This window comes from Schistocerca serialis, chromosome 4 (genome assembly GCF_023864345.2).
Source record: "Schistocerca serialis cubense isolate TAMUIC-IGC-003099 chromosome 4, iqSchSeri2.2, whole genome shotgun sequence".
Taxonomy (NCBI): Eukaryota; Metazoa; Arthropoda; class Insecta; order Orthoptera; family Acrididae; genus Schistocerca; species Schistocerca serialis.
The window spans coordinates 834,691,376-834,835,554 of NC_064641.1; the positions used below are offsets into that span (position 1 = coordinate 834,691,376).

Sequence of the window (144,179 nt, forward strand, 5' to 3'; positions counted from 1 at the left end):
TTAACCAGTGTCTGTAAATTTGCCTTAAGACAACTGAGGTTCAAAATCAGATGACAGATAAGAAAAGTCAGCTGCCGATGTGGGAGCAAGGAACGATCTCATAATTGAGAAAGAAATTGGGAAATGTGTGACTATTTTCATAAATTTTTTTCTGCAGGCTTGTAAGATATTTTAATCATTTAAATGGAATTACAAACCTGTGCCTATCAATGGATTTTTTTCTGAGAACTTCAACAATAAGAGAATGAACTCAATAGTGCAGATATTAGAGCAGAGCTGAAAACAATGTGCAGTAACGCCTTAATGAAATATAATCAGTATACTGCACTGAAGCCAGTAGAAATTTGCTATAATGTCATTGAACCAGTTGAATAATGTGTATTTACAGCAACTGGCGTCAATTGACAGAGGAAACATTATACAGAATAAAAAGATAAATAAAACCCACACTGAGTTTCATGTGGGAAGATGACTGCCGTATTCAAAAATAAATTCTCAACAAACAAACAAGCCAATGACTTATGAAAGACAGATGGACAACCTAGGGGAATAGGTGTGTCTTACTACAATACTTACACTTAAAAACCGTAATGTGTACAAGTGTAACTGCTTTCTCTTCAGCAATGGATTAAAACTGCTGTCAGTGTGGTGAACACAGTTAAAGTATGCAAAATAAGCTGTAACTTTCATCTGAAAGTCAACACAACAAAATGTACTAATAAATGCAAGACCTGATGAACTAAACTTTTCCATTAACTGTCTTTATTGATTCCAGTTTAGCTTACACAAAAAAGATTTTTTTCTTGTATTTAATTTAACCTAGGGTCACACATTAGATATATTCTTTTAGTTCCTGGAAATCCCTTATTTGTGTGTAATATTAAGAGATTTATGATGGACAAAATGTAGACTATGGTGAAAGAATAATAGGCATGTTTAGCTAATGTTAGCTTTTTTTCTCATCAATTTTTGCACTGTATGCTTATATCACCATTAATGATTACACTAAAACCCCTTTACAGTATCAAATGGAGAAAATTCTTAGGATTACAAGGATATAACATTTCTAATTGATACTTACCTTCAGGAGATGAAATTTCTAGTTTCAGCAATAGAAACACTTAATCGTAACTTTCACAACTTGTATGTTATTTCCGAGATATTTTTTGGGAAAGGGGCGGAGGGGAGCAGGTGAAGGGGGAGGGGAGCTGCTTTGTAGGCTCAGATTGTAGGTTATCTTCCCTTATAAGAACAAGCGAGACAAAGTAGTAGGAGATGCCAATAGAGTTGGGAGGGTGGAAAGTTCTATGTGAGCAAGTGTGGTGCGAACTTCCATTAAGATGGGATAAAGTGAGAAGTGAAGTATGGATTAAAGAACAGAAAAAAACCTAAGTCCATGAGGACTTGGGATGAGAGGAAATGTTGGAGAATGGGTTTCCATCTCTGAAGTTCAGGAAAACTGGTACTGTGTGGGGGGATTCAGGCCCTTTAGTGCCTTCAATTACAAAATTTTTGAAGATCAAAGTAGGAAAGGATGAAGTACCTAACTTTGTAGGATGGCTCATTTAATAATCCACCATTGTATGGAATTCATGGGAACTTAAGCTAAAAGGCAATATTGACAAATCTATGTCTTTTTCTGCAGATTTACATCTATCGCCCTGCATGAGATAACGAGTACTGCAGTCATTTGAACTTCATAATACAGCAATGTACCTACTGTGAAGGAAATCTGAGCACAGTTCAACCACTATATCTACTTACAACAATCAAGCAAAACTTTAGAGTTGTCTTCATTTGAACAGTAGAAACTTTTTATTCTGAGATGGTGCATAAGTTCATAGCATTTTTCCATCAGTTTAATAAACACAACAGATACACATAACAGATACTTTAGTCATCAATATTTTCTTTCGCAACACATGGGTAATGTTTTGATTCTGGGACTGGATTAGCCACATGGTTTTGAGATGAATTGCATTTTAATCTGGAAAGGAAGTTCCTAGAAGGTTATTCAACAGAGAGCAGAAAAGGTGAGAATCTTAGGACATAAGATCAGGTAAATAAGGTGGATGTGGAATAAATTCCCAATGCAACTCCTGTATAGTGTTTTTTGTCAGTCTAGCATAATGCGGTTGGGCATTATCATGGAGTAGCATCACTTATGCAGTTTTCCTGGTTGTTGATTTTGGATTGTGTCTGCAAGACATCTCAGATTTTGACAATAAATGTCAGCAGTGATAGTTGCACCTCGGGGAAGCAATTCTTAATATACCATACCATTGCTGTTCCATGAGATGCATGACTTTATCTTTTGTGGATGCATGCAAGTCTTTGTATGGGAAGTTGCTGCTTTGTTTGGACTCAACTATTCTTCGTTTTTTTCCTTTATGTTAACACAAAGACATAGAGGACAGGCATGGTCGGTGTTGTTCACAAGCCAACTGATGACAAGCAAGCTGAGACACCCATTTGATCGATGATTTTTGTGATTTTGGCTTGAGCATCTGTTACCCATTTTCGAACCTTTCCCGCTGCATGCAAATGTCACACAATGGTGAAATGATCACAGTTCATCACATGTTCCAATCCTCAAGTACACCAATGTGGATCACTGCGTTTAAGTGATCTTCATCAAACCCCGAAAGTCTTCCTGACATGGAGGGTCACTTATGTCAAAACAACCCTCCTTAAAATAAGAAAACCATTTTCTTGCTATGCTCTTTTGAAAGGCATTATTCACATAAACAGTACAAATGTGTCTGGTTGCCTTTGGTGCTGTCACTCCTCTATAGAACTCAAACATAAGAAAATGTCAGAAATGTCCAATTTTTCCACTTAGCATTTCATTTTCTACTGTCCACAGCTCCATTCACTATCTCCAAATGGCAAAATGACACAATATAAACTCAAAAAGCAACAGTGAACTACAAATAAAAAATGACCACCAATAAACAAACCCATAAAACCAGAATACTAACATGGAAAACAAAAACATTACAAACTTATGCACCAACCTAATACTTTCCAAATTGTGTTTGTCAAAGTTGTGCCTAAGACGTGACATTTGCATACAGTATTAATGTTTCAGATAGAATTAAGTTCCTGTGTATACCTATCCATTCTGCATCATTTAACTTCAGTTCGAATTCACATCACCTCTGTGTATGAGAGGGAGTGTGGGGTCAATTTAACTATCTATCACATTATTGTCAAACAATGGAAAATCCAGGCTGGAATGTAACAACACCAGAGAAGGAAAGTTGCTGCTCACCATATAGCAGAGATGCTGAGTCACCTTTGTCAGCAGTTCACACACACACACACACACACACACACACACACACACACACACACACACACACACACACAAACGCAACTTGCACACACGTCTGCAGTCTCAGACAGCTGAGACCACACTGCGAGCAGCAGCACCAGTGCATGATGGGATGGGTGACTGGGTGGGGCTAAGGAGGAGGCTGGGGCAGGAAGGGGGAGGGATAGTGTGGTGGGAGTGGCAGACAGTGAAGTGTTGCAGTTTAGACAGAGGGCAGGAGAGAAGGTGTGGAGGGGGAAGGGGGTAAGTAGCGGAAAGGAGAGAAAAGAATTTAAAGACTGGGTGTGGCGGTGAAATGACGGCTGTGTAGTGCTGGAATGGGAACAGGGAGGGGGCTGGATGGGTGAGGACAGTGACTAATGAGGGCTGAGGCCAGGAGGGTTACGGGAATGTAGAATGTATTGCAGGGAAAGTTCCCACCTGTGCATTTCAGAAAAGCTGGTGTTGGTGGGAAGGATCCATGTGGCACAGGCTGTGAAGCAGTGATTAAGATGAGGGATATCATGTTTGGCAGCGAGTTCAGCAACAGGGTGGTCCACCTGTTTCTTGGCCACAGTTTGTCAGTGGCCGTTAATGCAGACAGACAGCTTGTTGGTTGTCATGCCTACACAGAATGCAGCACAAAGGTTGCAGCTTAGCTTGTAAATCACATGACTTGTTTCACAGGTAGCCCTGCCTTTGATGGGATAGGTGATGTTCTATGCCTGTTCGCATCCACTAAATCCACCTCTTCGAGTCACATCTGCCGTCCCCCTAATGCTTACCCACCCTTAAATCTGCTACCCACAGTAATATACTTATATTTATTATTGAGTAGTTATTTTCTACTTTGATCCTTGCGACTTCTCGCAAATTTTAGCGAGTTTTCGTCTTCCACTATTGTCATTTTCCTCAGATTTCATTACGTTTTCTTCCCACCCTTGTGCATCCATTTGGTCCTTTTTGTACTTTTCACACGTTATTTGGGTGTATTTTTGTTTAATATTTCAGATGTAATTCTACTTTCTTACGTAATTTTTCGCATTTTTTGCACCACCATGGATCCTTGCTCCTTCCATCTGCGTCAATACAGAAAAGTGTCCTTATCCCTAACCAGATCCCAATTCCACATACTGTTCCTGTGTTGTTGCTTGACTCGTGAAATCCCCCCTAATGGCCTTACCATCAAATTACCCATCTCTGGTTGCCACCCCTCCTTCCATAATGACCTCCACCTGTTCAGATTCTGCCAATCCTTAGCCCTCACCAACATAGTCCTGCAAAACCATATCAACCAAGCCCAATCCTCCTTGCAGTACCTTCTCTCCATCTGCAAAATTCTCCTGCTATATAATACCAAACTCCTGGAACCCATAACACACATTGAAACTCTTGCCCTGCAGGAACATGAGCAACATGCACAACACCACCTCAAAAAGCTCTCCAGCCCACTCACTTCCCACTCCCACCTTGGAGTACCACCATCCACCACTTCTACAACCACCTCCAAACCTCCCCCACACCCCCTCATAGCTGACAAACCCTGTCTTGCAGACCTACTGCATTTACCCGACCCTCCAAAACTCCCTCGCACCACCACACAGAACCCAGAACCTAAACAGACCCACAACACAGTTATGAGCCTTTCCTCCAGAAGCCTTAGTCCCACTAAAATATCAGTCCTTTCCAAAGGCCTCACCTTTCGCCCTCATTCCCAAATTCAACCATGCAGGACTAGTTAAAGACCTTCTCTCCTTCTCCTGGTCCCCACAGTGGAAACACTTTTTCGCTACCAACCCAACCATCAGACTCAACCAAAGACCAATGCTGAACCTTGCCTAATTCAGTTCACCCCTCCATCCAACTGTGATCAACCCCCACTGCCTCCAACCCCCCCCCCCCCCCCCCCCCATTAACTTTCCAGAATTTCTTAACCTCGAACCTTGCCTCAACATCATTCCCCAAATCCCTCAACATGCAAACTAACCTTACATCTGCGGGAAGAACCTCAGACCACCATCTAAAAACTGATCCCAACCTTGTAATCCTACCTGCTGACAAACGCTCCACCACAGTTGTTTTGAAACGCAAGGACTACGTGGCAGAAGGACTCCGTCAGCTGTCAGATACTTCCACCTACAAACCATACCACAGTGATCCCATTCCAGTAATCCAGCAGGATCTCCAGTCGCTACTCAAATCCTTAGGCCCATCCCAGAACTTCTCCCCAGAGTCCATCTCTCTACTTATCCCTACCACCCACACACTCCCACCTTCTACATGCTTCCTAAAGTCCATGAACCCAACCACCCAGGACGCCCCATTGTAACCGGTTACTGTACCCTGACTGAGAGAATCTCTGCTCTCATACACCAACACCTTCAACCTATTACCCGGAACCTATCCTCCTATATAGAAGATACCAACCATTTCCTCGACTGACTCTCCACAGCCCCTCTCCCTTTACCACACAGTGACCTGCTCGCCACTACTGATGCCACCTCCCTGTACACTAACATTCCTAATCCCCATGGCCTTACTGCTGTCTAACACTACCTTTCCAGATGCCCTAAGGATTCAAAACCAACAGTCTCCATGACCAACTACCTCCTCACCCACAATTACTTCTCCTTTGAAGGCATTACCTACAAACAAATCCAAGGTATGGCTATGGGCACTCACATGGCACCTTCCTACGCTAACTTATTCATGGGCCATCTAGAGGAATCCTTCCTAAAAACCCAGAATCCTAAACCCTCATCTGGTTCAGATTAATTGATGACATCTTTGCTAACTGGATTGAATGTCAGGACACCTTATTCACATTCCTCCAGAACCTCAACAACTTCTTCCCCATTTGCTTCACCTGGTCCTACTCAACCCAAGAAGCCACCTTCCTAGATGTTGACCTTCACCTCAGAGATGGCTACATCAGTACCTCCATCCATATCAAATCTACTAACCACCAGCAATACCTCCACTTTGACAGCTGCCACCCATTCCATAACAAGAAGTCCCTTCCGTACAGCCTAGCCAACCGTGGTCGTCGCATCTGCAGTGCCGAGCATTCCCTCTTGAAATATACTGAGAGGCTCACTGAAGCCTTCACTGAACATAATTATCCTCCCATCCTTGTACAAAAACAAATCATCTGTGCCTTATCTTTCCAGTTTCCCACCACCTACCAAAGTCCCACAGTCCGGAAACAGAGGAGCATTCCCCTCGTAACTCAGTACCATCCAGGACTGGAGCAACTGAATTTCATTCTCCGCCAGGGTTTCAGTTATCTCTCGTCATGTCCTGAAATAGGAAGTGTCCTGCCCGCTATCCTTCCCACCCCTCCTACCGTGGTATTCCGCTGTCCACCAAACCTACACAATATACTCGTCCATCCTTACACAACCCCTGCTCTCAATCCCATACCTCATGGCTCAAGCCCCTGTAATAGACCTAGATGCAAGACCTGTCCCATACATCCTCCTACCACCACCTACTCCAGTCTGGTCACTAACATCAAAGGCAGGGCTACCTGTGAAACCAATCATGTGATTTACAAGCTAAGCTGCAATCTCTGTGCTGCATTTTATGTAGGCATGACAACCAACAAGCTATCTGTCCGCATGAACGGCCACCGACAAACTGTGGCCAAGAAACAAGTGGTCCACCTTGATGCTGAACATGCTGCCAAACATTATATCCCTCATCTTATTCACTGCTACACAGCCAGTGCCATATGGATCCTTCCCACCAACACCAGCTATTCTGAATTTCGCAGGTGGGAACTTTCCCTGTAATACATCCTACGTTCCCGTAACCCTCCTGGTCTCAACCTTTGTTAGTCGCTGTCCTCACCCACCCAGCCCCCTCCCTGTTGTTCCCATTCCAGCACTACACAGCCGTCATTTCACTGCCACGCCCAGTCTTTTAATCTCTTCTATTTCTCTCCTTTCCACTACTTACCCCCTTCCCCCTCTGCACCTTCTCTCCTGCCCTCCGTCTAAACTGCAACACTTCACTGCTGACAAAGGCCTTAATGGCCGAAAGCTTTAATTGTGTGAATCTTTTTATTGTGCCCGTCACGACTCAGCATCTCCGCTATATGGTGAGTAGCAACTTTTCTTCTCTGGTACTGTTATATCCCATTACCGTATTTGTCGTATAAGAAGGTTTCATGGGTTGGAACTCTGAAGTAAATCTTTGTAATAATACGCAGTCATAAGCTGCTATATTAAGAGTGACACAGTACTTTGTCAGAGTACTATAGAGGCACTGAAGAAGAAAGTAAATCAATAAATAAATGTGCTGCTTCACAAAGATCTTCACAACTGTGAATTCTAAGATTTACAAATTTATTTATTAAATGCAATTATCATGTCAGCATTTTCTCACAACAAAGGCATATTTTAGACCTTATTTAACAAAAAGTGAAATGCAAAGGATATGGAAGATCAGCACATACTTATAAAAGTCAATAAGTATATTGTTCTATACTACATTGCACTTCTAAATGACTTAATTCTCAATTCCTTACATCAACACACGACACACCATTCAAAGATACATCTATAAAATTCTTTGGCAACAGGATGAGCAGTAACAAAGGAACACATTTTGTCCAGCACTGTCCACATCTTCTTCTGCTTTGTACTGTATGATCACATACAGAAAGTGTTGCTAGAAAGTTAAAATGGGACCCTCTCGATGATCCAAAATGTCTGGAAAAGAAACAAAATGCGTGCTGATTAAAAAAAATAACAACAACATTATTGGAAGCAGCAGTGCTAGAAAAGTATCTCAAATATTATTTATTACTACAGATGCACTTTCCTTTACGGAAAAGACTGATCTGCAACACGCCCTCCCCCTTGGCTGTGAAGTGTGAGTCATGTCCGAGTGGCAGAATTCGGTATCCTTTCAGGGTAAAAGCAGTGTAAGAGAAGAGATAGGATGCAGCTTCTATCCCCTTACCTGTAAGTATGAAGGACAGCCTGAATTGGTGATGTACAGGAGCCAGCGTGACACACTTTTACAGGTGGAAATTCATCCACAACCTGTGTCAAGTCACAGAGGTTACAGAATGGGTAATGTAAATATAATCTTTGCAGTAATAGTAGAACCATCAGTTAGGTGCTCCTTGAATTTCTTTCAGTGTGTAATATTTAACTTTAAAATGTGGTGACTGATATCAGTAATGTGTAAAGTTGGATATTTATCCAAACTTTTATTATTAAAATAGACACAAATTTATGCTTGATATGTGTAGTATATTGAGCAAGCAATAAAGGAAACAAAAGAAAAATTCAGAGTAGGTGTTAAAATTTATGGAGATGAAATAAAAACTTTGAGGTTCACCGATGACATTGTAATTCTGCCAGAGACAGCAAAGCACTTGGAAGAGCAGCTGAACGGAATGGACAGTGTCTTGAAAGGAGGATATAAGATGAACATCAACAAAAGCAAAGTGAGGATTTGGAATGTAGTCAGATCAAGTCGGGTGATGCTAAGGGAATTAGATTAGGAAATGAGACACTTAAAGTAGTAAAGGAGTTTTGCTATTTGGAGAGCAAAATAACTGATGATGATAGAAGTAGAGAGGATATAAAATGTAGACTGGCAATGGCAAGGAAAGCGTTTCTGAACAAGAGAAATTTGTTAACATTGAGGATAGATTTATGTGACAGGAAGTCGTTTCTGAAAGTATTTGTATGGAGTGTAGCCATGTATGGAAGTGAAACATGGATGATAAATAGTTTGGACAAGAAGAGAATAGAAGCTTTCGAAATGTGGTGCTACAGAAGAATGCTGAAGATTAGATGGGTAGATCACATAACTAATGAGGAGGTATTTAATAGGATGGGAGAAAAGAGGAGTTTGTGGCACAACTTGACTAGAAGAAGGAATCGGTTGGTAGGACATGTTCCGAGGCATCAAGGGATCACCAATTTAGTACTGGAGGGCAGCATGGAGGGTAAAAATCGTAGAGGGAGACCAAGAGATGAATACACTAAGCAGATTCAGAAGGATGTAGGTTGCAGTAGATACTGGGGGATGAAGAAGCCTGCACAGGATTGAGTAGCATGGAGAGCTGCATCAAACCAGTCTCAGAACTGAAGATCACAACAACAACAACAACAACAACAATAACAACAACAACGTGTAGTAACTTCAACAAACATACTGGTTTCAATCAAGAGATCAGGAAGTGATTTTCATTGTGAAAGTGGACTGTTGGTTTGAGCAGCTGAAGTGAGTGATATTTAGGACACCATCAGGTACAGTCCTCACCCATTGCTGAAACCATGAAGACATTCTACAGCTTGCTGGATAGCAACTGTTGATGGAAAACTAACTTTCACTGAGAAGCTGACAAGTAATGTTGGAATAAGAACAAAGCGCAATAAAAATTACACAAATGTGATTTTGCTCTTTAAACAAAATGAGGGACACAGACTATAACTGCAATAGAAGCTTGTACAAAGTTGTGTAAGCTTGGCCACTTGCACAAGCATCCGGCTATACATCATTATAATGAGTTTTAAAGTGTTGGTTTCAAATTCAACAACTGTTTTCCACTGTACTGCACTGCACTGGGTAATATCTTGAGTATTTGCTGAAAGACACACTGTATCATTGTGGTCAGCGATTCATTTTTTCTGTGTACTAGAAATTAATGTGCATCAATGGGTGTGGGTATGCAACCTGGGAAATTTCTGCTAATGAGAATGTGGAGTGAGTGTGTTTAAATTAAGCGTGTTTAAATTTTGTGTTGTCTACAAGGTATCCCATTGATATACAGTCATTTTTAACAGCTAACATCTAGTCTAAGGAGTCTATAGTGTTATTCACGTGAGTCAAATTTTCAGCGGGTAGGATCTCTAATGGCAGGATGGGTAAGTAAATTAATGTGTGGGAGATACATAGGTTGGTGGTTCCAGTGATGGTTTTGGGTAATCAAAAAGATAGTACAGAATTATCACACTGGGTGACTGAAATAAAACAACTCCTTGTTTTGCATTCCTTTTTCGATACCCTAATCAAATACTCTCCAAAAGAAGCAATTCATGGAAAGTTTTGTAATTCCAGTTGTATCTAAAAAGTGATTTTGTATAATACATTAAATTTCATAAAACTTATTATTTCATTTATTTACTTGTATATCATGTTCGTCCAATATATGCTAGCATTATTTTGCATTTACTAATTAATCCATAATTAAGAAAAATTAGGTTCACATTGTTGTTTTTCACTATTTAGTATAATGTGATTTGTATCTTATGTAAAAATCTTTTATATTGTATACGCCAGTTTAGGCATAAAATATGAAAGGATTTGTATACAGTTATTCATAATAAACTTGAACTTGTAATTTTTAAAATTATAAATTTGCACTCTAGTTTTGTTAACTTCATTGTTAAGAACATATAAATCAGGGGAGCAGAAGGCTCAGAAAAGCTCAGTAGGAGACAGTTCACAGATGTGACCACTGTGTCACATATCAATGTAATAATATACTTGTTTTACTACAGTTTTGTGACTATGTAGCCTGTTATGTGGAGTGGTCTCCCACCAAGAATTTGTGGAGCTTGTCATTAACAAACCACTATAAAATGACTTGGTGCCTGGATTATTTCATGGAATTCACTTAACAAGATCCAGGATTCCGATGAAATGGACCGGGACGACAACTTCAGGAGTAGCGGCAGGAAGCAGATTACTCCGAGTTACACCAAACTAAGATATCTATAAGCAATGAACTAAACTTTATATGTCACTGCAGAACTAATAACTAAAGTGTAATGTTTGGAAACTGTTCTATGAGTAAACATATGTATTTGTCTCAAAGTTATCTTTGAGTGGTGGAGGCGAGAGTGTAACAAAGACACCGCCATGATCCCATGTTCCTGATGTCATTGGAACAGAAGTATAAGAACAAACTTTTCAAATTCTCTGTTTAATCAAATAATCTTTCAATGATTATTTTTGTTGTATTTTTGCCGCAATTCCAGGACAACCCCCTCCCCAATGCAAAAAAATTCATAACATGCCACTGATTAAGATACCTTCTGTGTGCTCTGTAATGTCCTTGCACATAAAAAGTAAAAATAATAACCCTTTGGGTTGCCATAGAGTACAACATAGAGTATAACCAATGCAGACCTACTCTTCGGAAGAATTCTCTTTTGCGTGTGATTACCATTTTTGGACATTCCGTCGCAGAGCAGAAAAAGGTGAACTCACTTGACCTGCGGACGGCGTGTACCCAAAGTGAATGACAAATGGTTATCAGCCCAGCTCAGCAGTGCAGTATTTCCACATGAGGAGCAGTGCATGGGTCTTTTGTGTCTAATGCTATCATCATCTTTCAAGAATAAACTGATAAAGCCAAAAATCTTTATCTGGAAAACTAAAGGCCCACGACTAACTTGCACACATATATAACTCCTTCAGCGTTGACTAAACATGCACTCTTCAGAGTAATTACATATCATACAATGTGACATTGATGTTTCCCTATTCGCATGTGCACAAACATGGTGAATAAATATTTTGCTTAACAGTTCCTTCAGCCTAACATAAACAAAATGTTTCCATTACATTCAATTGTTTGCCTCTTTCATTCAAAGTTCACTGTAACACAGAAGAACCAACATACAAAATAATAGGACATTGCAATTATAACATTGTACCACAACTCTGTCATATCTTAACACATTGATTACATTTTGTAATTAGAGTATCATACATAGCATCATCGTCACTTCCTAACTATAGGAATCTCAACCTCAGCTGCCTACATGATTTTAGCCATAATAGTTATTGCTTACTACTACTTCAAGCAGAAAATTGCTCTAATTCCAACCCTTCCAACCTTCAACCTATGGGTCCAAACCGGTAATAATGGCACCAACAAGAGACAGTCTGAGAAAGAACAGAATCAACTGTGAATGAAAAATCTGTGTGAGCTAAGGACTAGTGAAGTCAAAAAGAAGTGTACATAGTGTTAAGGGCAAAGTGGGGACAAAAAATGTAAATACTTGTAAATAAACCAGTACTTATGTTACAGCCAGTTTTCAATGGAAATCCAGAGACTGGATTTTTCTTAGGAGGGTGGAATTGTATCAGGATAAACTATAGCAGTACTTGGAGCAGGAGCTGGAGTGTCAGAGCACCGGACATCGTCAGGTGCTGGCCATCAACTATTGTGATCAGTAACTCTCAAGCAGAAGCACCCAAATCCATGACACTGTACTGGGTATCAGTGCCCTGGGGCTAGCCTTCGAGGAGTCACTCTGGTTTGATTGGCTTCTGTGTGACAACTGTCACTCCAGTCATTTCTTCTGTTCCAGAACAGTTTCCTAGTGACACAGAAATGCCAGCCTTCTGTGAACTCAATGCTGATAAGTTGCATTTAACACCTTCCCAAACCAGCTATCATCATCATCATCATCATCATCATCATCATCCAAAGCCATATTGGCGATGATGCTGCCACTATTGTTGCCAGGGTACAAAACTCTGCCTGCTGCTTGAGTGCTCTGTAGCCTTCTTTGGACTACGTCATGGGGTATCCCGCCATTGCTGCCTCTGCCAAAATATCAACATGAGACTTCCATGTTCTGCACCACTGGATATGGCACAGTTTGCTGCCTCACAGCAGCTATGTTGCTCCGGTATGACGCAGACCAGAAAACACGAGCCTTCTCTTGAACCTGCAGCCACAGCAGAGGAGACTGAAGTGCTATTATATGCACACTGGGCCGAAAGTTTGTGCACTGCGAGATGCTGAACAATAAGTTCACCTTGTTCACCATCTACACTAGTAGCCAGAAGGTCCAATCATTGTAAAAATGCAATAATAAAGAACATCCCGTATCTACAGTCTCCCTTCTCCTGTTGCACTTGCATCCATCTTTGACACAGAACCACCGCCCACACTCAGTTACCCTGTTATATCCTGTTATATTGAGTTTTAAAGCATTAGTATAAAATTCACAAACTGTTCTGCACTGCTCTGCACTACACTACACAGAGCAACTTCCTGAATATTTGCTGAAAGTCACACTGCACCACTGTGGTCAGTGATTCATTGTTTCTGCATATTAGTGATTACCGTGTATGAATGGGTATGTGTATGCAAGCTGAGAATATATTAGGGTAATCCCAAAAGTAAGATCTCCTATTTTTTTTATAAGTGCAAAGACCTGTTTATTTCTACAATGGTTTATATCAGTTTACAGCTTGAACATTTAGCTATTTCTCAACATAATCACCATTTCTGCCGATGCATTTTTGTAAATGCTGTGGAAGTTTTTGTATGCCCATGCCATACCAGCTCGCCGCCATGCTGTCCAGAAAGTTATGAACCTCTTCTTTCACGTCATCGTCGGAGGTTGCCCGTTTGAGTTTTTTCAGAGTCTCACAGTACCCGTCAGCGTTAATTGTGGTCCCAGCAATTTAGCTCCAATGACGAGGTGAAAGAAGAGGTTCATAACTTTCTGAACAGCATGGCAGCAAGCTGGTATGACATGGGCATACAAAAACTTCCACAGCGTCTACAAAAATGCATCAACAGAAATGGTGATCATGTTGAAAAATAGCTAAATGTTCAAGTTGTAAACTGATGTAAACCATTGTAGAAACAAACAGATCTATGTACTTATAAAAAAAATTGGAGATCTTACTTTTGGGATTACCCTCGTATGTGCAGACTCCAACTTGTACAAAATGTTATCAGTGGGTTAAGAAATGACAGAGTTGTGTCACAGCAACATAATTGCAATGTTCTACAATTTTGTCTGGTCCTACATTGTTTCATCTGTGTTAACAGTGGATTCTGAAGCATTTAGTCAAGGGCAACATTGAAAGAGAGTAACTTTTATTTTTGTGTGGAACACAATCTCTGCCGCACTGAGTTCAATAGCTAAAGTATATATTAAACAGGCTTCTTCACTGATGAGACTATTCAAACAGGCATGTCGTTGCTATGAAAACTAATTACCAAGAGATGCAGATAGTGACAGTGGCTTCCACAGGCCCAACAATTTCCATCAGAGCTTAGTGACTATAAGTGGCACATTGCTTGTCACAGTAAATGATCTGTTCAGTTTTTTCATCCATAATTACATGCGAAAGAACTAACGAAATAAACCATCTGGGAAAAAGATTGGTTGTTGGTTGGTTGTTTTGGGGAAGAAGACCAGACAGCGAGGTCATCTTTCTCATCAGATTAAGGAAGGACGGGGAAGGAAGTCGGCCGTGCCCTTTCACAGGAACCATCCCGGCATTTGCCTGGAGCGATTTAGGGAAATCACGGAAAACCTAAATCAGGATAGCTGGACACAGGATTGAACCGTCATCCTCCCGAACGTGAGTCCAGTGTGCTAGCCACTGCGCCACCTTGCTCGGTGGGCAAAAAGAAATAATAATAATAATAATAATCTGTAACACAGTTCTGCACTGAGTGGTTTTAAGCTGAGTGTATGACCTGAACTAGAGCTATAGCAATTCTGTAATAGTCTAAGCTGCAGCTTTCTAAACTTATGCAGGAGTTGCCTGGTCCTCAAAACCAGGCTGTTCCAATGCTTCCCTCTGAAGCACTGGTTACAGCGAACACCCTCGGCTTAGCTGCTAGCAGGTAAGGACAGACATTTGGAACGGCCACCACTGAACTATGACGAAGTGATAAATTCACCTCGCATGCCACCTACCCTATCCTTCTATCGCCCACCAGACTCATCTCCTGATGAAACAGAAAACTTTAGAGAAAACCTCAGTTCACTTGTAAGGAAGTTTCCCAATCATACTGTAATCATTGGTGGGGACTTGAATCATCCAACAATTAACTGGGAAAATTACAATTTTGTTAGTGGTGGGCATGATAAGACAGTCTGTGAGACATTACTAAATGCCTACGTTGAAAACTACATACAACAGATCACTAAGGACACCACTCGTGATGGAAATATATTAGATCTAACAGGAACAAATAGAACTGGTCCATGTGAGGATGTTCACACTGAAACTGATATCAGTGACTATGACATGGTTGTGGCAACAATGATTACCAAAGTTCAAAAACAAGCAGTATATATATATATATATATATATATATATATATATATATATATATATATATATATATAAAACAAATATGAGGTGACTTACCGAACAAAAGCGCTGGCAGGTCGATAGACACACAAACAAACACAAACATACACACAAAATTCAAGCTTTCGCAACAAACTGTTGCCTCATCAGGAAAGAGGGAAGGAGAGGGGAAGACGAAAGGAAGTGGGTTTTAAGGGAGAGGGTAAGGAGTCATTCCAATCCCGGGAGCGGAAAGACTTACCTTAGGGGGAAAAAAGGACAGGTATACACTCGCACACACGCACATATCCATCCACACATACAGACACAAGCAGACATATTTAAATACAAAGAGTTTGGGCAGAGATGTCAGTCGAGGCAGAAGTGTAGAGGCAAAGAAGTTGTTGAAAGACAGGTGAGGTATGAGTGGCGGCAACATGAAATTAGCGGAGATTGAGGCCTGGCGGATGACGAGAAGAGAGGATATACTGAAGGGCAAGTTCCCATCTCCGGAGTTCGGATAGGTTGGTGTTGGTGGGAAGTATCCAGATAACCCGGACGGTGTAACACTGTGCCAAGATGTGCTGGCTGTGCACCAAGGCATGTTTAGCCACAGGGTGATCCTCATTACCAACAAACACTGTCTGCCCGTGTCCATTCATGCGAATGGACAGTTTGTTGCTGGTCATTCCCACATAGAATGCATCACAGTGTAGGCAGGTCAGTTGGTAAATCACGTGGGTGCTTTCACACGTGGCTCTGCCTCTGATCGTGTACACCTTCCGGGTTACAGGACTGGAGTAGGTGGTGGTGGGAGGGTGCATGGGACAGGTTTTGCATCGGGGGCGGTTACAAGGATAGGAGCCAGAGGGTAGGGAAGGTGGTTTGGGGATTTCATAGGGATGAACTAAGAGGTTACGAAGGTTAGGTGGACGGCGGAAAGACACTCTTGGTGGAGTGGGGAGGATTTCATGAAGGATGGATCTCATTTCAGGGCAGGATTTGAGGAAGTCGTATCCCTGCTGGAGAGCCACATTCAGAGTCTGGTCCAGTCCCGGAAAGTATCCTGTCACAAGTGGGGCACTTTTGTGGTTCTTCTGTGGGGGATTCTGGGTTTGGGGGGACGAGGAAGTGGCTCTGGTTATTTGCTTCTGTACCAGGTCGGGAGGGTAGTTGCGGGATGCGAAAGCTGTTTTCAGGTTGTTGGTGTAATGATTCAGGGATTCCGGACTGGAGCAGATTCGTTTGCCACGAAGACCTAGGCTGTAGGGAAGGGACCGTTTGATGTGGAATGGGTGGCAGCTGTCATAATGGAGGTACTGTTGCTTGTTGGTGGGTTTGATGTGGACGGACGTGTGAAGTTGGCCATTGGACAGGTGGAGGTCAACGTCAAGGAAAGTGGCATGGGATTTGGAGTAGGACCAGGTGAAACTGATGGAACCAAAGGAGTTGAGGTTGGAGAGGAAATTCTGGAGTTCTTCTTCACTGTGAGTCCAGATCATGAAGATGTCATCAATAAATCTGTACCAAACTTTGGGTTGGCAGACTTGGGTAACCAAGAAGGCTTCCTCTAAGCAACCCATGAATAGGTTGGCGTACGAGGGAGCCATCCTGGTGCCCATGGCTGTTCCCTTTAATTGTTGGTATGTCTGGCCCTCAAAAGTGAAGAAGTTGTGGGTCAGAATGAAGCTGGCTAAGGTGATGAGGAAAGAGGTTTTAGGTAGGGTGGCAGGTGATCGGCGTGAAAGGAAATGCTCCATCGCAGCGAGGCCCTGGACGTGCGGAATATTTGTGTATAAGGACGTGGCATCAATGGTTACAAGGATGGTTTCCGGGGGTAACAGATTGGGTAAGGATTCCAGGCGTTCAAGGAAGTGGTTGGTGTCCTTGATGAAGGATGGGAGACTGCATGTAATGGGTTGAAGGTGTTGATCTACATAGGCAGAGATACGTTCTGTGGGGGCTTGGTAACCAGCTACAATGGGGCGGCCGGGATGATTGGGTTTGTGGATTTTAGGAAGAAGGTAGAAGGTAGGAGTGCGGGGTGTTGGTGGGGTCAGGAGGTTGATGGAGTCAGGTGAAAGGTTTTGCAGGGGGCCTAAGGTTCTGAGGATTCCTTGAAGCTCCGCCTGGACATAGGGAATGGGGTTACCTTGGCAAACTTTGTATGTGGTGTTGTCTGAAAGCTGACGCAGTCCCTCAGCCACATACTCCCGACGATCAAGTACCATGGTCGTGGAACCCTTGTCCGCCGGAAGAATGACGATGGATCGGTCAGCCTTCAGATCACGGATAGCCTGGGCTTCAGCAGTGGTGATGTTGGGTGTAGGATTAAGGTTTTTTAAGAAGGATTGAGATGCAAGGCTGGAAGTCAGAAATTCCTGGAAGGTTTGGAGAGGGTGATTTTGAGGAAGAGGAGGTGGGTCCCGCTGTGACGGAGGACGGAACTGTTCCAGGCAGGGTTCAATTTGGATGGTGTCTTGAGGAGTCGGATCATTAGGAGTAGGATTAGGATCATTTTTCTTCGTGGCAAAGTGATACTTCCAGCAGAGAGTACGAGTGTAGGACAGTAAATCTTTGACGAGGGCTGTTTGGTTGAATCTGGGAGTGGGGCTGAAGGTGAGGCCTTTGGATAGGACAGAGGTTTCGGATTGGGAGAGAGGTTTGGAGGAAAGGTTAACTACTGAATTAGGGTGTTGTGGTTCCAGACTGTGTTGATCGGAATTTTGAGGTTTTGGAGGGAGTGGAGCTGGAAGTGGAAGATTGAGTAGATGGGAGAGACTGGGTTTGTGTGCAATGAGAGGAGGTTGAGGTTTGCTGGAAAGGTTGTGAAGGGTGAGTGAGTTGCCTTTCCGGAGGTGGGAAACCAGGAGATTGGATAGTTTTTTGAGGTGGAGGGTGGCATGCTGTTCTAATTTACGGTTGGCCTGTAGGAGGATGCTCTGAACAGCCGGTGTGGATGTGGGAGAGGAAAGATTAAGGACTTTTATTAAGGATAGGAGTTGACGGGTGTGTTCATTGGCTGAGTTGATGTGTAGGTGAAGGATTAGGGACCCTCCCACCACCACCTACTCCAGTCCTGTAACCCGGAAGGTGTACACGATCAGAGGCAGAGCCACGTGTGAAAGCACCCACGTGATTTACCAACTGACCTGCCTACACTGTGATGCATTCTATGTGGGAATGACCAGCAACAAACTGTCCATTCGCATGAATGGACACAGGCAGACAGTGTTTGTTGGTAATGAGGATCACCCTGTGGCTAAACATGCCTTGGTGCACAGCCAGCACATCTTGGCACAGTGTTACACCGTCCGGGTTATCTGGATACTTCCCACCAACACCAACCTATCCGAACTCCGGAGATGGGAACTTGCCCTTCAGTATATCCTCTCTTCTCGTCATCCGCCAGGCCTCAATCTCCGCTAATTTCATGTTGCCGCCACTCATACCTCACCTGTCTTTCAACAACTTCTTTGCCTCTACACTTCTGCCTCGACTGACATCTCTGCCCAAACTCTTTGTATTTAAATATGTCTGCTTGTGTCTGTATGTGTGGATGGATATGTGCGTGTGTGCGAGTGTATACCTGTCCTTTTTTCCCCCTAAGGTAAGTCTTTCCGCTCCCGGGATTGGAATGACTCCTTACCCTCTCCCTTAAAACCCACTTCCTTTCGTCTTCCCCTCTCCTTCCCTCTTTCCTGATGAGGCAACAGTTTGTTGCGAAAGCTTGAATTTTGTGTGTATGTTTGTGTTTGTTTGTGTGTCTATCGACCTGCCAGCGCTTTTGTTCGGTAAGTCACCTCATCTTTGTTTTTATATATAATTTTTCCCACGTGGAATGTTTCCTTCCATTACATTGATATCATTAATTTGAATCCAACAATTACGTTTGTTATTGTCACTGTTGCATTTCGAAATCTTTTCTGTCGTCTTATTTTCCTCTTTCTGTTTTTGCCAGTAGTTTCACTTTGTATTCACCTTCTCCTTTTTACCGTAATCTGCTATACTATTTTATCCCGCCTATATATATACCCAATAATACGTAACCCACTTCCAAACCATAACCAAAAAAATATATATTTTTTTTTTTTTTGCGGCTTTCAGCACTACCGCCGATATAATATCCACCGTTTCTAGTTCACAAACAGCTCCTTTCACCTTTTAAACAACCATTTCGGCCAGTTCTAATAACTTTCGCTTTATTTCCATTTCCGTTTTTCCCACATCACTGATCATTTTTAGCCGCTTCCCACAGGTTTTAACGCCATTATTTCTTCGTCAGACAATTGTTAGCCTCATTTTCATAATCTGCCACCACAATACCACTCCTTTTAATATACTACACGCAGTTATTTCGAAATTTTCCCGAATTTCTCCGTCCTTTAACGTGTTTTGGCGGCAACACAACCACCTAACCTTTATGCACATCGTTGTCTACCAACCCAAGTCCAACATAGCCCAGCTGTAATCAACACCTTTTCGCCTTTTTTCATTCCAGATCGCCAGTTTCTTTCCGGTTCACCTTTATCTCTCCCCATATATTTTTATTTTTATTTTCATTTTCATTTCACCTCATGTTACACTTTCCACCTTCTAATACCATGTCACCCTCACAACACCCCCACAATGACCCCATTAAGTTTTATTTACATTCCCTCCGCAAACATGCCTTCGCCCTAGCCAGATTACGCTCGCATATTTTATTTTCTCAGGCTTGTCTGACATTTGGCATTACCCCCAAAGGCCTCACACTCAAAGTTCCCATCTCTGGCTGCAACCCTTCCTTCCATCAGTCCCTATACCAGTTCCAAACTGAACAATCCATTGCCCTCACCCACCTAATCCTTCACCTACACATCAACTCAGCCAATGAACACACCCGTCAACTCCTATCCTTAATAAAAGTCCTTAATCTTTCCTCTCCCACATCCACACCGGCTGTTCAGAGCATCCTCCTACAGGCCAACCGTAAATTAGAACAGCATGCCACCCTCCACCTCAAAAAACTATCCAATCTCCTGGTTTCCCACCTCCGGAAAGGCAACTCACTCACCCTTCACAACCTTTCCAGCAAACCTCAACCTCCTCTCATTGCACACAAACCCAGTCTCTCCCATCTACTCAATCTTCCACTTCCAGCTCCACTCCCTCCAAAACCTCAAAATTCCGATCAACACAGTCTGGAACCACAACACCCTAATTCAGTAGTTAACCTTTCCTCCAAACCTCTCTCCCAATCCGAAACCTCTGTCCTATCCAAAGGCCTCACCTTCAGCCCCACTCCCAGATTCAACCAAACAGCCCTCGTCAAAGATTTACTGTCCTACACTCGTACTCTCTGCTGGAAGTATCACTTTGCCACGAAGAAAAATGATCCTAATCCTACTCCTAATGATCCGACTCCTCAAGACACCATCCAAATTGAACCCTGCCTGGAACAGTTCCGTCCTCCGTCACAGCGGGACCCACCTCCTCTTCCTCAAAATCACCCTCTCCAAACCTTCCAGGAATTTCTGACTTCCAGCCTTGCATCTCAATCCTTCTTAAAAAACCTTAATCCTACACCCAACATCACCACTGCTGAAGCCCAGGCTATCCGTGATCTGAAGGCTGACCGATCCATCGTCATTCTTCCGGCGGACAAGGGTTCCACGACCGTGGTACTTGATCGTCGGGAGTATGTGGCTGAGGGACTGCGTCAGCTTTCAGACAACACCACATACAAAGTTTGCCAAGGTAACCCCATTCCCTATGTCCAGGCGGAGCTTCAAGGAATCCTCAGAACCTTAGGCCCCCTGCAAAACCTTTCACCTGACTCCATCAACCTCCTGACCCCACCAACACCCCGCACTCCTACCTTCTACCTTCTTCCTAAAATCCACAAACCCAATCATCCCGGCCGCCCCATTGTAGCTGGTTACCAAGCCCCCACAGAACGTATCTCTGCCTATGTAGATCAACACCTTCAACCCATTACATGCAGTCTCCCATCCTTCATCAAGGACACCAACCACTTCCTTGAACGCCTGGAATCCTTACCCAATCTGTTACCCCCGGAAACCATCCTTGTAACCATTGATGCCACGTCCTTATACACAAATATTCCGCACGTCCAGGGCCTCGCTGCGATGGAGCATTTCCTTTCACGCCGATCACCTGCCACCCTACCTAAAACCTCTTTCCTCATCACCTTAGCCAGCTTCATTCTGACCCACAACTTCTTCACTTTTGAGGGCCAGACATACCAACAATTAAAGGGAACAGCCATGGGCACCAGGATGGCTCCCTCGTACGCCAACCTATTCATGGGTTGCTTAGAGGAAGCCTTCTTGGTTACCCAAGTCTGCCAACCCAAAGTTTGGTACAGATTTATTGATGACATCTTCATGATCTGGACTCACAGTGAAGAAGAACTCCAGAATTTCCTCTCCAACCTCAACTCCTTTGGTTCCATCAGTTTCACCTGGTCCTACTCCAAATCCCATGCCACTTTCCTTGACGTTGACCTCCACCTGTCCAATGGCCAACTTCACACGTCCGTCCACATCAAACCCACCAACAAGCAACAGTACCTCCATTATGACAGCTGCCACCCATTCCACATCAAACGGTCCCTTCCCTACAGCCTAGGTCTTCGTGGCAAACGAATCTGCTCCAGTCCGGAATCCCTGAATCATTACACCAACAACCTGAAAACAGCTTTCGCATCCCGCAACTACCCTCCCGACCTGGTACAGAAGCAAATAACCAGAGCCACTTCCTCGTCCCCCCAAACCCAGAATCCCCCACAGAAGAACCACAAAAGTGCCCCACTTGTGACAGGATACTTTCCGGGACTGGACCAGACTCTGAATGTGGCTCTCCAGCAGGGATACGACTTCCTCAAATCCTGCCCTGAAATGAGATCCATCCTTCATGAAATCCTCCCCACTCCACCAAGAGTGTCTTTCCGCCGTCCACCTAACCTTCGTAACCTCTTAGTTCATCCCTATGAAATCCCCAAACCACCTTCCCTACCCTCTGGCTCCTATCCTTGTAACCGCCCCCGATGCAAAACCTGTCCCATGCACCCTCCCACCACCACCTACTCCAGTCCTGTAACCCGGAAGGTGTACACGATCAGAGGCAGAGCCACGTGTGAAAGCACCCACGTGATTTACCAACTGACCTGCCTACACTGTGATGCATTCTATGTGGGAATGACCAGCAACAAACTGTCCATTCGCATGAATGGACACGGGCAGACAGTGTTTGTTGGTAATGAGGATCACCCTGTGGCTAAACATGCCTTGGTGCACAGCCAGCACATCTTGGCACAGTGTTACACCGTCCGGGTTATCTGGATACTTCCCACCAACACCAACCTATCCGAACTCCGGAGATGGGAACTTGCCCTTCAGTATATCCTCTCTTCTCGTCATCCGCCAGGCCTCAATCTCCGCTAATTTCATGTTGCCGCCACTCATACCTCACCTGTCTTTCAACAACTTCTTTGCCTCTACACTTCTGCCTCGACTGACATCTCTGCCCAAACTCTTTGTATTTAAATATGTCTGCTTGTGTCTGTATGTGTGGATGGATATGTGCGTGTGTGCGAGTGTATACCTGTCCTTTTTTCCCCCTAAGGTAAGTCTTTCCGCTCCCGGGATTGGAATGACTCCTTACCCTCTCCCTTAAAACCCACTTCCTTTCGTCTTCCCCTCTCCTTCCCTCTTTCCTGATGAGGCAACAGTTTGTTGCGAAAGCTTGAATTTTGTGTGTATGTTTGTGTTTGTTTGTGTGTCTATCGACCTGCCAGCGCTTTTGTTCGGTAAGTCACCTCATCTTTGTTTTTATATATAATTTTTCCCACGTGGAATGTTTCCTTCCATTATATATATATATATATATATATATATATATATATATATATATATATATATTAAACTAGATTAAAAAAATCTGTAGTGTCATATCTAAATAAGGAACCCGAAACTTTCAACACGGGGCAGGAGCACGTAGAGGAACAATGAGTCAAGTTTAAAAGAACAATTGACCATGCACTGAAGATATGTACTCAGTAGAACAGTTCATAATGGGAGGGAACCTCTACAGTACACAGTCACTGTAAAGACACTTCCAAAGAAAGAGAGATTACTGCGTAATAGGTGTAAAACAAAGCATAGGGCAATAGGTAGAGAGATGCTGAATGAAACATAACTGGCTGTCGAGAGAGTAATATGTGATGCCTTCAATGACTACTGCAGCAGAATATGGCCAAATGATCTTTCACAGAAACCAAAGAAATTCTAATTGTATGTAAATGCAGTTAGTGGCACCAAAATTTGTTTCCAGGAACTGAAATTGAAGGTAGTAAGCTGAAATGCTTAATACCATTTTCAAACACTCCTTTATAAAGGAAAACCCGTGAGAATTGCCCCAATTAAATCTTCGTACCACTGAAAATATGAGTGAAATCAGTATTAGTGTAAGTGGTGTTGAAAAACAACTGAAATCATTAAAATTGAACAAAGCTGCAGGGCCCGATGGAATTTCTATCACATTCTATACTAAATCTGCGACTGAGTTCACCCTTCTTTTAACTATAATCTATGCAGATCCCTCAAATAAAAAACTGTCTGAATTCTTGGAAAAAAGCACAGGACACATTCATGTACACGAAGGGTTGTAGAAGTGATTCACAAAACTATCGTCCAATCAATTAGAATTTTAGAAGATATTCCGAGCTCAAACACATTGAGGTATCTTGAACAGAATGACCAATGTCAACCAGCATAGATTCCCAAAACATCAGTCACGTCACACCCAACTTGCTCTTTTCTCTGAAAGCTTTAAGTTTTGCATCAAGACAATCAGGTAGACACACTAATTTTTTATTTCCGAAAAGCACTGACTCACTACCACACCTACATTTACTGTCAAAAGTATGACACATGGGTATCAAGTAAAATTTGTGACTGGATTCAGGACTTTCTGGTAGGAAGAATGCAGCACGTTACCTTGCACGGAGAGTTATCATCATATGAAATACTTTTGGATGTTCCACAGGAAATTGTATTGGGACCTTTGCTCTTCATGATGTACACTCCTGGAAATTGAAATAAGAACACCGTGAATTCATTGTCCCAGGAAGGGGAAACTTTATTGACACATTCCTGGGGTCAGATACATCACATGATCACACTAACAGAACCACAGGCACATAGACACAGGCAACAGAGCATGCACAATGTCGGCACTAGTACAGTGTATATCCACCTTTCGCAGCAATGCAGGCTGCTATTCTCCCATGGAGACGATCGTAGAGATGCTGGATGGAGTCCTGTGGAACGGCTTGCCATGCCATTTCCACCTGGCGCCTCAGTTGGACCTGCGTTCGTTCTGGACGTGCAAACCGCGTGAGACGACGCTTCATCCAGTCCCAAACATGCTCAGTGGGGGACAGATCCGGAGATCTTGCTGGCCAGGGTAGTTGACTTACACCTTCTAGAGCACGTTGGGTGGCACGGGATACATGCGGATGTGCATTGTCCTGTTGGAACAGCAAGTTCCCTTGCCGGTCTAGGAATGGTAGAACGATGGGTTCGATGACGGTTTGGATGTACCGTGCACTATTCAGTGTCCCCTCGACGATCACCAGTGGTGTACGGCCAGTGTAGGAGATCGCTCCCCACACCATGATGCCGGGTGTTGGCCCTGTGTGCCTCGGTCGTATGCAGTCCTGATTGTGGCGCTCACCTGCACGGCGCCAAACACGCATACGACCATCATTGGCACCAAGGCAGAAGCGACTCTCATCGCTGAAGACGACACGTCTCCATTTGTCCCTCCATTCACGCCTGTCGCGACACCACTGGAGGCGGGCTGCACGATGTTGGGGCGTGAGCGGAAGACGGCCTAACGGTGTGCGGGACCGTAGCCCAGCTTCATGGAGACGGTTGCGAATGGTCCTCGCCGATACCCCAGGAGCAACAGTGTCCCTAATTTGCTGGGAAGTGGCGGTGCGGTCCCCTACGGCACTGCGTAGGATCCTACGGTCTTGGCGTGCATCCGTGTGTCGCTGCGGTCCGGTCCCAGGTCGACGGGCACGTGCACCTTCCGCCGACCACTGGCGACAACATCGATGTACTGTGGAGACCTCACGCCCCACGTGTTGAGCAATTCGGCGGTACGTCCACCCGGCCTCCCGCATGCCCACTATACGCCCTCGCTCAAAGTCCGTCAACTGCACATACGGTTCACGTCCACGCTGTCGCGGCATGCTACCAGTGTTCAAGACTGCGATGGAGCTCCGTATGCCACGGCAAACTGGCTGACACTGACGGTGGTGGTGCACAAATGCTGCGCAGCTAGCGCCATTCAACGGCCAACACCGCGGTTCCTGGTGTGTCCGCTGTGCCGTGCGTGTGATCATTGCTTGTACAGCCCTCTCGCAGTGTCCGGAGCAAGTATGGTGGGTCTGACACACCGGTGTCAATGTGTTCTTTTTTCCATTTCCAGGAGTGTATATTAATGATCTTGCACACAACATTAATAGTAACATCAGGCTTTTTGCAGATATGCAGTTATCTATAATGAAGTACTATCTGACAGAAGCTGCGTAAATATTCAGTCATTTCTTGATCAGATTTTAAAGTGGTGCAAAGACTGGCAACTTGCTTTAAATGTTCAGAAATATAGAATTGTGCACTTCACAAAACAAAACAAAATGTTGTATCCTATGGCTATAATATCAACAGGTCACTGCTGCAATTGGCCAGCTCATGCAAATGAATACCTGTGTGTAACACTTTGTCGGGATATGAAATGGAATGATCCCATGGATAAAGCAGGTAGTACGCGGGTGGTTTGAAAAGTTCTCAGAATGGAATAGAAAAAAAAGTACTTACATCACTGAAACTTTTTTTTATTTTTTGGTGTAGTCTCCTTGTAGATTAATTCACTTGGTCCAATGATATTCCAGTGCCGTTATCCTATCTTGAAAATGAGTTTCCTCCAGGCCTGCAAAATAGTTGTCAAGTCCTGCTAACAATTCTCCGTTTCATGTGAATCTTCGTCCACCACGAAAAATTTTCAGTTTTGGAAAGAGATGGAAGTCTGATGGAGCCGTATCAGGTGCATAAGGTGGGTGTGGCAACAATTCATACCTTAGTTCCTATAATTCTGCTATGGTGACGGCACGTGTGTGGGCATGCATTGTCTTGATGGAAGATGACTTTCTTCCTTGCTAAATCTGGCCTTCTTTCATGTATCTTTTGTTGCAATTTGTCCAGGAGGTTAGCATGGCATTCTCCAGTAATTGTTTTCCCAGTGGGGAGGTAACCTATAAACAGAATTCCCTTCGCATCCCAGAACATGGATGCTATGACCTTTCTCGCTGAAGGAATTGTCTTTGCTTTCTTTGGTGGCAGAAAAATCAGCATATTTCCACTGCTTTGACTGTTATTTTGTCTCTGGGGCTAGTAGTACACCCAACTTTCATCTTTGGTCACAAACTGGCACAAAAAATCTTGTTCATTTCTCCTAAACCGGGCCAGACATTGTTCCCATATGTACATTCTCATGCGTTTTTGATCCAGCGTCAAGAGTCGTGGCACCCATTTTGCAGATAATTTTTTAATTTCTAATTCTTCAGTTAAAATGTGATATACACTTTCAGATGATATCTGTTAAGCATGAGCAATTTCATGCACTTTTAATCGGTGATCCTCCATGACCATTTTGTGCACTTCTGAAATGATTTTTGAAGTCGTGACACATCTTGGCCAAACTTCTCAGTTCTCCCAACCAAATTTAAATTCATTTGACTGCTTGGAAACAGTTGAATATGAAGGAGCAGAGTCCCCCACTGTATTCTGGAAATTGGCATGAATGTCCTTTGCTTTGATACCTTTCTTTACAAAGTACTTAATCACTGCTCAGATCTTGATTTTTTGCATCTTAGCAAATCACTAAGCGGGAACAACAATAGAGCACTACAGTCTTTACAGGCAACAGTCCAATGAATATCACATGAACAGCTCATTGCGCTAGTGCTGACCTCTTGTGGTAATTCCGAGGACTTTTCAAACCAACCTTGTAAACTTTAGTTTATTGGTGGTATACAGGGGAAGTGCAATCAGTCTACAAAGGAAATTCCTTACAAATCACACATGTCACTGGTTCTAGAATATTGCTCAAGTGTGTGTTACCTGTAACAAATAGGATTAATTGGGGATTGAACATATACAGAGAAGTGTAGCACAAATGGTCCCAGATTCATTTCATCCATGGTAGTGTGTCACTGAGGTACTGAAATGGAAGACTCTTGAAGATAGATGTACAGAATACCGAGAATGTCTGTTACAAACTTTCAAGAACTGGTCTAAATAATGACTCTAGGCATATACTATAGCCCCTCATATTGCTTACACAGGGATTGTGAGGATAAGATTAGAATAATTATGGCACTCACAGAGGCATTCAATAAATCATTCTTTCCATGCTCCATAATCAAATGGATCAGAAAGAAACCCTAGTAATTGGTACAATGGAACATCCCCTCTGCAATGCACCTCATGGTGGTTTGCAGAATACTGATGTAGATGAAGATAATAACTGGACCACACAGTTTCTGGGCAAGCCACGCAATACACTGCCCTTGCCTGCTCCCGCTCTAGAGTTGGATATCTTCTATCCACCCCCCCCTCCCCCCCCCCCCCCCCCCCCCCATTCCAGCAGTTTTTCTCCCTTCTCTGTTTCCCTCCTCACTTTTCACAAGTCCACAGTCCTACTCGAGTCTCAGACATCTGTCCTGCCCCTTACCTCCCAAGTTTGCCTCCATAGTCCTTTCCCCCCACTTTGCTTACTCTTCTCACCCCACCCCCCTTCCTAGCACCACTCTCCTCTTCCTTCCCACTCCCTTGCGGCAGCACAGCCTTTCAATGCTGCACTCAGTACCTCTGTCCCTGGCTCTGGTATGTCCCTCCACATCCCCACAGGCAGCATTACTGCATCTTCCCTCACTCCTATACTGCTTTCCTTCCCCCTCCCTACCCCATGCCTGTTTTGTATCTCCACTACCCATCCCAGCCAAGGTCACTACTTGCTGCAGTCGAACCTCAGCAACATGAGACCATTCCACTCCCTACGTTCTGGGTTGATGATGACAGCCATATTGTATTAGACAGCTCATGTGTACAGTCACAGAGTTTAATAATGGATCACATATCTTAATGACCAATGCCGCAACTGTATAATTCTTTTTTAACATTTATTCTAAAGGACTCAGCTGTAATTAGTCGCACTTCATAACTACTTCCAACCACATTTAATGATCATCTTCAGATTTGAAAGTAAATATAATAAGACATTAAGAAATAATTATTTCAATAAACAATAATGACTGAAAATATTTAAAATTATTATTAAAGTTGTGCCTGTTTAATCATGAGTTGTGGAAAGTAAAAATTCTTTCTAAGGAACACAAAATAAAAGAAACACCACCATAGAACACTTGTGACAGCATTCTGTGGCATCTTGCATTTCCATCATACAGGTCCATTTGTCATGGATGACAGAGGAAGGTGAGAGGAAGGATGGAGGAGGGGGTGGGGGTGGGGGAGATGAGGAAATGTGCAGTATTAAAAAAATAACAAAGACATTGTCTAAAAGATGTAATACAATTAATTTAAAACTAATAAGTAATTTATATAATGCACCTAACACACACATGATACATCTTGTTAAAATATGTATTTACAGTAAAACATTGATCTAAAACACAGTGCACGCAGTTTCCACCAGAGGGCATCTGAGGTTTGTCTTCCACCTGTGCACACCGGGCTCAATCTGCCTTCGGCCACGTTGCCAGCATGTGCAGCAGGCTGCTAAGATGATCATCTGTGGAATAGTGCTGTAGCAAAGCTGGAGAGTTGCTGTTGGCTGGGGCATCTGAGTATGTTGCAAAAATTCATGAAGTCTCACAGCAGACTGACTATTTCTTCTGGTTCTTTCAAGTGGTGTCCATATATTTCAAGCATTAACAGGAAACCTACTTACACACATCTCATTATGACTACAACATCATGGTATCCAACTATACACAAGATGGCATATTTTAGTTCCTTAATTAATGGATTACTTAAGCTACCATTCAGTGAGCAGGATAAGAAAATTAAAAAGCCATTCTTAAGCAATTTGCTGTTACGTAATGGTTACATGACTGAAATAGTCACTAAAATGTTTCCAGAAATTAAAATAGAGTACATGGAAAGGGCAGTACTATTACATTAATACTTACAGTGTTAGTCTTAAGTAGCTGCCATTGCCTGTGAGCCGGCTAAAATATCTACAATTTCTTTTTAAAGTTATAATTTGTGTGTGTGTGTAAATATGTAGTTGGAATTTCAAAACATTTTCAGGCTTATTAGACTTTCTACTTTAAATACACATATTTTGCTATTGCTAGTGTTAAATCTTGAATACACAGATGAAACTTTAGTTTAACAGTAATTATTGCTGAAAAAATAGAAAAGTAATTCTAGTATTCAAATATGTAAGGAAACACGTGATCTTTCTGTCAAATATGTATGGAAACATGCAATCTTTCAGTCAAGTACGTAAAGAAACACATGATCTTCCTGTTTACATTTCTTTTACAGTCAATTTACAGCTAAGGAAAGAGAAAAGACACAAGATCAAAGCAACTTTTTCATTATTAGTAGAGGACAGTGTAATGTACATTGAAAGATGGAGAAATGCACAGTCCAACATTATATTCACTGGACTCTTACACCCGCTTTCATTTCCTAATGTACCTGAAGGAGAATCCATGATAACTATGCAGCAACTCATCTTCAAAAAAGTAGAATTACTAAAATTTTCAGATGATGTGCAACCTGAATCATCATCAAATACCTCATTTTCATCATCTACAGACTCGTTGGGGTCTTTCAAAATCATTTTCTCTGAACATTTCTCTTCTTCACTGCACATTTTAACAAAAACATCAACAGAAAAGCGCAAAAAATTGATGAAACGGAGAGAACGCTATCATCGCCTAAGGTCTATGAAACAAGAAAGGGTGATAAAGGTTTCAAAAAGGATGAGTTGTTCAAATGATACTGCTACTGTCATCTACGAAGCCTCCAGACCTCATAGATGATTCAGGGGCCGTAGAAATGCATTTGAGACCGCAGAAAATCATCATAGCTCGCGCGATGTAATATTATGTCTGTTGTACATTCTCACTTGCTGCAAGTGCCATAATATTGCGCAAGACACACACTAAGTGTTAAGAAAGGAACATCAAGTGCAAAAATCTATTTACATGTCTACAGAATACAAAGGGTGTCAGATGTCAGATGCAATATGGCAACAGTTTCAGAAAACACACTTAAGACTAGCCTTTCACAGAATTTAAACTCTTCATTTTAAACTAAAACAAGATACAAATAAATCAAGTTTTACAATTAGTGCATCAAATGCAACAACCACCATAAACAGTATATAGGCCGAATTGGTAGAATTATTGGAATCTGATTTAACAAGCACATTTCACTACAAAATAATAAGAGAGCACTTGGAGATCATCTAATTGAAAGTAAACACTAGGTAGGTCCATGGGACATTTTTTTGAACATTTAGAACAACTCGAAATATTGGGACATCATCTAAAAGAACCAGACAAAACACTCAATCTCCAGAGTGACTTCAACAATTTTGACAAATACTCAGACAGTCTAGTCAGCAGCAACTCTCCAGGTTTGCTACAGAGTCACTCAGCATGGGATGACTTCAGCAGCCCCACTGCACTTGTTGGCAGTGAGGCTGTAAGCAGACTGAGCTCAGTGCATGCTAGCAGAAAACACAACTCAGATGCCCTCTAGTGAAAAACATGTGCATTCGATGTTTTAGATCAATATTTTAATTTAAATACTTAGTTTAACAAGATGTATCATGTATCAGTGTTAGGTACAATATCTACATTGCTTCTTAGTTTTAAATTAATTATATCACATCTTTCAGGCAATATCTTTGTTACATTCCAATACCACATAGTATCAGTGATTTTTCTCTAGCCATTACCCCTGATACATGTGACTATGTGATGGAAAATTGGTTTGGTAAAAAACTGGATGATATGGAATGTTGTTACAAGTGTACTATGGTGCTGTTACTTTTATTTTACTGCTTATGACTATATTCTTTTTAAAGAATTATTTACTTTTCACAATTCATAATTAATCAGGTACAATTTTAAGAATGTTAAATATTTTCAATTGATGTTATCAATTGAAAAAGTATATTATTATGTTTGAACATTAATTTTACATGATTATTCAATTTCTTCTCTTTTCTTCCTCCTTTTTCTCTTTCCAAAATCTCTTCATTCTTTGGTTGTGTTCCTGTTCCCTTTGTTCTGTCCACATTTTCCCTGTTTTCTTCCTGTCTTTTACTTCAAATTTCACATTCATAATTTCGTTGCTGAATTTGCTTCTTTCATTTATAATTCTCCTATTGATTCCTGCTTGTTTTTGGTCATCTATTTTTTGAAGCCAATTGATTTTTTGATTGAGCTGTTTACTACTCCAAAAATCATCTTTGTAATTCTATTGTTGTTGTTGTTGTTGTTGTTGTTGTTGTTCACTTTATGCATGTGTCCACAGAGTGTTTGTTGGAGTTTTCTGATCACATCTGTGAGTCTGCCTGTGTGAGTTAGTATAATTCTTTGATTGGTCTTTTACCCATATGCCTTTTCTGTGTATTCATCCAAAAAAAATTCTGAGGATGTTACATTCTATTTTTTTCTGTCTCAGTGATACCTGATGCTCTGAGTGTAGTAGTTGTTGATGCTTAAAGTGCCTCTTGCAGTACAGCTTTATTATAGTGCCTCAGTTTGGCCTTTCTTGGCGTATTTCTTTTATTGTGGTGCAGCCATGTGAGTTTGTACGCTTTCTGAAGTTTTTCTGTTCTCTCTATGTTGGATGTCTTGTTTGAGCCTCCTATTTGCATGTATTCCCCTAGATACTTGAATTTTTCCATTCTTCTAATCTTTCTGTATTTTGTGTGCATGATATGTTGTTTTCTCTTTCCATATACAGCAATTTCTCTTATCATATCTGTAGTGCTGTTCTGGCAGAGACTTTATATATGTGTTCCAGTGCTCCTTGTCCATTGTTGTGTTGAATGAGTGTTCTAGTTTTTCTGGCAGTTCCGTATTCTTCTAGTGTGTCAAAGAGGGTATGTCTGTCTACGGTGTTGTAGGTATTCTTTAGGTCCACAAATGTGACTACACTGTTGTCTGCTTGTCTGAGCTTCAAGAGTGCCCACAGATTCCAAATCTGTTCACTATATGATCTTCCTTTTCTGAAACCTGCCTGGTACTCACCTATCTTTATATCAGATTGTGATTCTAATATGTTGAGTAATGCCTTGGATAGAATTTGGTAAGTGATAGGTAATAATGATGTCCCTGTTTAATTATCAGAAGCCTATCTTGTTACCCTTTTCATACAGTTGGTGGATCAATGCGCATTTCCACATGTGTGGATTTTCTCTGTAATCCATATTCTGTGAGAATGTTATGAATTTTTTTGTAATTTTTTTTTCTATGAGTTTGCAGACTCAGTGATAAAGACATATTCCCCTGAGCCTCTGTTATTTTACAATCTCCTATAACTCTGTGAGTGTAGGAAGCTTGGATTTGGTATTGTATTAAGGAGCTTTAATTTTGTGTTTAGGTTTCTCATAACTGAAGAGTTTATCAAAGAATTTTTTTAAAGTATTTTGATGTTTTCTTTAGTATATGTTTCTAGAGAGCCATTTGTTCTTGTAAGAGATATTTGGAGGCTGATAAGCCTTTATATTTTCTCTGAATATTTTTTAGAAGTTTCTCATGTTATTCAATTTGAAGACTTCCTTGATTTTGCTCCATTAAGTTTCGGGAATGCAGCCGCATAAATTCTGCTTCTTCTTCTAATATTTCAGCTGTATACCTTTTAGCCATCTTCAGAGAGAGACGTACGACTGACGCTCCAGCGCTCGCTCCATCCTTTTAAACTCGCGGACCGCGCCACTGCGCAAGCGGCCACAGATAAACAAGGCGCCAGTGATGTTGATCGGTGGCAAAGACGTAACATATGCATGAGTAACGTCTGTGGCTGCGCATTCGATCCATGCTGGGAGGTCGATGTATTACTGGGAGCTGAACTGTAGCAACATCTTTGTTAGTTCAATATTGAAAGTGCCGGATTCCATGATTTATCTAATGTGAAACCGCTGTCTCTATTAATTAAATTCTTCTCCAAGCGAATTTCAATGGCCTCTTTTACTACGGAGTCCCAGAAAGATGAAACAGAAGTCAGAATTTCGACATTTTCATATACCATAGAGTGACCAGAATCAATACAATGCTCTGCCACAGCCGATTTACTGGGTTGTAAGAGTGTACCTGCGATGTTCCTTACACCTCTCTTGGACTGTACGATTCGTTTGTCCGATATATGAAAGGCCACATTCACATGGTATCTTGTAAACTCCAGGCTTGCGGAGTAGTAAGTCATCTTTAACAGAACCCAGGAGTGCAGCCGTCTTCGCCGGTGGACGAAAAATCACTTTTACTTTATGTTTAGTGAGGATCCGTCCTATTTTGGATGAAAGGCTTCCCACATACGGCAGGACAGCCATGGATTTAAATGTTTCCTCGTCATCTTCTTCATTTCTTACAGACACCTTAGGTTTTATTTGTAGTGCCTTACGTATCTGTTGTGGAGAATACCCGTTGTCCTCAAAAACTCTCTTCAGATGTAAAAGTTCGTCTTTTAAACTACTTTCATCAGATATGATGTGTGCTCGGTGTACCAAAGTTCTTAGAACACTACTCGTCTGCGAAGGATGGTGACAGCTATTTGCATGTAAATATAAGTCCGTATGGGTCGGTTTCCGATATACTCCATGGCCCAGAGTGCCATCTTCTTTGCGCCGAAGCAAGACATCCAAAAATGGAAGACATCCCTCCTTTTCCACTTCCATTGTAAACTGAATTTGTCCATGTATGGAATTCAGATGGTTTAAGAAGTCCTGCAATTTGTCCTCGCCATGGGGCCACACTACGAAGGTGTCGTCAACGTACCTCCAAAAAAACTGTAGGCTTCAAACTAGCAACTCCAGGGCCTTCTCCTCGAAATCCTCCATAAATAAATTGGCCACCAAGGGTGACAAAGGACTACCCATGGCAACACCGTCAGTCTGTTCAAAAAAGTCGTTATTAAATAAAAAGTTTGTGGAGGTCATCACATGGTGAAACAAAGCTAAAATCTCCTTATCAAAACTTTTTCCTATGAGATCTAAAGATTCAGAGAGAGGTACCTTAGTAAATAGCGACACTACATCAAAGCTCACTAATAGATCAGTGGTGTTCAGTTTCAAAGATTTTAATTTGCCAAAGAAATCTGCAGAATTCCTTATATGATGATCACATTTTCCCACAAGCGGTCTCAATAGTGACACCAGGTGCTTGGCACAATCATAGTTGGGAGAACCAATATTGCTCACGATAGGACATAGAGGAACATCTTTCTTATGGATCTTTGGGAGTCCATAAAGCCTTAGAGGCACTGCACCACTTGGTTTTAGTCTTCGTATGACTTCCGGTGGAAATGGGGGGGCATTCAAAAGCGACGCCGTCTTCCTTACCACCTTGTTGGTTGGGTCCTTACTGATCTTCCGGTACATACTATAATTGAGTAAGCTGTATATCTTATCATGGTAGTCGTCACGTGACATTAAAACAGTGGCATTACCTTTATCAGCAGGGGGAACCACCGTTTCGGTATCTTGGCGGAGCATACGTAGTGCAGTCCTCTCTTCTTTGTGGGTGCAGTGCCTCTAAGGCTTTATGGTCTCCCAAAGATCCATAAGAAAGATGTTCCTCTATGTCCTATCGTGAGCAATATTGGTTCTCCCAACTATGATTGTGCCAAGCACCTGGTGTCACTATTGAGGCCGCTTGTGGGAAAATGTGATCATCATATAAGGAATTATGCAGATTTCTTTGGCAAATTAAAATCTTTGAAACTGAACACCTCTGATCTATTAGTGAGCTTTGATGTAGTGTCGCTATTTACTAAGGTACCTCTCTCTGAATCTTTAGATCTCATAGGAAGAAGTTTTGATAAGGAGATTTTAGCTTTGTTTCACCATATGATGACCTCCACAAACTTTTTATTTAATAACAACTTTTTTGAACAGACTGACGGTGTTGCCATGGGTAGTCCTTTGTCACCCTTGGTGGCCAATTTATTTATGGAGGATTTCGAGGAGAAGGCCCTGGAGTCTGCTAGTTTGAAGCCTACAGTTTTTTTGGAGGTACGTTGACGACACCTTTGTAGTGTGGCCCCATGGCGAGGACAAATTGCAGGACTTCTTAAACCATCTGAATTCCATACATGGACAAATTCAGTTTACAATGGAAGTGGAAAAGGAGGGATGTCTTCCATTTTTAGATGTCTTGGTTCAGCGCAAAGAAGATGGCACTCTGGGCCATGCAGTATATCGGAAACCGACCCATACGGACTTATATTTACATGCAAATAGATGTCACCATCCTTCGCAGATGAGTAGTCTTCTAAGAACTTTGGTACACCGAGCACATGTCATATCTGATGAAAGTAGTTTAAAAGACGAACTTTTACATCTGAAGAGAGTTTTTGAGGACAACGGGTATTCTCCACAACAGATACGTAAGGCACTACAAATAAAACCTAAGGTGTCCGTAAGGAATACAGAAGATGACGAGGAAACATTTAAATCCATGGCTGTCCTGCTGTATGTGGGAAGCCTTTCATCCAAAATAGGACGGATCCTCACTAAACATAAAGTAAAAGTGATTTTTCGTCCACCGGCGAAGACGGCTGCACTCCTGGGTTCTGTTAAAGATGACTTACTACTCCGCAAGCCTGGAGTTTACAAGATACCATGTGAATGTGGCCTTTCATATATCGGACAAACGAATCGTACAGTCCAAGAGAGGTGTATGGAACATCGCAGGTACACTCGGCTCTTACAACCCAGTAAATCGGCTGTGGCAGAGCATTGTATTGATTCTGGTCACTCTATGGTATATGAAAATGTCGAAATTCTGACTTCTGTTTCATCTTTCTGGGACTCCGTAGTAAAAGAGGCCATTGAAATCCACTTGGCGAAGAATTTAATTAATAGAGACAGCGGTTTCACATTAGATAAATCATGGAATCCGGCACTTTCAATATTGAACTTACAAAGACGTCGCTACAGTTCAGCTCCCAGTAATACATCGACCTCCCAGCATGGATCAAATGTGCAGCCACAGACGTTACTCATGCATATGTTACGTCTTTGCCGCCGATCAACATCACTGGTGCTTGTTTATCTGTGGCCGCATGCGCAGTGGCGCGGTCCGCGAGTTTAAAAGGACGGAGCGAACGCTGGAACGTCAGTCGTACGGCTCTCTCTGAAGATGGCTGAAAGGTATACAGCTGAAATAATAGAAGAAGAAGCAGAATTTATGCGGCTGCATTCCCGAAACTTAATGGAGCAGTCTTTGCGCCGTGAAAACCTGAAGATTCCTTTATTTTATTTAGACCACTTTTGCTGTAGGTCATTTTGACTTTTCCAGTATGTTTCAACGATTTTTTTCTGGGCTTCATGGAAATCCAGCACTGTTAGTGTTGTTCTATTACAGCTAAGCATCTCCCAAGTCTGGATTCTTCATTCAATGACCTGACTAGGTCGTAAGTTGCGTTCCATCATCTAAGTTTGTGATTCCATGAAGGTTGTCTCCAAGGCTTTGCCTTCTCAACTGTCTTCGCAATGTCTATCCAATTTTCTGTTGTTTTTTGATTAATTTCATCAATAATTTTGTCTTTGTTTATTTTCAAGTACTATGGGTCTTGTCTTAAAAATATGTTCCGCATTGTTCTTTTCTGTTTCTTGGGTTTGGCCTAATTTTTACTTGTAGCGAGTGATGGTCAAACCCCAAGAACCCAATATGTTGTCCTAAATAGCAAGTGTTCATCAGAGACAAGGGTATCATCAGGAGCACCCCACACCCTAGGGAAGCGTAATAGGGCTGCCCTTATTCCCCGTATACGTAAATGATCTGAGAGGGTGAGCTGCTGCTACTGCTGCTCCTGATGATGATGCTGTGGTGTATAGGAAGGGTATTAATAATGAGTGACTGGGAGGATAAAAGACAACATAGACAAAATTTCTAGTTGGTGTGATGAATGGCAGCTTGCTCTAAATGTAGAAAAATGTAAATTAATGAAGATTAGTGAAAAAAAAATCCTGTAATGTTCAAATACGGCATTAGTAGTGTGGTGTTTGACACAATCACTTTGATTAAATATGTAGGTACAATGCTACAAAGCAGTATGAAATGAAACGAGCACATATGGAGGGTAATCAGGAAGGCAAATGATCAACTTAGGTTTATTGTGAGAATTTTGCAGAAGTGTAGCTCACCTACAAAAGAGATCACGTACAGAACATTAGTGTGAGCCATTCTTCAGTATCAGCAATGCTTGAGTGTTTAGGATTCTTAGCATGGTGGAGTAAAGGAAGACATCAAAACAGTTCAGAGGCAGTCAGCCAGATTTATTACCTGTAGGTTCCATCGACATGCAAGTGTTATGGAGGTGCTTTGTGAATTCAAATGGGAAGCCCTGGAAGGAAGATGACTTTCTTTTCATGAAACACAATTGAGAAAATTTAGAGAACCAGCATTTGAAGTTTACTGCAGAATGATTCTACTGCCACCATTGTACATTTTGCTTAAGGACCATGAAAATAAGCTAAGGGAAATTATGGCTCGTATGGAGGCATACAGACAGGCATTTTTCCCTCACTCTATTTGTGAGTGGAGAAGGAAAGGAAATGACTGGCAGTGGTACAAGGTACCCTCTACATGCACCAAATGGTGGCTCACTGAGTACTTTTGTAGCTGTAGATGTATATCCCTTTCATGTACTCACATTCAAAATCTGTCTTGCATTTTTGTTTCTTATGTCTACACGATCTCTTCAGAATTCTCCTGATATGTTTGTGGGCATTTTCCATGTTGAGTTTTGTCTTGTGTTTTGAAATTGTATCAACATTATTTTTAAGTTAAAGTTTTTACAATAATGAACAATATGTTCCCCATTTTGTTCATGCATTTGTGTGCTGTACAAAGTAATAGTTATTTAATTACGTTTTATTTTATTCTATTTTTAGCTCTGAAGTTTAACATTAAATATGCTCAAAACTAGTTATCAAGTGTGACTAATTCCAACTGAGACTTTTACAATAAATATTTTAAAATATAAAAAGCCTCACAGAATTGTTCCACTAATGATGCAGCTGGGATATGTTATGCTTAAAGCACCTTTAAGTCATTGATGTGGAATATAGTTCGAACAAATAATGTTGTTTCCATGTGATTTTTATCTGCATACTGGATATTGTAGAAACAAACTTTACTGCTGTGCTGGTTTTATATTATGTGTCTGTTTGTAATTATAATTACTATGGAACAGTTGTTTCCATGTACCTTCTAGTCTTCTATAATATCATATGAGAAATTAAGCTTAGTTGTCATAACAGACTGCTGAAAAGCTGCTTTGCTAATTAGTCAATCTTAAGTGCAGTGGTGTCATTGTAGATTTTCTCTTTCACTTTCAGTCCATGCACCACTCAATTTGTGCTGGAACTAGTCTTGGAATTAAACTGTGCGAGGGAAATGTTCAGTCAAACATTGTATTTATTAAACTTCCTGGCACATTGGCCAGACCAAGACTCGAACTCAGGACCTTTGCCTTTCATGGGCAAGTGCTCTACCATCTGAGCTACCCAACCATGACTCACGCCCCGTCCTCACAGCTTCACTTCTGCCAGTACCTTGTCTCCTTATTATGCAAGAATCAATCTTATGTTAATATTAAAAATTCTATTGCATGTTTGTGTGTTATAGTGGTGTCTTTGACTCCGCTTTTTCTTCATGAGAAACCACTAGGTAAATGAAACTTTAAGAAATAGTTAATTACTGTGATACAAAGATAAGAATAAAAGTGACACTGTCAAGAGCTTTGGAGACAGCTTTCTATGTAAAGTAGCAATGCAATTACAAATGCAAACTTTTATCTTACTGATTCTAACAAGTTTTAAAATGATTTTTGTGTATAACTAATAATGACGTTACAAGTATAAGGTCTGACATGAAGAAAATGACACTGCCTGCGTTGCTATGGAACTGTTTGTCATAACTTATTAGAGCCAAATCGGTTCTCAACCTTAAACTGGGTGCATACACTGTGACAAATTCCAACTTTCCAGATACACAGCAGCAGTGGTCGAGCAGTTTATTACTATAGTGTTCTTGTGCTCTGCCAGTCTGGAAGACAGTCTTGTTTCTCTTTTGTCAGACCTTGTACCTTCAAGTGGATGCACACAGTACAAACCTTTAGTTATGCTCCACCACGGCAAGGTAATATAGGTAAGGAAAGCATTTAGGGGTACAGATTGTGCTCTCCGGCTTTCTTTCCAGAAATGGAACGTCTGAGTAAAGCCACGCATGGTCCACAAGGGATTGTACACACCATCATCTAACTCTGTAAACAGAGGAGAACCCAGGTAATTTCTAAAAACAAAAATATAAATGAACTACATTTTTTGCATTTATGTTACTCTGACAAAATTACAGAAATAATAAGTAATATCATGTTTGAAAATATTTATGACACTTTCATTGTATTTCTTCTTTTTTCCCTATCCTTTAGTATTCCATGATTAAGTACAAATCATACAAAAATCTACACAAATTTGTAATAAAGTTGACAAATTTTACATTAAAACTCTGTACTTTTGCAATATTTGAGAAACATGGAGTACCTGATGCAATTTCTTCGTAAAATGTGAAAGAAACCTAATTACAGTGGATACAGGGTTCCTCTACTTTTAATGTTTAACAGGACTTCAAAAACCTGCAAAACACAGTTTCTGTTATTTGGAAGGGGAGGAGTTACAAAGATTAGTTGTGAATAGTAAGTACTATTTTTATGTTCCTGATGCATCACCACTGATATTCTTGCTCATGAAATCCTATGGATTATTGGTAAATTCATATTTTGCATCCACCATCACCTCAGATTTATGACATGAGAAACTTCCATTTTCTACGACAATTCATTTCAGCACAGCTGTTTTTTCCTCAGTACTGTGGTGAGTGGTTATAAGCATAAACCAGTCCATAGTTTTATACTTCATAAGTACTTGAGATTAATTTTGCTTGCATTTTATATTGAACAAATGAGGTGCAAACTACAATGGAAGTTATACAGAGACACCAATGAAGTTATTATACTCTCATTTGTTCACTCTTAGTTAACACTATCCCTCTTGATCCACTGTAAAAGTGCCTTTAATAGTTATTGTTAGGCATTGGATGTGGAATGGTCTGAATAACTTCTAAATGAACTTTTGGAGGTATTTATGTCACTGTTTTCATCATATGCCATGAATATTCCATTTAAATTTCTGTAATAACATCATCTGCTTATAAAGAAGATCTGTTTGTCAAACTTGTGTAACACAAAATGGAAGGCTTTTTTCCACTCTTTTTTTGTGATATATTGGAACCTCTGCTGGTGGTTAAAACAAACTGAGCATCATTTGCTATGCTACAACTCAAGAATTAAAATATAGACCAGAATTCTGAGCTGTAAACTGGGGAAGAGCAGAGTGTCAGCTGCAGCTTTAGAGCAAGTAAGAAGGAAAAAAGAAAAAGCCTATTGATCATACAGGAACTGCTTTTCTATCAGCAATATCATCATGAGCAAGCAAGACCTATCTAAGTATATCATAGAGCACACATTTATTGGTCACTAAATCAAATACCTATCGGAAATCAACTAAAATATGTAAATCAGATGCTAAGCACAGTTTGAATACAATATGGTAATGGTAAACAACAAAAATCATCATGTTTTTATTTTCTACAAAGATTTTAATCATATAATCCATAACTAGCAAAACTTTCATGGCACTGGTGAAACTGCCTCTTCCATGTAGCGGTGAAGTTAAGATTTCAGAAGGTTGCACTAACAGCATCTGCTACAGAACTGAAACAAAACACATGATGGGGCAAAAAAAGTATAGCATCCTTAAAAGCTTTAGTAATAGTCCAGTTCTATTCTTCACTTTCACAAATGACCTACTAAAGATTTGGTTGTTCATAACTATAAACTTTGCAAATGACATGGGCATATTATGTAGATTTTTTAAATTTTACTTTAATTATGTTGTAATTATGAGTGAAAATTCAATAACAAAGAATTTGACCACTAAAGTAAATTTTACATTTTTGAGGAAAAGATTCAAAAGCTATTCAGAAAAATACTTCTGCTTTGGAAGGTAGATAATACGGTATATTGCCATTGCTGTTTTATCCCAAAATGTAAAGGATGACGAAGAAAGTAGTTCACATTCAGATGACCATCATAATACAGTTCATCTTACTGTAATCAGTATGAAACTGTAGGAGGTACAGATGACGACAATCTTATGTAAGATTTAATGGATAAAGACTTTCTGCACAAAGGACCACATACTATCATTGTTGGTGATGCATTCACACAAAAAATATTCTTTATACATTTTTCATTTTTTTCCATACAACCTAAATTATATTCCACAGATCCCATGTTCATATCTACAGAATGATTCAAAATACCCCAGGCTATTAGACATGATAGATGAAGATCCACTTGTGTTCATAGCTGAGCGTTTTGATATAATACCATGGAGTCCAGTACTGTATTTCCTCTTGCCAATTTTGCAGACAATGTTCAGATTAGATTGGATTAGATTCAGTTTTCGGTACATGGACCCAAAAATGAGATGATTCTCATGGGTATGGTGGCATGTGTCAGATAGTATAACATAAAACAACTGAATATAATACTTACTACCCTGATCATTTGTCAGCAGATTGTCAAAATAGGTATACACATTACAGTAAACTGGGTGCTAATATTTACAGAATTAATGTACTGTCAGAATGAAACATTGTTACGCACTTTTAGAAAATTTAATCGTATACAAAATACTTAATCTTGACTGTTGCGAACGAGAGCTGTCGACACTGAAACCTAATAGACGTTTTTACTTTAACTTGTCTACCAGTCCCTGTTAAGATATTCATCTATAGAGTAGAAGGAGCTGCCAATAAAGAAAGTCTTTCAAACTCTGTTGAAACCATGCTTTATCTGAAACCAAGTTTTTATTGGTCGCTGGCAATTTATTGAAAGTGTGTGTTCCTGAATATTGGAATCCTTTTTGGAGCAAGGTAAATGATTTTAGGTCTTTATGTAGATTATTCTTATTCCTAGTATTGATAGTATGTATTGAGATATTGGTTGGAAATAGAGATACATTACTCACAACAAATTTCGCTAAGGAATAAATATACTGAGAAGCAGTCTGTTCAGTGGCAATGTTGTTCTGAACTTATCACTGCACAACTTGAGTGAGTGTGGAGGGGGATCCATCAGTTTCCTTTTGTTTTGTTAAAGGAATAATAAGCAATGAGATGGAAGTAGGGCAGCCTGCCATCCTAGTCCTATAGTAATGACACACAGTCTCACTACAGATGCAGTATGATCAGCTTTCAAAGCATGTCCACTGATGCATATCCTATAGTCGTTTATTCCACAAAAAATTAGGAAAGGTTGTAAAATTCAACATATTGAATTACACAGAACATAAAATTTTTTGTTGCACTGCGAAAGTTCTACACAATGGTGTGGACAGTTAAGTTTTTGCAACATAATATAGAATTCAGTTCTGAATCTGAATAAAGGGACTAATATGTACATGGAGATTATTATGTGTACCTTGTGTTGTTTACCTGGTGGAATTACTAATAGTTGCTAATGCTATTACAGAGAAATTGTGTTGTGAAGTGAATGTAAGAATTTCAACAAGATCTTTGAAGACACCTCTACAAAACGTTTCCAATTATCTGCTTTCAACATAATTCATATATCGCTCAATTTTACAGAATGAATATTTTGCCTGTCTACTGAGTAATTTTGGCAACACCACATCTAGTGGAAGTATGCAGTGTAATCCCTTTTGTCTGCAGATTAACACAATCACACAGATTTCTAATGCAGCACATTGAGTCAAGGTATAATAAAAAACCTGCGGAGTTAGTGAAGCGTATGAACCCAAGTTTTCATACCTACTTTTATTACGTGCAATAATTAATGTGTAGCTTTGATGTGTGTGTATGTCACCAATTTTTGTTTTGTATTGTACAATACAAGATTTTAATGCATTAGGACAAACTATTTGCTGTAAACAAGTTATATGTACGTTCAGACATTGCCTTTGTAGTTTGATGGATGGCTGAATTTGCACCTTGCTTATTATTTTCATGTCACATGTAAACTTTATTGTTTTGAACAAACATTTAAAATCTCTTGTGGGTTATTTATGAAAGCAAAGAATAGAACTGGGCTCTTCACTAATCTTTTATGGGCACCATACTTCCATACTTTATGTCCTTCCTCCTCCTCCCCCCCCCCCCCCCTTTCGCCCACAACCCCCCCCCCCCTTTCGCCCACAATCATATGTGTAGTCTCAATTTATTGCTTTATAGAAGCTGTTAATGCAACCTTCTGAAATCTAGCTTCACTGATGCATGGGGGAGGGTAAGAGAGAGAGAGAGAGAGAGAGAGAGAGAGAGAGAGAGAGAGAGAGAGAGAGAGAGAGAGATTCATTACTGCCATACAAGTTTTGCAGGTAGGATTCTATAGAGGGTGTAACTGAAATCTTTGCATGAAATATCAAAAGGATAATTTATGGTGTTTTTCTTTAGCATGACAAATTTTGAAAGCATACATAGTTTTTCTCAGGACACAAACTTTTGTGGAAGAGAAAATAAAAAAAGGCAGTTAACAAACTGCTGTCAACATAATTAGTCAGTGTTAGGTTATGTCCCAATTAGAGATTTTAAAGTGATGATGTGCACAATATGACATTCATGGAATGGACAGTTTATGGCAATAATTATAGAGAGGTAGGATGGTCAGGAGATGCAGATTGTCTGAATGTCCTCCTGTGTATGGGCACAAATGTAGCAAATGCAGGTGTTGTTGAGAGGGGGGAAAACACAGGAGAGAGTGAGAGTGTATTTATGAGTGGGGAGGGAGCAGGGAGGGGGGGGGGGGGGTGGCAACAATCAATTAGCAGCATAACCAGGTAGGAGGAAGGGCAAGGCAGAGGACTAAGAAAGATCATAAAGCTGTGAAATATATATCCTCACAAAGAGGAAGTAATTAGCAGCTACACAGAAAAGCAGGGGACTGCTAAGAAAATCAAAACACAAAAAAGCAGGCATACCAAATACTGCCTTTAACCCCCACCCCACTGTAGCCAAGGAATAACTACACCACCACATTATGGCGCACATTTTTCAATTCATTCTTCATACGCCTATGGTAAACAGAATTGCCTGGACATCTACCTATTTTCACTGCCAACTGAATCTAATTAAGGAATACACAAAGCTTTCTGTTGTTTCAAGGTGAACTTAATAATTCCATGTATGGAACTAATGCTTTGTAAATAAATTTCAAAAAGACAGTTAGGTTCTAAGCTGCAGAATTCTGTGCTCTCATAACACAAATGGAAGAAAAGGAATTTTTTCTTCTTTAATGCATTTTGTACCTATAATTTCACTGATTACTTTCTGTTCCCTATTTTGGATTTCCTCAGGTTCTCTCTTTCAGTACTTCAGTGTACAATGTGAGTGCTTCAGAGTCCATAGCCAAGTGCTTCATTGTCCATAAAGACACTCAGGTTTGATGATGATGTTATAGCATTTCAGGTGTTTTTTTATCACAGATTAGATCTTCCACTTACTATAGTTACCATCTAGCTCATTCATACATACAGGACAAGAAAGTGGCACAAGTCTGATGTTAGTTTGAATTTGTTAAAATGCATCATACTTCAACACATGATGCACATACAACCCCTCACACAGACCTTTGCGAGTTCAATACAGTACTGTACAATCAAATCAGTAAAGAGCAGCCTACCACACCAATAAATAATGAAGAGCAAAGAAGAGGGAAGCGAGAAGGGGAGGGTTGAGAGAAAGACAGAGAGCAGAAAGAGAGAGAGAGAGAGAGAGAGAGAGAGAGAGAGAGAGAGAGAGAAAAGAAGACAAGAAACAAGAATTATAATTGTGCCTGTTTTTATTTTTGTACCAAATTACATTTTTAAGGCATAAAAGAAGAAAACAGTGTTCAGCAGTTAAGAAAGCTGTGTTAGTGAAGGGGTAACACTATGATAAATCATGTTTTGAGCTTTATAAGAAAGAAAAAAAAAGGGAAAAGGAACTATCATGTTATGCAGAAAGCTTCTAGTAATGCAGATCTACCATCCCATACAACTGCAAGATGGAGTACTGCATTTCAAAAAGACTGTGGAAGGGATGCCTCATCTCTCAGGAGAAATCACCATCACACAATGCTACATATTATGATCATTTACATGACTTCATATATTGTTGGACAACAAACCACAGTCAGCACATAAGAATTACATTGTGTACTTAATATCTGATGATGCATTCTTATGAAAGGGTACAGGTATGTAGAAGATACTGGTAAAATGAGTGTCACATCACCTTAATCAGATTCAGATGCGAGAGAGATGGGAACACACATGCATTATCTATAACTTTGTGAAAAGGAAGGTGACATATGAGGTGCTCATTATAAAACATGGCCAGCTAAACTTCTCTCTCTCTCTCTCTCTCTCTCTCTCTCTCTCTCTCTCTCTCTCCCCCCCCCCCCCTTTTTTTTTTTTTTGCAGGAGAGCCCAAAAAGTAACATATACAGATCTATATCATGTGAAGTACTGAATCTTTTAAGTTTAGGAGTTCTCCAGTTTTGTCGCACACCCAAGGGTTATTTGAGCACCTTCCAATTGCTTTACCCCTTAGCAGCTTTCTTGCTTGTTTAGCATGAATTACCTGCAGTTTCTCTTCCATGACTGCATTTTACTGTGTTAAATTTATAACGTAAGTTAAGACTGAAAATATGTTTTACAAAAAAAGAGGTTCTGCCATACCGGATGCACACTGAACTATGGGAATGCCAGAGAGACATTCCTATCATCTTATTGGCTGCTGCCAGAATTGGCCAAATATGAAGCAGAAATGTGGTGGAGTCATTCGCATTTTGTTCACACATTGCAATCCACATTAATTTTCAACATGTTTCAGTCCATTTTTGAAGCCTGAAAAGGTACAACTTGAAAAGTACTGCTGGGGTTAGTTAACATCTACATTTTGTGAAAAATGGAGTTGTCCACCTTTGATAATGAGCTCCTCATATTTCCATAGTGTATTATTGCAACTGATGAAACTTGGGCAAAAACTGAACCAGTACTCAAATAACTGGTACAATTCACTTTTAGCATGACCAAAGAAGCTCAAACAAAATCCTACAGATTCAGATATGATGATGCTGGTATGTAACCATTAAGAAATTATGCCTCCACAGATAAGTATTAAGTCCTGCCTATGATACACATTACCTCAGAACCAATCCACACCCAACTACAACAAAGAGAGCTGCCCACTGTCTCTTGATCTAAAGAGTAAACCATGTGGATGACACAGGGAACAAAAACAACAAAATGTGTTCATTATTTTTAGATTTGCTGCTCCTTTTTACAGGCTTAATGTACATAACCTTCCATTCTTCTTTTTTAGGTTTGCAAGTCATAACAAAATATGCAATATTCAGTCAGCAACCCAAGTCTTCCAACAACCTAAACTTCAGATACCAATACTTATAACACCCATCAGTTACTTAGGATCTTCAATTTCAAGATGAATTCACCATTTCAAGTGGCAAAGAAAAGTTACCAAGCATTTCATGAAGCAGTTCAGAACACTTGTTTGTGCTTAAATTGTTAGTTACATCTTTCTATTGACAACTGATGTCTGCTGAAATATGGGGTCCATCATTATATAGCTTATATGAAGTTCACTACCCTTGATGAGGATTGGAAACTTCCCATTTACAAGGCTGAATCAAATGAAAACCTTAAATATTTTTTTAAATATTATTTATTGTGCAGAAGTGGTACAAAGCTGTATCACTTTTCAACATAATCTCCCCCCTGCTCAATCCAAGTCCTCCAGTGCTTACAAAGTGCATAAATTCCTTTAGAAAAAAATTCTTTTGGTAGTCCGCGCAACCACTCATGCACTGCATGGCGTACCTATTCATCAGAATGGAACTTCTTTCCTCCCATTGCGTCTTTGAGTGGTCCAAACATACAGAAATCATTTGGGGCAAGGTCTGGTGAGTATGGTGGATGAAGAATACACTCAAAATACAGGTCTGTGATTGTTGCAACTGTTGTATGGGCAGTGTGGGGCCTTGCATTGTAATGTTGCAAAAGGACACCTGCTGACAGCAATCCACATCGCTTTGATTTGATTGCAGGCCGCAGATGATTTTTTAAGAGATCTGTGTATGATGCACTGGTGACAGTGGTCCCTCTAGGCATATAATGCTCCAAAATGACGCCTTATTCCAAAAGAGAGTAAGCATAGCCATCCCTGCTGATGGTTCTGTTCGTAACTTCTTTGGTTTTGGTGATGAGGATTGGCACCATTCCTTGCTCACTCTCTTCGTTTCCGGTTGGTGGAAGTGAACCCAGGTTTCGTCCCCAGTAACGATTCTTGCAAGGAAGCCATCACATTCTTGTTCAAAGTGCTGAAGAAATTCTTCACAAGCATCAACACGTCATTCTCTCATTTCAGGAGCCAGCTGCTGTGGCACCAATCTTGCAGACACTTTGTGAAACTGGAGCACATCATGCACAATGTGGTGCTCTGACCCATGACTAATTTTTAAAATGCTGCAATGCCATTCAGTGTCACTCGGAGGTTTTCCTTCACTATGGCTTCAACTGCTGCAAAGTTCTGTGGAGTCACACCTCATTGTGGCTGACCTCGACGAGGAGCATCTTCTACTGAAGTCACACCATTTGCAAACTTCCAACTCTGTTCGCAGACTGGCTGCTGTGACAAACATGCATCACCGTACTGAAACTTCATTCGTCGATAAATTTCAATAGGTTTCACATCTTCACTACGCAGAAACTGAATAACAGAACACTGTTCTTCCCTGGTGCAAGTCGTAAGTGGGGCGGCCATCTTTCTACTGATACTGCGACGGTATGTGTGCATCTGCACTATACTGCCACCTACAGACCATTCTGCATGCTATTTGTAGCATGCTTACCAACTTACAGGATAACGCCATGAAATTTCGATTTGTTATTACAAATTTAAGGTTTTCATTTGACTCATCCTCGTAGTTTGACAGAGTTAATTATTTTTTGATCAAATACGTCAGTCAATTCCGATCACGCTATTTTATTATGAAGAGGTCTTTGCTGACAATTTCACATTCACTTGTCGTGATCGGAAGCTGGAGGAGGACAGGAAAAAAACCTGTAGATTTACTGCTTCAGCTGCTTTTATTTTAAACACCACCATACATTTCTGCTATCATCATCATCATCATCATCATCATTCATATTAACATGTTATTTTATCATGAAATGTATTTGTGACATGCATGTGTGTCACCTCTTTGTAATGGAAATTTTCATAAACACGTAGATTGGACAAAATACATTACATGAAAGGACTAAATCTGGCTCCATCAACTTCTTTGAAAGTTTCTCAACTATAGTAACAACATATCAGTAAATTGTAGACAATATTTCTGTAGCACCTTCGTACTTGTAATTTTACCATAAACAATACTTGTAATGAAATTAAGATGCAAAACTGCCAATATCTGCTAATTTATGTTACCAATTTTCATTTTGTTTAAAAATTAAAATAATTTCATACTACTCTAATATTACATAGAACTAACAACTCCATAAAATTCCTCTATCTCAGTATCTTGGCAGTAGTCTCACCAATGTTCAGAATCTTTGTGGCAGATAACATCTTCGCATTATACAACTTTAAAAAAAAATAAATAAATAAATAAATAAATACTGTAATTTTGAAATGTGTAGTGACAGACGTATGGTGCACTACAGAAGCACACAGCAACTGTACTCATCCAGATATGAAGTACGTGCAGTTTTTGCATACTTGTAAAAATATATTAAAACAGCTATCAGTTTGTAAAAATGCAATGCATCCTCGTTAGTGCAAGGTGGTTTTGTTACATCATTGTCTACGAAATAAACAATGTTTGTGCACATCATAAGTACATGCCACAATATAAAAACATACAAATCCATATGATGATGATGGCATGACCATTGAAACACACAATGCCGCTTGAAATAAAAGTGATTTAAACAGTAAATCTCTGCTTTCTTGTCACTTATCTAATCAGTTGCAGCCCTCAACAAACCATCCGCTATGGGCTAAGTATTTGTGAATACATAACCAACAGAGGTTGTGGACAGAAAAATATGCTGTACACAGTTTGAGTGAAGGGCCCCTTTTGTCATCTCAACATTTTCTTGCCCAGTGTACTATACCGAAGTCATATACTCTTCCTGTTACATATTTAAATGAAAACCTACTTACAATGGACAACATAATACATCAAAGCCAAATAAAAAATCCTTCAGAAATGCTAGCAAAGAATGTGAGACACTACCAACTCCAAATATCTTGAGAGAATAATTTCCAATGATATAAGTGCATTCCAGGAATGCCATTGTAATATTTCTTAGCAAAGTTCAAAGAGATAAAGAGAATAACATAGTCACAAAAATGATGCACAATTAAATCATCACTATTTATTTTATATGTGTAGGTCCAAAATGACTGCCAAAAATCATATAAACTTGCTGCCTTACAACAAAATGTGTAGACAAAATAATGAGCATTTTTCAGCTGACAGGTGAGTTCTTGGATAAGGCATTAAATAACAATTGTCATGTTCACACAATGTGATGTTTGTGTGGGTGGGAGTAGGGAGGAGAAAGGCAGTGTGGCAGGAAGGGGGAGGGGAAAACTGGAGTCTATATACGTACGTAATTTTGTCAGGAGAAAAAAGCCCAAATCTGTTTCATGATTTTAAAAATATAAAACATTAATAAGTGCACACATTCAGTCGCAGACTAGAGATAGTATTTAAGGTTAAATTAAATTTCACATAAAAGATTTGTGAGAAGGTACAACAATTTTTTTTAGTATTTACTATATCTTAATGGCTCTGTACACCCACAATTAGACATCAAGTGGCATTTAGTTCCATATTTCAAGTAGATTTATACATTTCTGAAGCAGACTGCACATTTGTGTAACATTGGTACTACGTTTACATTAGTCAGTTACAAACAAAATGAGCAGCAGATGTATTAACCTAAAAATAATACTTATTATGTGCAAGTTAAGTGGCTAAAGAAAAATGTAAAGAAAAAAGTATTGTATTAAGTAATTAACAATAGTTACTGCTTAACAACTATTATTTACAAAAACTTATTAAGCCATGCAACAAGCAAATAAACATACCGTGAGCTCCTGGTGGTCCTCGACGTGGCAAGTCACACCAATAATTCACTAGAGTACCATCAGGCGTAAACCGGCAAGGTGGAGTCATTGACCTGCCATATGACTTGGCACGGTTGTTTACAGAGTCCTTCAGCTTTTTTGGTAAAGACTTGGAATGGTACTCCTTTACTCTATGGCTGCTGGATTTACTGTTCTGCCCTCTGGAGATGGCTTCTGGGGACACAGCAGTATCTTGTTTGTTCCCATTTCTTGTTATTTGTGGTTCTATACCAAGATTGAGATCATGAAAGTTTCTGTCAATTGCTTCAGCTCCAGTGACATCAGGCTGCAAGTCATTTTGAAAATGGCTGTCACAGACATGTCCAGTTAGGTATGAACAGTCTAAAGAATGCCCTGTTTGTAGGCATCCTTCACACTGCTCATTATTGTTTATGCAGGAAGGACACCTCCTGGATGTTTGAGTTGTACTGTTAGTCGGCGGTGCTGTGGCTTCACAGAAGCTCTGTGACATGCCCATGCTCCCTACACTGGCACATGTTGATCTGTGAGGTGAACATCGACAACGAGGAGGACAGGAAGTAGTAGCAGTAGAAGTAGAAGAGTGCAGACAAAACCCGAGCTCTAAGGACAAGAAAAGCGACAAAGTGACAAAAAAAAATAACAAAATGATTCTAGTTAATATATACATTGCCACAACCCTAAGTATGTTACTCCAAACAGAGCACATTAAAGTTCAAGAATAAATTTTTGACAGAAACATTAATCTGTTGTTTCAAGTGACAATAAAACCTATCATAATTGACAAAGTGCAGACATTTAACAACCACTATGTCTGAGAGTCCCTGACAACTACCATTACAGGACATCTGAATTTTACTATATCAGCTCTAGCCATCTCCTAAACTACTAAAAGCTTATACTCACCAACTAGAATGAATTGGAGTAGGGTTGACAGAAATATAACAGATTTAAAAATAAGAGAGGTCTCAGACAAGATGATTTCTTTTGCTGGGCTCTGAATGTGGCAAAACTCAATGAATGTGTAGGACATAAAAGGGAGCAGAAGAACAAAAGATAATTACTCAAAGGCAGACATCAATTGATACAAAGGAAATTCTGAGCATACAGTTCATTTAATTAAAAGTGCTTTAACAAAAGTTCCACAACACTTAATAACTGACTGCTTAAAGATAAGCAGATATGAAAAAATAATACAGAAATGAAAATGGCACCAAATGTGTAAGTAAAATAACCAATGAATGAAGACACAAGATTTATTTTGTTCTCTATGCAAAACTTTTTAGAAACTGGGAGTAAAGGAAAAACATTGTTATATGAAAGTATGCTCTGCAAAAAATTGCCAAAAGGGAGAAAGGGGGACAGAAGGTGGATGATGTGTACAAAAGGAAGCAGGAGATGGAAAATTAGAATCACAGAAAAAGACTTACATATGAATTCTGGACACAGTTCCCATTCCTGAAGTACAGCTGTTGCAAGCAAAGAAACCAAATCAACAGAATGGCATTACAAGCATCCAGATCCTGCTACTGTGCTGCATAAGGCTTGTAGCAATACAGTATTGAGAACTGATTCTGGAAAATGCTTGCTGGAAATAGTTAATCCCGTAGTGGTGATCGTGCCAAACAGACAAGCTGAACAGTAATTGCATGCAACCTGACAGATAATGGGAAGTCCTCATCATAACATATTTCAAGCTAAGGGACATTTTGATATATATGAGGTCAGAGATTTGAATACTAGATGATTGGGGTGGGGATAATCCAAAACAGATATTCAGATTTACATGAACCATGTTCTTTGAGGAATGTTCTAAGAAATCCAGATGTCTCAGAGGTGAGTAAAATGGATCTGATGGAAGTCATCATAACAGTAAGAGAAGAAAAAAATATTAGGGCTTAATGTCCCATAGCAAATGAGGTTATTAGATGTGGAGCACAAGGTCGAATTGGACAAGGGAGGGCCAGAAACTGACCATGTAACACACTCATTGCAACTATCCCAGCACTTGCCTTAACTGACTTAGAGAGATGACATAAAACTTAATTTAAGGTGTCAGATGGGGATTAGAGACCCCAGTTCTCCTGAATTTGGCTCCAATGTCTTAACCATTGCACCATCTCACTTTGCTGAGCACGAACTTACACTCTCTCTCTCTCTCTCTCTCTCTCTCTCTCTCTCTATCTGTGTGTGTGTGTGTGTGTGTAAACACCCCCCCCCCCCAGATGTGCACATACAGGTGTGCGCCTGTGTGTGTGTCCTCCAGACATCAAGAATAATTTTCGTTGGTTGGTGCTTTGGAGCGCAAAACTGCTAAGGTAATAAGCGCCCATATCATAATGTAAGAAAAAACATGTACTTAATAAAAACTTGAGGCAAAGAAGGCAAAAACCCAATCAGGCAACTTTAAAAGAACATGGACATCCTTAGGAAAAATTTCTCAGAACATTGTTGAGATGGTAGACGTTCCCATGGAGATCAAATTTGCTTCACCATGCCGCTGCAGCGAATAAAACGTAAGATCAACTGAATGCATGTCATCTGCTAAAACACCTGATAAAGTAATGGCAAACATAGATGTAAACATAAACAGTTAAAAAATGGGTACCGCATCAGAAAGTGGCATGCCATCAAGGGTTGAGAGCGGTAGGCACAGAGTGGAGCAGGGTCGCCACTTAGTAAATAGCGGGGACTAAAACGACAAGTGTCCTACATGTAGCTGGGCGAAAATGACCACCTCGCAATGTGAGGGCTGAGAGGAAGTCAACCATGCTGTTGGGAGAGGTTTAATGTCCCAGAGTTTCTTCCCCAGGAGAGAAGACCATTGTGCACTCCAAAGCGATACTACATGCTGGTAGACAGTGACAAGAAAATCATCCAAGGGAACAGAATGATTAGCAGGCCGATGGAGGAGAGATGCAGCCTTTGCAGCAGCATCGAAAGGCTCATCCGTGGCATGCCGATGTGACAAGGAACCCACAGAAACAGCACATTGGCTCCTCCCACAGTGAGTGAGTGCAGGCATTCTTGGATCCATTATAGTACAGGGTGGACTGAGTCAAGCATGCGAAGGCTCTGAAGAGCACTAAGAGAATCTGAGCAAATGACAACTTGGAAGCCTAGGTCACCTGATGAACTGTGTGGCCTGATAAAGGGCATATAGCTCCGCAGTAAAAATCAAGCACTGGTTAAGAAGTGACTACTGAAAAGGATCATTGCCAAGTACAAGGGCACACCCGACACCATTGTCGTCTTGGAGCAGTTGGAGGAAGACACTGTCCCCAAGCCACGTGCGAAATGCGAGAAACTCGTTGCAATACACCAGGCCAGGAGTAGTGTCCTTAGAAAGTGAATGGAGTCCAAAATGAACATGTACCTCGGCACAAAGCCAGGGCAGTGAAGAGCTTGCACCCGTTTGGAATGTGGCAGGGAGCGTACAGCAAAGCTGACGAAGCAGGAAACGAAAGTGAACTCTGGAAGGCAACAGAGGAGATGGGTGCAGCCCATACTGGTGGTCAAGGAAATCGTCAAAAAAGGGAACGTAGGATAGGTGACCAGGGAAAGAAGACAGACAGCTCACGTAAGGAATGAGGAGAACATCTCACTGGTACGACAACGGTAAGTCAGCAGTCTCAGCATAAAGACTAGTACTGAAAGCACCAGTGGGTAAATGTATCCCGCAATGGTGGATCATGTTAAGACAACTAAGATAGACGGACGTGCGCATGAATATACAATATATCTAAAAACAAAGATGATGTGACTTACCAAACGAAAGCGCTGGCAGGTCCATAGACACACAAACAAACACAAACATACACACAAAATTCAAGCTTTTGCAACCAATGGTTGCTTCATCAGGAAAGAGGGAAGGAGAGGAAAAGACGAAACGATGTGGGTTTTAAGGGAGAGGGTAATGAGTCATTCCAATCCCGGGAGTGGAAAGACTTACCTTAGGGGGAAAAAAGGACAGGTATACACTCGCACACACATCCATATCCAACCGCACATACACAGACACAAGCAAAATGTCTGCTTGTGTTTGTGTATGTGCGGTTGGATATGGGTGTGTGTGCGAGTGTATACCTGTCCTTTTTTCCCCCTAAGGTAAGTCTTTCCGCTCCCGGGATTGGAATGACTCCTTACCCTCTCCCTTAAAACCCACATCCTTTCGTCTTTCCCTCTCCTTCCCTCTTTCCTGATGAAGCAACCGTTGGTTGCGAAAGCTTGAATTTTGTGTGTATGTTTGTGTTTGTTTGTGTGTCTATCGACCTGCCAGCGCTTTCGTTTGGTAAGTCACATCATCTTTGTTTTTAGATATATTTTTCCCACGTGGAATGTTTCCCTCTATTATATGAATATACAATATACAATACACACAGTTTAGAATGGACAAGGGACCAGTCTAAATGGAGGAGGATGGTCTGATCTGTTCCCCAAGACATACCGCATAAAACAATGAGGGAGGGACTACAACAAGCTGCCAGGTAAGAGATGTGGGATGACCAATAGAGTCTCCTATCAAATTTGGGTCCTACGAATTTCATTGTGCCAATGAATGGAAGAAAGAATGGGCCGAGTCATAGGGATCGGGAAAGAAACTCCTGGCACCACCAGAAGTTTATACAGGCAGCCTTGTCAGCAGAAAAGTGGAAGCCACTGTTGTTGATCCACAAGTAAAGATGACCAAGGCATCGCTGAAGAAGCCACTCAAGTAGGGAGGTTCACTGAGAGCTGCAATAGATCACAAAGTCATCAACGAAAAGAAAGCCTGAAGTACCTGGTGGTAGACAATCCACAATAGAATTAATGGTTGTGGAAAATAAGACAATGCTGCACTCAGAACCCTGAGGCACCACATTATCTTTAATACAAGTGTCCAACAAAGGCAAGCCAATATGTACCTTAAAAACACAATCGTTTAAAAATTCCCGGATAAAAAGGGCAGATGGCCTCAGAAGTCCCATTCGTACACAATACAGAGGTTACCCATCCTCCAGCAGCTGTCATACGTCTTCTACAAATAAAAAAACACGACCACAGTTAGGCACTTCTGCAAAAAAGTTGTTCATAATATGACTTGACAAGGTGACAAGATGATCAACCACAGAGCAGTGCCAACATAATTCACACTGGGCATTAGCGAGAAGATTCAGAGACTTGAGCCACCACACCAGCCGACCATTAATCATATGTTGCATCACCTTGCAGACGCTACTGGCGATGGAAATTGTATGGTAGCTGGAAGGAAGGTGTTTGTCTCTACCAAACTTAGATATGGGAATGACCACGACCTCACACCAGTGACTGGGAAATGTGCAATCTGTCCAAATACAGTTATATGTATGGAGGAGAAAGCTTAGGCCCTCAGGAGATAGGTGTTGCAATATTATGTGAACGCCATCCAGTCCCGGAGCACATGACTGGGATGAAGTGTGTGCACATTTAAGCTCCCTCATATTAAAAGCAATATTGTAACATTCACGATTGTGGGAGGAGAAAGACATCATCTGTGCCTCTGCCGCTCGTTTCAGAGGTCGGAAGGCAGGGTGGTAATGGGTGGAACTTGAAATGTCTGCAAAATATTAGCCCAAGATGTTGGGGATATCAAGAGAGTCTACAATAACATCGTTTGCTATGGTCAGATCAGGAGCCGAGAAATGAACCATGGTTCCTGAAAGCGACTGAGATTACTCACAACAACAGAAGAGGAAGTAAAACTGTTAAAACAACTTTGAAAAAAAAAAAAAAAAAAAAACAAAAAAAAAAAAAAACCAACTAGCTTTTTTGCTATTCCTGAAAATGCAGCAATACTGCACACGTAGCTGTTTATAACGGATGTAGTTTGCTATTGTGGGATGGCATTTAAAAATATGGAGAGCTCGTCTCCACACACGGATTGCATTGCGGCATACCTCAGTTCATCAGGGGACAGGGGCACATTGGGTGAGGAAGAGGAGTGATGTATGGAACACTTTGATTTGGAAAGCTGCCAGTTGGTTGGATGCACAGATGGGACAGGTGTTTGCAAATGAGTGACAAAGAGGAAGTGCTCACTCGAGTGTGTGTTGGAGAGAACGGACCACTCAAGATGGCGAGCAAGTTGAGCAATAAAGATCAGAAGGTCCAAGTGGGAAAAGGAGTGGTTGAGTTGGGAAGAAATGTGGGTATACCTGTGTTCAAACACATTAAATTGAGCCAACTGAAGATATCTACTAGGAGAGAGCCTCTCAGACAGGGGCATGGAGAGCCCCAAAGGCGATGGTGGACACTGAAATCACCGAGCAGCAAAAAGTGAGGAGGAAGTTGAGCAATAAGTTGCAAAATGTCTGCCCTGATGACAGCAGAAGCTGATGGTGACTGGATCTTACAAAGAGAGGAGATGAAATCAGGAAAAGAAAGATGGACATCAACAGCTTCAAACTGGGTGTGCAAGAAAATGGTGTGACTATAAACATCATCTCGAATGAGCAACATGACTCCTCCATGAGCCAGAGTCCCTGCCTCAGGGGGAAGGTCAAATCAGACTGAACTGAAGTGTGGGAGGTAAAGATGATTGTGAGGGTGTAAATTTGCTTCCTGGAGGCAGAAAACAACTGGACAGTACGACCACAAGAGTAGCCGTAATTCAACCCTATTGGATCTGATGCCACGAATGTTCCATTGGAGAAGAACCATATCAGATGATAGACAGGAGATGAGTCAAATAAGGGGCAGCCACCACAGTGGCTACCAAGTGTGCCAGAATTCAAACATGCACAATGACTAGATTCAGAAGATAGAGGATCCTGGTTGATTGCCTACAGTTGGCCAGCAGACTGGTTGTTGGCTGTGTGCCTCGGTGAAATGGAGGTCGGCTGGGTGAGGGCGTCGCGTGGTGACACCGTTGAAGAATGTCGACGTCGAGAAGGTGAAGATCGTTTGCCTTCATTTGGCTGCTTGGAACCTTGGCGTTTGTCAGATGCAGACCCAGACGTTGGCTGGCTAACTGTACAGAGAAAGTCATCTAGGAAGTACTCCTTTTTGCATTTCTGTGCTTCTGTTTGCAAGGCATGCAATTTCACTGGCGCAGGTGAAGGTTTGTTGGTAAGGTGTGCTCTTGTAGCTACACATGTAGCTACTGAAGAGGAGGGTGTGATCTTGGAGCTGAACGATTTCACAACCATGGCAATGAACTGGAAGTCACAAGCCTGAAAAGCCATGTCCTTCGTACGTCAGGGTGTAGCAAGAACTGTACTATAATTGTCAAAGGGTGGTGTAAAACGTTTACAGCTAGCCAACATTTTCTGAGCAAATGTAAGTAGGAACCTTTTCCATCACCCAAATATCCTGATTGGCTCTTTCACTGAGGTATGTGGGACAGTCACGGGAGGAAGCAGCTTGCAGTTCATACAATGAGGCAAAGGAGGGTGGGTACTCAGCCTCATGAGTGTCCCTGCCACAGGATACACTTATGGCTGCACTTTCACAAGATTCGTGGGTGTGATTCTAACACTGACATTTATAGCAAAGCGTGGAACTTGGGATATGTGGTCTGACAGTAATAACTTCGTAGTCAGCCTCAATTTTAGATGGAAGTACCACATGGTCAAATGTGAGGAACAGAGTGTGGGTTGGCACTAATTCTTAATCGAGTCATTCCATCATGCGATGAACTGCCGTCACTCCTTGGTCAGTGAGATAGGCTGTTATTTTAACCTAGGTCAGGCCATCAAGCAGCCGAGTGTATATCACGAGAGGAATTCAGAGTGTAGTGGGCCTCTAATTTTTACAGGATAGCTGTGGAGAAGTGTTGCATTGAGCAGTTTCTGTGCCTGAAAAGCACTGTCTCCAAAAACAAGGTTCCATTATGCAACTGAGAGCAAGACTTCACAGGACCTACAGTGACATCTAAACCCTTCTGAATAAGAAATTGATTAATTGTCATGAAATTGTGACCGTCTTCTGTGTGTGACACCACAAGGCATTGGAGTGCAGCCATTTACAATTACGAGATGAGGAGCTCATCGTGGAGAAACCCCCACGATGGATAGCATCTCCAATGGCGCACTACTTCCTGCTGGGGGGGGGGGGGGGGGGGGGGAGGGCAAAAGGAGGGGGGAGGAAGGAGAGGGAAGGGGGGAAGGTGGGGAGAGGCTCACCCATCTTCTTTGTTGATTGTCCACAGTTCAGGTCACATCTCCCAGACTCCAGACATAGGGATCAATTGGCATACAGGAAGGTACCAGGTCAAGCAATCACCATTCCCTGTGCCTGGCTTTTACCAGGGCTTATGTACGAGCCCTACTTGTCGACGCGGGGCTGGGAATTACACGTTACCCAGTCACCTTTTATGTGCAACAGACGTGGGGCGGCAAACACACAGGGAGGAGGAAGAAGAAGAAGAAGAAGAAGAAGAAAGACCTCAAACACCAAAGCAGAGGAAAGTAGGAAAAGAAAAATAAGTTGACAGGATTAATCCATACACAGTTTTATCAAGAACTTCAGTTACCTGAAGAAGGCATACAACTCTGTCCCCAAGGTAGGGGAAAAGAATAGGAAGAGAATAAGACATGCAGCATGGATAGGGAGGTAGCGCTCCAAAGGCTGGCACCCACTGGTAGCCAAGCATGTACTCACCAGAGAGTGGTGAGCCCCCTGAAGACATCAAAAATAAGATAGTTATGATAAATCAATGCTTCACTACTGTGTATAGGCCACCAAGTTGTGTGGAGAACCTGTTTTATATGCCCACACCATCAATAGCAGGATTACAGTTAAAGACAAACACATTCCCAAGAGAGATACTTGGGGCAGGAATCATATCACTCATCAGCCCACATGTAAATACTGTTCAGTGTGAAGCTGGCATGACCACCATTAAATTGTAACACAGAGAAAGCCCACCATAAACATGCAACATGCAATGATCTGTGAATTACAAGCAGACACCTGTGGACAGATTTAAGATTAATCAACTCGAGCCTTTCTACGAACACTAGCCCTTCAATTGCTGGTGGAAATTGGTTTTCTAATTACACACTGGTTATTATTACTAAATGGTATTTTCGTAAGCCTTTCTTTAGCCCCCCCTCTGACCTCATTCTTCCCTCCTTTTCACCCTGATCCTTCCCCGACATATGCAGAATAATAGCACCACCATATCTTTACTGACAAAGTTCTTTTATCTGTGTAGTTTGTATCAGACCTGTCTTCATTTGTATCTACTATTCTTTACATATGCAACTGCTTTTTATTCATTATTAATTACTACATACTACAAAACCTGGTAATTACTTCCCATTACCCTCAAATCAACTGCTATACCATCTGTGTGTAAAAAGTTCTAAAATTTACTGCAGCACTCTACTTTTCACACACTTATTATCCTCCATGACTATTCCTTGTCAGTGCAAAGAAAGGTAATTTTTGTTCAGGAAATATTAAATCTGACATCTGTATTATGTATTGTCAATACGATACAATTTCAGCTGTTGTTGAGAGGATTTAATATTTTGACATTTTACATTTCAAAGGGGGAAAGATCATATGTTAACTGCCAATTGAACACCTTCTCTTAAGTTTTCATAAGAAGCAAAGATTAGGCTGCTGGAAACATGGTAGCTAAACTAATTTTCAATATATCACAATGTGAACATTTGGGAAATGCACAGTTAAATATCAGTGAAAACATCTGAGGTGCAATTTGGTACACAACTCCATCAAATATGGCTGTGAAATGCAATGAAGTATCAAAACTATTTGGGTGCTCTTATATTCCCTCCAGTAACAATGCACAAGCAGCACCAAACCACCTTAAGAAACACGTGTTCTAATAAGATTAATGGAACAATTCTTCACATATGGAGAAGCAGAGGGCATATCTGGATAAACATAAAAAGCAGCAATAATAAAAAATTTGAACTTTGTAAACTAATGCAAAAAACTGTGTGTATTTATAATATATGCTGTGCAATAAAAGTGTCTACTCAGATATGAACACTGAAACATGCTACAACGCTACAGAACTTAAATGCACTAACACACTTACACATACTAACAAATATGCAAACAAAACATACAAAATAATAACAACAAACAACAACAATAATAATAACAATAATAAAATGGAATTTTCTAATTCTGATGGGCTGTGGCTGGGAACAATTGCACAAATCAGCAAAACGTTCAACAAAAGTTAATTTCTTGATTCTAAAAATAAAAACTCTATAAAGTGCAAAAACAGCATAATGTTGCTGTACTAATCTTAAGTTTAGTAAATCAATATGGCAAATTGAAAATTATAGTCTCTAAGTTTTAGGAAGGGGAAGTACAGGTAGGTTTTAAGACAGTCTGCCAATGAAAGTGTTGTGACTTTGCATTAGACGTAAGGCAACAAATTCTGAGAACTCAAAAACAGCAATAAATAAGAGATTCCACATGATGTCTATGGGGAGCACAAATCTAAAATGACTGGCTAAGAAATTGATTTAGCTTCTCTTTCCTTTAATATAAAAAGAAAACAGCTATTAGAAAGAAGGAATGACTGTTCCGTGACTGAATGAGTCAGACAATAAGACAGACATGATTAATTATTTTCTATCAAAATAGAGAAAAATTATTCTACATCATTTTCTCTCACCATCTCGTACATCTCCAGCTTCTATTTCTGTCACACCATTAGCCATTGAGTCCAATCCCTCATTCTCGGATCGAGATTTAGGTCCTGAACTCTCATATGGCTTTGTCTTCCATCCGCCACGCACAAAATTATTAAGATTTGCACTGGGATCGCTCAAACGTCTCTACCAAATGTGCAAACAAATTATTTTAACAAATAAAACCAAAAGTTTACATTTGTATGTATCTTTTAAAAAATTTACAGTATCATCATTTTATTTGAGAATATGCACTAAATGTATTATTACCCGGTGTGTGTAAACAAAAAAGTCTTCCGGGTCTTCATCCCAATCAGAGTCCCACATGTCAGTTGCACACAGTCCAGGTTCCGATGTTGGGGTTTCCGCTCCAGAGCCTATACATTTTTACATGTAATTTAAGAAGATATTAATATAAATCCAAAGTATGAAACTATCTGTAAAAACTAAAAGTCAAAAAGCACCGTAGAACAACTGAAATGATCACGTTTTCCAGAATTATGAGTTTTGAAGTCCAGACAGTGACACAAAAGGTATCACTACAACCATGCAGAGATTTGTGCTGAATCAACACAGAATATGCGTATACATCGAGATTCTCCAAAACTTTAAACTGGCTATTAAGTGACAAAGACAGTGGGTACGCAATAACATAAGCATTACTGGAAGAGGGCAAAAGCACTGCTAGTTTTTCTTCATGCAGAGTGAGGGTGAGGCCATATTGGTGTAACATATAGCAGAAAATAGTGCTTTTTCCCCTCAGCTTATTTGTGAGTAGTTTTGAAACACATACAATATTAAATCACACCAGTTTTATGGTTTCTTTAATATGATTTGTTATTTATATTAATACTTATTGTAAAGGCAACATGTAAAGTCTGTAAATGGTTGTTATTCCAAGAATGAAATGCACATGTATTGTGCTGCCACTGGTTCCTGATTGGAGACTGGACAGATAGACAAACCATATGATGTAATACTGAAAGTATCATTTGATACTAATGAACGGTAGAGGAAACAACTTGGTTAGGGAAAGCTAGGAAAGTACAGCGAGTGATTTGTCATGTGAAAGTTGCAACATCATCTGGCATCAGCTGTCCAAAGGTCAGACACAAAGAACAGTCTTGGATGCTGTGAGATTATGAAAATATACTGAAGTTCTCTACTTTTTCTGTAATTTTCCATAGCTGTTAATAAAATGACTAAATGGAAATAGCTGTAGTTTTCATTACTGACAATTATCAGCAATGAAGCAGGTCATGTGATGGAACAAGCGAACTATAGAGTACTAGCGCTACCTCACAATCCCCCATGGTTGATGATGATCACCACCATCATCATCTTAGGAAATTACAAGCTTCAAATGGTACTGATTCACAACAAAAATCAGTGACATTATTAACTGTGTCAGAATAGTAATTAATTAATTAAATAACAAACTTAACTTTACCCTGACACTTTCAACCTGTAATTGGATTGTGTACTCAGTCCATAAGAGAATCAATTTACCTGTTAATGGCAGTTAACTTTGATCGTTTTTTGCAAGTATTGAACAGTTCAAGTTTTTGCAAACTGAAAAATAGGTAAAAGAAAGAAAATCATAAATTTCAATATAATCAGCAGTTCCATAAAAGATAGTTTCAAGCTAAGGATCCAAGGAGAGGGAATATTGCACCACACTTCTCCTATCCTATAACTTCCAGATCATTTTGGCACCTAGAATGATGCATGGGGAATTCTACTAATCTTAGCATTATGAAGTTGCTTCACATAAGCTTTGTCCTCATAGTCTCACTATTGCTGAATCTCTATTACCAAACTTTTCCTGTTCTCTTTGTGTGGGCAGTTCCTTTCTCTGCATGAACCTGATTTTGTTAGCAGTTGAAGTGGAAGACATAGGCACGACCACTAAAACTCTAGATGTGTCACACACATATCACATTTACTGGCCATGACATGAAACCAACTAATGAGTACACAGGTAACAATTAACAGCACAATTATACCCACCTTTAGGTTTAGTTACTGCCATTTCAGCATGGCCTTTTCCTTGTGGACCTTTCATCCGTACAAATTCTACACGTTGTGTTGTTGCACCAGAGAACAATCCAAAAGTCATTCTCTGTGCCATTTTGCTACTTAAGCTTGACTGCAGACAGATGCCAACAACCCACACAATGAAAATAATTTTTGTAAGTACTAAGATTGAACTATTTTAATTAACAGTTACAAATGAACATGTATACGAATAATTTCATTACTTAATTGTATTTCCAAAACACTATGGGCCAAGGACAATTATAGTTAAAAAATTAAATGACCAGAACATTATGATAAATCTTACCCTGGCGTCATATACTTTCTTGAGGGCATCATATCTAATAGAACCCAAAAAAATGACACCCTGAATGGCACCATCTCTGTCAGATGCCACAAGCTCTACGCACACCATCTCGCCATCTCTAACCAGTATGTCACAAAATACCTGTAACAACATTCTGAATTACTAATAAAGTGTGAAACGAGGAAGCAAATAAATTCTCAAAACAATGAGTAAAATTTATTTGTGTACCTTGATACCACTGAAACTTAATACTATATCAAATTACACAAAATGTACAATTAATAGGAATTCGGACAGGATCTTAAATTCCATATTTGAGAATATATTCATTCTTGAAAAAACTACCACATTAATATTTGACTGCTGCACACACACACACACACACACACACACACACACACACACACACACACACACACACACACAATGATATACCAAAATAAACAACTGTAACTAAAAAACAATAGAGACTAACAAATGAACAAACCATTGTCTATGGGTAGCATCTTTGCCTGGCATCCTACGCCCTGAATTCTAACCGAGCCACTGTCAAGACTTTGAATAAATTTCATTAGCAATGGCAGCTGAAGACTTCCATCATTAGGAGACAACCTTGTTCTGCCAACATCCTTGTCAAAGAGGGCAAAGGAGCAGACGGAGTTTCAGGGAACCTCTTGCCTTTTGGGTGGGATACTGCCCCTGAAAGGAACATGAATCGGCACTAATCAATGACATGATGATGCAGAAGGTAGTGGTTTCCACTGCATTAAAGAGAGGCAATGTGTGTTCACAGAACATTTGACCTGTAATCGAAAAATTGTCATGAGGATCTGCCTATTGCCAAAAGATTTCAGGTTAGTTCCCCATTAGTCCGAGGAGGAGATAACCACGAGAAAAAGAAAAACCAACAGATGGATAACACTGACTGCAACTGTGGTAGGGAAGCAATGAAATCTGAAAAAGGAATGAAAAGACGCAATTTGGGTCGGTGAAATGTAAAGAAAAGAAGACAAGTATTTCTGGTCAGATGAATATACAGTAATATCAACAGCAACAGAAAATGGCGTAACAGGAATTGGATTGGCTATGAATAGGAAGGTTGTACAGAGAGTAAATTACTGTGAGCAATTCAGTCAAAGTTCTTCTCATCAGAACCAACAGTAAACCAATGCCTACAATAACTTTCCAGGTGGAACTGCCAACATCACAGGTAAAAGAAGAAGTGATAGAGAAAGTGCATGAGGATACTGATTGAGTAAGTCAGAAAGTAAAGGGAGATAATAATCTGATATTCAAAAATGACTGGAATGCAGTAGTAGGGGAAGGAATAGAAGACATAGTTATGGAAAAATATGAGCTTGGTAGCAGGAATGAGGGAGAAAAACTAATCAAGTTCTGTAATAGTGAATACGCTGTTCAAAAATCACAATAGCAGTAGGCACACTTGGGAAAGGCTCTGCAACATGTGATGATTCCAGTTAGATTACAACTTGCTTGGGCACAGATTCCAAAATCAGATATTGGACTGTATGAATAGTTCATCTCCTACTATCTACTGCATGTGCCCCTGTTTCTCATTACAAATCTTAAAAGTATTGTCATAGCTATTAAAAATTCATAAGCTTTTATTTTCAGGGCTGTCTGTAGAGGGTTAGGAATATGTTGGGGATAGGACAAATTATTTTATACCTTTTAATCCAATATGAAAATATGTTATATTAAAAATTTATTTATATCTAAATAATTATTTTCTGCTTTTTAGTGTTGTAAGTGTTAATTTCCCAATAGGTTTTAATCATTCTGACAATATATGTTTTATGTGAATAATTATTTATATATGTACTAACTTTTTAACCCAGCTTTGGGCGAGTATGCTGATGTAACCCAAGAACAATAACTTTATTATATAAAAAAGGATAAACACACAAGACACAAAGTACATTCTATAAACAACAAACAGACAGAGTGTGCACTCCAGCCTATATAGCCATAATTCTAACAGGGGGGCACAGCCTCTAGTGGCCAAATCAAGCACAAACTTCACACGCAACCTATGAAGTGGTGCACACACAAATTTGGTAGTTACAGTATCCATGTATATCACATATATTCACACATTTCATTCATCCCCTTTCTCTGGCCATCTTCTCTTCCCTCCTCTCTCTGCTCAGCTGTGCTCATTCAGTCACATACCACCTGGAGCACATTCTGGTCCTGGACAACAGCCTTTATGTTAGGTGTTACCAATAATTTTCACCTCTACCCCTACTGAACAGACTGAAAGGAAAGAGTGTTAATATTGCACTGTCATCAATTTCTGTGCTATACTTAAAATGTCAAGTCTCTAGCTCATTGGGGAGTTAGTTTCAAATCAATTACAGTCAAGAGAGGGATTTAGTAAAAATGTGTCAAAAAGGGCAGTTACAGAAGGTGGACAGACAAACAAGGAGGATAATGTGATGAAACATTAGGTAACAGAAGAAGTACTTCAACTGACTAACAAAAGAAGAAAGAGCAGAAAGATATGGGGTATGATAGGAGTACAGCAATACAAATTACTTAGGAATGAAATAAACAGAAAGTGCAAGGAAGCAAATGTGAAATGGCTGCAGGAAAAATGTGTAGAAATCAAAACAGAAACTGTTGTCAGGAGAACTGGTTCTGCATACAAAAAAGTCAAATCAATGTTGAGTGAAATTAAAAGCAAGGGTGTCAACATTAAGAGTCCAGTAGTAATTCCACTGTTAGATGCAGAGGAAAAAACAGATAGATGGGAAGATTACACTGGAGGCCTCTATAAATGCAAGACTTGACAGATGGCAGGATAAAAGAAGAAATGGAATTCAAGATGGAAGACAAATGAGATTCAATGTTACAGTCAAGAGTTTAAGAGAGCTTTGAAAGGCTTATGATGATGATTAAAAAAAAAAAAGATGAAAGGTATAGTAAAATTACTTTGGAATTTCTGAAATCTTTGGGGAAAGAGGCACCCATATCACTATTCCAAGTTGGTGTATAAAATCAGTGAGACTGGAGACATATCAACAGACTTTCAGAAAAATATTACTGCCCACAATACTGAAGACAAAAGGGCAGATAAGTGCAAGATTCGGCATAACACCTCGGGCATCCCTTAAGAATGGAATATAAGAACTGGAAAGAAAACTGAGTAGCTGTTATATGATTATCAGTACAGTGAAACTCCTATTTCACATTTTTGTGTAGTCCAGACTTAAAAAAACGCAAAACTGAGAAAAATGCAGAATCAAGGAAAATGTTAAAAACCTCCAAAATACAATCAAAAACCCATGTAATTGGCATATATGACTAAAAGTTCCAATCCTTTCCAATAGTTTGTATAAAATCTGTCTAAGTGGAGGAAATTAAATGTACAATACAATGTTTAGACAGTAATTTATGCTAATGAATTTCATCAGTTCTTAAAAAATCACAGATGTGCAACAGCAAGTAAAAACTTATAAAAAAATTGAAATTGGCATATGGATACAAGGTAATGGAGCTATTTTCTGACATGCTATGACCACAAATTATACACTCATAACCTGCATTTTCAAGAGATCATCGTTTGTGGTCACACAGAAAAAAAGCAAATATTGATGAACATATCGAATTAAACCTAAAACATCACAGCAGCTAAGTGTTTAAGCCATAATCGTAAATGTGGACATCTGCTTACTGATAAACTTTGTAACCATTGCTGTTACTGTTTAATGCTTTCCTTATGAGCTGCATTTCATATGCTCAGCACTGTTAAAGTGTTATTTTGGGCTTGATGAGAGAAACAGAGATGTGATAAAATGAGTTTACTTCCTCAGTTGATGTTACAAGCTTATTAAAAGTGGCTCAGTGAATTTCTGTATACTGTGTAAAATGTACATTTGAAAGGAAGTTCAGAAGATACATTTTAGCTTCATGCCCTCTGTCACTGCTGACAATCTTTATGATCTACAGTGCACAAAGTATATACGTGAGTAGTGTATGTAGTTGTTGCAACTGTATCATGTCATATTTGAACACGAAAGTATTTAAAATGCACTATCACAAAACCCTTATTCTATTTCTGTGTGGCATTTCTATCATAGCACATCATCTGCATGAAAAGTATATTTTCAGCACTTCACAAAATGCTTTCACTCCTACCTGCGCACACACACACACACACACACACACACACACACACACACACACACACACACACACACACACACAGTAGATAAGCTCTTTTACATGTGTTAGTGTGGTGTGGTGGCTGTACTGGCTATTAGGTGACTTAAAAAGTTGCCAGCCAACAAGAGTTCACTAGCCAGAAATGGGCAACACTTCTTTGATTATGACTGACCACATTCTTCGTTTGAATTTAAAAGGTTGGTGATTGATATTACTGTTGCATGCAGTACATCGAAATTACATGCAAAAAGATGAGTTATATGTGGCACTAGAAACACATATTGGCTCGGTCTGGAACACTTTGCATTGACTGTTTTGTTTTTCCATTACCTCTGAAACCTAGCAGTAGTTGTATCACAATTGCATGGTGAAGCTGAATGTTGCAAGTTGTGTTGGCAACACCAATCGTGGATTACATCAGCATTTCCTCTCTCATGTCTCCCGTCTCCACAAAAGGCTGAAATATTCCCTAAACTCTACCGCCAACTGTGGTATGAACCATCTGCCTTTTGTGCCACTTATAACTCGTTCAGTCACATCAAATGTCAATAGCTAGAAACCAGGACAAAGTAAAGGAAGACTTCAAGTAAGAACTTTGAATCGAGGGAAACCTGACTAGGAAGAAATGTAAAATCGGGGAAATTTTAGCATTGATCTTATGCGTTTTTCACAGGAACTACAAATTTATGGTGCAGAATCGCAAAAAACATAAAATTGTAGAACTTTAAAAATCGAAGTTCCACTGTAGTTCTGATGTTGCCATTCGTAATGGCAGCAAGGCTCAAGAAAAATCTAGAGATATTCACTGGATATTTCAACCTAGAAAAAGCATTAACAATGTAAAATGGTGTAAGATGTTCAAAATTTTGGGAAAAATAGGAGTAAGCTCTAAGGAAAGATGGGCAATATACAATTTGTACAAAAACCCAGGGGGAAAATAAAAATGGAAGACCAAGAACCAAGTGCTCAAATGAAATAGTGTGCAAGAGAGCGAAGCAGTCTTTTGTCCCTACTGTTCAGTCTATACATTGAAGAAGCCATGATAAAAACCAAAATAAAAGTTCAAGAGCGGGATTAAAATTTATTGTGAAAGTATATCAAGAATAAGATTCACTGATGATACTGGTGCCTTCACTGAAAGTGAGGAAGAATTGCAGGACTTGTTCATAGACTGAACAGTCTAATGAACAGACACTATGGACTGAGAGTAAAATGAAGAAAGGCAAAAATAATTAGGAGTAGTGGAAATGAGAGTAGCCATAAACTTAACATCAGGAGGAGATTAGTGTTTAACGTCCCGTCGACAACGAGGTCATTAGAGACTGAGCACAAGCTCAGATTAGGGAAGGACTGAGAAGGAAATCGGCTGTGCCCTTTCAAAGGAATCATCTCGGCATTTGCCTTAAATGATTTACGGATATCACAGAAAACCTAAATCAGAATGGCTGGAGATGGGTTTGAACCGTTATCCTCCCGAATTCGAGTACAAAACTTAACATCAAAATTGGTGACAATCAAATGGGTGCAGTTAAGAAATTCTGGTACCATGGAAGCAAAGTAACACAGTAGATGAAGCAAGGATGGAATAAAAAGTTGATAAGCACAAGCACTGAGGGAATCCCTGCCTAAAAGAAGTCTTTCAATTTGAAGAAGGAATTTCTGAGAATGTACATTTGGAGCACAGTACTGTGTAATAGTGAATCAGCCTACTGTGGGGAAACTGGAAAAGAAGAGAATCAAAGCATCTGAGATGAGGTGCTAGAGAAGGAAATTAGGTATGATGATAAGGAATGATGAGATTCTCTGCAGAATCAGTAAAGAAAGGAACATATGGAAAACACTGGCAAGAATTACAGAGCAATCTGCAATGTATGGTAACTGAGGTGAACTCTACAAGCCAAGATCGCTAAAAAAGCATTTTATTGGCTGGCTGGTTTCAACACAGCAATGCTGTTATCATCAGATCCTATGACAACAACAAAGCTGTGTCGAAAACAGTAATTCAAAAAAATGCTATTTTAACAATCTTGGCTTGTGAAGTTTTCTTCAGTTACCAACTAACAAGTAGATGGGACAGGCTCATAGGATGTGTGGGAATACCTTCCATGGTACTAGAGGGAGCACTAGAGGGAAGACACTGCAGGGGATGATTAAGATTGGAACACATCCAACAAATAATTGAGACTACATCGAATATGCTGCAGGATCAGCCCCTTTACTAGTTTGCAGTTACCTAGACTCTCTCATGTAGTGAATAATCATACAAGAAGTGAAAAGAACAGATGTACAAAATTACAGACAAGTATTGCTGATTTTCACCTGTTGTCACATCCTACAGCTTGTTATGAACTCTTAACATTATGATTTTCCTGGAGGAAATGAAGACTTTTCAAAGAATCAGCAATGGATTAGAGAAAATCACTTGCTAGTTGTCGTAAATGCAGGTGAACAGGTAATTCATCTTTCTTGATTTCTAACACACATTTGAAACTACCACAACAAGGCAACTGAGTTTGATTAACCGAAGTATTTACAGAAATACGTGACTGGCTTGAAGAACCTGTTACGAATAGAAGCCTGTATATTATATTCAACCACAATTGTTCAACACAAATGAAAGCAACATCAGGTGAGACCATAGAATGCACTGCAAGACTATCAACATTCTCCACGTACATAAACAATTTATCAAATAGCAAGACTTTTGGATTATTTGCTAGTGATGCTATTGCCTGCATGAGGGTAATGTTTGTGAGGAAATGAAAATACACTTTAATAGCATTTACACTCAGGGCAATGAACGGCACAGTTCTTTAAATGCTACATAAAGCCCATTCTAAAAAGAAAGAACCTAATAACTCATGAGCACAAGTTCAGTAGTGGACTTGGGGTGTCTGTTACATTGTTTAAATATCTAGAAATACTGCTACAAATTCATATGAATTAGGACATACATTTAAAATGAGCAATAAGGAAGGTAAATGCAGGATTCAGATTTGTCAGAAGGGTTCTGGGAAAGTGCAGTGCAATTGTACAGGAAACCACACACAAGACTAGTGCTCCCAATTTACTGCTTCCTTGGTTTAGGAGGGAATCTGTGTAATATAATGCTCATGGACTTTAATTACATTGTGTAAAGGTACACTGTTAAAAGTTACACACATGCATAACCCGATGGAAAGGAGGGGGAGGTGCTGGTATTGAAGGAGTGCTGTTAATGGACACGATAAGTCCCCCTCAGCTGAACTGGTCATGAAGCTCATTCTCTGGTATGTACTCAGTGATCCATTTTCTCAGTGTGCTAAGAGTGCTGCTTCAGTATCAATATTAAGTGTTGTCATCCATTCACATTATTGTTGTTGTTCTCATTGTGGTGGTGGTTGTTTTCAGTCCAAAGACTGGTTTGGTGCAGCTCCCTATGCTAGGCTATTTTGTGAAAGCATCTTCATCTCTGCAAAACTACTGTATCTAAATCCATTTGAACCTGCTTACTGCATTTGAGTATTGGTCTCTATTTACAATTTTTACCCCTTCCACTTTCCAGCATTACCAAAAAGATGATTCCTGGACGTCTCATGGTGTGTTCTATCAACCAATCCCTTCTTTTAGTCACACTATGCAATAACTTTCTTTTCTGCCCCTTACAATCCAGCGCCTCCTCATTAGTTATTTGATCTAACCACCAAATATTCAGCATTTTTTTGCAGAATGACATTTAAAAATTTATACTTATTCCTTCAATAATCTGTTTATCATCCACATTTCACTTTCATACAAAGCTACACTCCATACAAGTATCTCCAGAAAAGATTTTGTAACATTTTAATTTATATTTGATGTTAAAAAATTCCCCTTTTTCCGAAACACTTTTTTTGGTATTGACAGCCTGCATTTTGTATCCTCTGAACTTCAGTCACCATCAATTATTTTGCTCCACAAACAGCAAAACTCACGACTTATAGTGCCTCATTTCCGAATCTAAACCCATCAGCATTGTCTGTTTTTATTTAACTGCATTCCATTAACTGTGTCTTACCTTTGTTGATGTTCATCTTATAACCTGTTTTCAATGCACTATCCATTCTGTTCAACAGCTCTTTTAAGTATTTTGCCATTTCTGACAATTACAATATCATCCACAAAACACAAAGTTACATCTCCCTGACCTCCTCCAATTTCCTTTCCGAACTATTTCTTGGTTTACTTGACTGCTTGCTCAATGTACCTACTGAATAGGCTACAACCCTGTTTCAATTACTGCTTCCTTTCAAGTCCTACAACCTTTATAACTTCAGTTTGGTTAGGCATGACCTTTTGCTTTCTGTATTTTATCCATGCCACCTTCAGAATTTTAAAGCTTCTTTCCTAGTAAACATGTCAAAAGCTTTCTCTAAATCTACAAATGCTGTCAATGAAGGTTTGTCTATCTTGTGACATAAGTCTTAGGGCCAATATTGCCTTGTGTGTTTCTAAATTGCACCAAAACATAGACTGGTTTCTTCTTTCTGTCAATCAAATTTTTCAGACATGTGTATTCTCTCTGCCTGTTTTATTTGCTGCATTTTCATATTTGCACATTACTGTCTGATATACAGGGTGATTATAATTAAAGTTAAACTTTCAAAACACTGCAGAAATAACACCACTGGTAAGAATGATGTCAAATTGCAACGGAATATTATTGGAGAAGGGAGAAAATGTATGGCAGAAGAAAAAAAAATAGGGTGAAAATTAATCAATAGATGGTGCTGTATGTGTCAGAATAGATAAATGAAAACCCCTGTCATGCACACTACCCATTGAAGTTAGTATAAACACAGCAGGTGCATGGCTTGTCCTCCTTCCGCGTCAGTGACGTTCACCATGCCTGTCTCAATGCAGTATCACCCTCTGCTTGTAAAGCTGTATTACAAGAATGATGACTGTGCACACTTTGTTCTGTAGAAGTTCTGGACAATGAAAGATTTGAAAAAAGGTGTTGGTCCGATGACTGTTGTGGGTCTGGAGAAAATGATTTGGAAATTGAAAAAGACGGGTTCTTTTGGTGTGCTACCTTATAGAGGGAGGAAACTAACTGATTCCACGTCAGTGAAAGCAGTGGCCACAGCAATGCAGGAGGAGATGAGTGGTGGTGTGCAAATGTGTAGTGCATAGAGAATTTCCCGAAAATTGGACATACCCACGAGCACGGTGCATAAAATCCTACAAAATATCCTTCTTTGCTATCCATTCAAAATTACCCATGTGCAAGAGCTGCTTCCTGTTGACCTGCCAGCAAAAGAGATTTTTGCTTTAGAATTTCTTGCTCACATTGAAGCATAATGATTGGCCGTGGAAGATTTTGTGGACAGACAAATTCCACTTCCATCTGACAGGATATGTCAATACACAGAATGTCGAATATAGGTGACAGAAAATCCACACGGAAATCAACCAGTACCACTTCATCCTGAAAAGTTCACTGTGTGGTGCGGGTTTACAGTATCATTTATCATAGTCTTTTTCACAACCATGTCATTTCAGCTCTCCAACAGCATGGATGGGATCATTTTTATGAAAGATGGCACACCTCCACACATTGCAAATCCAGAAGCAGCTGCTGAAGCACCATTTCAGACATGCTAGAATTATCAGCCGCCATTTCCCTACAGCCTGGCCGCCCTCATCACCTGATCTTAATCCATGTGACTTCTGACTGTGGGGCTATCTGAAAGGTGTCATGTTCTGTGTTCCAATTGCAAACTTAGCTGCATTCAAGGCATGCAATGTGCAACACATTCTGAACGTGACCCTGGAAACACTTCGATTAGTTGTGAATCTTGCTGTTTCTCGATTTCAACTTGTCACAGAAAACTGTGGACAGCACACTGAACATGTTTTGTGCCAGCCACACAGAAATTAATAATATGATTTGATTTTGATTGATGCTTTTTACGCGGTTTTTGGCCTCAGGACAATTAAAAACTGATTTTTCCCATATGATGTGATATGACCTTGTTGTAGCGGATGGGCTTACATAACTAACAGTATCACACCTGTACACCCATGCAAATTGAGTAGTACAGTTTGTTGAGTATGATGCTTACAGCACCATCTATTGCTACATTTTGTAACTATTTATTTTTCTTCAGCCATACATTTTCCCCCTTCTCCGATAATATTCCGTTGCAATTTGACGTCATTATGACCAGTGGTGTTATTTCTATGGTCTGAAAGTTTAACTTTTTAATTAAAATCATCCTGTATATTAAAGTAAGAGACAAGGGATGACACATTTGAAATTGTACCATGTTATGAAAGAGCTAAAAATATGGTTGTAAGGTTTGAGGGTCCCTAAGTCTTGCCTCTGGCAAGAGACACCACAACCCCAAACCTACCTCAAGAGCAATTTAAAATGGTAGTTATGGGAATAAAAACCCCCGTGACATTTCTTTTACAGTTTACTGAAATTCTGCTATTACTCTTAATAATTGTTTGGTGTCATAACAGTACTCTCCATTTCGGCGTTTTACAATGGATTCTTGACCTTCATTTTTGTCCCTTCACAGTTTGCCAATCACACTCAAATTATTACACTTTCATTTCTGTATTGGCAACTTAAATGGCAAATTATTTCTTATTATTGAACAATCTATTGTTTCACCAATTTTGCACTGAAGAGTGTTTTCTTTCTCTGCAAATTTAAATGTAATACTACTTGTTGTTTCTTCACCACAACATTACTCTCAATAATCAACAGTAGTATGATAAATATAACTTCATGCCCCTTTCTCAATTTTTTAACAGGCTGTTAATATTTGTAGTTTCAGCTTTCCTAATGACTTCCTTTTTGTTATTTTGATAATTACTGCACTTTTATGATTGTTTCCTGTGCAGTGGTTATTATAAATTAAGAAACCAAATGAATGGGGTAGTTAAACATATAGCAAAGTTGGCTACTGTCAGCATAAGCTCACTTATATATTTTTGTCTTTCTTCATATAGGTCTGATGACTTCAAAATGCCAAACCCAGTAATCATTCAAATTTACTAATTGTTATCAAGGTTGTAAAAAAAAAAAAAAAAAATCCAAATGCATACAATACATGCTAATAATTACTGACAAATATTAAATGCATTCCAACAGCCCTTGCTGTACCAGTTAACCATATATGCACGATTATTGAAACCTGCTTGCTCTGCACTCAGAGTTACTGAGAAGTTGCGTTGCAATACACGTATAACAGGCGATTAAAAAGTTTCTGTTCACAGATCTTACAGTCCAGAACTGGTATGCAATCAGGCAAAACTTCTATGAGCTATGAAGCAATCATGTCCTGCTGCATAAGGACATCAGTAACTGCCTCCTTCACTTCCTCACCTGACAGGAATTGTCGACCCTCCAAGGCCTTTTTTAAAGGACTGGAGGTGTGATAATTGCATGCAGAGAGATCAGGACTATAGGGCATGTGCTCAAGTGTCTCCTACTTTTAGTTAGCAAATATTAGTTCAACTGAATAATTTCATTAATACTTTGAGTATCTATAAGTAAACTCCAATGCTCAGATTCTGAGTATCAAGATTAGTTTCTATCCCATGGTTAACAAATTTCATTTCTTTGTTAAATTTCTATGCAAGGTAACAACAAAACATCAGAATACACAACAAACTTTATTTAACAGTCTCAAAATGCCACATTGACGAAAAGACATGGATCATACCTCATCAAAATTGTCAACCATGAAACAAATATGAGGATACGTCATTTCTTCCACCTCTCCCTTCATATCCATTCGTCTGCGGCTTGGAGAAGCATAAACTTTCTGAAAGGCAAATGTACATATTAAACAACATTATCACAAAGTTTAAGCCAAGAACAAATTTAAAACTGCTGATGGAAACTAACCTGTGAATGTCTTTTCAGGACCTGTAGTTCATTAGGACTTGTTCTTGTGCATATAGCAAGTGTGAGAGTGTAGTCAAACTGATGTATAATGAGATTTAAATAAACTGTTTCTTCCCAGTCAATGTCAGGATCACCGATAGGTAGTTTCCGACTGTCTTTGCGGAACACGTCTACTTCTGTCTGAAAGTGAATTGCAAATTTCAAGCAATTGCTACATCATAACAACCACAGTATGAGGATGAACTTCAAAGTATATTACTCTGGAATTTAATGCGAAAGTCAAATAGGAAAAGTTTAATATTAAAGCAATGTGAAAACAACTTTAAACTATTTGTTGGTAAGTAGAGATGCTGATTAACAGATAGGCACAACAAACAGATTGTTAAAGAAAGCTTTTGGCCAAAGAGGCCTTCACCAGAATGTATAACACACACACACACACACACACACACACACACACACACACACACACACACACACACACACCTATTTAAAAGGTTTGTTATTTTCATAATAATATTTGAATAATGCTCATGAGTGCATTCACTAGCTACTCTTCATTTAATTTGATCAAGAACACGATCTTTCCAGAAGCTTTCTTCCTTTGACACAAGTTATTTAGCCAGATCTTTTATTAATTGCAAGGCATTATGGTTTGTACACAGCTTGCTCATGGAGAACTGACTGAACGTGGGATTGATAGATGCTAATTGTTTGTTACGAACATGTTTGGTAAGGCAGTATGTCAGTTCCATCCAGTTGATCCTCTTTCCTAGAGATGTCAGACTTTATACACAAGGCTAGATATTTAAATTTCTCTGTTTTATTCTCTCACGGTTTAGCACAAGTTATGTGGGCACTAATGTGATGTCTGATATGAACTATACCTTCTTAAACTTCATATTTTTGAGTCGTCTGAAGTTGGTTGATCTATTTATCACTGATGTCAGAACAATAAAATGATTGGTAGAGTGTCTGGGAAATCAAAGTAGTCAAATGTCAACATATGCTCCCTAAGTTAAACTGACAACTTGCTCAACAAGGGTATTCTTTCCTATATCCACCCAAGTATTTTAACTATTTTAGACCCAGTTACATATCTCCAGTTGTGTAAAGTGCTTATCAAAGAATTTTTAATGTCACTGAGAGGAGTTAAATGACAATGTAACTGATCTTATTTGTGGTGTTACCTCTTGATGAGGAAGTGAATCATCATCATCATCATCATCATCATCAACCACAACAACAACAACCACAACAACAACAACCACAACAACAACAACCACAACAACAACAACACTACTAGTACTACCACTATTACTACAACCACACCACCACCACAACTACAACCACCACCACCATTTCACTAAATGGGCAACTAACGATCAAAATAAGCTTCATTTAGCATCTTGACCTTTTTTGCCCCCAACTATTTTCTTACCACTAAGTCACTGTCTCTAGATGGCAACCATCTGTTCATATTGCACCAAATAACTGTTTCTCATCTCTGAACTCCCAAAAGTGAAGACACCTATTCTGAATCAATTTGCACACAGTATCTATGATTCTCTCTGTCTTGGAAAAGAAAATTTATGATGCAACATTCAATTAAATGATGATGGCATCTGAAAGAGTATAATAAGGCTGAAGGAGGAAATTGGTCACATCCTTTTGGAAAAGCCATCACAACAGTTACCTTCAGCGATTTAGGGACATGACATAAAACTATTTTATGACCAGATGAGGATTTGAACTACCATCTGCCCAAATGCCTAAATGTCAGTCCCACGTGTTAACCACTGCACCACGTCACTCAGTTTTTCTTTATCTTTTTGTTGGTATATTTTTGTATAGATCCAGTTTTTGTTATTTGACCTATGCATCTTTCAAATCTAGTACATCAGGTTAGCAGTCATCAGATAAGGCCTGGCTTTCAATGTATATAATTGGTGGAATTGTTTGGGGGGGGGGGGGGGGTGATTGGGGGGGGGGCGGGGGGGGGGGGGGGGTTTAAAGTACTAAACAGTGAGGTCATCAGTCCCTTGTCCAAGGGGGTAGGATATCTGGAGTTGGTGATGATAGCCACAAGTTTGATCAAATCATAATAGTTCATAGGCGTGGCAAAACTGAAGTACTGAAGGTAGGATTGATACCAAAGATGAAAAATAATTTAAAGAGAGGCAAAAGATTAGGTCCAACTGGTCTGCAGGTTAAAAAGCATACAACTGCAGGGCTCATCTGCAGAGTGAGACACCACCCACACATCTGACCCTCCCTGCTAATCCAATGCAGCGGTAAGACAATAACGGAAAAAAATAATTCCTTCTAGCTAGAAGAGCAGTAATAGTGAAAGTGAAAAGGCTGAAAATGTAATGAACATCAGGAGGGTCTACAATAGTAAAATAAGACAAGAGTGGAAATCAGGTCAGTAGGTGGTAACTGCAGTGAAGAGTCCCCTGGGGCGCATCATACTGTTCATACTTCATCCCTCCCACAACCATCACACCCCAACCCAAAAACCATTCTATTCAAAGTCTTAAAGATGCAAATAGAGCCTAGTCTCTTGGAGGAAGCATAAAACGGTTGTTCTGTCATCAACTAGAATCAAGGATAAGGAATGGTTAAGGTTTTTCCCTTGTCAAAGTGCTACGTGAAGAGACACTCCTAAAAAAGTAAAACAAGATGTAGCAGGAAAAGGGATTAATTGTCTCTAAAAGTAATTAAAACAGATTAAAAGAGGAATTATCATGGCAGGTGGCAGAGGAGATAGACTCGAGAGGCTATCGGGTCCAGTATGCGATGACACACACCACAAACCTAACCATCCTACCCCTATCCTAAAATCAGTTTAAAAATGTTGTACCTGTGTTTAAAAAACACTTTCTCAGAGAAAATTTGGAACCAGGCAACTGTGTGTATGTCGTTCCCGGGAATTAGAGGCAGAGAATTCAGAACACCATGCTTGGTATGGTTAGTTAGAAGGAAGCAGTCCACTGGGATGTAGGTTACTGTTTGTAAGGCTCCTACCCACAATGTGGGGGTGATTCATTAAATAAGATAAAACTAAGGGTAAATCTGAAATGAATGATGCAGAGGCAACATAGGATAGTGGGTTGTTTCTGGGAGGAGCATAAGGAGAAGCACTGTGCAGCCATAGTATCCTTGGCAGTGTAGAGTTTGCTCATATTACAATTGCACCACCACATATTGTTCCATCTCACACTGAATGTTGGGTGAGTTGTTGCTCCTCTAGATAAAAAGTCAGTTAGTCCATTTCCCAAAACACCCACTTAATGTGGTAGCCAAAGACAACTGATCAAGTAGCACAACTAACTTCAGAGAAAATATGGTGCATACCAGATCTCACAGTGTGACAAGAGTAAAATTGATCAATAACATGGAAACTGACCATCGAGACACTGAATTAAAACATGGCCAAAGGAGGTCTGTGTAATAATATATGGAGCTTTCTTAATGCCTATCAGCTCTGCCAAAAAACATTTAAGATTCTGACAATGAATGTTGTTACTCACTAGTGGGAGATATAAAAGCATTTCTCATTCTATTCATGGTTTTCAGGCAGTGTAAATGATAGTATCACCTTAATACTCATAAAGAACTGAGAGGGACAGATCCCAAAAGGTTCAAGTGGCTCAAGTGGCTCTGAGCACTATGCGACTTAACTTCTGAGGTCATCAGTCGCCTAGAACTTAGAACTAATTAAACCTAACTAACCTAAGGACATCACACACATCCATGCCCAAGGCAGGATTCGAACCTGCGACCGTAGCGGTCACGCGCAGTTCCAGACTGAAGCGCCTAGAACCGCAAGGCCACACCGGCCGGCGATCCCAAAAGGTCACGTGCTGATAAACTTTAAGTCCTTGAAACAGACTGGTCCTAATTCATGGTCTGGGTGCTAACGAAAGAGGAGTGCATGGGGAGCACATTCTAAGGGGAATGTTTAGCAGAGGGTCTAGGTACAATCCAACTGGTAAACTCAACTGATGGCAAGTGTCAGAGGATCAATTTACCTTGGATGCAAAAAGAATCTGGTAATGTCCCCACTTCAATAAGGAGATTGTCTATGGGACTAGGCCAGAGGGCACCATGACCAAACTTACTTCGCAATAATGTACTGGGTCCAATAATTCACAGACAAATGTGCCACTGAGCTGTAAGTCTGGCACTATAATCAAGTTGGGATGAAACCATGGCCCAGTAAATATGGACTAGTATAGCATGATACACACGCCAAGAGATGTGAGTGAGGAACCAGGGAGCATTATGCTTTTGTTCACTTGTTGCATTTTATGGTGCCTTTGGGTAAGATTTCCTGTTGAAGTTGCATACAAAACACATGTTTCTATTTGTTCTTTTTTAAGATTATCTCACTGTCTGCTTTGGGAATAGTTTTATTATTGTTTCTTAACACTAGGCACATTTGTTGTGTATAAGCAAATTTTGTTTACAGTATTTTGTAATAATGCTTTATCATTCTGTAAAAATATTTGCATCCCCAACAATTCCCAGCAGCTTTTAATCCACAGTCCAATACTACTGCAAAATTTACCTTTCCAATGGTAGGAGAAAGTGGCTGTGTACATGAGAAGTGGTGTAGTCATAGATTAAGAATAAATGTTGTGAGAATTTTTATCTTTCCAATCCTGTACTGTTGCGGATATGCCTGTTAGCCATCCTCACAGAATGAGGTTGCTTCAAAAGGGTGAACTGGCCTATGAATCCACCATCTGTGGACAGACTCCTGGAGGTCCCAAACCTGAGCTGATCCAACAGCTTTGCCTTGTATTGGGGGAACCTGTACAGTTAATTTCAAGGGGAGATGATGGAAATACTGCCAGTGCAGCACTTCAGTTAGCATTGGCCAAGATTGATATGTTTACTAAATTTCTGGAAGGGGAAGCGCATAGTGCATTATATGAATGTTTGCATGATTTGAAGTTAATATGTACAAGAGGGGAACAGTGACATAGTGGTGTGCCTACAGGCAAAGGATTCACTAAACGATAAGTTGTCAGTAGCTTCAGTATAGTGATACAGGTCTATAGTAAACCTGAAACAAGTTGGTGAAGGCTGCTGGAATCTGGAATTAGTCAGTCTTCATGCACATGGTAGTTAATGGGATAAAAAGTTTTCAAAGTCAGTTCACACTTTTTTTGGAAATGATGGCACAAGGACAAGAGTTTTCTGTTGATATGGTTGTGCCTACTGTGTAATTTGGTGTCACTGAGTAAATGAAAGTGTGTGGGCTCTGGGACATTTAGATCGTGCAGATGTGTTTCCAGTGTGTGAAGAGAAGTCTGGTTCAGTGAGTGGCTTCCTTGGTAGTATCACAGGAAACAGATAAAAGTTTTCATGGGCAGTCTGCCCTACAGGTAATCCTCACAGAGCAATGTGACAACTGATTGATACTCATTATGGTCACCAACAAGGTAATTGGGAAATAATTGGCAAATATTTGAGTAGAGTGAAAACATTAGCAAAAGCATTGTGGTTTTCAAATGTCGAACAGGAGACCGGTAAAACACTGTAGAGGGTGTTAATCCACTGGACAGGTCATGTATCATGTTTGCCCAACAACCCAAAAGCTTTGTGGACTTAAAAGTCTTGGTTCATAAGACTGGAGGGATTAGATATGTCAATCATTGTCAGGGGGCCAAGAGTGAAGCATCCACTGTGGATAGGGCACCCGAAAGGTATCACCTGCATGGCATGAAACTGGTCAGTTGTTTTGCTTGTGGAAGCCCGGACACTTTCAACATGATTGTCTGCAACGGTAACACAGTAGGACCACTTGGATGAAGGGATCGATCACAGCACTATGTGAGGGTAAAGAAATGCAAGCTCAACTGTCGAATCAAATTAAGTTCACATCAAAATTATTGGACTTTCTGCCACAATATTGACTGGAGATCACATTCCAAAACGCAAATCTCCAGGGCCGGTTCACTGATAGCCTCTTTGGCCAGCCTGTCAACACGTTCATTACCCGGGATGCTGACATGACCCGGGGTCCACCAAAAAACCACAGAGCAGCCACAACAGGCAAGAGTATGGATGTCTTCCTGGATAGCCATCACCCGATGAGAGCGAAGAAAACACCAATCGACAGCTCGTAAACCGCTCAGGGAGTCACTAAAGATGATGGAGGACTCACTTGACTGGGAGTGGATACGCTTTAAGACACGAGAGATGGCTACCAGCTCTGCAGTGAAAACACTGCAGCCATCCAGCAAGGAGCGTTGTTCAGATTGACCCCCAAGAGCAAAAGCATAACTAACTCTACCAGCAACCATCGAACTGTCAATATAAACTACGTCAGAGCCGTGAAACACGGCAAGGATGGAAAGCAAGCGTCAGCAGAGGGCCTCAGGAGGGACTGAGTCTTTTGGGCCTTGTGCCAAATCCAGCTGAAGGCATGGGTGGGGCACACACCATGGGGGTATACGTACATGGGCCTGGAAAGAGGTGGGAGAGGGAAAAACGCAAGCCCAGAGAGAAGAGACCGGACGCGAACCGCAATTGTACACCCTGACTGGGGCTGTCTTTCTGGAAGATGGGCGACCAAGTTAGGGAACAGGAGATGGTAATTTGGATGCCCGGGTAAGCTACAAACATGTGCAGCATAAGTGGCCCGTAGTCATTGGCGCTGGATCCACACAGGAGGGACACTAACCTCCACAAGTAGGCTGCTTACACGGCTTGTGCGGAAAGCTCCAGTTGCAAGTCAGATCCCGCAGTGAAGTATGGGGTCAAGCAACCACAACACGGAAGGCGATGCCGAACCATAAGCCAGGCTCCCATAATCGAGACGGGACTGAATCAATGCCTGATGCAGTTGTAGAAGGGTAGACTGATTGGCACCCCAGCTGGTGTGACTCAAGCAACGAAGAGCATTAAGATGTCGCCAGCATGTATGTTTAAGCTGCTGAATATAAGGGAGCCAAGTCAACCGGGTATCAAACAGCAATCTCAAAAACCGATGCATCTCCACCACAGCAAGAGGTTCACCGTCAAGATAAAGCTGTGGCTCAGGGTGAACAGTGCGATGCCAACAGAAATGCACAAAACAAGTCTTGGCTGCCGAAAACTGGAAGCCGCGCGTTACGGCCCAAGACTGCGCCTTGCAGATAGTGCCCTGCAGCTGCTGCTCAGCAACTGCAATTCCAGTGGAGCTGTAGTACAGGCATACAAAGAAGCTGATACAGACTTCTCCAAAGCTGTAGCTAGCCCATTGATAGCAACTAAAAATAGGCAGACACTCAAGACAGAGCTTTGCAAGACCCCGATCTCCTGGACTCGGGAGGAACCAACTTGCACGTGGAAGGAACGAAGCGACAAAAATTTTGAATAAAAATTGGGAGCAAGCCCCTAAGACACCATCCATGAAGCATGGTGAGGATGTGATGTCGCCATGTTGTATCGTACACCTTCTGCATGTCAAAAAAAGACTGCAACCAGATGCTGATGGTGGGCAAATGCTTTATGGATGGCAGACTCCAGGCAGTCCCGATTATCGGTGGCAGAGCGGCCCTTACAGAATCCACCCTGAGACACAGTCAGAAGGCCCCAAGACTCAAGTAGCCAGATTTCAACATCGGTATAATGATGCTTTCCCACCATTGTGAAGGGGACTCACCCTCAACCCAGATACAGTTGAAAAGGTCTAGGAGGTGGTCTAGGAGGTGTCACTGGCAGTCCATTGAGAGGTGTTTGAGCATCTGATAGTGGTTGGTTGGTTGGTTGGTTGGTTGGTTGTCTGGGGAAGGAGACCAGACAGCGTGGTCATCGGTCTCATCGGATTAGGAAAGGAAGTCGGCCGTGCCCTTTCAGAGGAACCATCCCGGCATTTGCCTGGAGTGATTTAGGGAAATCACGGAAAACCTAAATCAGGATGGCCGGATGCGGGATTGAATCGTCGTCCTCCCGAATGCGAGTCCAGTGTCTAACCACTGTGAATCTGATAGTGGATATGATCCAGCCCGAGAGCTGTATCAGGTCAAGCGGCTAGGGCACTTTGGAATTCCCACTCACTGAATGGAACATTGTATGATTCGGGGTGGTGCATATGGAATGAAAGGCTCCGATGTTACAACCACTCTTTCAGGAAGTGGAAGGCCACTGGGTAATTTGTAGAAGCAGGACTCTGAGCATAATGCTCTGCTAAGAGTTCTGCAATCGTGTCTGATTCAGTACAGATTGCTCCATTCAGGGCAATCCCAGGTATGCTGACGGGAGTCTGACATCCACAGAGTCACCTAATCTTGGTCCAAACCTGCGATGGATAGGTACGGATGCCAATGGTGGAGACATACCTTTCCCTGCGCTCCAGCTTCCATCATGAATAAGGTGTCGGGCTCAGGCATGGAGCCGCTTAAAGGCAATGAGGTGTTCCAGTGATGGGTGCCACTTATGATGTTGGAGGGCCTGCTTGTGATCTCTAATCGCCTCAGCGATCTCTGGTGACCACCAATGCACAGTCCTTTGCCGAGGGGAGCCAGAAGAACAGAGAATTGCAGATACCGCTGCAGAAATGATGCTAGTGGTTATTGTGTGAACCACCACATCAATGGCATAATGAGAAAGAGGCTCAGTAGTGGCAATGGAGGCGAACGAGTCCCAGTCAGCCTTATTCAAGGCCCATCTGGGGAGGTGCCCAAAAGAATGATGCTGTGGCAGTGTCAGAAAGATCAGAAAGTGGCCATTACCGCACAAGTCATCATGCACACTCCATTGGACAGATGGAAGAAGCCCAGGGCTGCAGACCAAAAGGTCAATGGCTGAGCACATGCCATGCGCCACACTGAAATGTGTGGAGGCACCATTATTTAAGAGAGAAAGGTGACCTGTGCCAACACTTGCTCAAAGACAGTGCCTCAGCCTGTTGTCACCAATCCACCCCACAAAGGGTTATGGGCGTTAAAGTGGCCCAGTAACAGAAAAGGTGGTGGCAGCTGGGCTATCAGTGCAGCCAATACATGCTGTGGGACATCACCATCCGGTGTAAGATAGACACTGCAGACAGTAACAGCCTGTGACGACCTCACCCTAACAGTGACAGCCTCTAAAGGTGTTTGAAGAGGTACATACTTGCTGTAAAGAGAGTTAAGGACATAGACGCAGACTCCACCAGATATCCTTGCATAAGCTGCCTCATTCTTATAATAAACCCAATAGCCACAGAGGGCGGGGATTCGCATTGCTGGAAACCAAGTTTCGTGGAGAGCAATGCAGAAGAAAGGGTGAAGGCTGGTAAGTTGTCAGAGCTCAGCAAGGTGGTGGAAAAGACTGCTGCAATTCCATTGGAGAACGACATTGTCCACAGCCGAAAAAGGTGTGAAGGGACTGAGGAGGCAGATTACACTGCTGAGCCATCTAACACCACTGAAGGGGAGCCTGAATTGAGAACCATTGTGTCCAAGGCAGAGGCGAGATAGAGGTCGTCGGGAACGCCAAAATCTGCAAATCATTTTCAGATGCAGAGCTGGTAGTAACAGGTGGCACAGAGTCAACCTGAACCTCTCCCTTCTTACCCAGCCTTTTCTCCCCCTCCTCCTCCTCCTCCTCCTCCTCCTCCTCCTGGTGCTCCTTAGGAGCAACCTGGGAGGGAGTCTCAGAAGGAGGGCCAGGGACAGGCGAAGAGCAGGAAGCTCTTCCATCTGCCGCTCGCGGCTCCTTGAGCCACTGACTGATGGTAGCTGTCGCAGTGGAGGATGCCTTAGAAGGTAGACTTCCAAAGGACCCTTTCCGCGTGAGAGAAACCACAGGAGGCTGGCGGACCTCTGGCGAGGAGGGGGGGTCTGATATCCCCATCAATTAGGGGGGGTTGGTCTCCCGAAGGAGGTACCTTGAGAGGGCAACGAAGTCGCAGTCGCAGCATATGACGTAGTCATTTGAATAGGATGAAGTCGCTCATACTTCCTCTTTGCACCTTGATAGGTGAGCCTGTCCAGGGTTTTTATCTCCATAATTCGTCACTCCTTATGGAGAACAGGGAAGTCAGGCGAGCAGGAGGAATGGTGTTTCCCACAGTTGACACAAATGGGAGGAGGCACACACAGAGCACCTGGGTGCAGAGGACAATCACAATCCCTGCATGTAGCACTGGAGGCTCGGCGAGATGACAAGTGGCCAACTACCAGCACTTGTAGCACTGCATAGAAGGAGCAACGTATGGTTTCATGTCACAATGGCAAACCATCACCCTGACTTTTTCAGGTAACGTGTCACCCTCAAAAGCCAAGATGAAGGCACTGGTAGCAACCCGTTGTCTTTGGGTCTCCTATGCACGTGACAGATGAAGTGGACACCACGTCGCTCTAAGTTGGAGTGTAGCTCCTCATCCAACTGCAAAAGGGGATCTCGATGGAAAATAATACCCTGGACCATGTTAAGGCTTTTATGGGGTGTAATCGAGACAGGGATGTCACACAGCTTGTCACAAGAGAGCAACAACTGCGACTGGGCTGGGGAGGCCGTTTGGATCAAAATCAACCCACTGTGCACTTTGGACAATGCTGCCACTTCCCCAAACCTATCTTCAAGACGGCTGACAAAAAACTGGGGCTTCGTTGCCTGAAAGGTTGCTTCATCAGTCCTGCTGCAAAATAGGTACTGAGGCGAATACGGCTAACGAGACCTGGTCACCCTATGGTCCTGCCAAGCTGTGGCCAGGGAGGGGAACGATTGGGAATCATAGGTTGCAGCATCAAAATCCTTCCGTACTCACTTTGAGACTGCTGGGGCTGAGTGACCACCAGCGTGATTCAGTTTAGGCTGTTTCACTGCAGGTCATCTGCCCTGATGCCACCCACTCCGACCATGGGCTCTCCCCACAGGTGCCACCCAGCCTCAGCAAGGGCCACCTGGCGGGAGTCCTGGTGCCCCAGAAAGGATGGGCAGCTACTCCTTGACATACATGGCGAGGTCTCAGTTCTGGCATCAGCATTGTGATCCCTGTGTTGTCAGGGGGTTGCCTCCAAGAGGGTTTATGACAACCCCACCACGATGGACTGGCTACCGCACTCGATTTTGGGTGCCAAAATGGTCCAGAACTGTCATGGGCACGAAGGATGGGATGGTGCAGGAGACGAGAAGTAGGCAACTCATAAGACGTTGGATGCAAAGCCCGCTACACGACAATAAGTAGCATGCAAGATCGTGGTGCATGATTTACAAACCAAAAACACCACATAAGGCATCCTCCCCCAATTGGTACGCAATATCAACAGAATTTTGGAAAAGGTGGAGGTCAAACCCGAGAGGGGACCACCATAGAAAAGCTGAAACACTGGAGACTCCTTTTAGTTGCCTCTTATGACAGGCAGGAATACCGCGGGTCTATTCTAACCCCCGGACCCGCAAGTGGAGAGTTCCAGGGTACAAAGAAACTCAGCAGAGGAAAGGAAATACAGTACTAATCCGACTATAGCAGATGTTGAAAGTGACCACCATTCATCTCTTTGGACTTTCGTGTGCTGATCAGCAAGCTGCTGAAGGCAGGTCAAAGCTGGACTGTTGGTCTCATTCAAAATGTTCTGCTGCAGTTCTTGGAGACCATGAGGGTGGTTGTGCTACAACTTAGACTTGAGGCCTGCCCACACAAATAAGCATGCACTGACAGATCAGGTGACCTGAGTGGCTAGCTAGGGCTGTGACCAGACTGACCTCTGCTAACAACTTTGTTAGGCATGAAGATTGTGTAAATGTGCTCCAAGGTTCGGCTGGCTGTATGGTCAGTTGCTTCACCTTGTTGGAAGTGTTAGAAGTAACTGTAGGTTTTTCCTCCTCCGTTAATACTGCCATGAAGGTATACATTCACATCCAATCACATCCACTCATCTGATCTGGGCCACTTTTATTTGCCCCACCCTGTGTAAGATTGAGCTTTTGGGTACCATTTCAACAAGAAAACCACCTTACCCTTCATCCCCTCCATATATAAAAGAATTGAAGAGTCTGATAGGAGAAGTGTTGGAACAGGATGTGATTCACCCCTCCAAATTACCCTATTCCGTTTCCATTTTCTCAGTGCCAAACACTTCTGACAATCAAGGCTGGTGGTGGGGATTATCAGGACTAAGTACAAAGGTGGTCATTAGGGTGATTCCATTGCCTTATATGCACACCTGTTTTGTATAGTTTGTAGGTGTGCAGGTTATTACTGCCTTGCATCTCAACCAAGCTTACTGTCAGATTCCACTGTACGAGGGTTCTAACAAACCACTGCATTTACTACTGACTGGAATTTTTTTTTTTTAGTTTAATTAATACCTTTGTAAATGTCAAGCTGTCAATCCAACAAGGCAGCATTTGTAAACCAAAATGAATAGGAAACACAAATTTAAAGACACTGAAATTTCAAAACGTAAAGCATAGTTTTCCACTGCAGCGCCACAAAATCTCTTGAGAATGGCCTAGAAGGTTGAAACTAGTTGTGCACAAATACAAGTCATACAGTAAAAGTACTCTTCGGCCTCATGACTTGAGCTGCCATTTTATCCCAAATGTGTGACTCTATTTTTGGATATCAAATTAAAGTATGTGTACCACTACCTAGATGGTTTAGTTATTTTAGGCCTCAATTGGGAGCAGCATTTACATCATCTGAGGGAATTGTTTACTTAATTAAGGGGAGGAGGTTTAGTAGTTAAACATGACATAGTTAATTAAGCTTGAATTTCTGGAGAAGGCATTGCTGGAGCATGTAGCATTGCCACGTGAATTGGGGTTGACCACAAGTGGAACTCAGGCAATAATGAAATTTCTACTGCCAAGAAATCCTAAGGAAGTGGAAAGTTTCATTGACGTGGTTAAATTTTTTAGAAAATTTAGTCTCAATTTTGCTCAGCAAGCCAGGCATCTGAACAAACTGGGAAAAAAGGGGTGCAAGTTTTAGTGGGGAACAGGAGTCTCAGCGAGCTACTTTCGAAGGGCTTGAGCAAACTTTGGCATTTGCCCTAGGGCTGGTGATCCCAGATTTTAAGCAATTAACTGTCCAGACAATGTCTTCTTGACTGGCACTGCAGTTGTCCTACTGCAAAAATCCAAGATGGTACGTGACCTGTATCCTACGTGTCCTGTGTGCTGTCACAACCTGAAATAAAGTTGGAAGTACCAGCCATGTTATTTGGTTTTGGTATGTTCCATTTTTACCAAGAGCACAGGCCATTCCAGCTTGAAATCGATAATCAGATGTTGAGTTGGGTTTTGGTCTGTCTTAGATGTACTAGCAAGATGGGCTACTTGGATTTCTGCACTCCAATCTCAAGTCAAGCTTGTAAGGGGCACAGACAATGTCACAGCAGATGGCCCAAGTAGAATTTTTCACAATGATGCTGCAAGAGACGGAACTGAGAGAATGACAGACCTGCTCCTGACTTCTTATATAATTAAATCTGATTTCAAGGGAGCATCAAGCTCTGCTTAAGGCTGTCAATAGATATTGGACGCATGTTGATATGCAGACAAATAAGAGAGAAGTTGGCCAGAGGTGAAAAAGTTAAGCTGTATTTGTTGAAGGATGGGGTTTTGTATTGTAAGGCCTGGAATGATCACCACCCTATGATTGTAGTTTCCGCCAAGATTATTCCAACACTTTCTGCCTAATTTCATCATTTCATCACTCTTTTATGCACGAATACTTGGGGATTTGGGGAGTTGGGGAGGGGCGGGGGGGGGGGGGGGGGGTGGTACATAAAACCCATGCTAATATTCATGAGGAGTTTAGCTGGAAATGTCTGGGTTCTGACATAAGAGCGATGACATAGAATTTTAGATCTTTTACTGCTAGCACACACCAGCAGAGCAGCAATTGAAAAAGATATACCAGGTGATCAAAAAGTCTGTATAAATTTGAAAATTTAATAAATCACGGAATAATGTAGATAGAGAGGTACAAATTGACATACATGCTTGGAATGACATGGGGTTTTATTAGAACCAAAAAAAAAAAAAAAATACAAAGTTCAAAAAATTTCCAACAGATGGCACTTCATCTGATCAGAATAGCAATATTTAGCATAACAAAGTAAGACAAAGCAAAGATGATGTTCTTTACAGGAAATGCTCAATATGTCCACCATCATTCCTCAACAATAGCTGTAGTCGAGGAATAATGTTGTGAACAGCACTGTAAAGCATGTCCGGAGTTATGGTGAGGCATTGGCATTGGATGTTGTCTTTCAGCATCCCTAGAGGTGTCGGTAGATCATGATACACTTGCGACTTCAGGTAACCCCAAAGCCAATAATCGCATGGACTAAGGTCTGGGGACATGAGAAGCCAAGCATGACGAAAGTGGCGGCTGAGCACACGATCACCAAATGACGTGCGCAAGAGATCTTTCAAGTGTCTAGCAATATGGGGTGGTTCTAATAAAACCTCATGTCATTCCAAGCATGTGTGTCAATTTTTACCTCTCTATCTACATTATTCCGTGGTTTATTAAGTTTTCAAATTTATACTGACTTTTGGATCACCCGGTATATTGATTTTGTGGGTCTGTTTCCTCACTCATGTTTTGGAAATAATTATATATTTGTTTGCTTGGATGCCTTTTAAAGGTTTTCTTGGCTGTTTCCCATCCATGCAGCTATAGTGCTGGCAGCCATTTGTTGTTTAGTACCTTTGGTCCATGCCAGATTTTGATATTTGACTTCACTAGCATGTTCACTTCTAGACTGTGTTGGGTCAGGAGTGAGGCACTTTAACACAATCCTGTATTATCCGAATCACTCCTTCACAGAGAGGTCAATCAAAACCTTCATACTGTGATAATTGTGTTTCTCTGCCAAGAATATACTTGTAGGGATTGGGCAATGTAGTGGTCGATGCGTACCTTCAACACAGTGAAACATGAGGCACATCAGGTCACTGCAGCAGTGCTTATGTTTGACTTTCAGTCAAATTCAGTCCTATCTAATTTATGGTCTATCGCCGATATGCTACACAATTACGTATCTTCTGGAAAGATTAGGGAAAGTCGCATCAGGCCAGGGAAAACATTCAAGCAGACTGTGGGCAGGAATCTAAGCACATAATAAGAGAAGACAACCTGATAGATTCAGGTTAGGAGATCGAGTTTCTCTGAGAAATTTTATCAGGTTGAGTACAGTTGGGATGAAGTTGTTGGTGAAGCTCTTACCACAGTTTCACAAGCCTTATCAAATCCTTAGGTTTATAAAGCCACTGATAGTTGTTTTGAAGGAAACTGCAAGGGAAACAGCAAGGGAATGTTGAGCTCATATTTCCTAGTTCAAACCTGCCTATAGTTTGGATGATGTAGAAAATGGTCTAAGGTTCCACACACAATCCAAACTGCAATGCACGTGCTGGGGCGGGCACGTGGGTGGGGGTGGGGTGGGGTGGGATGGGAGGGTTGCAATTAGTTTCAGCAAGTGAGATTGTGTTGTGATAATTGTAGCACAGCATAAGTCCCATCCCATTCAGCAGTTGGTGCCCAACCAATAGGGAGTCTTCTCACTACAGATGGGAGAGTGCTGGAAATATCAAAGGAGGCCACAGTTAGTGCCACCAGTGTACAGGAGAAAGTGACCAGAGTTATATGGTGAAGTCTTACTGGAGGCAGTGGAAGGAGTGAGATGGACACCCAGCTAGTGGCACGAGGAAGACACTTGGTAACCAACAACTTGGTGGGAGGACAAATGTGCAACAAGACAGAGATACTAATGCCAACTGCAAAGAGGAGTTCCAAGGGGAGTATTCTGGTTAGTTTCGTTCCTGGTGCCAGCAAAATTCTTGTGGTTGATGTGCACGGGCAGTGTCTGTGCCTTGTGCTGCATGCCCTCCGCTTAAGATTTCCCAAGTGGAACACTCTTACTTAGTTGACAGTCCTCTCCTCTATCAAAGTTTACACTGCACTGGCTGAATTTGCAACCCAGCAGTGCTGAATGTGTAATGATTATGTACTTTGGTTCACTTACTGCATTTAGTAGTGCCTTTGGGTCATACTTCCTGTTGCAGTTAGTTACAGAATACATAACTTTTGTTTGTTTTCTTGCCTGAATTTTACTCTTTGAGCAGTTTTATTTTTTATTATTATTGTTGTTGTTTTGTGCATAACTCAACTCCAGTTATAGTTCAATTTTGTTTTGTAATAAAGTTGTATTACCTAGAAAAATATTTGCTTCCCCCTCATAACTCTCACCCACTTCCACTTCACAGCTTCTGTAAAATTCATTTCATCAGACTTGCAGTGTTTTTATATGTTAAATTAATGTGATTGCATTTTTATGTGTTTCTGCTTCTTGATTTTGTGCTTTGTTTTTTTGTATCTAGCAAGGCAATTTTGAGCCCACAACATTAAATGGTGCACGAGGTTACATAAATGTATGTGTTGTATAAGTCGCTACTGAGAATATATCTAGTATACTTTTATTTTTTGACAATAGCTAGAACAATCACCAAATAAATGAAGTGATTCCAAGTAAGAATTGCAATTATACCAATGATGAGGAGCAGGAAAAAAAATTTGCTGTTTTACCGTTCTGTGGTTCCGTGTTGGGCGAGATATCTTTCTGCTTAAATCACTCTTCAGGCCTCTGTTACAAATCTGGCAATACTGAGACAAGTTAAGGATGCAGCAAGTGTCAGAACAACTGATGCCCGCAAAATATCTTGTGAGCACAACAACAAACAACGTGCACTGTAGAACAATGCAGAAAAGAAGAGATGTGGGTTTTATCACCCACTTTCACTGAGCATGCACTAGAAAATGGTCATTAGGACAAATCTGACAAAACCTCTCTGATTGTTTTGTTTTATTTTGTTTTAGGGTGCTAAAATAACTAAGGTCATATGTGCCCATGTAATAACCTTAGAACACAAAGACAAAAAAAAGTTAAAAGCGACTACACATTAAGCCCAACTGACGGAAAGAAATACAGCTAAAAGCAAGGACTTCCTCTTGGAGGAAGATCCACAAAATATGCCATAGAGACAACAGAAGTCCTGAAGTATAGATTAGATGTCCTTCACCATATTGCTACAATGGATAAAAAGTAAAATGCTGTCAACAGTCAGCACGTCGTTCACTAACTCAGATGGCAAATATACATTAGAACATAAGTGATTAAAAAAAGAACATCAGGAAACGGCAAACCATCAATGAGCACAAAATGTGGGGGGAGGAGGGGGGTGTCCACTTAACAAATGGTTATGGCTAAAACGATAGCACCCAATACACAGCCCAGCTAAAATGCTCTCCTCACGGCGAGAGAACCAAGAGGAGGTCGGCCAAGCAGGTAGGAGAGATTCAATTCCCCAGAGCTTGTTCCCATGAAGGGAAGACAGTGGTGAAACCAAAGTGACACAACCTATTGACAGACAGCAACATAGAGATCATTGGAAGGAATTGAAGAACTAGCAAGCCGAGGTAGGAGGATTGCAGCTTTGGCAACAGCGTCAGCAGCCTTGTTTCTCGTCAGATAGATGTGACCTGGGACCTACATAAACATCACAGTGGCAGTGAGCAAATGGAAGCTTTCTTGGGCCCGTTGCACTAAGGGATGGACTGTATGCAACACACAGAGGCTCTGAAGGGCAATGACAGAATCAGAGCAGATGACACAATGGAAAGCATGTGTCGCCGGATGTATTACATGGGCTGATACAGGGCAAAAAGCTCTGCTGTAAATATTGAGCAGCATTCCAGAAGCTGATACTGAAACTGGTTGGCGCCAATGATGAAGGCACACCCGACACCACGGTCATTTCGAGAGCCATCAGTGCACACAAAGGAACTATTGCTAAGTTCCATGTGAAGGTCTAGAAACTTACAGTGATAGATAGAATCTGGAGTAGTGTCCTTAGGAAGTGAATGAAGTCCAATGTGGACATGGGCTGCCGTATGAAGCCACTCATGTGAACATCACTTTGGTACGCCAGCGGTAGTTCAGCAGCTACTGCCTACAGGCTCTCAACTGGGATAGTGTAAAAGACATCAGTGGACAAAAGGATGCCACAATGGTGGATTCTATTTAGATGGGATAAGATGGATGAACATGCAGATGCATAAACGAAACACCCATACTCTAGTTTCAAAAGGGCAGGGGATCCGTACAAACTGAGGAGGGTGGTCCAATCCGCTCCCCAGTAAGTACTGCTGATTACGCAGAGGGCACTGAGGGACAAGGTATATTAGGTGGCCAGGTAAGACATGTGGGAGGACCAAGAAAGTTGGAATTTCATAGTTTCATCAAACAAAAGAGCAAGGCCCAAGGCAAAGATGGTGGAAGAAACCCATTGCGCTGCCAGAAATTCACATAAACTGTTTTGTTAGTGAAAAAGTGAAAGCCACTGTCGATGCTCCACGATTAAAGATGTTCCACAGATCACCAAAGACACCGCACAAGGAGAAAAGTCTGTTGAGAACTGCAATAGATTGCAAAATCATCAACAAACTGGGAGCTGGAGATGTCTCGTGGGAAGCAGGCTATAATAGAGTTAATGGCGATAGCAAAAAGAACGATGCTCAGGACACAGCCCTGAGGCACCCCGTTTTCCTGCATAAAGTTGTCCAACAAGACAGAACCCAAACGTATCTAGAAAACCCTGTCTTTTAAAAATTCCTGAAGGAAACAGAAAGGCTGTCTCAGAGACACCATATGTAAAGAGTACAGAGGATACCACTCCTCTAGTAGGCTTTTTTCAAGTAAAAAAAAAAAAAAAAAAAAAAAAAAAAAAGACCTTAGTCTGGTATTTCCGCATAAAACTGTTAATGACATGGGTTGACAAAGTGACAAGGTGGTCAACTGCACAACAGTGCACTGTGGAGTGGTTAGTGAATTGTGAGACTTGAGCCACCATACTAGCCAAGCATGAATCATATGTTCTATCACATTTGCAAACACAGCTGGTGAAAGAAATGGGACGGTAGCTAGAAAAAAAGTGTTTGTCCTTATTGGGTTTAGGTATGGAAGTGCCAGTGCTTTCATGCCAGAATCTTGGAAATGTGCCATTTGCCCAGATGTGATTGTATGTACAAAGGAGAAAGTGCTTGCCCGCAAGAGAAAGGTGCTGCAACATATGAATATGAACATCATCTGACCCTGGAGCAAAAGATCAGGTTGAAGTGAGAGCATGATCTAGTTCCCGCATAGCAAAGGCAGCATTCTAGCATTCACGATTCTAAGAGGAGAAGGGTATTACCGAGCATCCTCCACTCGTTTTCGATGGAGGAAGGCTGGGTGATAGTGGGAGGAGCTCTAAATCTCCACAAAATAGATGGCCCAAGGCGTTGGAGATAGCAATGGCGTTCACAGTGACATCATTTGCTATGGTCAGGCTGGAAATTGGGGACTGGACCTTGGCCCCAGAGAGTCATCGAAAATTGATCCACACGATGGAAGAGGGAGTGGAACTGTTAAAAGGACTAGTAAATTAAATCCAACTAGCTCTCTTGCTATCCCGAAGAAAGCAACAATGCTGTGCATGCAACTGTTCATAATGAATGCAGTTCTCCATCATAGGATGATGAAAAACATGGAGAGCACATCTCCATGTGCGGATTGTGAAGATGAAGTGCGAGGAATGGAACATTTTGCGGCAATAAAGATAGTGTTTGTAAGGTATTCAACCTGGTGGTCACAACTGGGGAAATAATGTTCACCAAAGGTCACCAGGGAGGAGTAATGCCTCCAGTCGGCCTTTAAAAGCTGCCAATTTGGTTTACACGTAGGTGGGGTAGGAGTCAGCAAATAGTTTACACACAGAACATGCTCGCTTGAGTACGTGTCAGAGAGAACGGACCACTTGAGATGACAGGCAAGCTGGACAGTGCAGAATGAGAGGTCCAAATGTGAATAGGGGTCTGAAAGGAACGTGGGTGCTCCAGTGTTATGGCAGATGAGGTTGAGTTGATTGAGAAGGTCGGCCAAGACGGTACCTCTGGGACAGCTTCATGAAGAGCCCAAAACAGGGTAGCGTGCATTAAAGTCACTAAGCAGAAAAAAAGGGGTGAGGGAGTTGCCCATTAAGTTGCAGGATGTCCACCTTGGTGACACCGAATGACATAGGCTGTAGATGGTATAAAGAGGAAAGGCGAATTAGGAACGAAAATGCAGGCTGCAACAGCTTGTAGTAAGGTGTTCTGCGAGATGGTTTGACTATGATCCAGATGAACAACATGACCCCCCCCCCCCCAATGAGATGGAAGGCTGTCCTTGTGGGGGCGAGGAGGGGGGGGGGGGGGGGGGTTAGTAATGCAGGAGGTCAAAGCCGTCTCAAGGGTGCAGGGTGCAATTTTGTTCCCTGGAGGCAGAAAACAAGTGGAAACTGCAATTCCAAGAGCAGCCATAATTTCTCCTTTTTGTTCCATTGGAGGCGAGTCACAACGGGGAAAAGGGCAGAGGGAAAAAATGAAGAGCTGTCACCTCGGCGGCTGCCTAGTGCTATTCTTCGAAGACTCACTGCCACACAGTGCAAAGGCTGGAGGAACCTAGTCCATGAGATCTACAGAGACATCGGCATTGCCTCTGGCTAGGCCTGTGGATTCCAGGGCAGAAAAATGGTAGGTAGTGCACACCGTCGAAATGGAGGTCAGTCGAGTGAGGATATCATGCAGCGACACCGTTGACGAGGATTTCCCAGTCAGTGGAGAAGACCATTTGCCTTTGTTTCCCTTCTTGTAGCTTCTCAGGTTGGCAAGTGAAGGCTCAGGTATTTATTGGCTGAAGAAATTTTAGTCTTTGCAGGAGTATTCCTTCTGTTCTTTCCAGCCTGTCGGTTGTGTAGCAGATGATTTCACCATCCAAGGTGAAAATTTGGTGGCTTGTTGCACAGCTGGAGGAGGAGAAGACGGGAATGCTACTGTGACACTGGGCAATTGTACAACTGCAGTGCTGAATTTGACATAGCAAGTCTGCATGGCCATGTTCTTCATGGAGTGAGGTGTAGTGAGAACAGTACTATAAGTGCCATATGGTAAAATGCAGGGCTTCTGAATAGCCAACAACTGATGAGTGACAAGGCAAGGCACTTCTTCCTTCACCCAGATCTGGATGGTGCACTCATCAAGATACATGGGGCGTTCTCGGGATGAGGCTGCATGGTCACCACTGCAATTGGTACACTGGGGAGAAAGCCATGGGCAATTGCCCTTATTAGCATCCCTACCATAAGTAACACATTTGGCTGTGTTTCGACGGGACATTAGAGTGCGGTTGTAATGTTGAGAGTGGTAGCAGTGAATCAGGTCTGGAATGTACAGTGGGACCATGATGACTTCCATAGCCTCCTTTGATCTTTGATGGAAGCATTACACAATCAAATGTGAGAAAAAGAGTGCCTGTAAACACAAAGGATGCATCAACCTTTTTCATCACCCAATGTATTGCAGTGATGCCCCCATCAGACAGCTTAGTTTGGACCATCGAGCACCTGTGTAAGTAACACCATGTGAAGAATTCAACATTCAATGGGCATCTATACAAACAGGATAGCCATGGAGGAGTGCTGCAAGCAGCTGTTATGCCTGAGAATCACAATTAGTCTCCAAAAGCAAAGTGCCACTGCGTAAACGAGAACAGGATGTCACAAAGCTGGCAACTGCTTCAACACTTTTGTAAATAATAAATGGATTAACCACAGCAAAGGACTGACCTCCTCCAGTATGCGATACCACAAGGAACCAAGGTGCAGCTAGACGAGTCCTGGCATCTTTAGCCTCAGTGCGTTTGTGCTCAGTAGATGTAGACATTGTGAGAAATCTCCCATGATTGCTAGCATCTCTAATGGTATCCATCATTTTCAATTTTCATCGTGAACTGAATGTGTCCGTGGATGAAGTTCAGATAATCTAAAAATCCTTTTAACTCGTCTTTACCATACCTCGTCAACATACCTCCAAAACACTGGGGGCTTCAAGCTTGCCTTGTCCTCTAAGTCCTCCATAAAAAATTTGGCCACCAAAGGCGACAAAGGACTACTCATGGTGACACTGTCAGTCTGTTGCCTTCCATTTTAGGATGTGCTGGTATGGCGTAAAGATGATGGCACCTTGGAACACACGGTTGATTGAAAACCGATCCATACAGATTTATATCTACGTGCACATAGCTGCCACCATCCTTCACAGACGATTAGTGTTCTCAGAACTCTAGTAGACAGAGCACATGTCATTGCTGATGAGAGCAGTCTGGAGGACGAGCTTTTACACCTGAGGAGAGTTTTTGAAGCCAACAGGTACTCACAACAGCAGATACATGAAGCGCTACAAATGAAATCAACTGTGGGTATAAGAAAATCAGAAGAAGGAAAGGAAAGTTTTAAATTGATGGCTTTTCAGCCATACGTGGGAAGCCTATCATCGACAATAGGACGGATCTTCAGTAAGCATGAAGGGAAAATGATTTTTCGCCCTCCACCAAAGACAGCAGCACTCCTGGGTTTCGTTAAGGATGATTTGATGCTTCGGAAGCCTGGGATTTACAAGATCCCCTGTGAGTGTGGCTGTTCATACATCGGACAGACGACACGTGCTATCCAGGAGAGATGCACAGAGCACCACATGTACACCCAGCTCTTAGAACCTAATAAATCTGTGGTGTCCGAGCACTGTATTGACCCTGGGCACTCTATGGTGTATGATAACGTTGAAATTTTAGCCTCGACTTCATCTTTCTGGTACTCAGTAGTGATGGAAGCAGTTGAAATTTGCTTGGCGATGAATTTAATTAATAGAGATAGCGACTTCAGCTTGGACAAATCTTGGAATCTGGCAATTTCTGTAATAAAATCACAAAGACATTGTGACTGTGCAGCTTGCAGTGATACATCAATATCACTGTGTGGATCGACTGTGCAGCCATAGATCTATTTCCATTCATATGCCATATGTCTTTGCCACCGATTAATGTATCTGGTGCCTTGTGTATCTGTGGCCGCATGCGCAGTGGCGCGGTCCAGTCTATTCCTGTTGGTACTTTGGTTCTCTGTCATCCTGGCAGCTCAAAGTCTCAAAAACAATGCAGGTTGTGCTCAAGTGTGGAACAGTTTTGATCCCCTCAAGAAAAAGAAAGGAAGGGAGGAAGATCAGGGTTTAACATATTGTCAACATCCTGTGCCCTTTGAATGGGACCATCCCGCATTTGCCTGGAGCAGTTTGGGGGAATCATTGAAAATCTAAATCTGGATGGCCGAATGCAGGTTTGAACAATCGTCCTCTCGAATGTTGAGTCCAATGTAATAACCACTCCCCTCAAGAAACTCAGTCTGTGGATCATAATACTATTCTTGCTGCTAGTACCATTATGACTTGACGACATCACAGAAAATATTCAGTAATATTATGATGGTAAACTTACTGCCCAGGGAGGTACTGAATTACCCTCCTAATTCACTTGATATTTTATTGTCATTCCAGTCAAATATTCTGAAATGGATAACTACTACTCACCATATAGTAGAGGTGCTGAATTGCAGATAGACACAACAAAAAGACTGGTAGACAAAACTTTTGGCCAACCAGGCCTTCATCAGAATTAGACAAACACACACACACACACACACACACACACACACACACACACACACACACGCAACTGTGCGGGTTGCGCTTGCATGAGTGTATGTATGCATGTTGTCCAATTCTGATGAAGGTCTGTTTCGCCAAAAGTTTTGTTCGACAGTCTTTTTATTGTGCCTATCTACAACTAGGGATCACTGCTACATGTTGAGTAGCAACTATCGTATTCATAATACCATCATTAATCAATCCTAGATTTTCCATTGTTTAGTCAAACATTCTAAATATCCTTACTGCAGGTTAATTTTTAACTTCAAGAAGGTTATCCCACATAGCAGCTACAACTAATTTCTATTTTGTATCGCAAACTATCTATCTAAGCCATTACTATGGCACAGAGAGTGGTGAATACACGAGTGGATAGCTAGCTCAATGGTAACAGTCACTGTGTGAAGCAAACACTGCCTTAACTGCCACTACAACACAGATTTATGAGAGCGAATCACAGGCCAATGCTTATCTCCAGGAGGCAAAACATTCATACTGTTGATAGACACATGTAAAAGTATGAACATTACCCAAGCTTTCACCACTATTAATTCCTACTATTTCTTGGTGTTAAAAGTATAGTACAGTAGGGCGGCGATTATCCGAACGTCGGTCAACCAAACGAATGCTTAACCGAACTGTGTACTCGCTCGCACCTGTTACTCTCCCACCCTACCGTCCATCATCCCCCTCACTCCCAAACCAAGTGTCCCACAGTAGTCACAGCACTGTGCTGGCGGAACATTGCTTCTAATGGGGGCTTCACAAGGCACTGCTGACCGGCCAAGCCGCCAGTCGCTGTGTTTCAACAATCAGCACACTTCTGTCGGCTTGGCACTGGCAGTATCAAAGCTGTTCACAGCAACAGCTCGCCAGCTTAGAGTTGAAGCGTGCCGCTCCGCGCAGTTTGAAGGATTGCGCACCCCCAAGAAGAGCTTCTCACAGTGCAAACAGTCACCTTCTGTTCTCTGTTACGACCACTTGTGCGCTGCTGCGTGAAGAAGTGAACTTGATGATACAAAATGCTTAAACGTAAACGTGTTGTCCGTTCTATGAGGGACAAGTACGAGGTTTTTAAAAGGTGAATCTGCAACCACTTTATCCAATGAGTACAAGGTGGGTAAGTCGACAATTACAGATATAAAAAAACAAAAGACGAGCATAGCAAATTTTTTTAAACATTAATTTTGTATACTGTGTGTATTGTTCATGCAAAATGCGTATGTAATATGTCTATATTTTTGTTTAATAAACTGTGCCACATACTATATATTCCTACTGAAGTTGCCTTTGTATGTTACTTTGTAATACTAAAAGAGATGCCTGTTTTTATGAATAAATTTACTGTACAGTACTTCTTTTTGGCAAATAAACATGTACAGTTCGATTATCTGAACAAACCAGTTTTCCGAACACCCAAGTCCTCCAATTACTTCAGATAATCGACGCTCTACTGTATTTCAATCTGCACTTTCATCAGTATTTGCATCATGTGCCACATGTAAATAAAAATTATATTTTGATTTTCTTGGTCTTTACCAATGAATTTTAAAGCAGAAGATGACAAAATAAGCAGAATAAAACAGCATTGGAATAAAAAATATAAACAAATCAAATAAAAATAAGCATTCTTTATTACCATTCAATTCGGAGCTCTGTGAGTGCATTCATCAGCTTTAATTTCTGATTTACCCAAGAGCACACATATACAGTTCTATGAGAGACAAAGTTGGGAACCCAATGTGTCGGAGACATTCTTGTGTGTATAGTCTTACATACAGTACGTATCATGGATGTTCCAAGGCTTACTGGCACCTGGTCCACATCTGAGTTTTCATACCTGTACATGTCTGCTTGTGTCTGTATATGTGTGGATGGATGTGTGTGTGTGTGCGCGCGCGAGTGTATACCCATCCTTTTTTCCCCCTAAGGCAAGTCTTTCCGCTCCCGGGATTGGAATGACTCCTTACCCTCTCCCTTAAAACCCACATCCTTTCGTCTTTCCCTCTCCTTCCCTCTTTCCTGATGAGGCAACAGCTTGTTGCGAAAGCTTGAATTTTGTGTGTATGTTTGTGTTTGTTTGTGTGTCTATCGACCTGCCAGCGCTTTTGTTTGGTAAGATATATATTCATTTTATTAAAAAAGCTTGCTGTAAGCACTGATTCTTGACAAAAAGAGGGAATCAAACCATTAATTTATTAACAGTTAGCTTCAAGAAACAAATATAGCCAACTTTAAACCACTTCAAACATAAAACAGTAGTATAATTCAGCTTATGGAAACATATACACAATTTACTGTAGAATGGTCAATTGTTACGAGATGCACTCACCTCAAATTTTGGAAGATATCGCGATGAACCTTTTACATGACGTTTTCTGACAAAGAACAGCAGATCATCACAATCAATACAATGTTCTGTTTGAAATAAGAAGTGTCTCACAAACAAATCTGTCCAATAAGTTGTACCCTGTAGCATTACAAAACCAGAATCTGAAAACAAAAGAAATCAATCATCTGAAATAAGTTTTGTAGAACACATAAAAACATAATTTAGCATATAAAAATTTCAGTTCTATGAGAGACAAAGTTGGGAACCCAATGTGTTGGAGACATTCTTGTGTGAATAGTCTTACATACAGTACATATCGTGGATGTTCCAAGGCTTACTGACACCTGGTCCACATCTGAGTTTTCATACCTGTGGCATAACAATGAACATCTCATAAAGTTAACCACTGGTATGATCTCTGAGAAGTGTGTAGGTTAGCACATACAAGTTCACTGCTAACAGAATGTGAAGAATATGAATAAGTCATTTGTTGAAATATTACGTACAAAATAGAACTTCTCTTTCTGATAGAGGCCAAAGTTCATTTATTGCAGTATACAATACACCTTGCCCACTATACACGATACACAATGGTTTTTTATTATGCATTATATATTTATGGTCAGGGCTTGACCTTCACCTTACAATTACATTATATAATTATATTTGAAATAATACATAATTTACAATAGAAAATCTTTCATAGAAATTTTGTTCAACTCTTACAAAATGACATATTATAATAATCATTCAAAACATACAGTTACCACACTCCAAGTACTCAGTACTACTTGAAATGCTTTTCTTTGTATAACACGATAAAACTTTATTTAGTTTTATGTCAGAAATATTGAAGTAAATTGGAATACCAAATTACTTCTAATGACAAGCTAAATACTTCAACAGTAACTGTTAAAGAGATTTGATCAAATCTAGCACAGGAAACTGACAGAACTATTATTTGAAAACAAATTTACATTTGAAACTTCCTGGCAGATTAAAACTGTGTGCTGCACCGAGACTCGAACTCAGGACCTTTGCTTTTCACGGGCAAGTGCTCAACCATCTGAGCAACCCAAGCATGATTCATGACCCAACTAGCACTCCTGAAAAAAAGGATATTGCGGAGACATGGCTTAGCCACAGCCTGGGGGCTGTTTCCAGAATAAGATTTTCACTCTGCAGTGGAGTGTGCGCTGATATGAAACTTCCTGGCAGATTAAAACTATGTACCGGAGTACTTGCCTGTGAAAGGAAAAGGTCCTGATTTCGAGTCTTGGTCCAGCACACAGTTTTAATCTGCCAGGGAGTTTCATATCAGCACACACTCCGCTGCAGAGTGAAAATCTCATTCTGGATATTTACATTTTCCATGGCCTTGATTTCAAATGTGAAATAAACTATATGAATCTCTTTTCATGGTAATTCAAATAAAACATAACAGTTGTAATAATATTAAAGCACAAGCTATTGTGAAAATTTCATACAAGGGAAAGTGTGGCCAAATCACTTCAGTTGTTACGTGGTTGCGATAAGGCAATTGTTGAAAATGGGTAGCAGACTGTTGTCGTGTTGTAAGTGAAAATTATTTTTAAAAAATGAGGAAATTACAAAACTTGGATGTCAAAACTTATCTGAAATGTATAAATCCTTTTCCACGTCATATACCATACATAAAACTGAAAAAAGAAAATCCAGGACTTTCTCTGTGAAAAAGAATGATGAATAATCACAATCATCAACCACCATCAGCATCATTTTTTTCAAGCTGAGTATGCAAAAATAATGATAGTTTCCTGCTTTAAAACTTTTAAGATGGTGCAATAATTTTTGCAGTAATTTGAGATGTTGCAGTTGCAGTAATTTGAGATGCTGCAATAATCTCATTTCATTATTTGAGGACACCACAATAAACAAAACACCACTCATGGATTAGACCTTAGGCCTATTCTGACTGGCCAACTGCTGTCTCCAAAGCAGTACAAAGAGCAGTCTGTAATGGTGGGACATATGATCAGCATGTCACCAATCCCTCCAGCCATTACTGCCAGTAGATTAACCCTGATGATGCCACTGCTTCTTTATTCAAGTAGCTCCCCCATTTAGCCTTGCAAGGGTGAGTGAACCCAGTTCCTGACTTCTCTAACTCAGAAAAAAAATCTGAGGAGGTACGGAGAATTGAACTTGGGTCCTTCTGCACCAAAGACAGTGACACTAACCATTTGGCTATGGGGGTGGTCTAAACACTGCAATTTATGGCTAAAAATTTGGCATAATTTCTATATTTAATTAAAGTAGGTGACTAACAATAGCAACACAAAGACATATCATCAATCTGTTACCACTTCGTTATTATTACAGGTGGCAAAATTCTGCGATATGTAGATACAGAAGACAGTATCCCCTTGATATGCTATTCTCTCAGCAAGGCTGGAAATTATGGAGAAACATCCACTGCTTTCACTTAATCTCACAGTAAATGTTCTTTTCCTTTACAATATGTGTTTACTTTTCAGTGTAACATACTTTCTGAATACCCGTTGTATCTGATAGAGATTTTATTTGAGCAAAAAGCAATTGGTAATGTGGTAATTAGCATTCACTCAAGTTATCTTGCAAATGAATCACATAATAAAATTTTTAAAAAAGCAAATATCGTGTGACATTGAATGTTGTTATATAAAGAGCTGTGAAACTAAGTAATCTTGGCAGTTATAAGCCAGACTGAGGAACTAAGTCTTCCTTTGCAGCCCTTTTGTAGGAGTTGGGACATGCATTACAGGCTTTTCCTCTTGCCAAAAGGGAAAACTATGAAGTAATGTAGATCACTGCGTGTAAAGAGACATTACAATTTTCCACTGACAGTACTGTACAGGATGCCTCAGCCTACACAGTTGCCAGTTTGCTGCTCCAAACTGCCACATGTTCTAGTATGTAGCAGTATATTACCACCTTCCATTGATATTATAGGTGGAGAAGGGATCCTAGATGACTAAATTGATTCTCTGTTTAAAAAAATATACTAATTACTTCCATTGCAGAATCTGAGTACATGACAAATTTCATGACCCGAATGTGTCTCATTTCCCAAGCACCATCGACAGCATATTTTTAAGCTCCATTTGTAAGTAGATCTTGAATATAAGATTGGAGCATTCATTGAGTACTTGTCTCCCTATTTACACCAACCCTAATTTAACTATGTAATTTGGAATACTCTGCCTCTGGTACTGTAGCGTGGTGGCATGCACGCACACACACATGCACCACGCGCGCGCGCGCACACACACACACACACACACACACACACACACACACACACACACACGCGCGCGCGCGCGCGCCACTGAACACCACCTTACTAATACGCTCACCCACAATTTCTTCTCCTTTGAAAGTATCATTTGCAAACAAATCCATCGTACTGCCACGGGCACCCTCATGGTAGCATTTTGTATCAATCCACACATGGGTCATCTAAGGAAGGGGTCCTTCCTAGTCCCCCAGAAGCTCAATCCCATCACCATGGTTTAGATTTATTGATGACATCTTTGTGATCTACACTGATTGTGAGAACACTCTACCTACATTTCTCCACAGCTTCCATACAGTCTCCCCCAATTCATTTCACCTGGTCTTCCTCCACCCCAACAAGAGACCTTCCTCAATGTCGACTTTCACCTCACGGACGGCTCCATCAGTACCTCTGTCCCTTTCAAAACTATCAATCACCAACAAAACGTCCATTTCAAAAGCTGCCACCCACTCCACACCGAGAAGTCCCTTCCATACATTCTAGCCATCTGTGATTGTCGCATCAACAGTGACAAGCAGCTCTCCTCCGAATATGCCGAAGGTCTCATTGAGAACTTCACACACCAAAATTACCCTCAGTACCGAGTCCAGAAACAGATCTCTTGCACTTTGTCTCCCCAGTCACCTGCAGCACAATCCTCTACACACTCACTGACCAGGCAAAAAATAGTACCCCACCCCCCTCAGAACTCAGTACAACTAAGGACCGGAGCAAAGTATCACGTTTCCTGCCAGGATTTTGACTACCTCTCATTGTATCCTGAAATGAGAAATATCTTCCCCACCCACAGTATTCTGCTCCCCACCCAGCCTATGCAATATCCTTGTCTGTCCATAACACCCTCTTTTTCCAGCCCCTTGTCCCAAATCTCATATCCCTGTAACAGATCTACAGCCAAGAGCTGTCCTATACATGCTCCCACCACTACCTACCCCAGCCCAGTCACCAGCATTTCCTATCCCATCAAATGCAAGATTACCTGAGAAAACAACCGTGTGCTCTGTCAACTCAGATAAAACACCGCGCGGCATTCCAAATGGGCATGGCGTAGGTCCTAGGTTCAAGTACCAGTCCAGCACACAGTTAATCCGCCAAGAACTTTCAAATCAACATACACTCCGCTGCAGAGTGAAAATTCATTCTGGCAGCAATAAGTTGTCTGTCCACATGAATTGCCACTGGCAAACTGTGGATAACATAGAGCTGGACCATCCAATTGCCAAGCACGCAGTCCAATGCAGTGTGAAGGGACTTTCAATGAATGCATCACAATTTGTATGACATGAATTCTTCTCACCAACATCAGTTTTTCTGACTCATGTAGTTGGGAACTCTCCATACAATATATCCTCATTCACGGTAACCCCCCCCCCCCCACCTCAACCTCCACTAGTCCCTGCCTCCTACCATCCTTCCCCGTGCACACATATACTATTTTTCCTCTTCTCCCCCCCCCCCCCCCCAACATAGCCTCCAAATGCAGTACTTAATTTCACAACTTCCAGTATTGTTAAGTGGAGTTGTAGTGATGCTGCGACTACCTATTGAAGGGGGGGGGGGGGGGTTCGGATGAAGGTCTTTATCATGCCATCGTACCAGTTGAAGTTAGAGCTCCAATGAAGATGGTAAATATGCTGGCGGAAGTTCCCTTTGTTATAGCTGGGAAACTTGACATTATGAAAACTGAACTATACTACTTATCATTCCACAGGTGATGGGGGAAAGCTGGTAAACACAAGCATAATGTCAGCCTTTAGTCTGATGTACTTACAATTACAGAAGAACAAATTCAATTGGTTTTTTTTTGTTCCTCATTGAGAGATGTGTCTTTCCTTTAAATGTTTACAGTGTTCTCATACATGTACAAACGATCCCCCCCCCCCCCCCCACACACACACACACACACACACACACACACACACACACACACACACACTCTCTCTCTCTCTCTCTCTCTCTCTCTCTCTCTCTCTTCCTGTCTTTGTCTGCATTGTTTCCCTTTCTTCAGTTATATTCCTTCTCAGTCTATCCCCCCTCCTTTTGTCATAGGTAATCACAGTTTTAATAGTTGGTTCCACTTTGCCCTGGACTGTATTTACTATTGTAAAGGAAGTGAAATGTTGGGATTTTGTCACCAATCCAGACAAAATAACTAGGGGATCCACGTTTTCACTGTCGATGATACCACATTGGGACCTGATCTATAGTACAATAACTTTTCCATTTTGATTTTCAAGCTGGTGTATCAGCTCCATGATACCATAAGAAAGATTATTATTATTATTATTATTATTATTATTATTAATCAATTTATTTATATGTAATAATTCAGAGTATGGATCTAAGACAGTCAACATTGTTTCTCTGAACACATTTTCCACATATCCCTCCTAAGACAGAAATGAGCTCATACGTCCCATTTCAAAATAAAGCAAGAAACTCGGAATATCTAACAAAAGAAAATTAAAAATATAGCTTATCTGCCACTCTTCCTACAAACTATCTGAACATCTGCACTCAGGGATTGATAAAATCTGTTATAGTCTGATTCCTGAATGACAGCACTCTACACAGGTTGAGACACACAGGGGTATTGCAGCATTGCTGGTTCCAAGTGAGAGTTGTGGTACAGGCATACAGAAGCTTTATGTTCGAAGAAAGCATGCAGCCTACAAATTATGTCTTTCGTTAACTTCTGTAGACTTACCATCATCATCAACCACGACAACACGCAACAACTGGAATAAAAATTCACCTAATAACTTTGTACAATCACATCTAATGCTCACAATGGCTATGATTACACAGCAGAGTGCTGAGAAAACTAGCAAATGCTAACTGGCTGTCAGAGAATGAATGGCATCAGGTGCATAGAACGAGCCTAAATTCAGCTGCTATTGTGACTCCAGCTACAGCTATATTGTAACTAGTAGCGTTTGTTGTCTGTCCACATGAATTGCCACTGGCAAACTGTGGATAACATAGAGCTGGACCATCCAATTGCCAAGCACGCAGTCCAATGCAGTGTGAAGGGACTTTCAATGAATGCATCACAATTTGTATGACATGAATTCTTCTCACCAACATCAGTTTTTCTGACTCATGTAGTTGGGAACTCTCCATACAATATATCCTCATTCACGTAAACCCCCCCCCCCCACCTCAACCTCCACTAGTCCCTGCCTCCTACCATCCTTCCCCGTGCACACATATACTATTTTTCCTCTTCTCCCCCCCCCCCCCCCCCCCCAACATAGCCTCCAAATGCAGTACTTAATTTCACAACTTCCAGTATTGTTAAGTGGAGTTGTAGTGATGCTGCGACTACCTATTGAAGGGGGGGGGGGGGGGTCGGATGAAGGTCTTTATCATGCCATCGTACCAGTTGAAGTTAGAGCTCCAATGAAGATGGTAAATATGCTGGCGGAAGTTCCCTTTGTTATAGCTGGGAAACTTGACATTATGAAAACTGAACTATACTACTTATCATTCCACAGGTGATGGGGGAAAGCTGGTAAACACAAGCATAATGTCAGCCTTTAGTCTGATGTACTTACAATTACAGAAGAACAAATTCAATTGGTTTTTTTTTTTGTTCCTCATTGAGAGATGTGTCTTTCCTTTAAATTTTTACAGTGTTCTCATACATGTACAAACGATCCCCCCCCCCCCCCCCCACACACACACACACACACACACACACACACACACACACACACTCTCTCTCTCTCTCTCTCTCTCTCTCTCTCTCTCTCTCTTCCTGTCTTTGTCTGCATTGTTTCCCTTTCTTCAGTTATATTCCTTCTCAGTCTATCCCCCCTCCTTTTGTCATAGGTAATCACAGTTTTAATAGTTGGTTCCACTTTGCCCTGGACTGTATTTACTATTGTAAAGGAAGTGAAATGTTGGGATTTTGTCACCAATCCAGACAAAATAACTAGGGGATCCACGTTTTCACTGTCGATGATACCACATTGGGACCTGATCTATAGTACAATAACTTTTCCATTTTGATTTTCAAGCTGGTGTATCAGCTCCATGATACCATAAGAAAGATTATTATTATTATTATTATTATTATTATTATTAATCAATTTATTTATATGTAATAATTCAGAGTATGGATCTAAGACAGTCAACATTGTTTCTCTGAACACATTTTCCAAATATCCCTCCTAAGACAGAAATGAGCTCATACGTCCCATTTCAAAATAAAGCAAGAAACTCGGAATATCTAACAAAAGAAAATTAAAAATATAGCTTATCTGCCACTCTTCCTACAAACTATCTGAACATCTGCACTCAGGGATTGATAAAATCTGTTATAGTCTGATTCCTGAATGACAGCACTCTACACAGGTTGAGACACACAGGGGTATTGCAGCATTGCTGGTTCCAAGTGAGAGTTGTGGTACAGGCATACAGAAGCTTTATGTTCGAAGAAAGCATGCAGCCTACAAATTATGTCTTTCGTTAACTTCTGTAGACTTACCATCATCATCAACCACGACAACACGCAACAACTGGAATAAAAATTCACCTAATAACTTTGTACAATCACATCTAATGCTCACAATGGCTATGATTACACAGCAGAGTGCTGAGAAAACTAGCAAATGCTAACTGGCTGTCAGAGAATGAATGGCATCAGGTGCATAGAACGAGCCTAAATTCAGCTGCTATTGTGACTCCAGCTACAGCTATATTGTAACTAGTAGCGTTTGTTGTAAAGTTGCATGACAAGCAGTAATGGACTGGAACAGGACCCAGTATTTATAGATATAGCTAACTATTTTCTTTGTAAAATAACTCTGTAATAAAGTAAATATTAAGCTACTAATACCTGATAAACAACAACTCTATAGAATAATTTAGAAGACGACAAACTTTTTGAAGTAGCTACTTCCTTTCTAACTTAATCAACTAAATTTAGATGGCATAAGTGTGAATATCATTAAGCACTATACTGACAGTTTGTTGTTAACACAGTATACAAATTAGGTTTCTCTATTTCCTTGTCTTTTGTTAATGTATACCTAGACTCGTTCCACACATCTGAAGATTTTCTTTCAAGATACGAGGGATGGATGGATGGGTGGGTGGGTGGATGAATTTCTACCTAAGGAACCACTTTCATTAAGCAAAATATCTTGCTATGTCTCAATTCTTTTGTAGAATACTACCATTTGTATATTGGAAGCCTTTCATTACATATGTAGGTGTGATATATTTATGCCACAGATTAAGTGACATCTCACTGCATTCTATAAGAAGAGAATTTGTTATGGTGGATCTTAGGGCCACAGTCTTCATTTGTAAAGTTTTGTAGTGATGATATACCTAGTCTTCCTTGAATGGTATTGGAAACCAAGCTGACCCACAAAAAAGTCTAGGGAATATATGGACAAGTCAGATATCAGTGCAGAGTAATTGCAAGTTGGACTTTTTTCATGCCCCTTGATGTGCCAAAAGTGGCATACAGCATGGTATTAGTTCTCACACATCTCTGTTATGTCTGTCTGATATGTAATGACCAAACAAGTTTCTGGTCAGCAGCAAGAAATAATTTAGCATTTTCTTGAGTGAAAAATAAATGCTATCAAGGTTGTGGTCAGTTGTTCCCTTGGACAGTGGGTTGAAAAACATACTGAATTATTATAGTGTACCTCAATAAGCTGGGAAATTCTCCAGCTTCTCAGATTAGGTTTATAATATTTTAAACATATATTCATACAGAGATGTGTAAGATGTCATTTGTAATTGTGTCTGCCTGTAAGCACAGGCACACCAGTCTATTTGAATTTTATGATTCTAAGCCTTCAAAAATATGACAAGTCCTTGATGAGGCGTTGTCTTTAACACATAAATGCAGTGCTATACATAACACATCACATCATAATTTGGAAGTCACAGAAATTGAACACACACACACACACACACACACACACACACACACACACACACACACCTAGTTAGAATCTCATTACTGTAGGCATAATACGAGAACAGGGGAGCCACTATTTACACAAAGGGAAAGAAAGTCTCTGGTCACAGAGTTCAGTGAATACTGTATTCAAATGCAGTTATTTGAGTGCAGTACTCCAGTAAAATACTTGGATGCAGACAAAACAGGCCCCCAATAAGCAATGTTTTAAACTTTGTTATGAAATTACAGGGGCCACTGGCGAGACTAAACAGAAATAACTGGAAAGTGATTGTATGTGGCGATTTCAATATAGATTTTTTTCTCTGGGAGATGACACCTAGAATACTTATGTTTAGCTTTCTATGAGAGGGAAAGTTGCTACTCACCATATAGCAGAGATGCTGAGTCGCAGATAGACACAACAAAAAAGCTCTCACAATTATAGCTTTTGGCCATTAAGACCTTTGTCAACAATACACACACACACACACACACACACACACACACACACACACACGCAAACACAACTCACACACACGACTACAGTTTCATGTAACTGAAACCACACTGCAAGCAGCAGCACTGGTGCATGACGGGAGTGGTGACTCGGTGTGGGTAGGGAGGAGGTTGGTGCGGGGATGGGGAGGGATAGTATGGTGGGGGTGGCAGAGAGTGAATTACTGCAGGTTAGACAGAGGGCAGGGCAGAGGTTGGGATGCTGCACCAACAATCAGCGTGGTCTTGTAGCCATATGTTGTGCAGGGCCATGATGGTTGATACAGTGCGGCTCATAAGTAGAGGTGCAGTGCAGTTTGTAAGGTGACGAGAGAAATATTGGAAAGAAGAGAAAGGAGGATGGACATTGAGTATAGTAATACAAAAGAAAATACTAACGAAGGAAAACAGCACAGGGTTAGGATCGAACAAAAGACGACTCTCCACAGTTCCTGTCCCTTTACCATATGGTGCCCTATTCGACACTATTGATGCCACCCCCCTGTACACTAACATTCCTAATGCCCATGGCTTTACTGCTATTGAACACTACCTTTCCCAATGCCCTATGGATTCCAGATCAACAACCTCCCTCCCAGTCATCATGACCAACTATATCCTCACCCACAATTACTTCTCCTTTGAAGGCGTTACCTACAAACAAATCCAAGGTACGGCTATGGGCACGCGCATGGCGCCATGCTATGCCAACCTATTCATGGGCCATCTAGAGGAATGCTTCCTAAAAGCCCAGACTCCTAAGTCCCCCACTGGTTTAGGATTCACTGATGACATGTTTGCTATCTGGATTGAAGGCCATCCACATTCCTCCAGAACCTCAACAACCTCTCCCCCATTTCCTTCACCTGGTCCTACTCAACCCAACAAGCTACCTTCCTAGATGTTGACCTCCACCTCAAATATGGCTACATCACTAACTTCATCCATATCAAACATCCTAACCACCAGCAATACCTCCACTTCGACAGCTGCCACCCGTTCCACACCAAGAAGTCCCTTCCGTACAGCCTGGTCACCCATGGTTATCACATCTGCAGTGATGAGCATTCCCTCTTGAAATATACCGAGGGGCTCACTGAAGCCTTCACTGACTGTAATTATCCTCCCATCCTTGTACAAAATCAAATCTCCCGTGCCTTATCTTTCCAGTCTCCCACCACCTCCCAAATTCCCACTGTGTGGCCACAGAGGAGCATTCCCCTCATAACTCAGTACCACCCAGGACTGGAGCAACTGAATTACATTCTCTGCCAGGGTTTTGATTACCTCTCATCATGCTCTGAAATGAGAAATGTCCTGTCCACTATCCTTCCCGCCCCTCCCACAGTGGTTTTCTGCTGTCTACCGAACCTACACAATACACTCGTCCATCCTTACACAACCCCAGCTCTCAATCTCGTACCTCATGGCTCATACCCCTGTAATAGACATAGATGCAAGACCTGTCCCATACATCCTCCCACCACCACCTACTCCAGTCCAGTCACTAACATCAGCTATCCCATCGAAGGCAGGGCTACCTGTGAAACCAATCATGTGATTTACAAGTTAAGCTGCAACCACCGTGCTGCCTTCTATGTTGGCAGACAACCAACAAGCTGTCTGCCCACATGAACGGCCACCGACAAACTGTGGCCAAGAAACAAGTGGATCACCCTGTTGCTGAACACGCTGCCAAACATGGTATCCTTCATTTCAATGACTGCTTCACAGCCTATGCCGTATGAATCCCTCCCACCAACACTAGCTTTTCTGAATTGCGTAGGTGGGAACTTTCCCTGCAATACATCCTGCGTTCCCGTAATCCTCCTGGCATCAACCTCTGTTAGTCACATTCCTCACCCATTCAGCCCCTTCCCTGTTCCCATTCCAGCACTAAACAGCCATCATTCCACCACCACACCCTGTCTTTTTATTTCCCTCCTTTCCCACTACTAACCCCCCCGCCCCCCCCCCCCCCCGCCCCTCCACCTCTCCCTTGCCCTCCGTCTAACCTGTGACACTCCACTGTCTGCCACCCCCCATCATGCTATCCCTACACCTTCCCACACCAGCCTCCTCCTTACCTCCACCCAGTCACCACTCCATGCACTGGTGCTGCTGCTCGCAGTGTGGCTTCAGATGCCCGAGACTGCAGTCGTGTGCGTGAGCTGCATTTGCGTGAGAGTGTGTGTGTGTGTGTGTGTGTGTGTGTGTGTGTGTGTGTGTGTGTGCGCACGCGCGCGCGCGTGTTCTTGACGAAGGTCTTAATGGCCAAAAGCTATAATTGTGAGAGTCTTTTTGTTGTGCCTATCTGCGACTCAGCATCTCCACTATATGGTGAGTATCAACTTTCCTTCTCATAATATCACTACATTCCATACTGGATTATCCATTGTTTGATGTTTAGCTTTTGTTTGATCCCCTCTGAACATTTTCAACAACATTACGATGGCAGACAACAGTGCCTGCTAATTATTTATAAATCCAATTTCTTTTTAAACAAGTGTGAACCTTCTAATACACAGTTTATTTACCAAGATGGTCAAATAGCATCAGTAAAGCATCCTCATCAACCAAATTTAGCTAAGAATGAAAATGTAAAATATGCAGGATTTTAAGTATTGGCACAGTTACACTATTCACGGAGCATTTACAGGATGAAAAACTTTATCAAGGACACACAGTAGGCCAGAAATTTAATTCTTTACTACAAATATTCTTAAATAATGAATCTAGTTTTCCTTTATAGAGGGCCCATAAAAATAATTTCCATAGACTTAGCTTTATTCCACGGAAATCTGAGGTAGGTAGTCAAACAAATTCCATCTCTGCTACTACCATTTTTCGCTGATGTATCTTTAAGTCAGCCTCTGAGTGAGCCAATAGACATTCTCTCCAGTATAGCTGGAATATACTCAAGACAAAATATTAGTAGAAGGGATGGAATTTCAAAGGCTGAATGCTCAAAATTTAATGGACTGCATAACTAACCCTTGAAGAGGTGAAAATGCACAGTCGATTCTTTCCTCTCTAAGGTTCAAAAAGGAGAATATACTATAGCAAAAAAGTCTATAACAGGTTGCTGGTGGATACCAGTCAGAAAATCAACAATCCCCAGTATTCAAAAACAAAGAAAAGAATACCTCATTAGCCACCTCTCTTACAGTTTATTGGAATTTTATGCAAACGACACATATATTGCACACACCTCCTCCTCCTCCTCCTCCTCTCTCTATCTATCTAATTTCTCCTCCTCCCTTTCTCTTTCCATCTCCCTTTACACACATTTCTCTGTCCACCTTTTCCTACACCCATATCTTCTGTCCATCTCTCACTATGCCTATATCTCTCTGTCCCTCTCCCCCTACATCCATATCTACCTGTCCATCTCCCCCTACACCCACATCTTTACATGTCTCTGTCCATCTCCTACTCCCCCAATCTCACTACTGTCTCCTTCATCCTCCCATCTCAATGTCCGTCTCCTCCACCATGCCACTCACTATCCAACTCCAACTCCTACTCCTCACTCTTTCTCTGCCTATCTTCTCCCTCCCCTCTCTCTTCCCACCACCACCACCACCACCACCACCACCACCTCCTCCTCCTCCTCCTCTCAACGTACACCTCCTCTTCCTCCCTTCCCGTCCCCAGCCCCCATTCAAGGTGAAAGAGTTGCCTAAGAGATGAAAGCCAGTTGCTGTTAGCTGGCATGACAGAACTGAAGTTTATGAATAAGCAGAAGGATTATTGAATTTGGCTGTTGAAATTTATTTAAAAAGCGACCTGTTCCACATTATGTACACAAAGTAATTGAAAGGCAGCTTTTTTTCTGCAAAAATGTGAAACAACTATGATCAACAATCACTGAAAGTAGCTATTCTCTAAGTTAATTATTAAATATGAATATAATAGAAAGAAACATTCCACGTGGGAAAAAAATATTAAAAAGCAAAGATGCTGTGACTTACCAAACGAGAAAGCACTGGTAGATAGACACAATAAAAAACACACAAACACACACACAAATTTCAAGCTTTCGCAACCCAAGGTTGTTTCGTCAGGGGAGAGGGAAGGAGAGGGAAAGACGAAAGTATGTGGGTTTTAAGGGAGAGGGTAAGGAGTCATTCCAATCCCGGAGTGGAAAGACGTACCTTAGGGAGAAAAAAGGACAGGTATACACTCGAGGGCGCGCACACACACACACACACACACACACACACACACACACACACACACACACATACAGATATGTCTGCCTGTGTCTGTATATGTGCGGATGGATATGTGCGTGTGTGTGTGTGTGCGATTTAGAAAAACCTAAAACTTTATTAGGTGTCAAGTACCCTATTCTACTTGTGCAGTACTCTAGCAACTACTTGTCAGGTGATTGTATAGCAGAAACGTGTACAGTGATATCAATCACTGACAAATATGATCATTCTCATTTTGGCCCTCTGTCCAATGAGGTAATTCTTTTGCTGCAGCATAATTAAGTCTTTTGCATGTTCCACAAACAATGATTACAATCCGTCACTATGATCTGGAATGAGTCAACAGATTTAAATATTTATTATATGTTTGCAAAATAAAAATATGACAGCATGCTGACCACAAAGTGTGGGGTGGGAAGTGGAGCAGGAAATGGGGGGGGGGGGGGGGGGGGGTGGGCTGTAGATGTTGAATTCTATATTTAGCACACCATCACCAATTCCAGCATAGCATTAAATAGTATTTGGTCACTGGTGGTGATCTCTATGAACAGATTACACAACCCACCATTGGCTCCTTCAGAGACAAATTGATTCTTATAATAATCTTGCTAATTATTTAAAATGAGAGCAAATGTCATACAGAAATGGGTTTCATCCGTCCATTCCACTTGCATGCTTTTCCGAGTTCTTTGTTGTCACAGACAGAATTACAAAATCAAAAGCAAACCTCAAAGTTTTTATTTCTTCTCCATGAATTATTATTCCCTTACCAAATTTGTCTTTTGGTTGTTACAGTAGTAGGATCAGGATGCAGCAACCTTCCGCCAGAGGGTGTCGGTCAGGTGGAAGCGTTTATTGTATGAGTGGAGAAGGCAGAGGCACTCACAGTGCAGATGTAGAGGTAGTGGGGGGGAGGCAGGTAGGGAAAAGTCCGCTCCTTTATGGGAACAGAATGTTAAGGTGACTGCTAGAGCCCGATGATGAGGAGGAAGAGGGAATATTCATTCTTGTTGTGGGTTACTTTTTGGGAGCAGCTTGCTGTCATTTGGACATTGTATAGATGATCAAACTTCTTCCTGGATTCTTGGTACACTGACCAATTAAAGATCTAGAACTCCTGGATTTTACATTCCCTTTGATGATCAGGAGGAATGACTCTACCAGAAATCTGTGCAATGAGGAGGTTCTGCACAGAGTACATCAGCACGTAGTGGTCATCTGCAGTCTTTGCATGTAGAGTCATTTGTAAAATTAGATCACAGGACAAAATTTCAAATGCTTTAAGTACCTCATGGTGAGTGGTACAAAGGTTTTTGTATCAAATCCGTAAACCACAATCTTCATTTTACTTAGAATTAAGTCGATCTCAAATCCCAAGATAAATTTCAAGTGTCTACTTTGTTATCTTTCAGCCCTTGTTGGATCAAACTGATAAAATGAACACCATGTATTTCCAAATTTTGCTCATAACTCCTTGTCCATTTGAAGTACAATGTCCCTGTGGTCCCTCTTAAGCACAGTTTGGGGTGTAGCTGTAATAGGGATGTCACCATGTTTGTTACATGTCTGTGACAGTGAAGGAGGCCATTTTAATCACCACTGACACATAAAACATTTAGTTTATTAAAGTATTATTGACACACTTGTGTTCAATTTCCCAAATTATCTTCAATTTCCTAAATAATAAATAACGGCTGAAGGTAGTTTTACATGGTTGTAGTGTGATACATTCTGCAGGTGACTAAACAGATGGTTCAAGTAAAAAGGGATCATTGAATTTGACAAGACATCTTACATACAGTTTACCACTTCTCATAACTCCACAAGGTATAAAAATAGTCTTCTTTACAACAGAAAAGTGTTAACCCCTTGGGATCACAAGATAGATAACAAACATAATTGGAAAACACACTGCCTAGAATTAATGAAGCACTTTTGCTCAATTACATTTGAAGTATGCATGATTATTGCTGTGGATGATTCAGTAACAAACAAACTACTTTATGTTGCATATTTACACTCAGTAACACATTATGGAATCTCTTTCTCTCTCTCTCTCTCTCTCTCTCTCTCTCTCTCTCTCTCTCTCTCTCTCTCCCCCCCCCCCCCCCCCTCCTCCTCCTTTTTGGGAGTGGAAACAGTACAGGAGCAGTGTATACAGAATATAGAAATGTGTTAGGAAAACTACATCTGTTGTTTAATTCTAGAACTTCATGCAGAGGCCTTTTCAAAGGCCTAGGTATTTTAATGACTATTTCAAATAAATATAGTCACTGATTTCCTTTGTTGTCATCAACATTTCTCTTTTTCTCAAAAATAGTGAGAAGCATGAATATCACTAGGATCAAAACAACTGCTATGGAGACTTAACACTAATGATAGGAGTCAGATACATAAATAATTCTGTAACTGATTTTCAAACCAACAGGTTATCTTAAGGTTGCTGTTCACATCAGTATGCTGATTTGCTGAAGATTACATATGCTTTGGCTCTTTATTCCACCTTGTGATGAAAGATTCTCGGCATGGAAGTTCCCTACAGTAAAAAACAATTTTAGAATTGATCTGCTTAAATGCAACTACCCCTTCATCATGACTGAACACGATGTAAACAAATATTTAAGGTTGGGTAGCTGTAGTAATGTTTTATTTACATCGAAAATCCCACGTAATTTTGTTGGAATGTTGTTGGCTCGTTTTTATGAAACACAGGATCACTTGCATGAACTTTTGGGTGTGTGTGGTGCTTTATAAAACGTGGTTATGTACAAATCATGTGAGTAGTGCGTATACTCTACAGTGTTTTTGTGAATACAAGCCAACAACATTCCAACAAAATTGAATGGGATTTTCAACGTACGTAGAATATAACTGCAACTACTCAGTCTTACATATTTGTGTTTTCACTGTGTTCAATAATTACAGAGGATAGTAACATTTAAATATACAGTTTTCTAACATGTTTTTTATCGTAGGGCACCACCATCCCAAGAATCTTTCACCCCAAGACTGAATATAGGGCCAAATCTTCTGTAAATTTCTGCAAACATGCTTCTTTATGTGAACAACCATCTGAAAATGAACCTGTTGGTTTAAAACTCATTACTACACTATTTACATAAGTAAATAGCATTACCAATAGTGGCTATATTTTGTTCACAGCCATGGTCTGAAAATGACAGTTTTTTTTATATATATATATATATTAAATGTCATACAGATAATGTGGTAGTGTCTGAAACTGAGCCTGGTTGAGTTTTAGTCTGAATTAAAGAACTTCCTGTTAAATTCTTACTCCATTGTAGAGTATCTTCACAGAAACTCCTAATTATGTTTTACATTAACTTAGAATTATCACTGTAATACAATAGTTAGGCTGATATTATGAAAAGGATAGACTGCAACTCACCAAATAGTGGAGATGTTGAGTCGCAGGTATGAGATGAGAGAGAGAGAGAGAGATGAGAGAGAGAGAGAGAGAGACTGATTGACTGACTGACTGACTGTGAGTGTGTGTGAATGTGAGTGTGACTGCATGCGTGCGTGCGTACATGCGGGTGGTGGGTGGGTGGGTGGGTGGCTGGTGGCGTGCGCACGCATGTGTTTATCTAATATAGAAGAAGTCCTTCTGGCCAAAAGCTTACTTGTTTGACAGTATTTTTGTTTGCGACTCAACTTCTCCACTATACGGTGAATTCAGTCCATCCTCTTCATAATACTGTCATCATTCCATCCTGGATTTTCCCTTGTTTGATTTTTTTTATTTGAAGTCATGTCATTCTAAATCACTTAAATAAAATGTATGTCTTTGACAGTCATTTCACAAGATCCGTGGAATATGACTAATAGAATACTGAAACCTTTCTGCTACTTAACTTCTTCTCGCTCATTATCATACATGTCAACCAGACACCTCAGTTTATTATCTTCAAATTTGCATTGTAGATCCTGACAGAAGGCAGATAAAAAAGGACCTAACCATCTGATCTATAAAATAATGGGCTGTAGGCTACAAATGGTATGTTCGCAGAATGTAATATTCCCATATACAAGACAGTTAGTTACATTGTGTGCACAAACGATCTCCCATCTCTACAATACTAAAGAAGAACTGTATCTTGGTAAACCTGCTACCAGTAGCTACTAAATGTACGAAATAACACCTTAAAATGTGTAATAATGACTGAATTGCCAATTAGAAATAGTCACTAACTTAAAATACACTAGAATGATTTTTGCTGCTTTTACGACGACTCCACACCCACAACAAAATGTTTACAGTGTCTTTCACTGTATTCAAAGCGTACAAGTTATTAATGAAGGCATTCCAAACTAATGCGGTCGAGTAATATAACTCTATAGAGTATTTAACAACGGCAAGAGCATAAATAACTAATAGTACATAAATAATAGGGCGACAGTCCTCTACGAATTAGAAAAACATGATAAATGCGGCAGCACACAGCTAATGGCAGTACAATATGCAACCACTAATTGATACCTTAACTAGGCAATTTTACGACTAACAAGATGTTTTAAGGAAACGTGCAAGTGCTATTTCAAAGTGGTTAAAGTGTGGAATGGAATCAAGCGCTACAATTCTCACACGTGCACTCGTGAGCAGTAATCAAACAGAGGTACTTTCATTTATTTGTTTATTAAAAATAGATCATATGTTTTAGCTTCTGTATGTTGTTTGTGTACATGACGCTACCGCCAAACACTTCAAGTTTGACACGTGCTCACCTAAACAATGTCGAAATGAATGTATATTCTCACATTGGCACAAGTTTTATTGAACTCTTACCATCTTTTAGTAATTGTCGCATCTCTTTCGTTCGCTGGAAGTTTATTTCTTCCAGCAATTGTTCCAACATAGTAGGCGCCTTCAACAAGGAAGCTGCACCCGCAAACGCCATAATTTGCGACAAATACTGTCAAGAAGGCAGCCAGTTCATTACACTCTCATCTTAAACTACGAAGGCCCACATAACTGTCGGTATCCTACAGCTTCCACAATACATTTTACATTTAGGGAATTCCTCAGTCCTGTTGATGTCATATTATCGGGACTGCTGATTACTCATCGTCATTCTTTTATTCGTTGCAAGTGTCACAGCGACAGTCGTCCAACGTGTACACAAAAATGATATAGGAAGCACTTTTGTTATACCAACACCACGATAATGGATGACTTATCCAGCTTTATTCATGGAATTAAAATGAATAAATTCAACGATATTGCTGGAGTATCACCGCATAAAAAGATGAAATCGTGGCGCAGACCGATTTTAGCTGTTGTCTACACTGCAATTCGTCTGACTATGCGCGTGAGAAACGTCAATACTAGGATTTTTTACCCGAAGTCTCACAGACGCATATTTGAAAGAGCGCGAATGAAAGCGTTTTATTTTTTAATGAAAGATTATACTTCATGTTAACGACACATACATGTTAAACATATCTGTTGAGGGATAATATGACATATTGTACTGGTTGTACATGCCCACCCTTGCAATTTTTTTGCTAGAAATTGCTTTCGTGATAGAATTTGCTTATCGCATGAAGCCGAAGTAGCGGTTCAGACCAGTAATAAATTAATTATGACAAATTTTATAGTTGCGTTACTGGAGATGCAGAATACACTTTAACAAATCTTAGTGAAGGTTGAGTAGCAAATGCAACAACAACGATTTGTAGCCTACATAGCTTTTGTCATGAAATGCAAAAAACGCATACATTCATTTTGAGGTTCAGCTTTGGTGGTGATTTCCAGAATATCTGAACACTGTAAATTTAAAAAATTGAAAGTATGCAGACATCTTCCTTAAGGAATATTACATTTAGGATTTTGTAAAATGCGTTGCCTTTGTCTTCATGTTGACAATTAAGCCTATTGAGGCAGTTAGGGTTTCTCATACCACAATCTGAGAACATGTGCTCCTTCATAAACCCATTCAAAAGAGCTGTAGGATTCAGTAAATCAGTGCTATAGATAAAAACAATTTGGCTCATCCTGCCCTAATCATTGAAGAGAAAGATGAAAAGTACTGGTACATTGTTCTACAGGCTCAGTTTTTGAGTAGGCTTTCCAGAGAACTGAATAATGTGAATGACATACTTGAGATTTTCAAATCCAAGTCGGTTTCATTGCAGCACATTCCTTTTACTCTCTGTAGGAGCTTCTGACAGCAGTTTAGAGCTAATCACTGTTCATTAAATATATTGTGATGGGTGAGGGGGAGGGGACAGGTCCAGTCCTTCAATCAGAATTTCTGTCTTCAACATTCCCTGTCCTTTCAATCACTATTCTTAAAATTCTTGCTGCATGACAAGATCTTTCCATTCTTTCCAAGATGTCATGGGTAATCATTTTATTTTTATCATTGGAACATTTACGAGTCTTCTTTTTTGCCTTTCATAGTGTAGAAGAGTTCCTCAAAAATCCTTAGAGCTTAAGTGAGGATCAAGCAAATACTTTAATCGTTAATATTGGCTTGTACATGTATTCAGTTGTAAACTTCAAGTTTCTAATGTGGTTTAATTATAACTCACATTGACTTGCCCAGTATATGAAGTGCTGTAAAATTCTGTGAACATAATTTTCTAGTTTCTAAAGTGTTTAATTGTAAGATATACTTTGACCTGTCCAATATCTGATGTGCTGTACTGTACATGTAAGATTTACTGGACCAATAAATACAATACAATACAATACAATGCACATCCTCCGTTTTATCCCATTCTCTTTGTTCTAATCTCCATGTATGTACATATTTTTTCATTCTCAATTCAGTACAGTCAGTCAGAGAGAAAGAGACAGATCTGCAGCATTTTCACCAAATTTAAAATATTTCATTTTTTCATTCATTTATTTGTGATTTGTTCTGAGACCAGCTAAATGAAACTTAGTTAATTAGAAGGAAAACTGATACTTTTGGGAGGGGGGGGGGGGGGGGGGGGGGAGCTGCTGTTCATATTGAAATAGCTGTTGTTAAACTTCTATTGCCACATTAACATTTACAAGATGTGACATAGTTGTAGATTAAAACAGTGTGCCTGGAAATGTAGAATAAATTTATTTTATTTCCAACAATGATCACAATACTTTTGGTCCTTAGACTACCAGTTTCAGTTACCAATGACCATCTTCAGATTTGTTTTATAACGTGTCCTAATATAACAAAGCTGTGGTAGCATCGTCACAAAATATACACAAAATCAGCTTAGCATCATCACACACATTTAAAATATGGTTTAAACTAGGCCACAGTGCCAGCAGAGTCGTACTGTTGATAGTGCTACAGTTCATAACATTTTATTATGAACAGTAGTGCTATTGACAGTAAGACCCTGCTGGTACTCTGGCCTCATTTGCACCATATTGTAAATATGTGTGAGGATGCTAAGCTGACTTTGTATATATTTTGTAATGATGCCACTATGGCTTTATAGTATTAGGACATGTTACAAAACATTTCTGAAGATGGGTATTTGCTAACTGAAACCAGTAAACTAAGGACCAAACATCCTATGATCATTCTCAGAAATGAAAAAAATGTATACTAAATTAACATTTACTTGTTCACAATGAGATTTTATGAAGGAAAAGTTACCTACATCTGTAAACACTGGGTCCTGTTTTCAGTAGATTACTACCTTTTATGCAGTTTTACAACAAACACTGTTTGTTGCATGTAGTTAACAAAACATTTCAAACCTTAAATCTATGTATTCACCTAATTTGTACAAAGAGTTCCTAATGATTAATACTTTTCATTTCTTTTTAACTGGTTGTGATATCCAGCTACTTGCTAGATGGGAAGTTTGTTGAATACATGTACTCCAGAGAACACAACTCCACTCTAAACTGTAGACTAGGATGTGTAGTCTACATGAAAATTATTTTTGTACTGTAACAGTGTCTGCAGCACTATGCAGGGTCCACACCACTGGAGGGGGAGTGGGGGAAGGGAGGGGGCAGAGCAGCTATAGATTTTTCAGGGTGCCTGTTCTTATCTCCTCACCATGAGTGTGCAGGTTCACTGGTGGAGAGGGAGAGCAAATTTAACAATGTTCTTGTTACAACCAGAGTGATGTATTGATCTTGCACAGTGTATAGTGATGTTCCATGTCCATGTCCAGCAGGCAGAGTGGGTATTGAACCTCTGGTCCTTGGCAGCAGTACACTGTAATAATCCCAGCCAAGGCTTTAGCAGCACAGTGTAGTTCAAGTAGTGCTGAATCAATGCTGGTTACACAACCATGTTTCATAGCCAAGTGGTGAGTGGGTTATTCTGACAGTGTTACTACATAAAGTCAGCACTGACATGCCAGTCGGGAATGACAGGGAAGAGAAGGGTGTGAGAAGAAGTCAGCCAATCGTACGCTGACCAACCTCCCTTCCAGAATGCAACAGCAGTGGCCCCTACGTGAAGAGAACATAAGTGCCATGCCCAACTGTTGGCAGCCCAGTTGGATAGCAGTATCAATGTTAGCAACCTCAATAGCAGCATCAACCTTAGCCACTTTGTTAGGAATATCTATGTAGCACAGACTTGTATATGTCTATTCTACAGAAGACTGATAATTTTGTATGTCGCCCCTTGCTTGTGACACATCCATCAAAGTTAAGTATTGAATTGTTTTATTGTAATAAAACTCATATTAATGAGTTATTTGTTTGTCTAGTGAACTGAGTAGGCAGGATTCCTAGACACAACAGACAGCCTGCCCCTCATCAACTTATGGAAAAGGCGATGTCATCCGGGGAGCGAACTACAAACACCAGTGTCTGGTGATGTCCTGTGTCAGTGGCCAATAAGTGTGGACCAATTAGTGTTTAGTGCAGAACTTCATGGCAGCAATTTAATAATGCAGGCTGATACTGATGGATGCATTGGTAGATGGTGACTGAGCAACTAGATGCCTTTTGCCACATGAGTCAGTGCTATTTGTATGTGCTCAGACCCCGTATGTTGTTGTTTAGATGTCCTGGTGTCAACACAGTAATTCTGAAGTGATGGCCCAGATTTTTAAAACACCATTGGTTGTCGAACAAGTGGTTGTACCTGTGTATTGAGGCCAGTCAGAGTGGTGTAATGTTGAAACAACAGATTGCTGTGGTCTGTGGTGGTTATGCGATCATCTGGTGGTGACCTGCAAGATCTAACTTGTGGTCGCTGCAGTGCCTTGTATTGTGATTGTGTAAATAACAGATAAGCTGAGACTGATTTATGTTAACAGCAAAAAATGAGTAAATGTTCTGAGAAGGGAGTGTAAACATTCCAAGAGCATTAAAGAGACTCCTGCAGGATGCGTGGTTATCTAGTTTACACAAGATTCTTACTTCTCACCTCTACTGAATAAGTATTTTGTTTACTTTAGATACCATGGCTCAATAGGTAATTCCATGAGACAAAGGAATTAAAATTTACAAAACAAGTTACCTCTCATTTCTTTAGATCAACCCTATGTGAGATAGTTCTAAGTACAAACAGCTGAACTATGCTTCTTGATTTGTTTACCTGTGTGTAGACTCCATTCTAATTTGTTATCCAGTTGAACTCTAAGAATTGTACACACAATGTTTATTGCATGGACATTAATCTCAACTTGTGGTGGTGCATAACCACAGGAAATATTTATGTGTGACAAGAAATTGGGTATAATGCATTCCATGGCACAAAAAAATTGGCACTTTAATAAATGGTCACACAGGACAAGAGCCAATTACAAACTGAAAAGGTCTAGGGAATAATTACAAAATAGGGTGATGCATAAAGCATAAACAAGGCAATGTTAATGGGAATGTGGCAAAACCATCCATTCAGCAAATCTCATTATGGAGGAGAGCCATCAAGGTTGTGGAATTCAATTAAGTTATACATAACAGCCAGAAGCAACCACTGCTGGATGCTTCTGTAAAGTATACTGACAATAAATTGTGACTAACACTAATTTTCTCAAACTAATAACTGTGGTAATTACTTCTAGATTACTTTATATGTGTATGTCAGGAGAAAAACAGCTATGGTACTATGGAAAAAAATGTTGCTACTGCTCCTTATACACCACTCAGCTGCTGTTATTATCTAATACTTCAAACAAAGCATTTTACATTTTCAGACTCATATTATCTGTCTATATACTGACACAATTGAAATGTATCTGATACAAATATTGGGGTTGGGCAGAGTTTACATTCGTGCATCAATGTATTGAGATGTATTGCAGAAGGAGTGGTTAATCAGGTGCTCTTTTACTTTTCTTTAACTATTTGTGGATGCTCGATTTCCTGCCTCATATTCACTGGTAACCTGTTATAGACTTTTTTTTACCAGAATATAAAGCTTCATTCTGAACCCTAAAGGAATGCACAGTCTATATGAAAATTACTTCTACTTTTAGTGTTGTGATTGTGAATAATGTGAATTACTGAATTCACCCTAAATCCATTCTTATTACTAACCACAAATAACGCTAGGGAATAAATATATTGGCATGTAAGTGTAAGAATCCCTAAGTCCCTGAAGAGCCTTCAGCAAGATATTTGGTTATTATCTTTACTCAATAGTCTTACTCTGTAGAAAAAACTTTTCCTTGTCACCTTAGCTGAAATGTCCCAAAAGGTTATTCTTTAGGGCAGAATTGAGTAAAAGTACACTAGCAATCTTGTCTGCACATCAACACAGTGAGAGAGGAGATTTCTGAGTGCAAAGCAGGCAGGACCAAGCTTTTTGGTTAACACGTCCACATATTGGTGCCACCTCAGTTTATTACCCATCTGGATATACAAGAACTCCACACTTGGAACATTGTCCAATGTAAGTCAGTTAATCTATACTTGCATTACCTATAAGTTTTTTATTTTTTATTTTTTTGGAATTTCGTAACATGATATTTTGCAAGATTAAGGGCTAATCTGTTGGCTATGAACCAGTTGTAAGCCTGTTCCATTATTCTTGTGGTTGTATCTGGTGTGGCCATGTCTGGACCCTTCAACAATAAGCTTGTGTCATCAGCAAACATTACAGATTCTGGAGAGCCCTTCAGTATCCCAGTAAATCATTCAAGTAGATCACAAACAGGAGTGGGCAAGTACCAAACTATGTAGTGTACCACATATACTGTTGCATCATTTGCTAATGTGACCATTTTGTTTGCTGTTGTTAAGATACAGGGTGTTTCAAAAATGACCGGTATATTTGAAACGGCATTAAAAACTAAACGAGCAGCGATAGAAATACACCGTTTGTTGCAATATGCTTGGGACAACAGTACATTTTCAGGCGGACAAACTTTCGAAATTACAGTAGTTACAATTTTCAACAACAGATGGCGCTGCAAGTGATGTGAAAGATATAGAAGACAACGCAGTCTGTGGGTGCACCATTCTGTACGTCGTCTTTCTGCTGTAAGCGTGTGCTGTTCACAACGTGCAAGTGTGCTGTAGACAACATGGTTTATTCCTTAGAACAGAGGATTTTTCTGGTGTTGGAATTCCACCGCCTAGAACACAGTGTTGTTGCAACAAGACGAAGTTTTCAACGGAGGTCTAATGTAACCAAAGGACCGAAAAGCGATACAATAAAGGATCTGTTTGAAAAATTTCAACGGACTGGGAACGTGACGGATGAACGTGCTGGAAAGGTAGGGCGACCGCGTACGGCAACCACAGAGGGCAACGCGCAGCTAGTGCAGCAGGTGATCCAACAGCGGCCTCGGGTTTCCGTTTGCCATGTTGCAGCTGCGGTCCAAATGACGCCAACGTCCACGTATCGTCTCATGCGCCAGAGTTTACACCTCTATCCATACAAAATTCAAACGCGGCAACCCCTCAGCGCCGCTACCATTGCTGCATGAGAGACATTCGCTAACGATATAGTGCACAGGATTGATGACGGCGATATGCATGTGGGCAGCATTTGGTTTACTGACGAAGCTTATTTTTACCTGGACGGCTTCGTCAATAAACAGAACTGGCGCATATGGGGAACTGAAAAGCCCCATGTTGCAGTCCCATCGTCCCTGCATCCTCAAAAAGTACTGGTCTGGGCCGCCATTTCTTCCAAAGGAATCGTTGGCCCATTTTTCAGATCCGAAACGATTACTGCATCACGCTATCTGGACATTCTTCGTGAATTTGTGGCGGTACAAACTGCCTTAGATGACACTGTGAACACCTCGTGGTTTATGCAAGATGGTGCCCGGCCACATCGCACGGCCGACATCTTTAATTTCCTGAATGAATATTTCGATGATTGTGAGATTGCTTTGGGCTATCCGAAACATACAGGAGGCAGCGTGGATTGGCCTCCCTATTCGCCAGACATGAACCCCTGTGACTTCTTTCTGTGGGGACACTTGAAAGACCAGGTGTACCGCCAGAATCCAGAAACAATTGAACAGCTGAAGCAGTACATCTCATCTGCATGTGAAGCCATTCCGCCAGACACGTTGTCAAAGGTTTCGGGTAATTTCATTCAGAGACTACGCCATATTATTGCTACGCATGGTGGATATGTGGAAAATATCGTACTATAGAGTTTCCCCGACCGCAGCGCCATCTGGTGTTGAAAATTGTAACTACTGTAATTTCGAAAGTTTGTCTGCCTGAAAATGTACTGTTGTCCCAAGCATATTGCAACAAACGGTGTATTTCTATCGCTGCTCGTTTAGTTTTTATTGCCGTTTCAAATATACCGGTCATTTTTGAAACACCCTGTATGATCCCACCCATTAAACTTGAAGACCTTTAACGTCATGGCATTTTAGTTTTCCTAGAAGAATTATGTGATCTACTCAGTCAAATACCTTGACAAGATCACTGAAAATGCCAGCAGAGCAATTTTCATCGTTTAGTTTCACTAGAACTGAGCAAGATATTGCATTTACACTAGAGAAGTCTTTGTGAAAGCCAAACTCAGCTGTTGCTAAAAGATTATTCTCAGAGAGATGGTTCAGTGCTCTGTTGTAAGTTACTTTCTGAAAAACTTTTGAGGATTTGGGAAGAAGGGAGACTGATCTAAAGTATTTGGGAAGAAGGGAGACTGATCTAAAATTAGTGGTCATGTACTTATCTCCTCTTTTGTATATTTGTCTTATTACTACAGTCTTTCACCAAACATACCTTGACTTATTGATTGATCACAAAGTAACTCAAGGGTGACACCATCAATATAACACAAGATTTTAGTACTTTGGCTGAGATACCATCGTAGCCAGAGGAGTAACCAACTTTTAGTGATGTAACGATTTTTATTCTCTCTCAGACAGATAAGATAGCAAAATTGATACCTGGTGGTGGAGTTCACATTGCCTGTCAAGGTAAGTTTGTAGGATCTGCTTTCAGTGGATGATTATTTGTTCCTTGGTTTCAGTTACTACTAGGAAGAACTCACATATCATATGTCTCACTGCGATTGTCATCTGTGAGTTTAGTATCATTTGCTATGCTGAGTTGAGGTCTTTAGTCCACAGTTCAGTTTGATGCAGGTTGTTGAGGTCTTCAGTCTACACTCTAGCCTGATGCAGCACCCCATACTAGTCTATCCTGTGTAAGCTTCTTCATCTCTGAACAGCTACTGTAACTTACCTCGACTTGGGCCTGCTTACTGCACTCACACCTAGATCTTCCTCTGCAGTTTTTACCCTCCACACATCCGTCCATTACCAATCTAAAGTTTCCTTAATCCCTGAAGATGTATCTTGTTAATCCATCCCTCCTTTAGTCAAATTGTGCATAAAGTTCTTTTTTCACCAATTCAGTTCAGTAACTGCACATCTGTTATTCAATCTACCCTTCTAATCTTAAAGGGGGCCGTTGATGAAATTGACCAAAAATGTCAATTTCAATTTATTTTGCATTTGTTAGTACAACTCATGGACAATAAGTTCCCAAAATTGAAATCTTGAAATCGCTTCCGAAGTGCCTGAAAATTAATTAAAAGTGTGACGCAGCCTCCCTGCCCCGCCCACATTTTGAAGCAGCACTTCAATACCAGCTCAGTGAACAACAATTCTGTGTATTAATTTCAACCAAATGTGTGCGGGATACATCTAGAAGGCCGTGATACAAACTCTTTGGTTTTATAGATCATCTTTGACTGATCCTGCACTTCTGAAAAAGTGTGTTCATGGCAAAACCCAAAATCCAAATGCGTCTCTAAATTCACTCATATGGAAGCGATGCCCTAAAAACACATTTGCATCTGCTACTGTTGTCAGAATTGCAACTTACGATGCAGTTATTGGATTTAATGATGGGAACATCAGGAGGATGAAGGTATTATAAAGAATGGGCTTCAAGATAGGAATTTTTGCTCAAGATACCCTGAGAAAAATAGATTTACAGCACATCTCTGCAGCTGAAAAGTCAGTTGAAGACCTGGCAAAGGAAAGAAGACAGACAACAAGAAACCAGAAGAGAAGCCTTGAAGGGAAAGATGACCCAGAGTACAAATGTGGTGCCTTCTGAAGAAGTGAGATAAGGAAAAAAGTTAGGTTGTCCTTTAAATTGCGTTTTCTGAAAAGTTTGTTTTTTAAAGTTTATGTACCTTTTAATCAGATTCTATGAATGCTAGAATTATGAAATTTTATACACATATTTCTGTAAACCTAATAAACGTTGTCTCAAGAGCAAATTTTGAAATTCTGATTGGAAGCTGAGATATGGGCAAAGTGCTTGGAATTCTGCATGAATTTAAAATTGTACCTGTGGAATTATAATTAAAAAATTATGAAAATTCTCCTACTTCACCTATTCCAAAGACCTCATGATAGAATTTTACAACATATAATGAGACGAAAAGAGAAATTTTTGTAGAAATCTCTTGAATACTTTCTGAGAAAAAGGAACATACATTATTTTTTGAAAATATAACTTTAAATTTCATTCAAAAGAAAGTTGAATATATATAATCAAAGAACCACGCTCTGCTACCAGTAATGAACCATCAATTAGGGCAATTCACAAACAACAACTTAAGTACACATGTATTCCAAATACGTTATCGTGGAAGTAGGGGCCAGGAGGTGTTGGTGAAAAAACACACATTAATAAGGTTATCTTTTATTTTAAAAGGTTTTCTCCATAATAAAGTTTTAAGTCTGACATTTCTCTAAAAAAAAAATAAAAAATAATAATAATAATTTCAAAACAATTTCAAATAGCTTGACAATTTTCGTTACTAAAAGATATGACATTAACAACTAGCCAATAATGAGATTTTAGCTTGATATATATATATAAGGTTTGACATTAACAATAAGAAGATTTTAAACTTGTTATATCAATAAGGGAACAATTCCAAAAAAAAACTTTAAGTAGATAGCTTGTACTAAGCAAAAATAGCTGTCTCTCACCAGTTACATTACTTATATTTGTTACAAGATAAATATGAATAAGCCAGCACACAAACCTTCACATTAAAGGCAGTTCCCAAAAACAATTTTCCTTAGCTCGGTGAGAGAGTGACACATGTAAAGGGGCCCAAATCACAATAAGCGGAATAGTTACTGGTGGTCTACAGGCCCATAGCAGATCAGCCCCAAAACTTCCATTAGAAGCTGCCACCTCCCCAAGTGGTTTCAACAGCTGATAAGAAGACATATGGTCCCACGCACTGATCTCCTGCACCACAGCTTCTAAGCTTCATAAACCACTTACAGCCAAGAGGTCGGCCAAAGCACGTGGTGAGCAGTTGATGACCCCCAACAGCAGGCCCCGCTCACACCACCACCTCTCTCGATCACCGCCCAGTACGTACTCCTCCATCATCACGCAACCGTACACTTGTTTCACCTCCCGCCAGAGGACGGTAGCAATCCAAACAGCATGCCAAAAGGAATGCGCTACTGCAAACACTAGATGCGAAGCAAAAGCACTCTGCCTGGCAGGCTTTTTGAAGAGCTGGACACAACTACGGCTCACACTTAGTCATTTCATTTTACAATTTATCTCAATTTCATTTGTAAACATCTGTTTTTCCTTTCACCTGTTTTGTTAGCTGCATTTTTATATTTTCACCTTTTGTACATTAAATTTACTGTCACCTGTGTTATCCAAGGACTTCTACTAGGCCTAGGCTTTTTGCCTGTTTGATTCTCTGACGCCTTCACTCTTTCATCTCTCAGACCTAGCCATCCATCTTCTACATGCAAAGGGTAGACTGCTAATCACCACATAGAGAGATCATAGTGTCACAGACAGGTACAATAAAAGGGACTAGAGAAATAGTTCAGCTTTCAGATAGAGTCCTTCTACAGATTTAGAATATTCACGCACGTGTGACCACTGTCTCTGGGCTCTAAGGTCCAACTGTGACTATGTCTGACATGGGCAACAATCTACATAGTTAGGGCGGGTAGTGGGGGTAAAGGACAGCCGTGGGGCAGAGAGGAGGAAGATGCTAGTGCTGCCTGTGGAAGCATGTAGGCACTGTTTGGAGACAGGGTAGGGGTGTTAGGTGCAACATAGGATGGCTGTGCAGTGGAGGGGGGAGGAGGTGTAGAAAGAGGAGAAAAGAAAGAAGTAGACATTATGAAAGGACTTTGTAGGTGTATTAGTGAGATGAAATGTGTGTAGTACTGAAATGGGAATGGGGAAATAGATAGGCAGTTGAAGGACATGGACTAGCAAAGGCTGAAGCCAGTGGGATTACAGAAATGAAGAATACATTATAGGGAGGAGTGTGAGGGAAAAGGGGGGCAAGGGGGGGGGGGGGGGGGGGGGGAGAGGATTTCCCATTTGAGGTCGGGATGAGAGTTAGTCGAGACCTTGGAGGAGAATATAATTCATTTGCTCCAGTCCTGCCTAGTACCAAATCACAAGAGAAGCGTCACTTTGTGGTTGGGCTGTAGGTATGTAGGGGATAATATATGACTGGTGGGACAAGGAATGGGACAAGGTTGGGAGGCTAATTTTATCTGTGAAGGCATCAGTGAGACCATCGGTATATTTGTAGAGGGAGTGCTTGTCACTACACATGTGACAACCAAAGGTGGGTAAGCTGTATGGGAGGAACTTCTTGGTGTGAAATGGGTGGCAGCTCTCTAAGTGGAGGTATGGTTAGTGGTTTTATAGGTTTGATGTAGTCTGAGGAATGATGTAACCATCCTAAAGGTGGAGTTCAACACTGAGAAAAATGACTTGGGCTGAGAAGACTAGATGAAGCAAACAGGAAAGAAGGTGCTGAGGTTCTGTAGGAATGCGGTTAGGATACCCTCACTCTAGGTCCATGTCATGAAGATGTCATCAATGAATCTGAACCAGGCAAGGGGATTGGGATTCTGAATGGTTAGGAAATGTTCCTATAGTTAAATAATTGTGGGTTAGTATCATAATTGGTCATGGTGACCAAGAAGGAGGTTGTAGGTCTGCAGTTAGTCTGGCATTGGCTATTGGCATTGGGGATAAGGGCAGAGATTCTCTCTGTACGGGCACAGTAACCTAATATTGCGGACCAACACTTTCAGCCTTTTACCCTTAACCTACCGTCCTATATAAAAGACACAAACAGTTTCTCTGATTGATTCTCCAAAGTTTTTGTTCCTTTACAACCCATGACTGCTCACCCTGTTGATTTCTCCTCCCTCTATACTAACATCCCCAATATCCACTGCCTTGCCACTACTAAACACTATCTTTCCCAATGCTTGACCGACTTCAAATCTACCACCTCCTGCCTGATCACCATGACCAACTACATGCTCACCTATAATTACTTCTCTTTTGAAGACATCTCCAATGAACAAATCTCTGGTAGAGCAATGAGCACCTGCAAGGAACCATCCAATGCTAAACTATTTGTGGGCATGGGCCATCTAGAGACATCTTTCTCACTCTCTACACTTCTTTCATCCCATCCAATTTCTTAAAATTCTTGGCAAGCATCTGGTAGTCCCTTACAAACCATTCCTTCCTAGAAATTTTACAGTTCTCACACCCTGATAAACTTCTCGGTGTTCCTTGGGTGTAATGATGTTTGAGCGCTAACAAAGAGACTTTTAATCCCAAAAGCCATGTCTGTGGGTAAAAGTGAATGTCCTCTCACAGGAAAAAATACAATAATTGTACAGATGTTAGCAGTCTCCTTTCCTCTTTTTGCACTAAATGAAGCATACTTTCTATTGCTGCCTCTCCTCTCTCAGACACTACCACCATTTTTAACACCTTTTGATGTGTCATTAATCTTTGTTTGGCTTACTCCACATAAATTATGAAAGAATTTTGAGCACACTGATTTTGTTTTATCATCACTTTTAACCTAGAAGAGAAGAACAAATAACTCCTGCAGCTAAATTCTCTTGATGATTTAGGATATGCTTGTGGTGTCGATAGGGCACGACCACACAAATTACAATCTTTGGAGCATTAACTGCTCTGACAAGCCACCATGTTTAATTCAGTCTGCCTCTGTACTGCATTCAGTGTTCATGTGTATCAGTCTTTATGGTAAAATATATGTGTATATAGGAAACTTAGCAACTGTTTATTATGTATATTATGATCCATATCCAGAATCCCATATTGGTGACACCAGGAAGCTCTACCTCTTCCGCGAATTCCGTGCTGGTCATATAGAATCAACAGGTTTCACGTTTCATGTACGAATCCATGGCTGCATCACCGAACATTCTTTGTGAAGATTTGGAGGCCCAGCTCTAACAACTTGACAAACACAACCCTCCACCATCGGTTATTTCACAGCTAACAGACAATGATCTATGATCTTCGATGAGGATAACCTCTACTTTGCAACTCCATAATGACCAAGTGTTATGCAGTTACCTCAAACAATGGACTCAAGTTTTGTTTCACCGGATTACGCACAACAACAAGTGAAAAGTGGACGATCTACTAAATAGTGTGATGATCGATTGTTTGTACTAAGTTCAAAGGGACCAAAATTTGCACACGTGCTTTGATCCTCTACGTACCACGACGTCGGTCACAGTAGTGCCGTTTGCAATGCTGACATTTGTGCAAAACACACGTGCAGTCAACTATTACCAAGCTACGCCAGCCTCACCTTCCTCACAAATCAGTAACAGACATTTTTATGCATCCAGTTTGCCAGAACAAACCAATTGACGGCCCAGTTTCGTGACAACGTGGGTACGAGTGCACTCAACATAGGCTCTTCACCCAGCATCGTTGTACTACGACAGTGCGACCGCCAACAGGTTTCACCAGCATTTTATGGTCCTACCATGAAGGATGTGTGGTCAGTGTGTGTGGAAAACTCTCGTTGTTGCCACTTTAAGTTCCAGGCCACCACCACTACCCTACTACCCCCCCGCCCTTCCCACGGGGGGCCACGATTCTGACCATACAACCACTCTCTCCTTCTGCAGTACCGTCTGCATCTTCCACACTGGCCTTCTGCATCATTTCTGAGTTGGACAATGTCAGTGATATTCCTACAATTTCTGGTCCAGTTTACAGGCCCTCATTATGCGCCTCTCTCTCGTTTGCTTCCATGGTACCAACCATGCCTGCCGTGTCGTGTTTTCAGGTGTCTTCAGAGACATTACAACCAGCCGTTGTTCCGAATTTGTGTGCTAGTAGCATTTCCACTCCGGTGATGCCAGGTTCCAGCATGAACTCTTGTGCAGTGGGACCGCAGGCCTTCCAAGACATGCCAAAGCCACCTTCATCTCCACCTCCAGGCCACCTACCAAAGCTACCTCCCCTATAAGAGGACAATCCAGTTTCATGGTTTGCACTGATGGAGCACCTCTTCGAGCTGCATCAAGTGACTGATGACAAATCCAAGTTCTTATGTTTGGTCATACACTTTCATGACCACTCAGATTTAATTTGTGATCTCCTACTTTCGCCTCCACCTCCACTGAAGTACGAGTTCACCAAGAAAACGATATACCGACTTGCCTGCTTGTCACAGGAATTGATAATCAAGATTCTGTACGAGGAGCACCTGGGGGACCACACCCCGTCACAACTTTGGCGCCGCCTCAGGTTACTTGTGAGTGAACACACGATGCCAGACATCACCCTGTGGGTGGTGTGGTCTGCCAAGTTACCTACCAACCTACAGATACACCTACTGGCTCCCTCTTTCAAGTGCATCGGTTCTCACCTATGCATCGCAAATCAGCTATATGCACTCCTATGCTAGAAACAACCAGCTCATCCACCATCGCTGTGTGACACTACACCTCCTGTTTACCGGCTGTCTGCAGGCAGGGGCAGGGCCCGTTCCGCTTCCATGCCTTCTACACCACCAGGCAGTACTCATTTGCTCTCTCCTCTTTCCGAACACTGAATAATCGTCCATGCTCTATACGTCCCATTTTACACCCCAGAACAGATCAACGAGGACAAGCCTCCGCCACTATCACAGTCAACGCCGCCGCCACATCTGGCTCATCCGTACTGTTGCTACCAGAAGATTTTTGAGGCTGAGGCCAAGAGGTGCAGTTTACCTTGTCAACACCCAAACACCGACCACAGGAACTAAATGACGCCGAGTCCTGCAGGAAACTTCACAGGCATCTCCTAACATTGCACTCCATCCCCTCATCTCCTTGGCTGAGCGGTCATTTATTCGTGACAGACATTTCATTCCAGTTTGTCTACCTAATTGACACTGGTGCTGAATTGTCTATCATACCTCGCTCGTTGGCTCCTACTGACTTTTCACCAATGAAGTCTCTCCTACAAGCTGTCAATGCATCAACATTACAAACTGTTGGTTCTGTAAAAGTGATGGTGCACCTATCCCTTCTCTGCTTTTCCCATGGACCTCCTACATTGCCGACATCGATGAACCAATTCTCGGTATGGATTTTTTGTCCCATTACAAGGTCTCCTCGAATGTAGTCCAGTGTTCAGTGTTACACCAACTGTCTAACACTCTGATACCGTGCTCTGGCACCCATTCGCCTCATTCTGTTTCTGCCACAACATGGGATTTAGCCCGAAAGTGTTCTGCCCTTGTGAGCAAGATTGTGACCTGTATCATTAACCTACTTTCAGAATACGACTCAGTGGTGCACCTCCCCCAGGAGAACGACGAGCTGAAACAATGCATTGCTCACACTTACAATGAGCTTGCTGTGGCCCGCACCTTGCTGTTGAAACTGCAATCTGCAGTTCCTTCACTGGATCGAACTTCATCGCCAAGCATCAGTTCAAACACTCATCAGGTTAGTTCAAAAACATTCATTGTGTGTGACAATTCGTGTTCAGTGACCTCCGTACCATCCAAGTGCCCACTACGCACAGTGTCTCGTGTTTCAAACAGTGTCTCTAATAACAGTCGCTCACACAGCACGACCACACCCACTACACAGGCAGCCACCCCACTTGTTGATAAACATTCCCCCTATCCCATGTGCCAGCCAAGCAACTCAGTGGCCATCGCTGTCCCTCGCGCGACCCCAATGCCTCTCTCCCCAAAGGCAAAGTTAACAACAGACAGTCCCTGCGTCCCCACTCCGCTCAGTGCTGCATGCGCAGCCGACCTCTACAAACAAGTGCACGCCACACTCGTGTAATAGGCATAGGACTTCCGTGCTGCCTTTTCCCACTCGTGCTAATGGCTACGCCTTATCGCACCCCACTCGTCCCAAAACTCCACGTCAGAATGTTACTCAGCCTTGTGTGCAATTCTCAGTCTCTTCCGTCACTGACGGAACACAAGATAACACACAAGATAGTTACCACTGTTGGCCCTCCTATTAGACACAAGGTTAAATGACTCAGCCCCATTAAGTTGCGCGCAGCCCGGCAGCAAATTAACGAACTTCTGGAGGCAGGCATCCTACAGCTATCAGACAGCAATTGGTCTTCACCAATTCCCCTCAATTCCCCTAATCACCGAACACGACAGTTCTTTTCGAATATGTGGTGATTACAGATGTTTAAATGCTTGCACTGTCATGGACAATTACCCCATGCCAAACATAAACAATTTCACTCGTATGTTATCGGGCGCCACAATCTTCAGTGTGATTGACTGCAAATGTGCTTATCACCAGATTCCTGTAGCGCCAGAAGACATTCCAGAGACTGCGATCATCATTCTGCTCGGTTTGTTCCAGTACAACTTCATGCCATAAAGAATGCGGCACAAACATGGCAATGTTTCATTGACTCAACCTTACGATTCGAGTTCTGCTTCACATACCTGGATGACATACACATTTTCAGCAGATCAACTGCAGACCATGAAGATCATTTACCCCAGGTCCTCCAGACTTTGGCATCCAATGGTGTTGAGGTTAACAAAGAAAAATTCCAATTGCATCATTCTTCTGTGACATTTCAGGGTTACGCTGTCTCCGCAGATGGGATACAGCCCACCAAATCCTGCATGAAGGCTATCACATCATTGCCATCCCCAGCTACATACAAAGAACTCAGACGTTTCCTAGGCACTATAAATTACTGCAACCATCATCTACCTTCTGCTGCTGCCATGCAGGCCTCGCTGACGGACTCGCTCTCCGGCAAACAAACTTCAGGCGTTAAACCAGTATGTTGGACTAAACCCATGCTAGAGTCTTTCAGGGCTCTTAAAACAGCTTTTGCTCACACAGTCATACTTGCCCACGCTGATCCGTTTGCCGATTTGTTCATCACTATGGATGCCAGCGACGTTGCAGTTGGGGCAGTATTAGGGGGCAGTATTAGAACAGAATAAAGATGACACAGTTTCACTACTTCATTTCTTCTCCAAAAAACTATCTACAGCACCGAAGAAATATTCTGCTTTTGATAGAGAGCTTCTGGGGTTACATCATGGAACAGACGACAGCACTCTCTGCTGGCAGTACTGTGTACTAGGTTCAGACCTCGTGGTGGACACACTGTTTCCCGCCATCTTGGATAATGGTACTTGCGTCATCAGCTGACGTCATGCCCACCATCTTGGATTACATCACGGAATGAACGACAGTGCCCTCTGGTAGTAGTACTGTGTACCAGGTCAGTTGGACTCTGGACCTCATGGCGAACACACTGGATGGTGGTAGTGCCTCAAATTGTTTAAATAAAACTAGTGCATGATTTCAGCAGTTGACGATTAGCAAGTTTGTTTGCAGAGTCTTTTAGATGCATTATTATTTTGATGATTTACTAGTTGTTTGGCTCTCTGGATATAAATGTATTGCATTATTTACGAGTTGTTTACATATCTGTAGGTTGTGTGGCATGTCAGAGAATGTGTTCTGTATCACTGTGATAAATATACTGTCTTTCAAAATCCATCCCTAAATGAATTGTTCTAAAATAAATAAAGTACACTCTTTCCTCTCTCCATCAGTCAAGTGCAGGTTGAGTCATTTTCCTGCCAATCCCTAAGAAGAGGTTGGGTAACTTAGGTTAGTCAAATGCCCTTTCTTTCCTTCCATGTTCTTAGGTTAGTAGAGGTAGCCCAAGTGGCCTTTCTTTACCACCAAAATTCAAACTTGGCGCCAGTTCCTAGGAAGAGGTGGCTGTCGGGTGACGTAGGTTGCCCAAGTGACCAATCTTCCACACGATTTTCTTATGTTAGTAGAGATAACCATGGTGTGATGCATTATCCTGTTGGAGTTTGAACTTCCCGCCGTTTTTCTGGGGGAGGGGAGTGGAGGGGCTTAGGTCAGTGTAGGTTGCCCAACTGACCTATCTTCATGCCAAAATGCGCTATCTTTGATGACGTCACAGCCGCCATCTTGGATGATGTCATGCATTGTTGCTAAGTCTACTCGCCGCCATATTGGATGACGTTATCGTCGTCATCTTGGATACATCTGGCAACAATTGGGAGTGGGGCCGTACATACTTTATCCCACTATTAACGTCTTTGCACAATATTTTCTTGCATTTGTGGAATGTGATCGTAAGTTATTTCATACGGTCCATACTATGGATAGCACCCGTTGACCAGGTGCGCAGTTATGTGCGTCACTACCTTACAAGATGAGAACTGAAAACTTTTCAAGCGACTCTATTAACGTTTACACTGCTACAGTGTCGTTTGTGAAATTGTAGTCCATGTCTATTTCTCCAATAGCCTGTCACCCCTTGATACTGATAACGTATGTGACACGTAACTTTGCAAAACATGTAAAATGATGTCCCTCTATACACACCTAATGTCGGAAAAAGGTATAAATATTGCACGCAGGAGTTTACTGCTTATAGGTTTTCATTTATGGATCTCCAGTATTGTGTAATCATCGTTGATTAAATACGCTATTTGCAGGTGTAATTAGTTAAGCAATGTACAGGGTGCTTTGTGTATTAATATTGGTTAACAGGTACACGTATCAGTGCACTGAGATTTGGCGTCTTCCGAGAAAAATGTTTTGTACCCTGTAATTACTTTTGCTGGTGAATCAATTAGGTAATGTTACAGGGTGCTTGATATACTAATATTGTTTGAAAGGCACACATGTCTTGCATTGTGATTTGGTGTCTTGTGAGGAAAACATTTTGCAACCGGTAGGTACCTAGTTTCTCCATGTGGACAAATCTACTAACGTGTTTGACAAGTTTGTTCCCAAAATGTCCTGAATACACAGTAACACGTATTGACTGAGAGGAATAAAGCCTCCCGAAACGAGAGAGAAGAAAATCGATAAGAAAACTATTATTGAGGATCAGTGTTCTCGCCATTCCATAGTAGTGACAGGTTTAAAACTGCACACTGCAAAATGGAAGCAACTGATTTGTCACGATTATTGGATATGACTGAAGGTGATGCTGTTGTACCCTAGAACACATTTCAGTTCGAACGAAGGGCCACTGCAGCCGCTATGTTAGATCAGACTGTAAGGAACAGGTTACAAGAAAGGACCTTATGACCCAGACGCCCTGTTCGACTATCTCGCTTGCCACGACAACATCTCGCCTTTGTCCTGCCATTCCCATGTCAACTGGAAACCTCGTCACTGGCTAAACGTGTTATTTACAGATGAGCCCAGATTTTCTCTGTCTCACGGTGATGGCCAGATTCGTGTGTGAATATCCTGTGGTGAGCGATACCTGCCAAATATTGTTCAGGAAATCGACAGGTTCAGCCTGGGTTCTGTGATGTTGTGGGGAGGCTTCAGTTTCGACAGCCATACGGGTCTTGTCGTTGTCTATGGTCGCTTTAGCAGCACATGCAGTAAATTGAACAGCTCTTATTGGACCATTTGGTAATTGCCACATAAGGTGGTGGCCTGAATTCCTTGTCACACACGATAATATCAGGGCCCATGTGACGGGAAATGAACTAATGGACTGGCCAGCGGAGAATCCCGATCTAAACCCCATCAAGCATTTGTGGGACATGTTTGACAAACGTGTTTGCTGTATTCTGTTGCACCACAGACTCTCCAAAATCTCTCAAGGGGTTTTATCAAAAAATGAGAACGTTTACCACAGGGTGACCTCCGTAGATTTACACGAAGCAGGCCATGTAGATGTCGAACAGCGATAAGTGCTCAAAGAGGGCATACACATTACAGAAGCTCTCAAAGTCCAATGAAAAGCACCCAGGGTGACGGGATGAATGATTGTTAATCTCAACACCTGTCGGACATTCCAGTTCTTGTTATGTAAATGAACGAGAATGTGGAATGTAAGGATGAGACTGGAGCAGCAAGAAGCACCTGGAAAATGGGAAGTTTTCTTAGGAGCAAGAAAGGAAGTGGCTCGAACAATAATATGGACCAGAAGACAGAAGATGAAGCAGGAACTGGATGAGATTGAGCCCAACTGCAGGAAAAACAACAGCAGACCCTTTTTCGGGAAATTCAAAAAGAGTCTGATTGGATTCAAGGGTAGAGAACTGTTTATAAGAGATAAGAAAGGAGAGCTGGCTGTTAGTGCAAAGGAGAACTGTCGGATTTTTGCAGAGCACTTTCACGACCTGCTGAACTGTGAACCACCTGAAGAAGAGCTGGAACTGAGAACTGACACAGAAGAGAGAGAGCCACGCCCTCCAACCAGGGATGAAGTCGCACGTGCCATAAGCGATGTAAATAATAATAAGGCAACTGGAGAAGATGGTATAGCAGCCGAACAATAGACAACATGACCAACATAATTCACCAGATCTGGAGAACAAAGAAGTTGCCAGAAGGATGGAAGAATGTAATTGTAGTACCAATACATAAGAAGGGGGACAAGAGAAATGCAAACAACTACGGATGAATATCGCTATTAGAGGTCAGATACAAGATGCTGTCAAAACTATTGCTCAAGAGAGTAGAAGAACAGGTAGAAAGTACAGTTGGCGTCTACCAAGTGGGATTCAGGAAGGGAAGAGGCTGTATAGAACAGATATTTATCCTGAAGCAACTGATAGAATAAAAGGCCTTAAAAACCAAAAAGACAGTAATAACCTTCGTGGACTTCACAAAGGCATATGACTCCATCGACAGACAGACTCTTGCTAGGATCCTGAAGAACAGAGGAGTTGATGGAACTACACAAGAACTCATAAAAGAAATTCTGACAGACACAAAAGCAAAGATGAGATTCAGAGGAGCACTGTCAGAAGAATTTGAGATCAAGACTGGTGTTAAACAGGAAGATGGATTGACACCATTGTTGTACAATATAGCACTGGATGAAGTGATCAGGCAGTGGAGAGAATTAACGAGGAAATGGGAATACCAAAGACCCAAGTTACGGACAAAAAGGACAACAGGGCTCAAGTGGACTGCTTAGCCTTTGCAGCCGACATAGCAATAGTAAGTGAGACGGAAGAAGACGCAAAGACACAACTCGACAACTTAAGTAAGGTAGCCAGAAAGGTGGGACTGAGGATCGCCTATAACAAGACAAAGACATTAAATACCACTGCAGACTGGGAAACACCGGAAGGCACTATGCAAATGGTGGACAAATTTAAATATCTGGGAGAATTTATAACAGGAAGGGACAGGAACAAGGAGGGAATAACAGAGAGGATAAAGAAGATGAGGTCAGCCTTCTGCATGACGAGAGACATATACAATAATAAGAATATATCCACAGAAGCAAAGATACGCCACTACAAGGCAACGTGAGGAATGCAGTATTATATGCTGCTGAGACGATGACACTAGGAAGAAATGGGGCAGAACAACTAGAGAAAGAAGAAAGAAAAATACTGAGAAAAATACTAGGTCCCAAAAGAGGTGGAGAGAGGTGGATGCGAAGACCTAGGGAAGAATTGTACCAGAACATGAGTACAGTATCCGGGGAAATCAGACTCAAAAGGGCAAGGTTTGCTGGACATGTAGTGAGGATGAGTACGGACAGAATGACGAAGAGAGTGTGGGAAACAACAGGGAGGACAAGGTGAAAGACTGGAACCAAGTGAGTTGTTGAACTTCGGAAGGACTGGTTGGAATTGGGGATGAAGCTCGAAGGAAAGGAAAATTGGAGGAACAAATATACACCGATCAATACGCCGGAGATTAATGACAGAGAAGAATACAGGAAAAGATTATAGTGTCACCAGTGAAGCCGACAGGACAAACGGAAACTGAAGATCTCGGAAGAAGAGCGGGAGAGAAGAAGAGAAAGCTTGAAGAGGTTCTGGGAGAGGAAGAGGAAAATGCAGTCCACGAAGGGGCTACCCGTGGTCCTACAGAGGCTGTAACGCAAGAAGAAGAAGAATGTAATAATGTTTTGTTGCGTATTTAATTTGTGGAAGATGGAGGTACAATTTGATAACATACCCAGTACTCAATTATCGCTCAATGGAGAATGGCAGACGCCCAAATAGTCAATTTTCTAGGGCTTACTTGTTTCTTCCCATGAATAGTTTAATGGTAGAGTAAGACGGATGATATCACTTCGTTCCTAATAAGGTAGGGAATAAGAAAAGTATTGGCAGTGAGTGATCGCTTGCTCACCCCCTTGTGACTTCGCTCCTAATCATTCGATTTTTAATATTTTTCTTTTTTTTTTAAAGAAAGATCGAAGGAAGTTCTAGACATTATGTTATTAGCACCATTTACGTAAATGTAGCCGTTTTGGTTAACAAAAATTTCCCAGTCAGTCTTTCTCTCTGTCAATACATTGCAGGTTTAGTTTCTAAATTAAATTATAATCCATGTTTGATTATAAATAGTCATTTTACGTTATACGTTTGGAACAAACATTTAGGCATCCACGTTGTTGTTGTTGTTGTGGTCTTCAGTCCTGAGACTGGTTTGATGCAGCTCTCCATGCTACTCTATCCTGCGCAAGCTTTTTCATCTCCCAGTACCTACTGCAACCTACATCCTTCTGAATCTGCTTAGTGTATTCATCTCTTGGTCTCCCTCTACGATTTTTA

At 41.1% G+C, this 144,179-nt stretch overlaps 1 protein-coding gene across 5 annotated transcripts; it reads right to left on the reverse strand.

Annotated features, from left to right (window-relative positions):
* Nucleotides 1-7,648: 7,648 nt before the first annotated feature.
* Nucleotides 7,649-121,062, reverse strand: LOC126473449 (uncharacterized protein KIAA0930 homolog). Of its 5 annotated transcripts, none has more exons than XM_050100503.1 (11): nucleotides 120,713-121,036; nucleotides 101,952-102,112; nucleotides 76,066-76,245; nucleotides 75,881-75,982; nucleotides 63,993-64,133; nucleotides 63,659-63,797; nucleotides 61,919-62,025; nucleotides 61,633-61,795; nucleotides 50,994-51,614; nucleotides 39,865-40,014; nucleotides 7,649-8,031 (listed from the first exon to the last, which is right to left on the reverse strand). In XM_050100503.1, exons 1-11 carry the CDS (start codon nucleotides 120,822-120,824, stop codon nucleotides 7,991-7,993), a joined length of 1,917 nt encoding a protein of 638 aa, XP_049956460.1. In that variant the 5' UTR covers nucleotides 120,825-121,036; the 3' UTR covers nucleotides 7,649-7,990. The 5 variants fall into 5 exon arrangements, with proteins under 5 accessions (XP_049956460.1, XP_049956463.1, XP_049956462.1 ...); XM_050100505.1 differs by lacking the exon at nucleotides 7,649-8,031 and adding an exon at nucleotides 8,053-8,284 and having other exon boundaries at nucleotides 50,994-51,206; nucleotides 120,713-121,062; XM_050100504.1 differs by lacking the exon at nucleotides 7,649-8,031 and adding an exon at nucleotides 8,053-8,284 and having other exon boundaries at nucleotides 50,994-51,257; nucleotides 120,713-121,062.
* Nucleotides 121,063-144,179: the final 23,117 nt, after the last annotated feature.

Bases quoted from the DNA above. Each gene is read 5' to 3' on its own strand.
- LOC126473449 (XM_050100502.1), bottom strand. From the start codon at position 120,824: ATGGCGTTTGCGGGTGCAGCTTCCTTGTTGAAGGCGCCTACTATGTTG. The intron at 51,615-61,632 runs GTGAGAGAAAAT...TCTTGTCCTTAG, and splicing joins AGCTGGAGATGTACGAGATG to AGCTCGGGTTTTGTCTGCAC. The intron at 40,015-50,993 runs GTATGTTTATTT...CTCTGTTTACAG, and splicing joins AGGACCACCAGGAGCTCACG to AGTTAGATGATGGTGTGTAC.